The following is a 128,407-nucleotide window of genomic DNA, read 5'->3' as shown; positions in this document are numbered from 1 at the left end:
ACAGTCTTCACTGAAGTTTTACATTTAATGGAAGTCCAGATCTGTAGCAGAATTTCCATTCCGGCACAAAGATTGCCAAAATCAATGTTGCAATGTGACATTATGAGAGAAAAAATGCACGTAGCTTCTGTGATTTCCTCTGGATGTAGGCAATTTATGGTCTTGGGCTTGATTTTTCAGAAGGGAAGATTGTTCTTCTCCCTTACCTTGGCCTCTAGCTCAGATGCCAAGTCTGAAGGAGCAATTCTCCAATAATTGCTGATAACATGCCCCAGACTCCTGTTTTTGAGGATCGTGGCTGCTTGGCCATCATCCAGGAGCAAAACTGGTGGTTCTGAAAGGAGGAAAAACTGTGATGTATCAAGGGACAGACTGATTCTTTGAGAGCCTGTTCAAAGAAAGAGCTATGTTTTCTCCTTTCCTCGTCCATATTTCCTTTGCAATCACTTCTAAAAGGGTTTCTAAGTGAGCTGGAAATCAGGAGAGTGCAAGAGAGAACACCTCTCACTTTTATGCACGGTGTGCCCCAGGAGGGGAAGGAGCAATGCCCTCGATGGGCTCTCGTTCTCTGAAGCATTTTGAGCCTGTTCACCAGAGCCCATCCCAGGCTTGTGGCTGTGTTTAGCTGCCTCGGGAAAGCTCAGTTGCTAGGGTGAGTAAATGATCTTTTCAATAGCTACACATGTTTTAAAATCAGGAATATCTCTTTTGTTTAACTTTCTATAGTTTTCATTCTAAAAGTTCACAGGTTGGCCAGAAGGAGCAGCCAAACTTCTGTGACTGGAGCAGAATCAATACACTGAATGCATGGTAACGCTGTACACAAAGATGTGTGACTCATGGCTCTGTAATGTCACACTTGTGTAATCTTTCAATGTAAACTCTTTTCCTCTAATAAAACGTCTGTAAGTGAATGATACATATATATGGGGCTGTGAGTCAGCCAAGAAAATATACTCTGATGAATTCAGAATGAATGTGAATGTTCCCTTGATAACACACCCCAAATGTCTGTGTCAGTTTATGTGCTTGTGATTTCAGCAACAGCTATAACAAAATATTTTGTTTCTAGGATATGCAACTGGACGTGTAGGTTTCGCTGAGAAGCTCCAATCGGATGCTGCCTTCCAGTAGGCACTGGAAGGACTTTGTTTATAGCCCTGCAATGGCTGTCACCAAACTCTGCATTTTCTTCGTGTAAAGGAAGCGTTTAGCAGGCAGAGAGGATGAAACCAGGCACACTAAATAATAAATTCACTGCCTTTAGTTTCTCTTTGTTTTCAAGCAAAGTGGAGAGGCTAAAAATTGAGAGCTGCACTAAACCTGGGGAGACAAATGTGAGAATTTATTTACCTTATGAGTCACTGCTTCTGCGCAAATTGAGAACAACTTTGCCGTGACCTTCCACTCGGTTGCGGACAGTTGTGCTGACATTTTCTGGCTTTGTGCTGCTCACAACTCTTATTTTAAATACCTAAATGCAAGATCCTGGCAGTGATCTCACTTAGCATAGATCAGGAGTGATGCCACTGGTGTACAAATGTGAAGAATGTGAGATTAGAAAGTATTTGTTAATCTGCTGTGGGTAGAGGAGAACTAAATGATGTGTGATTTGTCTTCCAGCCAAAGTAAACACGGACTTAGCCATTTTTATATGGCAAAGTTGATTTTTCTAGGTGTTGCTGCTGCTCTCTCTTGTTGCTTTTAGATCAAGGAGAAACTTTTAAAGGGATTGCAATCAAGATTTTGCATGTTAATAGAAGAATCCGAGCTAGGGCTGTGCTAGGCTGTGCCCACTGAAGCTCGCAGCTGAATGGATTAGTGCAATACCCACATCACCTGGCTGCCCCAGTTCTGAGTCATTGCAGAACTCAAGCAAACTAACAAAAAGCTCCTTTCTCGGGGATTGTTCTCAGAAAGTCCTGATTACACCTAGAGTAATAATAGTAATAGCAGGGTAAACGAGCCGAACACGACACCTCTTAGCACCCAGAGTACACAGTACAAGTAACACCGTGACCAACCCCTTCATATTGAAACGAGACAGAGGATTTCCTTGCCTGCATCTCAAATTGTCACAGTTCTGTTGACTATATAATTTTTTATTTTTTTCTATTTTAAACTGCAGGTTCTGAGTTAACACTTTTTAGAATCTGCTGTCAAGGAAGTTGATAAAATGATGTAAACAACCACATAAAATGAAATATATGAAATGTATTGGAGACACACATCTTAATTTGGGGAGAGTGATTTAATCCTGTAGGTCTTCTGTCTGACTAAAGTAACATCATAAATTAATTGGAGAAAGGAGCCTTTTTGACCAGACCTTTCATGACTGGAGCTGATTCCCACTCAGGGACTGACACACAAAGGTGAACCATCTCTTTGATGACCTGAAGGGGCTCATTAAGTTTTTAGGAAAACATATTTTCCTTAATACTTTTTTTCTTAGTGAGTCTCCTTTGAGCTATCTGCATATTTCCAAAGTCTTTCTTGAGGTCTGAGCACTGGAAAAGTGGAGTAGCAGACAAATATGAGTCACTTCTCTTTAATGATTTGACTTGTGCCCTTTGTCATGGTCTTGTGCTGAGTAGCTGCTTGGCAAAGGCATCCTCTCCCCCAGCTCTTTCATGTCATGGAGTGCCAGGACAAGGGGGAATGGCTTCCCACTGCCAGAGAGCAGGGTTAGGTGGGATATTGGGAAGAAATTTTTCGCTATGAGGTTGGGGAGGACATGGCACAGGTTGCCCAGAGGCTGCCCCCTCCCTGGAAGTGTCCAAGGCCAGGTTGGACAGGACTTGGAGCACCCTGGGGTGGTGGAAGGTGTCCCTGCCTGTGGCAGGGGCTGTGACTGGATGAGCTTTAAGGTCCCTCCCAATCCAAACCATCCTGTGATCCCATGGTACTGTCTCAGCTCCCCAGTCCAGGGCAGCACCACCATGTACACCCTCTGCACTCAGTGTTGGCTCCCAGGCTTTTTGAGAAGATTGAATTTATGACAATGTTGAAAGCAGGGCACATGGGATATGGGGGAAGACTGGAAGGTAGAACAGGACCCTGGGAGACCTGATGGAAATGATGGTGGCAGGGCTAGGAAGCATCAAGAGAGAATTGGAACCACTGGGAGAAATCCGGCTTATTTAGGGTTGCACAGATGGAAGGTGGAGGCTGCAAAAAGACACCATGAAATGAATTGTCTGAGAGCAGAGCAATTTTGGTGTCCCAGTTTTTCTGATGAATTCCCTGTTGGCCTATGTAGGAACCTATTTTTGTCCATGCCAAAAAGCAGGGCTGCTTGCATTTTCCATTCCTAGAAGTGTGGCCTTTAGCTTCTCTGTATTGCCGTGAGTGGGGTTTGTGTCTGCCTGGATAGTTAAAATAATTCTTTAACAATGACACGTTCTTCAAATTATGTTGCACTTCCATGATCCTTGTCATCTAGGACTTTATCAGAAACAATTTCTGTTTTCTTCCAGGTCATTGTTAACAACATTGAATGGTAAGTAATGATAAAAAAGATCAAGAGCCAATAAACCTGCTTGATTAAAATCTAAATTCCATTTCCAGATGTATTGGCCTGTGGTTGGACCAATTTGCATGTGCACATCGTGTTAATTTGTCATGTGCTTATTTCTTACTGTGAAAATCACACTGCACTGAGGCACATCCTTATTTAAAACACCATCACAAACGTCATTAACCAAACCATCTTTATTTAGAATTCTTTTTATGTCTCTAGTCCTCCCTGTCTCTGCCCAGGTTTATGTAACACTGACAGGCATATCTGGGTCATTCTGTTTACCCTGTTGCAATATTGACATAATATTAACATTCTCCAAGTCACCTGGGGCTTCCCCACTGCTCCGAAATGAATTGATGATAAACATTAACCATCTGGATATGTCCTTAGTTGGTTCTTTTGAAACATTCACTTCTAAATTACCCAGACCTGGCAACTTAATACTGTTTGAGATGAGTAGCAGTTGTTTTAACATCCTCCTTAGTTACTGTAATGGAAAGTATTTCAACATCATTATTGTCTGATCTCAATACAGCATCTGGCCTTTTCCCAAAGACAGAACAGAAGTATTTTTTAGCACTTCTGCTTTTTTGACACAGTTATTGACAGTTCTATCCCTTCCATTCCTTGTGATGGCAATCTTAACTGGTTTTAGTGAAGGCCTTATTAACTCCCAAAGATGAGCAAAAGTCAAGCTCTGATGCTTCCAACCTGCTTTAGCAAGGCAGACTCCCATCAATGCAGAGGGAAAGCAGCTTAAAATCCATTTAAATAAGTAAGTCAAACTATATAAAGAAAACTTTCCTCAGAAATATGCAAGAAAATATGTTCATGGCTGAATAAATCATGCAAAAAATCAGCTATTTAGTGAATATAATTGAGGTAATTATGTATTGTTGCTTGAATTTGCTGTGTGAAGAATGATAGCATTCAGCTGTAAAGGATTTTTTATAATTTTTGATTTGGGGGATCTTCAAACCTAAACAACGTATGCCACTTTTTTAATGACCAGCTTTGATCAGGGATGTAACTGTGTTTCTGCCAGCTTTTACTGACGTGTGTGCTGAATGCCCAAATGTTGTATTGCAGATGTCCCTTTCAACTGTCAATTAAAAACACGCTTGAAAAATATATATATATTTTTTTTTCAGAACTGTGAAATGATACCACAGTTTCCAAAACTTGGCAAGCATGTTAAATCATATCAGCAAAACTGCTTGAAATGTCAGTCACGGATCATGACAAGTAGTTTTCAGTTGCTGCCATACACTTTAGATTACAGAACCAAATATTTAGTGAAGAAATGGGCAATAAGGGCATGGAATAACAGGAGCACAGGGCAGAAGTACCTATGTGATTCCATTCAGAAAAATTACTCTTAACAAATTATTAACAAATATTTAATGGGCTCTACAACATCAGAAACCCAAGAAGATGAAACTCAGTTCTGGAATACAGGAGTGTTACACTTTGAGTGTTCATACTGCTCGCATCGTTCCTGGCCTGCATTTTTAATAGACAATTTGTGTAATTGGTTGGAGACGACAGGAGAAAAAAGGAAATGATGTCTGATCTGTCACGTCCACTTGGGACAGTAAGTGTTGTCAGACGTGCAAAGCTGACTGGGTTTAGAAGTAAGAACTGTGTTTGGGGTTTAATAAATGCAAGGGGAAAATTCTATTTGAGGGAACTTCAAAGCCCTAATCAGCTGCTTTTTTTTCTCTTTTTATTTTGTGAGATCTGTAGCAGTCTGAGTCAGCACAGATGCAGATGCCCTTCCTAGCAGACTTTTTCGTCACTTTGAAGTTCACGTTTCAACTGGGGGAGGGGGAGAGAAGACTGGACAAAGCTTAAAACCAATCACAGGAAGGGAATTACTTAGAAGTGAGGAAGGCTTTGGGTTTTTTTCCCTTGCTGGCATGTAGAACATGGTTATAGGTTATGGTTGGATCTGATAAGTGGAGCTTTATTCACCAAATATACAAAGTAGGAGTTCATGTAGGGTGTAGGTTGCAAAGCCTTGTTTAACGTGATGAACATGTGGGTTTTAGTTCTCCTTTATAAAATACCTTCTTTGTACTGCACCTGTATGATTTATTAGTCATATGTCCTGCAGTTAAGTAATGGGAAATATTGGAGCAAGCATTTCATTAACCATGACGCTGTTAATTGGTATTGCTGGCTGCCTGGAATTACTTTCCCTGTTTGAATACATGGAAGTGTGAATCAGAGGTATGAATTGGCCAGTGAGAGGAAGACAGGCACCTCTGCAGGACAGGCTGCATGTATAGAGCAGCTGATTTCATTTGTCTTCCTGGCCTCTCAAGTCCCTGCAGACTTAGATCACTGAAATATTCAGTATGGTATATAATTTTTTTCCATGATCACAATTAGTTATATAATTATGATTAAGCTTTGAAACTTCAGTGGGATATTTTAGGATAGACTTTTTTCCAGACACATATGTCCATTGTTGTGATAATTTTTTTTTCTTGAGCTATTAATGCCTACATTTTAGGGTATTTATATATTTAAATTCCTGGCTATGTCTGAGCCTAGGAACACTGCTTTGTGTTTCGTAGAAAATGCTTTCTATTCAGAAACAAAACTTCAGCTCATTTTTTTCCATGCACCTGAACTATTACTCCAGATTGCTCAGCTGATGCCTGCAAGGAATGTCACACTTACTGCTGAGGGTGGAATCAAGTGCCAGTTGTCAGGGTTAATACTGATCAAAATTATTACTATTTGGTGCTGTAGTATATATAGCAATTGTAGCTGAAGAGAACGACACTGTCGAAATCCCTCGAACGGTTACAGCTATTCTTGAGCAATAAAATGCTTTTTCAAGGGACAGCCTGATACAATGCAACTTTGTAGAATGAGTTGTGAAATTTTCTTCTCATTTGCCACATCAAGCGCCAAATAAATGTTTGTAATAAAAACACAAGCCTGGGAAGAATGTGTTTTGCCAATTACGGCATAATGTGAGCTACAAAGAAGTGTTCAGCATGGAGAGCATGGGGCTGTTAGTGTCAGGTTACAGCAGGGAAAAAGGTGCTTTAATTTGCCAAATAACCAGCGTGGGTTTTATCCCACATTTGCAAGGAAAATCACTGCTTTGAGAGAAAAGAGATGGGCCTAATCCCAAGCAAAATGAATTTGGTGAGTAGAAGCAGGGTGAGAAACCAATGCACATGGACTGCAGAGCTCTGATTGATGATGGGTGGCCAATCCTCCAGCTTGTGGTTGCCACATCCATCTCTTCCAGTTGGACAAGGAGGGCACAGGGTGGGACTAAACCTTCTGTAGCAGAAGTGCTACAAGCCGCACTGGGCCTGATGGTAACAATTTAGGGGGCCCTTTCACCTATTGCTCAAGACCTTGCATGATTTGCCCTGTTCCCCTTTTCAGGTTTCATATCACAGAAAACCAAGTTATTTTTTTCAACATAACTTTTACTTCAGCCTGAAGTTAGACACTGAAATGTTCCACGTCCGTGGCTGCAGCTCAGCTCAGCCTGACAACGCTCTTGAAATAAAGCCTGGATCCTGCTTGCTGGAAACTCAGTAAGAGCTGCCTTGTGCTCAGCTTCTCTGCGAGCTGTTTTCTGTCTTCTTCTGCTTGAAAACCACCTGCTCCGAGGGGATGGCAAAGCATCTCATTCACATGCAGTCAGCGGGAAGCAGCAGCCAAGAAGCAGCGGCGAGTGTGAGCGAGAGGGGATCCTTTGCAGCCTTTATATACCAGAGTTATTTTTAACCACAGCCTCCATGCTTATTACAGTGTTTCCTCTCTCAGACGCTCAGGAAGCCCACTTGGCTCTGTTTCCTGCTAACATTCAGCCCTGGCTCACAAAATCTTTGAGAACAACAGGCCTGAGACTGCTCGGCTCCATTAAAAAAACTGGCAACTTTTCAAGCCCTGACAGAAAACCTTTGAAAACTCTGGATTTCCTCCAGCTAACATATGAGGCTCCTACATCAGTGACAAATTAGACTGAAACAGCACAAAACACCTCTATGTAAATAGCCTTTTTCTGCGTTCACTCTTTTAATAGTTCAAAAATTATTTATAGGTATTTCTCTGGGTGGAAAAATATTTTTATATTTTTCCAAAGATGGGTTCTAGTGAAATGTTTTCTTTGCTTGTTTGGATTTTTATGTTTTCTTTTTCTTTCGAGATTTTTGTGACAGTTTTCTTAGGCTCCAGGAGCAATCTTTTCTTCCTGGAAACCAGGACAAAATGGCTGTTGTGAGTTCTTCACTGAAAGACCTCTGTCCAACACTGAGCACAAGTCTCTAAATGCTGCCATTCCCCAACTATTAAATAATAGTTATAACAGGCACGACTGAGTTCTGATTTCCCGAGAGACAACAGGAGAGGTCAGCTGCACTTTATCGCTGACTTCACACACGCGTTTTACATGTAACGTAAATTGTATTGAATTTTTTCTTGCAGGGTTTCCACTTCAATTCCAAAGGGACTCCTACTTCCAAACTTGCTTTCAAGTATCAAAATAGATGTGACCTTCATTGCTGAGAATGCTATTTTATTCCTGCGTTGCCGTTGTAGAGCATCCTAAGAAATCTTAATGTGAAGTGACTTATATCTGTCAGTAAAAATGACCTGGAATCATAGATGATAAATCCAGATTATTAGACTGATGGGATTTTCTGATTTTCTAGGAGTATTTCCAGTATTTCACATCCTTGTCTGCATCCAGCATCATCTTAAAGGTTATTTATTGCCCTGGGCATGAACAGGAACCATCAGTAACTTCTCCATGTCCTTTCTAGTCCCAGTTTTTGTCTCGGAGTGGTTGGTGGTAGCAGGTTCACTGGAGCAGGAGGATTTCCCTGACTTGCCCATTTTCTGGGCAGTAAGGTGATTTTATTCTCTCCTCCTAATTTTAATCATCCCCAGCTTGAGTGTGTAGGCTCAGGAATGGTAAGGCTCTGTACTGGAAGGAGAAAGTGATGGAGAATTCATCCCTCCCTAGGATGATAAGGCCGGTTCTTACCCAGCTAAAGGCAATTGCAGCTCTACAAATCCGATGAATTCTCTTCTATTCTCTCCTTAAAGGATTACCTTCACTCCCTTAGTTGTGCCCTGAACCACTAGATTATTCTGGTTTTGAGGTTGACCATCTCTGTGGGGTTTGTATGACAGTAGCATTTTTGCCCTCTGCCTTTCCTTTGGAGCTTGGCCATTGTGTGAGAGCATCTCCAATGGGAAAGCTCATCTATATCATGAGGAAGAGTGTAAAATTAATGCCTTTTACTGGTCTCAATAACACTGTTCATACAGCTGTGCTTTGCTATTCCAGAGACAAGGAAATACTGAACTGGGAGCTGAGTGTGTCGAGCACGATCTTGAATAAGTAACTACCACCATCTCTCAGCCACCATCTCTATGATGACCCTTATTCTGATTGAAATCACTTTACTCCCTGATTTATCTACATTTCACACAGATGTGGTTAACTTGTGCAGTTGAAAATAACTCTTATGAGAATGGAAAAGTGTAAACAGTTCCTGCACGTGAAAGAACTGAATTCCACATTTTTTAGCTTTTAGTAACTCGTTCTGCAGTTCAGTTGTTGTTTTTTGGGGCTTTTATCTCATATCGTACCCAACAATGGGGTTTTGACTGTGCCAAGGCTGCTCTCCTTTGAAAGGATCTTGGCAAGTGAGGCTTTTAAATCCAGCATATCATTTTGGCAAGTGATCCTTATTTTGCAAATGTAAAATGGTTCCAGTCATGGCTCCCGGTGTTTGCCCTTGTAGTTTATGGGACAAGTGGTATGGAATAGCAGATTCACGTTTATTTTCAGGCAGGAAACCAGTAGTGCAAAAATGCCTCATGAATTGAAGGGTCAGGATGAAGTCTTTTTAAAAAAGAATCAAGGTGGTTGGGCTGCATTTATCACACGCAGCCCAGAGGTCTAAAAATTACTTGTTTTGATGCTATTTGGAGCTCACTGTAATGAAAAACTGACTTTGTGCAGTTTGACTTTCTGCGTCACAACCCGTCTTGGGACAGTAATACCAACAAGGACAATTAGTTTAACTGTCATTCACCGTTGCTGTTTGTTTGTACTCAGTGGTTTCTGGTAGAAGCTGCAGGACGACCCTTCCATTCCCACTCTTGCCAGCGGCCTCAGTAATTGCCTACTAGTCACTGAAGGACAGACTCACCAAGGACTTTCAAAGCTCACTTACCCTCCTTCACATATAACTGAAATTTATAGCTAGCAGCTTCTAAAATAACATCACTGCCACCTCCAAAAACAGCTCTGGGACCATGTGGCCTTGTGGTTATGGCTCTGGGGTTGTGGTGGTGAAGTCAGAGATTCAAATCCAGCTGTAGGGAGATAAAAAGCTTCAAAGAAAGTGAAACTGGTTTTGCCTTGATTAGGTGGAAATAATAACACCTCATTTTGCTTATACCTGAAAACCAAAATTTGTAGCCAAAAATCAGATACAATGCAGAATTCCATGTCACAGCGAGAGATGCACTGGGTGTGAAAGCATGTAGCTGCTATGAAGACAGCTCATGCTGATTGTCATGTTAGAGGGGGTTTGCTTCTCTTAGTACGTAATACTGAGGTGTGGGGTGATAAAAGTCAAGGTCTGAAGCCTCCACAGGCAACACAGACAGAGACTAGCAAGGTCCACTCTATTTTTCAATGTATCTTTTGCCCGAGTGGTTGTTCCAGATAGGAAAGGATTTTGTTTCCTTACTACCTTAGAGCTGCCCAGAGGTCTCTCTCTAGGCATTTAGGCAACATTTGCAGTTGTGCAAGAATCCCATGGATGCTACACTGGAAATCGTTATTATTGTACAATGATTAGTAAATACAAACACAATCATAGCCCTATGATTTTACATTGTACAGGTATTACAATTAGAAGGAGACAAATAAAAACCAGACAGCAGATGGCCTTAGCTCTCAATACCAAAATTATCTAAACCTGGACTAAATGTAAATAGATTTCTGAGTTATTTGGCACAAGAAACATCTGGAAAGCTCTGATTTCCCCCTCAATATGCAGAATTATCACAAAGCCATTGCTGTCCTGCTGAGTTATTCCTATAGCCAGTCGATGTTTTGGAGGCCTTGCTAAAAAATCCTTGAGGGACTTTCCTTCAAAAACTGGGCCAGCTCCTACACTGGCTTTAGGAGGGACCTCCCTACCTGCCCAAAAGAAAACCCACCCCAAGCCCCACTAAAACTCCAGCCTTGTGGTGTTAACTTCCAGATTTTGTATCTCTCACTGACACTGGAATTAATTCCCACTGTTTACACAGGGTATGAGAGGAATTTTAACTTGAGAGTGAAGGTCAGGTTTAAGTCTCACTTCATTGTACACAGGATATTAATGTGAAGGGATATTTCAAGCATAAGTGTCTACAAACGCTCTGCTACAGATGATAACAAGAAGAGTCCACGGAGCTATTTGTCCTAAGAACAGCTGTTACTGGATTACAAGGACATCTAGAAGTGAGCGTGTCGTGTTTTTCTGATTTATTTAGTAGCATTCTGATGGGAAAACATAGAGATGATAACGTGCATCAATGGTACATACCGTCTCTGCAAGAAAATCCAAACGTGATTCCTCGGTGACAAGCTTGGCAGATTATTCCTTGAACCTGCATCAAGATTTAGTCTGCAGCAGAGACTATCTGAAGCATTTACAGAAAGAGAACCGATGTTTCCGTTGTTGGAATCCAGTGGGTATCAAAGATGTCTTTGAATTTCTACAATTAGAAGGAGCCAAATAAAAACCAAATAATTTTCCAAGCAGATGGCCTTAGCTCTCGATACCATAATTATCAAGTTCTCTAGGTAGTGGTTTTAAGATAGATGTTAATGGATCTTTGAGCAAGAAGCATTAGTGATCTGGACTACAGCAACATTTTAATTAAAAAGTTGTACAATAACAGACTCAAAATGTAAACTTCAAAACATTTAAAGCCTAAATTACCGTGGCTTCAGAACTGGCATTGAGTATGCAATTTTTAACATTCCAGACTGCCTTCATTATAGTTCAAGAAGCCACAGAAATACACCGTTACGAGCCAGGAATAGTTTGTCCTTTTATTTGGAAAGAGAATTACAGAGAGAGCTATTGGGAACTGAAGTTTAGTTCCTAAGGCAGGAGCAGGGTACAGTATTTTTATACACAACTGCAACCACAGACTCGCACTCATTCAAACATGCCGGACTAAACGGTGCCGGCTGTATAAATACTCAACGCTAAGTTAAAACACAGGTTCTTTTTTACTTCAGCTTTGAAGGTTTATCATGCTATTTCTACTTTTTCAATATCATTTGAAGTCTCGATGATACACATATATATGTAAAAGGGTGCCAGTAACTTAAACCTACAAATCAAGACCATGGTTCTTCAGTAGGTTTGGAGAAAGGCTGATTCCCTTCTGGACATTGTTGATGGACACAAAGCTTGCTTTCATTTGTGAACGTCCGCTTAAAATTACAAAGTAAATCCTTCTGGGTTTGTTGTATTATTATTTCTTTCCAGTGAGTTACTCCACAACTGCATCATAATGCCCATATAATCTTTTTTTCAGAAATTGGACTCGCATAACTCGTTGGTATGCAAAATATGTAAGGCCCCAGTCTGCTCCAAATTACACCCATGCAAACCATTGAAACTTAAAAGGGAATTTAAAATATGCATGAGTAAGGAAAACAAATGGAGTCTCACTTTGCAAAGTGCCTTGAGATCTTTAGAAGATTTTCTGGAGATCATTCGAAGATCACTGTACACTTTGTTACCTGTTTTCAAGACAGGAAGGGGATCTGATACTTACTTAAACTGCTGTTGTCCAAAACAGGTTTTATCAATGCTTTTGACAAATGAAAATGGTAGGAGCAGCAGATGCCCCACACTAATGTTCTAAACTCACTATAATTAATGAAAAAGCTCTAATGGAAAAATATCCTAAATCTCATGGCTGGTCAGAAATCAACTCTGGTTTTGTTTTACCGAGAGCAGTAAATAAACCCAACGTGAATAGACATGAAAGGACTTTCTAGAAGTGGTTGCTTGCGATAATTCCGCTCAGGAAGCTGATGAAGAGCAGCACAGACTGGCTGCCCTCTCCTTTGTTGTCTCTTTTCCCCCTGTGCTGTTTTAAAATCAGGGGAATTGATTTTGCTTTGTGCCATTGGTGGACTTGGATGATGGAGTTGCACTTCTAAAGCCTGAATTCTGGGAGAGAACACTTTTAGCATGCTTTACAAACTGTTTTGGCTATTTTCAGGTTGACTATTGAACCACAGTGGAAGTCTATGTATTCAAGATATTTCGGGTGATTGTGTAACTGGAAAAAACTGTCCTGATTTTAAAGTATTTTTGGCCTACAAGTGGAAGTAAATAAGCAATTTTAGAGACTCACTGGAAAGTAATTGCTCCTGCAGGACGCTGGCTGTGCCAGGAACTCTGGCAGATGCACTGAGCCCTCACTATTAAGCTTCAAGAAACCCTATTTTCTGATGCAAAGGATCAAAACCAAGCATATATAATCTAAAATGTAAGGCGCATGGAAAGAACAGATGTCTGTGAAGGGAAATGTCTAAACATATGCACTGCATTAGAAGGGAACACAAGGGAAAAAATGCCTGGTAAAGTCCAGAGGCTTCTTGGTTTGTCGCGGTGGGAAGCAGGAGCTGCGGTGGCAGTGAGGGTGTTGAGAGCCCCAAGTCTGGTCTGGGGATGGAGCTGCTTGTGACACACAGAACTCCAGGGTTATCAGATGTGATCTTGGGCTGACCAAGAGCTGGGGCAGGATGAATTGCTGATGACAATGACACGAGAGAGAGCAGAAGCAAGAGAAGCACCTTGTTTTGGGTGACACTGAACCACCGGATTGCAACCCTTCAATAAGAACAGTCTGTCCCTGCGCTTCCATCCAGTGATTCATCGGTGACTAGGAAAGAGTCATAAAAGCACCACTGTCAGCTAATGTGTCATTAAAGGAAGCGTTCTGCTTCTTTTTTTCCTAAACAAGAAGTTAACAAAGTATTATTTTTCCCTGCTCACACTGTAAACTGGCATTTCAAAGGCTGGAGTGACTTCCCTTTGCTGTTGCTTTACTTGCATCTCAAGGCTGTAATTGAATTCACCCAGGCTGGTTTGCAGGTCTCTGTACTACCAGTTCTCCCCGTGGCTTCTCAATAGAAATCCCTGCTCTTACCTCCAGCAGCCTGAGTTGATCAGAAAACCTCAAGGGGCTGTGGACAGCCACGTGCTCTGTAGTAAAGGACATGAGTAGCTTTGAAACTGAAGCCAGCTGCAGAAAAACTTCAAGATAAGTGTAGGATCAACTCCCTCCCTTCCCCTGAGTTTGCTTTTCTTTTCCCTTTTATTTTTCCTTTCTCCTTTTTTTTTTTTTTTAAATCCAACATTTGCTTGAGCTGCCCTTTCTCTGTATTCCCAGACTGGGGGCTATAGCACAACAATGGTTTTTGGTTGGGTAGATTTATCTTTGTAGATGCTTCTTTCCCAATCCAGCCCAAATGAGCATGTCCAAAGAACTTTAGACTTCCTGAGGCACCCAGAATAGTTCAATACAGGATGACAACTGAAATAAAGGATTTTTAATGCTTCAGGATGTATGACTTTGTCTTTAGGATTTGTATCAGGGTTCAATCAATGCAGTAGCAGAGTAGTAAATCAACCATATGAGCATTAGCTCTCCTCTTACTCTGATGGGACACTCAATTCCCTTCTGAGACACACTGAGAGGAGAGAGGAAAGCCTCCAGAGAGAAAAAATCTTCCCAGTTACAATAAAATGACATCCAGCCAGTGCCATGGTGAAATGTGCATGTGTCTGTTTTTCTGTAGTGTCATGGATAGTAAGTATGAGGTGCTGAATTCATTAATATTAGCAAAGATCCAGTTTTCTGCCTGATAGAAATTTATAGCATCATAAGTCATTTTTTTGCTGCGTTTCAGAGTAAGCATAGTGAAGTCATTGCATTCTGATTAAATTATCTATATTTTTTATATATTTGTAAGATATAAACCATCTCTGTATAAGCTATATTTACATGTACACACACACACACACACACACACACACATATATGTATATAATTCCAAAGATTTTTTCTGAAAGGGACACTGAAGGACAGCTACAAGAGGAGAAGGGCCAGTGTCATCTGTGCAAAAAGGAGCTATTTAGCCATAATGCAGGTTTTTGAAATTGTTTCCATATATTTTTAGGAAAAACAAACACCCTTATTGTATAATAAATCCATGTCGTGTGTGTACAAATACATCAGAAACCATCACTAGCTCAGCATCAAATGGCACAAAACAAGCATGCCCCAGTTAAACCTCCCCAGAGAGCCTGCCCAAAGCTCCGGCCTTAAAAAGGTGGAAGAAAAGAGTGCAAGATTCATGGAGTTACCCCACGCATATAAATCTTGTAAACTCTCCTGTCATGAGCTCATCTGGGTGGTTGTGTTTGACTGGGGATTTTGCTTGCAAGCATCACCCCTCCAATGATGCGTTAGCTCAGCTGTGTTGTGATGGGATGTGATGCCAATGTTGTGCTTTTTCCATCTTGTCACTGCCTCTGGCTGTGTGGCAGCACCTCCTGAGTAAATGGGCTTGTGGCAGCAGAGGACCAGCTCAATTTTTCATCCCAGAAAATTCTGCAAAGGGGTGATCCTGCAGGACATGAGTGCACACCTTCCAGGAGTCACTGGCACTGGGGTTTCACTGGTGGCAGGAGGGAAACTGGCGGCTTTGGGCGTGTGATGAGTTGCTTCAGGGGCAAAGTGCAGGCCTTGTACTGGCTTTTCATTCATCTGTTTGGCCTAGGGCACAGCTGAGTTTTTAACTCCTCCACAATTTCATATCAACTGAATAAGTCGTTGGAAACCACCGAAACTCAACCCTCTACGAAAGCAATGGTTCCACAACCCTGAGCTGCTGAGAAGCACCTGATGTAGGGTTTGAACTGACATGGTATAAATTACAGAGACTATTAGCAATGCTCCTTTTTTCCTTTGGAACTGGTTTGGAGCGTGCTGCTATGGCCAGGGAAGATGCTCCTGGAGAAGGACAGGACAGCTCTGCGTGCCAGGCAGTGAGACTTGTAGTTGTTCCCTCCTCCTGTTGGTTTTCTGAGAGCTCAAACAGCCTTTTTGGCAGAAAAGCAATTTTTCAAACTTACTGTCATCTTTGAAACTGCAGCTTGAGCCTGAACAAAACTCATTGCATCTCATCAGTGGCACTGCCTGTCTCCTTGAGCTCTCAGCCTATGCTACCACTGACAGTGCTGTGCAAGGTGGCGAGTGGACACCTGGCCCTACAGGACAGAGACAAACCCAACTAGATTTAAATGTGAGAGACAAGTGAGCTCTTTGATTTTCTCTTTGGTGCTTGTTCACTCTGTGGTGCAGGGAAGGTTTTTGTGGGCTTGGGACTTCTCGATACCACAGCACAAGTCGGTGCCAATAAAATAACATGAATCAGGGCAGGTCAGTGCTAGGACCAGCAGGTGATGCAACATTGCTGAAAGCAGCCGTGCGTCACTGAGAGTTGCAGCACTCCCAGCAGATATGATGGATTCACCGCAGGAAACGCTGGAGAAATTCTCTGGCCCCTCTGGTGTGGGTCAGATGGGGAATCACAGTCCTCTTCCAATTCTCTCTCCCCCTCCGAGTTACTCTTGGCTCCTGCACTGGTGCAGCTGGTAAGGACATGCTGTGAGGCAACCCCTATAGGCGCTCTGGATTCTGAAATGTGCTGCTCAGTGAAGCAAGTTAGTAGTTGTCATTCCCGCAAAAAAGTCCAGAAATAATATCTTAGAGCCAAAGTGAAACCTGCCAAGGAATGAATGCCCTTGGGTGGAGATTACTGATATTGTATTTATTATATTAGGCAGGAGAGATCAGACCATTCTTTAAAATAAGCTACAGTAAACAAGTTAGGTAGCTGAGCCCTTCAAATGTTTCATTACTGATGAGTTTTAACGTTAAGAGCTTCTATCGTATGAATCTTGATCGAGGGAAAGATAAATGTGCTGTTTTTTAGCATTTCACTACAAACATGGTGTTTGTGCCAACTGACACAATGATTAAATATGATGTCTCTTCTGAGAAGTGAGAAGAACTGTAACCGCACTGAGCTCTCCGCCGCCGATATGAGATAAAAAGAGTCAAATCGAGTGTGGTTTCCTTCAGACCAAACTTGCGGTGTAGCGTTTCGTGAATGATGTTGCCAAAGTCAAAATAATCTGTTTTGCCCAAAGGTATTTTTACAGAAGACTGCAAGAGTATCTTTTTCAACATAATAATATAAAAAGTTAATTTATCCTTTGCACCATGATCAGTGATGGGTCTTTGTTAGTGCAGAGGTACAGTGCTACAGTGTGGGATGGGAGCTATTATGTGCCCAATTGCTTTCATTCTAACAATGGCTAAAAAGGCAATAGCCTCAAAACAAGCTGAATTTATGTTTGTTTTTTTTTTAATAAAATCTAAAATTCAGGCCATTTCCCCACCAATGTGCCCTAACCCCTGTGCCTGCTCTTGCTGAGTGGTGCCCCTAATACCCCTGAGACGGGCTCAGCCCAGCTTCATGCAGTATTGTGGGGCTGGGACAGCATCCCTGGCACTGACAGGTGCTGGTTTACACAGAAAATGAAAAGCAGCTGTTTCTTTCTTTTCAAGAGTATCAGAAAAACAAGAAGACGGTTCCCTCCCTATGTGGGCCAAAGGCTCCTTCAGCCCTTTCACTTTCAGCCACACTGGTAGCAATAGTTCTGTGCCTTTCTCTGAGGAGCTTTTCCAATGTATTTCACTGTTGCTCTTTCAGGCCCGTGGGAATTAGCTACAACTCTCCTTCCCCTGTTACAGACCAAGATAAAAGCAGTGGCGGAGCCACCCAAAAAACCCAGAGAGGCAAAGAATCGCAGCCCTAGACACCTCAGCACCCTGAGGGTGCTACACACGCTGTGCTTTGCAGCCTCTCGAAGCCCTGCAGAAAGCTTGGTTTGCTCACTCTGGGGAGGATGCCTCACCCTCCTCAAGAGCCAAGTGCAGCTGTACTCACGCCTCCTTCACCACCAGCTCTGACACCTCACTGGTACCTCCAGTTACCAGCAGCCTCTTTTGCCAGGCTCCACAAAGGCATGAATCTTTGCTTGGCAGAGCTCAGTTGTGGCCCATTCCCCAAGCTCCAGCAGGTTTATCCCAAGTCCTTTAAGCTCTGCTTTATAGGACATGGGCTCAGGACAGTATCCTGCTGTCCAAATACCCTTCTTGAGTACATGGACACTGCCAGGAATAGGATCTTAGAGGAGATTCATTCTGACTGACATTTGTGATTCATCATGACTGACCTGCTAACTCCTTCTGTGCCCTGAGATGGTCCTGAACCCACAATGTGGTATTGAAACCTTTCCTCTGCTGATGGAGCTGTTTAACGGCTCTGAACCAAGGGTTACTGATGATGGGGTCTGGCATGGGGCACCATTAAATGCTGGGCCACAAAACAGTGGGCTGAGAGCCTCCCTTCAGAACTGTGCTATGCATGCAGGGAAAAGCACCTGTAACATTTATTTTCTCTCTCACTCTGTGGGTATGGGGAGAGGAGATGGTCAGAAGCCAGGAGATATAGGGCCAACATCCCCCACACAAGCACCAAGCCAGCAGCTTCTAACCCATATGGCAAAAGACAGGAGAACCAATGGCCTGGAGGGGAAAGGGAAAAATACCTGGTGCTCAGTCCAAAAAATGAGGCAGCATTTGCAGCTGTGGATGTGGATGGAGGGCAAGGAGCAGAACACTTTTGGTACCAACTGCCCAACAAGGCAGGATGGGACACACCATGTGCCACTGCACCTTCGCACACCACTGGCTTTCCCCATGCCCTCACACAGCCAGCACTCTCACCCAGGATTCATGCAGGAAACGTGGGTGAGAGGTTCTCCGAGAGCAGAAATAATCCTGCACCCGGCCCAGCCTCCCTCTGTGCTGTGCCTTGACTCAGCGTGTGGGGAGTTGCAGCTGGGGACGTCCCACGGCACCTGCAGGAAACTTGAAGTGAGTGTGGAGGTGGTGTTACTGTGAGGGCAAGAGCTTTGATGAGCTCAGCAGGGGGAAAAGCCTCTAGGAAGGCTGATGTTGAAGGCATCAGCATCATTATGCTGATGTTTTGGAGGTGAGGGGCTTCTACAGTCCTTGAGAGCATCACCTGCAGAGCCCACGCCAGCATCTCTGGGGCTACAATTTTTGGAAGAGGTACATTTTTTGGTGGAGGTTCCCTCCCGTCTTCACACAGGACACTGAGCTCTCCCCTGCATCAATTCTATCAGCAAATGCTGGCACACAAACACATGCTCTGCTGGAAGCAAACTCTTCTTTTCTAACTTGACTTTGCTTCAACTTCCAGGCATTGCAGCTGCTGTTCCTTTTCTATGCTGAATTCACATTCTCACCTCAATAAAAAAGTAATCTTGTGTTTGCTACAAAAAAAATTCACTTCATTAATCTGAACGCCTCTGGCTTTACTGTCACAAAATACTGCTTGGAAAAGGGAAAGCTGCTTCAGTGCTGCTGCCTCAGACAGCTTGGTCACTCCAACACTTCAGTGAGGAAGACCAAAATGTTCCCTCTTTCCCAGCATGTTGCAAGAGTGAGCAAGAGGGAGGAAAAGAGCTCTCAGTGCCCCATCTGTGACTGTGTCACCCCTCCAGAATAACCTGTCATCATCAGTCCCTGATATTTTGGATGTTTGACACAATACAAGGGAGATAAGTTTGGGGACATAATTTTGCACAACAATCCTGAGCCATTCAAGCGCTGCAGCTCCTGGCTCTGGCCTTGCTTGGAGGTATAAGGATGTTTTGAGACAGGGATCAGTGAGGACCAAATGAAGCTTCTGTGACCAACTAAGTGCTCAAATGAGCCTGCAAACTTCTAGTTTGGTGGGGTTTTTTTGTTTTTTTTTTTTTTAGTGTGTACTATATAAAATAAAATTGAAAGAAAACCCCTGACTTTTCTCAGTGTAGAAGCCAGTTTTATTGGTAACAAAATGATCCTTTTGTCCATATTTACCAAAAGAATTGCTATATAAAAAATATCCTTGATCTCTGATGTCAAGACACATTTGAGAAAAATTGTAATAAGAGTGGAAGTTAGAAAATCTGGCTGTGTGAGCTCTCCAAGAGCTCACACAATAGTGCAGTAAGGGTTGTGTAGCACTGATTATTCTGAAGGATCAAAATGACCCTCGAGCTATTAGAATTTTTCATTATGCACTTTTTAGGAAAAATTTGGGCAATCCTCACGCTGGGGGTTTGGATGTAAACAGTGATGACAGCTGTGGAAAAATCCACTCCAGCTTTATCAAATGGGCCGAGTGAGGCTTGCTATAATCAGCGAGTGGTGTAATCCTATACAGAATATTAATTGCAATATTGGCTCCCTTCCAACAGAGCTCTTTACAGATCCATTGAAACACTATTTGCTCTGGTCTAACACTAGTTATAGATGTTCCTGCGCTTTTTTTGCCATTGACTGTGTGAGGCAGAAGGGCTGTTCCATTCAACACATGGATCATGCAGAATGCTGCTCATTTCAGAGCCCAAATATAACATTTTATCATCGAGTGAATCTGAAATTTGCTTGGATAGAGCTCAATCTTGCACCATAGAAGTCTATGGGTATTTAATGAAATCTAAACATGGCCTGTTCCATATGATTCATGGATTTGTTGTTTATATGCTAAAGGCTTCTTTACAAGGCTTATATCACCATGTTAATTCCTTTAAGCATGTCCATCTGCACTCAAATAATAAAAACACACATATGGACTGTAATGAAATACCATCCTGAACCATGCAGGGCAAGAAAATTCATGCTGCAACTATAGCAACTACTAAAATAGCAAAGCACACTGATTTCTGACATGAACCTGTTCCTAATGTCCAAGAGACACTGTGTGCTGCGAGCTTTATATACCAGTTCCCAAAATATCCGAGTCCTGATAGGATGAGAAAATACCGTCATGTTCTTGCACCAGGCCAATTACAAAGCTGTAGTTCCTGTGCTGGTAAAGATGTTTCCTGTTGATAACACAACAGGACAACATAGCACTTAGCTGCTAATGTTATCTGGGACCCTTGTGACCTCTCGGAAACTTTAACAATTGTAGAGTCCACAACACGTAGAAGCCTCTCTTCTTGTGCTTTTGTTTGAATAAATAAGCAAGAAAGAAAATAAACACTCGTTCTGCAGCCATGTGCTCATTATTGCTTGGGGAGTAATTAGAGGTGGCTGAAACATAGAGGAGAGCTCAGCTCAAGAAGCAACAGGTTCCTACCTCTGATGCAGGGCAGTGCTTGACTGATAAGTCCTTTTCTAAACAAATACAGTGCAAAGGTGGAATTCTACACTGGAATATTTTTTGTCCATTTTAAACATACTCCTTTTCAACTTTATAGACTGCCTTTTTGTGTTTGAAGATGAAAAAGCAGATTTCATTTGTTTATAATGTCAGCATATCTGAACAGTCCTCGTTCATTATCCTTTCCCCCAAGCTTTTCCCTCAATTTTTATACAGAAATTTCTTCAAACCCTTCCTGTCTGTGCAGTTTTGTCCCTTTTCCTTGGCCAGACAGCAGCAGTGACAGGTACAGCTTGGAGCAGCATTCCAGGAGTTGTAAGAAAGGACTTCTTGGAAATATAAAACTGCAGCTGAATTTGGGTGTTATATTACCTCTCAATAACTGGCTGTTTCTAACACACCTTTGAGATCTCCCACACCCACCACCCAATGGATATCTGCCAGCTCACAAAGCCCTTATGTAAAACCCCCCTACTACAGGAAACCCAGCGCCGCTGCTCACTCCTGGACTTTGTGGGATACTTGAATTCTTCATTCTCTGCTGGGGAGGAACCAGCAGCTTCTATGACCTCTTTAACTGCTTAAAGCGGAAAAACCCAGAGCAAGATTTGCCCTCTTTCATATTTGGAGTAACAGCAGTGCAATCCAGAGTCTGTCCATAAAGAATCACTCTGCAAAGCTTTCCCTGAAATCCAACAGGTACATCAGTGACCTGTAACCCAGCGGCTTGAAGATCCATAAATAACACAGGGATGGATTTACCCTATGTGCCTGATTTCCCTCAATATTCTTCTATCCCTCAAAATCTGTGGTGCAACCACCATGCTGCCTCAGATGGTCTAAGAAATTCTCAGATGAGGTATAGGACATTCCTTGAGAAGGACAGAAAAGTGCTTTTCCTAACTTACTGGGGAAAAAAAAAAATAAAGCCTTATAATTGAATGTTTGGGCTTCAGTTCAGTGCTAAGAGTGAGTCCTTTCAATGGTCTTTTGAACACCCCATCGCTCTTCACCTACACCTGCCCAACTGGAATAGCAGAGGTAAACCTAGTCAGCATTCTTCCTTGCTCCATTGTTATTCCTGCTGGAAAGAGGCACAACTTCTTGCACTGGTTGCCTTTGAGTGGTGCTTATTCACAGCAAGTCACAGTGGGAGTGGGTGGGAGGCAGAGTTCATTCATTTTTGTAGCATAACATAGAACAGATTGTGTTTGGATTTCACTAGATATTTGTTGTTCTATGTTTCTTTGCTTTATATTGGACAAGGGCCTGCAACAAAACTTTGATCCAAGGTACAAATCCACGGCCAAGATTTGAACTAAGCCTACAAAACTTTCTCCAGAACAGGCTGTAGCCCAGCATGCTGACTCTGAGAGCCTCCTGTTCTTCACGTTGCTGGTCATTTGATTCAGGCCTGCTTCTGCTTATTTATTTGACCATTAGCCTGCAAATGAACTTGGAGGCTCCACGATCTAGTCCACAACTTTTTGAGAATAACCCAGAGTAATTCCACCTACAGCAAAATGAAGTTTCATTGATGCAATGCTGCAACTGCCAGGGCGGGACATAAGATCAGATGGAGATGAGAAGAGAGGTTATAAACTGGGCATAATTTCTGATGTTAAATTCCAAATAACCCAAATCCTCTGGTTCAATGAGTTTGTCAACAACCACAGAGCAGCAGAACAGCTGAAGTGGGAAAAGTGGCTTTAATCGTCCAGTGTAATGCCATGAATTTTGGAGGGCTATGGAAGGTCTCAGTTTCAGGTGGCTGTTTGCACCTAGTTCTTGGGAACTTAGCCCAGAACAGATCCTGATAAAACAAGTATCCTTCATTTTCAGGAGAAAAAATACAGATCTGAGTTCAGCTATAACTCCTATATCTTAAAAAAAAAAAAAAAAATTACATTTTCCTCTTTAAGACCTGGTGTGAAGGAACAGGACCAGATGTGCTGCTGCCCAGAGCAGTGACGACTGTGAAGAGCCCACACCATGATCCCCATGCCACCCCTGCACTGACAAAGCCCAGGAGGTCACAGTTACAACCCAGGAAATGTACAAGGACCTACTAGACCAGGTTGCTCCAAGCCCCATCAAACCTGGTCTTGAACATTCCCAGGGATGGGGCAGCTACAGATTCTCTGGGTAACCTGTGCCCAGGGCCTCACCACCCTCAAAGCCAAATTTTTTTTTCCTAATATCCAATCTAAACCTTCTCTCTGTCAGTGTGATGCCATTCCTTCCTGTCCTCTCACTCCAGTCTCTTTAACATCTTTCTTGAGTGCTCTCCTCAGGTACTGGAAGGTCACAGTTAGGTCACCCCGAAGATTTTCTTTCCCAGCCTGAACAATCCCAATTCTCTCAGCCTTCCCTCATAGAAAAGCTGCTCCAGCCCTCTGCTCATCTTCATGGCCTCCTCTGGCCTTGCCTGAACAGGTCCATGTCCTTCCTGTGCTGCAGCCCCCAAAGACCCAACGTTTTTCACCAATTCCCTGAAGTACAACAGCGCCAAAAGAGAACCTCCTGCATCTGCCTGCAGCGAGCTGTGAGTAACTGTGCTTTCAGAAATGCTGAGTCAAGACAACGTGCTGGAACTACAGGAGAAACAAGTTTAATCTGTGCGTGGGGAGGGCATGACTTAGAGAACACTTTGAATTGCACAAAATTCCATGGAAAAAAGGTTTACAAGTGTTTGTTTACATTTTGACTTCTCCTGTAGCATAAATAGCATTGTTGCATAGTTACCATGGCAAATAAGATTATTCATATTGTCCCTTAACTTTGCTCTCTCATGCTGTTTTCTGCAAGGCCATCAACCCTCGCCATGCCAGGGCTGCTGAAATTACAAACAGCAGTGGGTGTCAACCACAGAGTGGAAAAAAAAAAATACTGAGCATATTGCAACACTGGAATTGGCACAAGATAAGGACAAAGGTGCCAAGGTTTAGCCTTTTTATTTTCACAGAATAAAGTCAGAAATGAACAGGTGCAATCTCCTAACCAGAGGCAAATCCACTCCAGATAAAGTCTCATAATCTCTCTTTATGTGTAAGGATGTTTTATAGACAAAACCAGCTCAGACTAGAATTTGGAAGCAAATAGAAGCAGTCCAAACAGTATTCAAGCACAAAAAGATGCCAAAAAAGAAGAAAGAGTAGGAAAACCCTAAAAGACACACAATGAAAGACTCTCTTCAGCTGGAAGACCAAGGTGGAATGAAGCTTTTCTAAGGTACCCATTTTACTTGATTGGGAAGTAGGTTCTGGCTTGATTTAGCGAGACAAAACCAATTTTCTCTAGAGGTAATCAAGTGTGTGTGAGTGAAAAGGTCCTCCTTCTTCTACATTATATCACACAGGAGCTTTCCGACCACCAGCTGATGTTTAATTTGTGACCTGGCAATGGTCCAGCACCAATGTCCAACCCCGAGCAGCTGCTCCTGTGGTGATGCAGCTTCCCTTGGCGCTGATCCCTCCACTGCACTTTGCAGGAGTAGCAGTATCAGCCACATGAGAGAAAAAGAAAGAAATAATAACGTTAAAACTATCAAGCTAAATTAAGAAGTGGTTCAACTCCAAAAATCACACTGCATAAGGCTAAAAAAAATTTTTAATTACATGTTTTGGGTGGTTTTTAATGCACTCGGACTCAGTAAAATAGCTGTGCCTTCCAAATCAAGGCACGTCGGGTACACACCATTCACGCGACTCTTACTGGTCCCTGCTGGGGAGCCGCGTGCTCCCAGTGCCATCTGCTGGCAGAGCCGCCCAGGGACGGCCGGGCCACACACGCGGCGCTTTGTGGCTCTCTCTCGTTCTAAGCCGAGAGCAGTTACGCAACAGGACTACTCCAGGAAGTAAAACTACTCGGACGGGAGCGCCGCTGACGCACCTGGAGAGACAGTTATCAATCAGGGAGCAATTAAGTCGTGCGTAACGAAGTGACAGGTCTGCGTGCCTGGGGAGGGAGAGGGAATGTTTCCTGCTGCGAGGATCTCAAGCCAGGAGTCTGCCAACACAACTATGAAACCACAGCTAGGTGAAAGCACAGATTAGACACTTGACTTGAAACATGCAAATTGTCTCTTAAAAGTCTTTTGTATTAGGCACTTACCTATAACATGGTGGCAAACCAAGACATTTACATTTTACCACATTAAGCAGAGAATGAAGTTCAATGAGATGAAGATTTAGCAGTTGGTCTAAGAACAAAACTTGTGGGAAAAAAATTACTCATAGGATCACAGACTAGTTTGTGTTGGAAGAGATATGACAGCCCATCTCATTCTAAACAAGAGACCTTCCACTGTCCCAGACTGCTTCAAGCCTTGTCTGACCTGGCCTTGGACCCTTCCAGGGATGGGGCAGCCACAGCTCCTCAGGGCAGCCTGTGCCAGGGCCTCAGCACTCTCACAGGGAAGAGTTTCTTCTCAGCATCCCACCCAAACGTGCCCTCCTTGTATAAGATCAAGTGCTGGAATAACATCCCTTGTTTCTGCCTTTCTGCCCGTGCAGGTGCACAGGCACCCACACTGTAACAATGAATGGATGAAAATGAGGGGGGTCACTTTGCCTTCTGAGCACCAATTTTATGGTGTCTGGGTGGCTTTTGCAGAGAATAGAAAAGCAAAAATTTTTTCAGAATTTGGTAAACAAATCAGGCATATCAATACTTCCAGCATTTATAAAGTTCTGTTCCACTTATCCAGGCCTCACATTAGAAGAGCTGAGCACACTCTGAGATTAGAGGCTACTACCTGGTGTAGATCAAACTGAAAAAGGAGCAGGCAAAGTACAACTGATTCAAAGAGGACTTTCTACCCTTTATTACCTTCTGGACAAGCACGGTGGATGCCCCATCATCCAAACAGTCAAACGGCAATAAAATATGAGAAAACATGGTTCTGGTTCGCAAGATCCAAACTTCAAGAGGAAAACAAAGCTATGGAGAGTCACATTTTACAGGCATAATTAAAGCAAACACTTGGAAAAATAAAGTCAGCGGAAAGTGATTCATCAACCAGTTACAGTTTTAATATAAAAAGTTTTAGTCCAGTCATAAGCTTAATTGTTCAAATGAAAATGAGTAGTGGAACTGAAATCTTGAACAAGATGATTTTGTTTCAACATCAAGCTTGTTGGGTGACAAATACAGTCAGAATACACCTGTCCACACCTGTGGTTGCCTAAAACTGGGTGCCTGGTTGTTTCAAACACCACCAGACATTAGACTTCCTGAGGCATACCTTCTGCGATGCCACAGCAGCTGCAGCCTGGGGGAGTTCAGCTGATTTTTGGCTAATTGTACACACAGGTGTATCTACATACAGTCTACAAGGATTCAGTGAGGACAGTGACTGAAATACCTTCTCACTCTTTGTGGACACTCCTGGACTCTCCCACCAGTGGAGAATCTTGCACTCAGTGTATTATCACATCACATCTGCGGACACAGATATTTAGATTTTGATGGTTTAAGTTTAGCGCCTGTCAGGAGTACGAAATTCAAACCAAAACATCCTAAAAGTTGTATAAAGAAAATACTGATAACCGTCACAATTTTCCTGAAAAAAAACATCACCAAACCCCAAAATACCTATATACACCCATGCCAATCATAGCTTCTCAGAAAAAAAAGGAAATGGCATGTAAGAAAAATAATACCTTTAAGAATAACATTGTGAACTGTTATTCATTCTACCAGGAAGGTACAGTAATAGCTGTTTACAAACAGAAAACACTGAGAAAGAAAACATCTCTCCTTAGGGCAAATGAAGTTAAACAATTCTAGCACACTACAGCAGAAAGGGGAAGTATTTGCCCTAAATTAACACAAAAGGCAAGCTGGAAGAAAGATGGCAACTGTATTTTTGTCGGCCTCTTCCTATACAGTAACTTCCAGGAAGAGGCTGCAGTATATTACTGTTATCTGGAAAAATATTAATAAACTCCCAGTCTTCCTACCAAATTACATCACCTCTAGAAGGGTTTTGGTCTTTTAATACCTAATCTAAGGCTTTATGCCTACATATTACAGTTGGGAACTTGTTTGATGAACATAAATTTAAAAAAGCAAATACTGGTCAGTTGGCAGAGGGTTTCCAGGCCCTGGGGTGTCACAAGGTTGAAACTCTTCCATCTGTATTTTGACTGACTGGAGCCAGCAATCCTTCTTCCAGAGACCCTCCCACAGATATTTACTCCTATCATCTCTCGTTCTCAGTTAACTTAGTATTTAACAAACTCCTATTTTTGTTTCCAAACCTTTCACTTGAAGCTGTTCTCTCAGATTAATTCCTCTAAAACCATGCAAAAAAAGCTAACAGTATTTTCTGACTTCAGATAATTTCAACTCATATTCTGCAATTTTTTATAAGTTAACAGAGCTATGAATGAGTTAAGGCACCCAAATGCCCATCAAAAAGAAAATAAATACCTTGGGCTAAATACAATGAAGTGTTCAGCAGTCATTTAATTGCACAATCATCTCCCTAATTTGTAGAACAATGCTGCCAATGTCTCTAGGGATCCTAAAATACAAATATTAGAAACTCTGCAACTGTGACGGACAAGGCATCAACAAGACATTCCCAAGGTTCATTCTGGATTCCTGGCTCCTCAATGTAACTGCTACTCCTAATGTAATTAGCATTTAGCAGCAAGATCAGCATGTTCTAAGAACGAAATAAATATTCACACAATCAATACTAATGGTTTAAAAGCTCAAACACATTATTGAAATCAATATGTTTCCAATCTTTCTCCTGTCAATACAAGATTGCAGAAACGAGACCCTTGGCAACAACATTCACAGCTCTCAGGACCACAGAAGCTTCTGCAAATGAATTCTAGGCCTGAAGTTTTGTTGTCTGCAGGTGCCTGTGAGGTGTTTTACTGTGTTCGGAGCTGGTAGTCTGTAAAGGGGAAAAAAACAACAAAAACCCAATTTTAGTAATTTGTCTCATTAAAAGGAGTAAAGCAGAGCAGCAAGTTGGGATAAAGTGATAAAATGCATTCTTATATTAATATATATTAATACAAGAATATGCAAATATCAATAAAACACTGAGAGGGGGAATAGCCTTAAACTGAAGGAAGGAAGGGTTAGACTAGATATTAGGAAGAGATTCTTTCCTGTGTGGGTGGTGAAGCCCCGGCACAGTTGCCCAGGGAAGCTGTGGCTGCCCCATCCCTGGAAGTGTCCCAGGCCAGGCTGGATGGGGCTGGGAGCAGCCTGGGACAGTGGAACATGTCACTGCCCACAGCAGGGGGTGGAACTGGATGAGCTTTAAGGTCCCCTCCCACCCAAACCAATCTGGGATTCAACAATTCTATAAAATAAACTCCTATATTTGCTTACAGCGGCCATGAGAATGAGCTCTAAAGAGATAAAGGCAATTGTGGGCAGTCATGCTTAAATGCCAGAAAAAAAACTAATTAGAAAAACATAAACAAAAAAAAAAGTGAAAAACTAACTAAACAAAAAACCCCAAATGACAACAACAATACCACCACCACAGCAAAAACACCCAACAAAATCAAACACCCCATTTTTGCTTGCTAAAATCTAGTATCTTTTACTAGACAGTGTCTTACACATTTTAAAGCTGGCAGAACAATATGTGTGAGCATACTGTTAATGATGTGTTTGTTTTTAAATTTACCAAATTCCAGATCAATTAGGAAATACTTAAACAGCATTAGCACTCTACCCCACTGGGTCTTTAATTAAGAGACCAAAAAAGGGGACTAGAAAACAAGCAGCATAGCTTAATCTACTGTGTATCTAAACCAGATAGTTCCATCTCAAAAACAGGAGCTTCAATTTGTAGGTGTATTCTGGAGAAACAAAATATTCCCCTCCTCTCACCTCCATTCTGGGTGATGTACCGGACCCAGGGCAAAGCCTGGTAGCCACTCTTCTCAATTATCTTTAAGTAACGAACCTGGAAAGAAAGGTCTGTAAAATATAAAGTCTCCCACGTTGGCTAAGCAGCATTTAGCAAAAAAGGAAAGCAAAAAACCCAACCCTTTTATGTGTAAAAATCTGTTTTATGGATAAAACTAAACAGGAATCATCGAGATGAGAAACACCTCGTGTGTTAGAGCCCAGCATGTGAATTTATCAGTATTTCTGTTTTCAGTCACTAACCTGGATTCCTGAAGTGGTGAAATATGGAATCTCAAACTTTACACTAATGGGAGGTTTTCCTTCCTTGTCTTCAGCTTCAACACTTGGAAGTCCAAAGTGAGCTCTCATCAGGTATTCTTTTCCACCCTACCCAAAAGGGACAATTTTTTTTTTCTTGAAACAAAAAAATTATAAAAAACTTGCAATGATACAAGTAGTTTTCTTAATGTCAGACTGCTGAAATCCACTATTTATTCCAGCTCTTCTCCAGGGCTTCAAAGTGACGTGTGTTTTTATTTTAAAAATACTTTTTTTTTTAAAAGATGCAGGTTCAGTCTGAGGCATAATTCATTTTCTTCCAGCCTCATACTCAAAAATTCAGATAAAATAGTGACACACAGCTACACTACCACACTATTAGCAGTGGACAGAGCTCATGCTCATGGAACCACCCAAGAAGTAGAGCCTGACAAAACTTAAATGGCTGCTGCTAAAGCCAGGCCAAGGATTACACCATCCAGAGCCATCACTTAAAAATCTGCTCTCTTCCTGCGTTCTGAAAAAATATTCAAATGAAACAAATATAAACAACATCTTATTAGCAAGTTCCAATCTTTCATCCATGGAAAAAGAGGAAACGTCCACTACTACCTGTCTGATACTGAGAGAGTTTGCTTTAGGCAGAGCCTAAATGTCACTGAAATGTTAGTGTTAACTAATTATTACACTCTTGGGTAGTAAGAGTAAAAAATAACACTTACTGGAAAAGATTTAATGGACCAGACAATTTCACTGTTCTCTGGAACCCATTTGACACTTCCAACAGTGGTTTTAAACTTTGGCGAGTCTGCATCGTTTGGAACTGGGATGTGAATCTCCACATTGTTGGCAGTTGATCTACGCTTAAATTGACTCTTCGCCTAAAGAAGAAAAAAAACAGAGCAGAAAAGCAGGGTCTAAGTATTTCCACGATGCTGGCGAGCTCAGAGAGCTGTGAGACACAGCTCCCCTCCACCCCGACTTGTATCCTGAGAACCAGAACTGACACTGAGATCATAACTTACAAATGAAGTCTTCAAAGGTATCTAAATCCCACAGAAATACTGAATACTTGTACAAAAATGCATATACTGCTCATCAAGCTTTGAAAACAAACGAAAGAAGACTAAAAATAGCCATGATTGTTTAAGGATGTCTGACCTTGATCATGTACTCGATGCGGCTGTGGGAATGTTTCTCAATCACAGACTCGATCCAGATCAGGGGTTTTACCTGGTGGTGAAAAACCACATCACAGTTCTGTGTTTTACTCTGACAGAGTCACCAAAACGTTGCTTTCCCATAAAACTACACTCAGTATGTGAACCACACAGAAAATGCAGCCTGTGGTGTTCAAAATGACAGAATTGTGGTTTTAGAAGAAATAATTATACAAATGAGCAAGCACTGATATACCAATGAGCAAATGTTACAAGAATTATAGGCTTAAAAACGTACATCTCAGATTAATCCCTAATAACAAACACTTGCACCGGAAAATATTTGATGTTTTAACATACTAGGGACTGAACTATGTCCTCCTTCCTATAGACCTTCTCCAGATTGATTTTTTTTACTTTTCTGAAACGAAGGCCATCTTTATCACCATACTCCAATAAAACTGACATAAATACTGTTGCTAATAAGCACAATGAATTGTTACACTGACATTATGCAGTTAAAAACATAGCCACAGTATTTCAAAAACATTTTCAATAGTAGTTGAAAATACAGAGACTTATTGCCAAGTTATGTCTAAACTTCACTCTTTCTGCAAAAGGAGCAAGCACCAAGTTTTGCTATTAACAGTTGACTTGAAAACCCATGTGCTGCCTATGTTTTAAGAAAAAAAAAATGAAGGGAAAGCCATTGTGGCTACAATCTAAACCATTCCTGTTTAAAAAAGGCAGACATCCAGACTCACGTGGGTATTAAGGCGATATGACATGAGCTCAAACTCTCCGTCAGGTGGAATGAAGGAGATTGTCCTGTCGTTTTCAAAGCGAGAGAGACGAACACACTGGTGAAACTTCACATCTTCCAGTTCTACTGATTTACTTTTCCCACCTAGCAGAAAACACACAGGTCATACAAACTGTGGCCCAAGTCTCACCACAGCACAGCTGCTGCCTGCTAACATTCCTTCCTTTTAGCCAACTTTCTAGGATCAGGACAGCGACCGTCCCCCTGTGCTGGGCACTGCTGAGGTGCCTCAAATCCTGGGATCAGTTTTCGGCCTCTCACAACAAGGGAAACACTGAGGGGCTGGAGTGTGCCCAGAAAAGGAAATGGAGCTGGGGAAGGGACTGGAGCACCAGGAGCAGCTGAGGGAGCTGGGGGGACACACCTGGGGAAAAGGAGGTTCAGGGGGAGCCTTCTTGCTCGCCACAACTCCCTGACAGGAGGGTGAAGCAAGATGTGGGTCAGGCTTTGCTCCCAGGGAACAAGGGAAAGGACAAGAGGAAACAACCAAAAGATGTGCCAGTGGAGATTTAGGTTAGATTTTGGCAAAATTTTTTCACTGAAAGGATGGTCAAGCATTGGCACAGGCTGCCCAGGGCACTGGTGGGGTCACCACCCCTGGGAGTGTTCAAAAGGCCTGTGGATGTGGCACTTGGGGACATGGCTTAGTGGGGAACACAGCAGTGTTGGTTTGGACTTGATCGTTTTAGAGGGCTTTTCCAACCTTAATGATTCTGTCATTACAGTGCTACCCAAGCACCCCAAAATTCAAGATTCTAGATAGCACCTGTCATGATTATTGTTCTACTGCAACACTCACGGCCTGTATTATCAAAGAGAACTTTGTCATTCAATCCAAGGCGCAGCTCTGGCATTCCCGAGAGGAAGACTCTCATTTTAATGGATCCAACTATCTCACTCCGTAACACGTTTCCGTTGGCACTGACCTGAACAAAGATGAAGGGAAAGGTCTGATGTGGTATGTTGTGACATCAAGCAACACTCCCACCCTGTGCCCATGCCCTGGGTTTTCTTGGATGTGTTTCTTATGAGAAATTAATCCAGTAGAGTGAATTACATCAGGGACATGAAGGGGCACAGACAGAGGAGCAAAGGACATATCCAAAAATCAGCAATACACACAATTAAAGCATTACTTGTACTGGATTTCCTTGGGGGTACTTAATGATTTACATTGCTTTGGGAGTCACAGCACACTATCCACAGTCAGACTTTTTATTGCAGGTTTTCATATAAAAAGTTAGAGTACAAGGTACCCACCAGAAGGTTAACAGACTCTATGACATCCAGGAAAACCTCATTTTTCCTGTATTTTATCCCCTCTGATCTCCATGAAACAGCATTTGTAACAGTGGCAGGTGGGCGTGGGGCTCCAGTTTCAAGTTTGTGACCTTCCTGAGTGATGTACCTTCACAACCACAGAATTGGCATTAAAAAAAAAAAGAAAATTAATATTTTTGATAATTGGAACACACCAAAACATTTGTCTGCCTATGGAAAAAGGCTCAAGACATTCCAAGGGCTTTGTCGCTGTTAAGTGATACAGAGTGATACTTACTCTTGTAAAATTTTACTATCAGTTGTTTGTGGATAACCAAAATCCATAAGCTCATCTAACAACTCATAAATAATAACAAAATTATCTCTAATGCTCTCTTCTTCCAACTCCTTGAAATATTCAGAAAAAACCTGAAATGAAATGACAGGAGGGAGGGGGAGAAGAAGGACATTAACTGAGGAAGCACAGCACATGCAGAAGGTATGCCTGCATCTAAAATAATAATCTTCTAAAGTTCCAACCCAAACCCCATACTTCACAAACAGCATTCTGCTCGGATCAGCCCCAGGAAACCCACCACAATTAAAACAGACACAGAGAATCCTAGAAGAAACTATTATGAAAAATATTTATTCTGGAGAAAATATTTTTCACACCAGGTACAGAAGAACCAAACACAGGATCTGTGTGAGGTGCCACAACACATGCACCAATTCACGGTTCTCCTCCAGGTGCTCAGGTCTTGTGTAACTCCTTACAGCACTGTGCCCCATCCTCTGCCTACTCAGCTACAAAATACCAGTGCCCTTATTAGCGGTTTAAGAAGATAGTTCTACAAAATAACCAAATATAAAGTAAAAATGCTACTATCAAAGTTCTTAGAAAATATGAAAGATCTACGCACTTCTATTTAAACTGAAAAGGACGCAAAGGTTCTGAAATATACTCACCTGAACTACTTTATATAAAAATGAAAACACCAGTGATACACAAGCATTTTTCTTAGAAGTTGCAACAACTGATAAAGGATGTTCAGGAATGTGCATTTTAAAAAGTTTATTAAGTGCATTTAAAAAAACTTTTAGGCAATTAAGAGTTGGCTAGAAAAATTAAGCATTAACGACTTAACAGCACCTCTGATCTAAGGAAATATGAAGATAAGCATTGATTAAATCATCCATTAGAGCAAAATCAATAAAAACACTTTTCTGAACCTTATGCTGCTGGTGCATATTACACTACATAAAGCATAAAAAAAGCTTATTTAATATAACCAACTTTACTGAATACAGCCTCCTTACATCACTTCCCCCATTCTCCAACTTGCATTTTGACATTAAAAAAAAAATAACAGCAGCCCTTGGCACGTCAACACGTGTGTAGTACAAAGGATACGATACAGGTTGTTATGTTTAATCCACATGAAACGAACTCCTCCATGTGCTAGGATAGGAGAAAGCGTCCCCTCTTCTTCCTTTTCCATAAGGATCGGCATAAAATGTTCCACCTCTGACATGTCCACATCTCCACGGTAATTCCGACAGATCAGAACCTATAGAGAAAGCAACCAAATCCTTGTTTTTTCTCTTTCATAAGGACGTTATCGTGCAAGACACACAAATGCTTGAAAGGCCCTTTTAAAATCACCCAGCTTCCCTCAAGCCTCTCTGCATTTATAAGTGCAAATCACAATGCCAAAACACTTTGCCGATTAGAACACAAATACCAAGATTTAATTGCAAAGTCACGTATTAGTATTTTCCAGACCTATCCTTCCCCTATTACTGCTCACGGCCTAACAATGATTTTAGGACAGGAAAACACGCAACTCCTCTGAGGCAAAGCAGCTGCAATAACGGCAGAGATTATTCCCTGGGGGATGCCGCGGGCCCTGCCGCCGCATTCAACACCTCCGCCTGCGAGGGGATCCGGGCCACGACTGCCCTGTCCCCGTTCGGCTGATCCCGGGCTGGCAGCGAGGCGGTGCCGGCAAAGGAAACGCGGCCCCCACAGCCCTAACAGCGGCCGGGGAAGCCCCAGCTCGGCGCCGGCCCCGCTGAGCCGCCGCGGTCGGGCCTCACCTTCCCCTTCAGGTCCAGCACATAGACGGCGCTGGCCGACATCGCCCCGGCCGCGGCCCGCGCGCCTTCCGCTTCCGCGGGAAGTGACGCCACGAGCCGGAACCGGCGGCTGCGCGCAGCGACGCGCGCGGTGCAGCGGAAGGACACATCGAGCAGGCACCGAGATGTTAAATAGTCCCCGTAGCGCTGGCACAGCCCCCGGGGCGGGGCGGGGCGAGAGTCCCAAGCCCGCCCTGCTTGAGGTGGGAGCCCCGGACACATACCGAGCACCCAGGACTCAACCGAGGCCCGCAATTCGGGTTAAGAACAAGATTGCGATTTAAGCGGCGCGTTAGGGTTTCGAACATCAAGATACACGTCGTCCCTCAGAGGGGGTAAGAATCGTAAAGGCAGGTTCGGCGCTACCAAAACTCCACACACAGACTTTGCTCAGCGCACTGCCCCGATTTTATACATAAAGCAGCACCAAAAAAGGGATCAAAGAAGTTTTAATAAGTTACATCGAAGTTACGAGTTGCAGGAGACCCCTCATCTCTGAAAGAGCTCAGGATAGAAATGATACTCTTTTCCACAAAAATCGGATTCAGTAACCGATGTGCAGCAAGCCAGTAATTACACACTCGAGAGACACACTGATTATTTATTTCAGAGTTGCACAAGCCTGGGTGCTCGGTGGGATGCCAGAAATCCAGCACACCAGCTATCAAAACTTGGACATCACTTAGAGCTTGTTGGCTGCTCTCTATTTCATGCATTAAGCCTCCCTTCTTGCTGATTAGGCTTGAAAGTAATACAAAGATCAAATATCAAAGAACATCCTTTCTTAAGACAATTTTACATATTTCACATTTTGCAACGTGGCCTCTGACAGATCTTGATAGAAAGCAATCATACAATTCACATAACTTAGAAGAGAAACTTGAATGTGAGACTGTCAGACTCTTCACTTCAAAAAGGGAGAACTGTTAGAACCAAACAAATAAAGAAGTATTTTCCATCTGGAAAGCAGAAAATTAGTTTTGGCCTTAATCTCACTATAAACACTAAAAAAACCAGCCCTCTCCATCGACATAAACCAGAGCTTCTCAGCCCAGAGGAGTCACTGTTGGATGTTTGGTTTTAAAAAACAAGACTATAAAATAAAACAGTATAAAGTCATAAAAACTTAGAAGATCTATTAGACAATATGGAGAAAAGACAGATTTACACGGCAACCCTGCTTGATACAAACAAAACACAACTCCAGCTCCAGAGCCGTGAAAAGCAGCCCGGTCATTTGGTCCAGCTGACTTTGGGAATGTCGTAATGCTCAGTCAGAGTATCCAAGTGCCTGTTGAAGTCCTGGGGGAGGGAAAGAGAAAGAAAACGGCTGCTGACATGACCAAGTTGAACCACAAGACCCCCCGCGTCCCTGCTTGTGTTTCACAAGGTGAAACAGGTTCCTTCAACCCAACAATAATAAACACGCTGGCCTGAGGAACTCAGGATGGTTTTGCTCACCTCCACTCGCTGCTTGTGGGTTTTCGACGCTTTCTTTAGGATCCGCTCCATTTGCTGCAGGAGACACACAAGGGCCGCTTACTGCCGGCCCTCGCAGCCCCCTCAGCGGCCGCACCCGAGGGCTGGCGGGGGTTTTTAAAGCCTTACCCGCTTCTCCTGCATCTTCTCGTAGGCCACCTGCGCCGGGGTCCGCTTGTCCAGCCCGCGCTTCTTCTCCTCCTCCTGCTTCTTGCTGCTCACGATCTGATCCAGGATCTGGGCCTTGTCTTTCGCCTTCTTCTTCTTCCTGCGGGGAGGGCCCGGTCAGCGCCCAGCCCCGGGCTGTGTGTCTCCTCCTCGCTCACCGTTCTCCCGGTCCCTCCTCACCATCCCCCCTTCTCCCCCGCTGCCCTCGCCCCCCGCCCCACCTCTTGCCGGCCCCCAGGGCCCCCCCGCTGCCCTTCAGCCGCAGGGCACCGCGCTGCACCGCCTCGTACTCCGCCATGGCGGAACGGCCGCGCCGCGCCCCCTGCCGGCAGCGCTGCGACGGCGCGGCCGCGCCGCCCCCGGGCCGGGAACCGCGCTCGAGCCCCGTCCGCCCGCGCCGTCAGGGGAACCGAGCTGAGAATGAGCCCCGTCTGCCCGCTCCGTGAGGGGAACCGAGCTGAGAATGAGCGGCCTTGCACCGCCGTGAAGGGAACCGAGCTGAGAATGAGCCGCCTTGCACCGCCGTGAGGGGAACCGAGCTGAGAATGAGCGGCCTTGCACCGCCGTGAGCAGGACCGGGAACGAGCCCCGTCCGCCCGCTCCGTGAGGGGAAGCGACACTGTGCCCAGTCCGGGGCCATCTCCGTGAGGGGAACCGAAGTGGGACTTGCAAAATGTGGACTACGTCAAGATCATCTTAAATGAGAATGTTTTTTGATGTAAACGCTTTGTACACTTTCAAACCTAGTCAGCAAGAAAGGAGACCTAATGAGTGGAAAGACAGCAGCTAGCAGCCCTTAGTCAAAGACATATGGTAACTAACAAGATTTAGGGGTGCAGTAATAAAAATGTGTATGTATACATTGATAATTTGGCAAAAGATTCAAGATCTTTATATCCAACAGCTGAACTATCTTCATTATAATACTTAAAATCATGTCTATGGGTCAAAAAGACCCTGACCAGATGCAGACCCTTCCCTGAGCATGTGGAGAAGTTAGCTAGGCATTGGCTAACTTGTATGGAAATTACTAAATAATCGAGGGGCTGACCTTGGAAAAAGACTTAACTCTGAACTTCTGTAAATAATGGCATGGAAAGTCCAGTGGGGTGTGTTGGATTTGTGCAAACCCACCAAGCATCCAGACTTGTGCAAATAATCAGTGTCTCTCTCAAGGGTGTAATTATTGGTGTGTTGCACCAATAAATCTGATTTTGTGGACAACAGGACAGAGTCACCCTGGGGAGAACACCTGGAGATCCAGGCTACACCCAGAGAAACCAGCCCTATCCTTCCCCACACTTCTTGTTCCACCCCGAACAGAACCATTCCAGATAGTTTTTTCTATGTGAAGGTGCCCTGATGAGCAAGCCTGCCCTGGGAACAGATCTTCCACCAGCCAGAGGGAACCAGTGACCCAGAAACAGAGACTTTATAGTTCCATGAAAAAGCAGCCTGCCACATGCTGTGCAGCCAGTTCCTCCTTTTTTTGCCTGTTATTTCATCTTTCATACAGCCTGTAGCATCACATTTCTGTTTACATGTATGAACTATACACTCATCTTTTCAGTGTAAAGACCATATCTGTATCAGTATGGATGGATGGCATGCTAACAACCATTAATTAGAAGTAACATACATCAGCAGATGATGCAGAAGAAAAGGAGTGAGCGGACTTTATGGGTACTACCTCCAGTACAAACTACCATTAGCATTAGTGTATTACAACAATGTGCATTAAGGGAAAATACTGGCACAGGCTGCCCAGGACAGTGGTGGTCACCATCCCTGTGAGTGTTCAAAAAATGTGTGGATGTGGCACTTGGGGACATGGTATAATGGTGACCTCGGTAGTGCTGCATTAATGGTTGTACTCCATGATCTAAAAGTGCTCTTCCAACCTTTACAATTCTATGACTCTATAAAAAGTGAGAAGGAGGAGGGGTTACCAAATTTCCATCATTTGCTGTTAAATTTTAAAGATGGAAAATGCTACTAACACTTTTCAGTTAATTCACTGTATCTGAAGGCATGAAAAACCAGGATCCACTGAATCTACCTGCAGCTGAAGGGCACTAATGAGCAGCTATTACTTATTTGGCTAAATCTTGTAACCTGAGTCTTCGTGGTGCACACAGGAGACGGGTGAATGCTGCTGGATAAGAGCCTCAAGCAGCCAGACTAAAGATTTGATGAAATGCTCCTATTATGATACTTTGCAGCCTGTAGCAATTGGTTACCTGATCCTCTGCTGTACCTGAACCTCATTGTTGCAGCTTTTAATAACTGAATATCCAGATGACCTATAAAGGTGCCTTTGAGGAAAGAACTGACAGGAGTCAGTATTCCCAGCTCAACATGGGCAACAAGCAAACCATTTTCACTCAAGAGCAACTGGATGCATATCAGGTATAAAGCAAACTAAAGGGCTGTTTGGACATAACATTGAATAATGGCAAAGGTGTTGTTGGGTTTTTTAAAACAACATCTTTTAAAAATTAATAAGTAGAAGTACTGAATTGCAGCAAAGATTTTAGTAACATAGCTTGATTTCTACATCAAGAGGAAGGGTTATAAAATACTCCTAATTGTATGCCAAAGAGAAATCTTTAATACTTACAGATACACTACAATATAACTCCATTTAAGTCACTGCATGGGAAAAGTTTGGGCCAATGCGTGCTAAAAACTGTCATTACATGTTACACCTTTTCTTACTTCATAGGACTGCACATTCTTCACAAGGAAAGAAATTTTGAGGTGAGTCTTCTGTATGCATGTTGTGAGTAAAGGGCAGAGATCACTGTAAAGTCAGATTACATACGGGGTAAGGTATTTAAAAAATAATTTTCAAATGGATTTACTCAAATTTAGAGTGATACCTTGGGGCAATCTGAGCATTTTTGTTGGCTTTTTTCATTCCCAAACCCTGTCCTAAACTGAGTCAGAATTCTAAATTTTGTATTAATGTACTAGTCCTCTTTATTTATTAGAAATAAATGTAACAAATTACATCTTAGTGGCAGCAACATCCACGTTTCTCTCACATTGTTTTCAGACAGATGCTTCAAAGTATACTGGGGTATATATTTGAATATATAGATATTCAAAGTATATATATTCTCTGGAACACTTCACTGGTTTATGAAAACATTAATGATTTTGTCACGTTTTCTTCATGTGTTTTTGTGAATGATTACACTGCTGCTCCAAGATGCATTTTTCCTGAAGCTTTCATACGCCTCATTGAACTCCCTGTTTAATCTCTGGCCAGAGGGTCTGATAAAGGCAGGATCAGATTCTGCTCAGGTGGGACTGAGAGTCCTCACTGAAAACATGAACTTGTTCTCCTCTCATAAGGGCTTGGCTGCATGTCCCGTGTAAGCCTTTTCACCTGACAGTTCTATAGTGAAACTTTGTATTTTTCACCAGTTACAGTTATGTTGCTTGTTTTAATAATGGTTCTTCCAACAAAAACATACTAACTGTTACTTGGTGACTGATCTCCATCTAGTAATGGATGCAAAGTGTGAAAAATGAGATGGAAAAGCAAAACACATTGTTCTCAGAAGTCTAAAGAGCTCGTTCAGCCAACAAGCCTTTCTTTCTGTCTCAGGCTGTTTTACAGGTACCGAGATCTGGCCCCGCAGCTCGTTCCCCTTGACTACACTGACAAACCAGCCGTGACACTTCCCTACGAGCTCATTGGCAGCATGCCAGAGCTCAAGGTACTGAGCACACGACTCCAGTGACACATTTCAGTTTCATCTACCCTTTTTAAATAATTCATCCAGGACTAATTGCTGGGAGGCTGACATAGAAATAAATTTGGGCTATCGAAGTCAAAACTCTTTCTGGAAGCTTCTAGTAATTCCCAGAAAACACCCTGAAACAGCACAAAGGCTAAACAGGGTGTGGTTGGGTCTGCCTCTGACACAGCATTAGACAAGAACTTAAAAGGCAGAAAGGGGAGAATTTGCCAAAAAGGTGATTCAACAAAAATAATCTTCCTCCACTTGCTTTACCTGCACTGAAATCAGTGCTAGTAAGGATGACCTTCCCTTGCTCCTGTGCTCTGTTTCCCAGGACAACCCATTTCGCCAGCGGATAGCAGAAGTGTTCTCAGAGCACGGAGATGGCAACATGACTTTAGATGACTTTTTGGACATGTTTTCTGTGCTAAGTGAAATGGCTCCCAGAGACTTGAAAGCTTATTATGCTTTTAAAATTTATGGTGAGTGAGACATGCGTAAGAAGTAAATGGGGAAATCCTGCAGCTTCATGTAGAGCTGCAAAATCCTCACTGTCACCATAATGATATCTAGTTACCATTTATTTTAATTGCATTTGAATGTTTGTTCTCCCTCTTCTAAAAACTTCTGGTTTTCTTTATCCTTTTGTCTCTGATTTATTTGGGATTAAGATTTACTACAAAATTTACAACTTGAAATTATCGGCAGTTTTCAAGAGCTGCTAACATTTAAGAAGTATTTCTGTCTGAGGGGCTGCTTGGAAAAGTACAGCACAGGGGATTTGGCTGCCCATGAATCTGTAGGGTGGATTTGGGAGGGGGGAGGGAGGGAAGCACACTGCAGGCTTTTTTCTCCAAGGACAAATGTAAAGATTTTTTTTTTAAGTACCATTTACAGTTACTTTCTTTATGATCAGCTAAAGAAAAACAATGTATCAAACCAACATAATATTGCTGGAATGATTTAATGATGGCTAGGCTATGTTTAGCCATTAAACTACTTACAATTGTTACCCTTCTGTATGAAAAGGAGAAATTAAGATATTTTTATTTTGGAACTTATTTCTTTTACAAGTAGATAGAAGTAACTTCATTTCCGATTTGAGAGTTCTACTGATAAAAATCCATCACAGCCTTGGAACCAAACCCTTCTATTGGGTCTTGGCAAACAACCATGTAAAATGCTGACCTTTGTCACTTTAAATTGTCACCTTTGTCAGATTTCAACAATGATGATTACATATGCAAATCAGATCTAGAGAAAACTGTTAACAAATTAACCCGAAATGAACTGACCCCGGAAGAAGTCAGCCTTGTGTGTGAAAAGGTGATTTACGAGGCCGATGTGGATAATGATGGCAAACTGTCCTTGGAAGACTTTCAGCATATGATCGTACGAGCTCCAGATTTCCTCAGGTAATATTTGCTTTTAATTTCTAACACAAAATTCTCTTAGTTTCTTTGTCAGAAGCCTCTGAAATCTGTGTTTACATCTCTTCCGCCTTTGCAGATCACCACTCTTCCCTGGCAGCTTCTAGTAGTTGCCCACTGCAAACACTGCAAAAATTGTTGCTTGAAAAAGCCTGGAGGCTTCTTGACTTGCTTTTGAACCTCCAAAGTACTTTTTAGATGACAGAAGGTCCTTGTAACTTAAAGAGTTAGTATTAGCACTTAGGCTGCGTTGATAAGTGCATGAGATTTGCTCACTCAATGCTTAACATAGTGTCAAGGTGGTTTCTGATGCACATCTGACACAAAACTGCATTTGAATCTTGCATTTACTTAATGTACCCAGTCTTTGCAAATGCTTTGAAAAATAAAGTTTCCAATTTTTAATAGTCCTAGAATTAACTGTAGTAAACCCTTTGAAGAGAATGATACATAAGTGATCATGACCTTTTTTTAACAGCACCTTTCATATTCGAATCTGAATCTAGTCAAACATGGGGACGGGAGCACTTCTGGGACTTTCAACAACTATTACTTCACCTGAGATTACCAACCATCAGAGCACAAGATGAGAGGGGCAAAGAGGACAGCTTCTGGTAACTGAACCAGTCAGAGAACTGTCTTTCGTTTCTCTCTTTAAAAGGAACAATTCATTAAGCTCTTCATCAGGATTGTAATTTAGAAAAATGTCTACTCCCCACCCTCAGCTAGAGCAAACCTGGCCTGGACAGTCAAAAGAGAAGTATTTTGTTTTAAAGTTCAGATACCACCAGGTAGTGAAGGAACTTGTACCAAGCTACAACCTCTAAAAATTCACCCCAAAAATGCCTGAACAAGTAAAAAAAATCCCTTTAGTTTCAAAACCGTAAGTAACTCCTCTGATTATTTATGGTCTTAATAAATGGTCCAGTGAATCAATTCCTGAAGTGTTCTCCCACAATGCAGATTTACAATTAAAAGTCAGCATAGTTTAGAGACAAAAGAGTCCAGCCCAGGTCCTGTCCCTCTCCTCCATTTTTGGAAATCCCTTATTTTCCACACCCACCAGGCTCCCTATACACAAATGATGAATAGGACTGACAAACTTTTAAGTTTGTAAAATTCTCTTTTCAAAAGAAGTTTATTTATGCAGTGCTCAGGGTCCTGTACAAGAGAGTAAAAACAGACACTGTAATAAACAACAGTTTTGTTTTAATACAAACAAGAAAATCAATGAGAAGTGTTTAAGAAAGCAGTTGTAATGTGGGAAGGGTGGCAGCCAAAAGTGACCATTCAAAAAATACAATTTACAGTTATTTTTACAAATTTTGGGATGCATTAAATTCCCTTCAAAACGAAGTTGTAAGTCCCAACTCACACTGTGTAGAGCAGACGATTCCTGCAGAAAGGCTGGAGAGACTAGTTAACCAGCCAGTTACCTTTATTAACCACAGAAACTCCTGGGATCAGTGAAGGATGGGTCAGGGAATAAGGCAGCCTTGAACACTCAGACTGCAGTTACCAATCACATTCCTTTGAACAGATCTTTAGTTAAGCTAGATACGAAGACACAAGTCAACCATCATTCTTCCCCAAGCCCTACAACTTCTACAAGTACAAAGGAGTCCATCCTCACACAGCTGTTTGTGCATTCTCCCAGCAAGTCCAAGAGAACAAGAAATCATGGCAGTTTTGAGCATAATCGTCGGCCAAACACACCACCACAGTAACCCCTTAGCAACCATCAGGGAGATGATCAGCATCTCACATGAAAGGAGAGACCAAATAATTTTCAGCAGCAGTAAAGAGACTTACAATAATCCATAGGATTTATAAATCTGAGTCTGGAAGTCTGATGTTGGCATAAGGTTCTGATGTCAGGAAACATGAGCTGTGCCTGTCAGCACAGGACACAGACAACACGAGTGTTAAGCAAGTGTTAGAACAGCAGTTCCACCATTTACTGACAGATTGACAGATCTCCACCCCAAGGGGTGACGACTATGCAAAGTACTGCATCCAGCCTCAAAAATAAGGTCAACCACAGAATTCCATGATACTCACTAAAATAAGGAAATTTGAGGACACGCTCAAAAATGGGTTTGTTTCTCTACAAAACAAATGGTAATCAATTACCTGACATTTTAGTGGTATTTAGACACTGAGAATATGTAGTAGGCACAGTCAGTTTTGCAGACCTACTTAAATTCCTCAGTTTTACAGATTTTGGACCCAATTTCAGATTTTTTCCTCCTTAGTTAAAGGAAGCTCAGACACAAGTAGATTGCTGTATGTATTTACGCAGTACCTCTCTGATAATTGCATTTTCCGCTACATTCATACTTAATAAACACAATAATTGAATGATGTGATGGAAACATACTGTACTTCTCCTAGATTTGGTGCCTGTGTTTAGTGACACATAGCTAAAGCCCATGTGCAATGCAGTGTCTTTAACCTTTTCCTCTCTTACACTTGCATTTTAGGTTTCATGTTGCTTACACAGATTTAATGTCTGTGTAGAGCCTTCACACCCAGAAGTACAGTGATGACTGTAGTCACAGTAACTGTACGAGACTTCCTGAAATCAAGCAATAATGTTGTTCGTAAACCCAACCATTTCAAAGGAAATAATGTTATAATTAGGTACATAAACATATGAAACAACCAGCGTAAGCTTAAACAGAAGGTATTCACATACAAAGAATTCTGAATGCAAGAGGAACTTCAGATTTAGAAAATGAGTGAAAAATCACAATACCATCCTTCAAGTTTTACCCACTTGTAAATGAATATTGTTTGCTTTCCTGTCTTGAGATGAGTTATTGATACAGTCCACAGGCAAGAACCAGCATCATGGCAGACCCATGGTTATCATGTTAGATAAACCACCAATTTTTCCAGTCACTCTGAAAAATAAATCTGGCTCAACATCTGGCTGTATAAAGCACAAGACAGATGCAAGACAATCCACAGTTATTACTAAGCCAGAAGCAAACTGTTACACAGATTAGTTATGTAAGAAATTCAGTCTGTCTTACCACCTCCCCAGCTGTGCCTCAATAATTTCTTGAAGCACACACAAACTCTTTAAAAACATCCTTAGCTCAAGACAGAGGTGCTGCTTGTCCAATCTACAGGTCTGTGTTAACTGTACTCTGAAGCACATGCTGTCTAGAAGCCTCCTCAGTAACTTAACATGGTTTTATCCTACAAATACATCTGTGTGTAAATCCACTACAGTGCATGTTCATCAAGTCCTCATGCTAAAAAGCCACAAGTAAACAAAAAAACAAACCATCATAAGGTTCTGTTTACAGGAAAGCTTTAATCAGGACACAGATCATCTGAATGCATCTAAAATGCATTTTTATATACCAGTAACTTACACAGTGAAATCTTTTTCCATTTTAGAACAGGCAGTATTCCTGTTGGGCCCAACTGTGTGCTGCAGATTTACGAAGTTTAATTGTGAATCCAACAGATCTCTTAACTACAGCAACACTTATTAGCGCAACTCTGAGGCCCAGAGTTCAATACCACAAACTTGAAGAAAACAAACCAGTGAGTAAATTCAACAACTTCAAAATCAACTTTAATTTTACCCTTAAGTGCAGTTGTCAATGTAAACAAAGCATGTTTCAGTTCCAGCAAGCTGCAGGACACAGCTGGTGTCTTCACTGGAGTCAGATACAGCATCACTGCAATCCCCTGACAGCAGCCTCGGAAGATGATGCTCTTAGTGGCTCCTTTTGTCAGTCTAATCCAGACTCAGGCTTGCAGCCCCTGACCTGTGAGCAACCACCCACTGAGGAGCTGTACTTGGCTCTTGCATTTCACACATCGGAATGTACTGGACTGGGTTTGTGGGAATGAGTAACACAGACTGTTCTCGTGAGGACTGGATGTGCACTGGCACATGCTGTGAACAGGCTGTTGCTGCCTGACAGCTGTGGGGATCAATATCCAGCAGCAAGGCCAGTCTCAGTCTAAAAGAGTCTCTTTTCAGAAAGTGTTCTGATGTGCAATATTTATTTGCATATGTGAGCAAGTGTGCTTGGGAACACACGACCGGGAGCAGTGCAATACATTTCCTTGTCACGATTTAAAACAACATACCATGTCTTGATAGATCTGGAGTCATTCCCAGCTGGAGAGTCGTAAAGCCACCCATTGCAAGGCGACAGATTTTGTGTAAGTGTCCCTGCCTGACCCTGGTTCTCCAAGAACAGATGACAGATCATCTGTACAAGACTCACTGTAGCCATCAGCTCTTGTTAAACACATCTAAATGTCTGGAGTACTTAATTAAGCACAGTCAAGTCTAACATGGATAAATTCCCAATGGTAAGGACCCATTCTATTTACAGCACACATTATTAAAAAAAAAAAAAAATAGAGATTCCTTTGAGGAGATTTTTTTTAAAACTTCAATTGTACTTGTGGATTGTCTAGAGTAACACAACTGAGTAAAAGACAGGCAGATAAAGGAGTTTCTCTGTAGTAGCAAAGAGGTGGAGCTGCAGAAAGCTCCCTCGTACCTCCCGGGAAGGCATCAGCCTGCACTGCTCACCTCGGTGCATTTCTGGGATGGTCTCATGCCACTGTTCTGTGTGCAGCTACACACTGGGTATGCACGTGTACCATGGATGCACACCTGTACTTCATTAACAGTGGCATTTAAGTTTCTTATTTTGATCATAACTTCATCTTTCTAAACTGGATATGTGACAGATACGAATGAAGACTGAAGTCTGTCAGCAAAGGTGCTGCATCCCAGGTCACATGTGATCTGTTCTCCCTCTGCTAGACAATACACATGCCCAGTGGCAATCTGACAAAAATAAACTTGTTTCATCTCCAAAATTGAAGAGTCAGACAACTACCAAAATAAACCATTTCTTATTCAGATGGTCACAAAGTGACAAGGTATGTCGGGAGCACTAAGTCCACAGACAGAGGAAACCTCACTTAGCACAGGCACAATCCAGCTCAGATTAAGGCCATGTCCCTCACAGAAGAACACATCGGAAAAAGCTGCTTTTCTTTTGCTGGTCTTGTGTGATTTTGACTCCCTGGTTGCTGCCTTGTGGGCTATTGCCTTCCTGAAGACGTAAAGAATATCCAGTTACTTGCTTATACTTAACAGATTCTTCCACCCATACTTCATCTGGTCATTCTGTTGAACCAAGCCTGACATACACAAAACCCTTTCTTAAAATCAGCAAGAAGCTTCACTCATTTACCCGAGTCTTACATCAGCCACAACAAAAGAGTGGAGAAGTGCATCTGCAGCTTCTGGCTTCAACCAGCTTACACTGTGCCTATGCCTCAGCTTCCAGCAACTCAAAGACAGATGAGATTAAAAAATAATAAATTACAGGGCACGTCTGGCTCTTGCTGAAAGGCCTAAGAATTGACAGCAAGACCCAAAATATTCCACTGTATCAGCTCGTGTCTGGTCACATGAAAGTGGAAAGATCAGGAAAAGTAGAAGGAACCTTCATTAACTTCATTTCACATTCCTTAAGGAACAATCCAACATCACTATGTATTTATTTGTTGTAAGAAGACAACCCAATTGTTGCTCAGGATATTCATGCAAAGGTTATCCAAAACCATTAATTCTTTACCTATTCTTAAACAGTTTGAAGTTTCTACCCTGAAGTATGATGTGTGCCTCCTCTCTAATTTATATGATTTTCAGACTGCAAGAGTGAGAAGTATCATTAAACTGCTCTACCCCCCACCTGACTTTTGGTAAAACAAATAATAGGTAATTTGATTTAGAAAACTTCAACCATTGCAGCTAATTCCTGAAATGCAGAGACAGCCAACGTCAGAGCACAGCTTGACGAACTAAAAATACATTTCTAGAACTTTCAGTGATCCTTCATGCAAGAGACCACGATAAATTTTTTATATACTGTGAAACACTTCTTGCAATGTGGCTTTTGGTTTGCTTTTTTCTTTTTCTTTCTCCTATTTAAATTCAGCATGGATGAAATCAAAGTTACTCACCAACTTCTTGTCCATTTTTGCTTTGATATCTCTTGCAAGAGTGAAAAATGCCTGTGACAAGTCAAACAGTTCAGTGTTACAGGGTAAATAAGATGTTTTCTAGCAGTTTTGTTTAGCAATAAGCTGTCTTCCTAAGTTTCTACATACTATACAAGAACATTAAGCTTTCAGTATTTTTTCCTCTGCTCCAGGTTTTAATGCTCCTTCTCTAGCTCCACAACCTTCTTTCTGAGCTCAAAGCCACAACGGCACCCCCAGCCAGGGTCTGTGCAGCAGGAAAGTGCTTAACAACCCATCTGTGGTACCTAACAATAGAATTCTGCATCCCACCAGAATGGGCAACTGTCCACACTGCTGGTTTGCACAAATAGGACAATAAATACAAGAGAAAGGCATCCGTACTTACATTCTCTATGTTTATATTTGCTTTCGCACTGGTCTCCATGAATTTAATCCCAAAACTTGCAGCAAGCTGAACAAAAGCAGACTGTGCATTAGTTGAACAATTGCGGGAACAGCTCCAAACACACCCCTGGGCACAGCCTCTGTCCCTCCTGCCACCAGTCACTGGAGTTGGGGATTTGTTCAGGCAGAACAATTTGCAAAAATTAGGAACTAAATCTCTCTGCAATTGGCATCTCACTGGCTTTGCTCTGCTCTTTTACACTCTGCACACATTTTAACTAGCTCTTTTTTTTTTCCTTTGTTTCTTGCATAGATACCTCATCAGTCTTGTAACAACCACAGTGCAGAAAAAACCTCTGCCTTGACTAAGTAACATCTGACACCAGAAAAGATAATCCCATCCATCTTGTGTCAGTGGCTTTCAGCCAAAAGAGACATCTTCTCCGTGTCCAACTCTAGCATCCTTTCAGAAAAATCCCACTTGTTGCCTTGCATCTGTTAGATGATTGACAGGAATCCTTAACATGGGTTCAGCTTTTGATCCCGGTGGGGAAGAGCATTGCCATGACAGCTTGGGGAATGTTCAGTCATTCCACTCAGGAACACCACTGGGGTACTATGGCAGCGTGCAGACAATGATCAGGGCAGTTTTTAGACTCTGAAAAGCCTAAGTCAAAATACATCAAAGCCACGGCACTTACCTTCTCCCCTTGCTCTCTAGAGACTTGTCTTTTGTCATTTGCATCACATTTGTTCCCCAAGATCATTTTTTCAACATCTGGAGAGGCATGCTGAGACATAGACCAGAGACTCAGGCTTGGCTTTCGTGGATAAACATTATCAGACAAATGAGGCACCCACCCAGTACCCAACACAGAGATGCCAGCCCCGAGAATCTTCACAGATTTCCAGGGTCCCCCAACCCCTCATCCCAGCATGCGACCTTCACCATGGCAGCTCTTGGATCAGTTGTTGGGGAAGGAAACTGTCACATTAGGTACTCTCAAAAGTACAGGGGCTACAGCCCTCACAACAAATCATTATCAGACCAGAAGCTATTACTGATTTCCATCCCACTTATCTTCCAAGTACCCTGCAGCACGTGACAAAATGTAATGCTTCTCAAGCAATTAAGCTTCAATTGCTTTTAGAGGAAGAAAGGGCACCTTTAACAGTCAGCAATAAGTAAAGAGAGAAATTACCTCTTCAATATTCCTCACCCAGTTCCGAATATTTTCAAAAGACTTTTCATTGGTGATGTCATACACTAACATAATGCCCTAAAAGTAAAGAAAGATTGTTTCAGCAGGAGTTAAAGGTTTATCCATAGCAGAGAGGAGCAACTCAACGGTGGCTATTTTTAACAACTGGTTCACAGTTAATGGCAGTGAGATAAGGTGTGCAGGACATGTATTTATAGAGCAGAACACGGAGGAAGGTGCCTTTCCAAAGTCCCGTATCACCGCAGCACAGCTCCAGCACCCCCTGGAGCAGGAGCACAGCTGCGAGTGCCCAGCCCGGCAGAGCACCACACTGGGAGAGGGCCAGTTGTGAGTGTCCCACGTCAGACCCAGCTGACCTGACCCATCCAGTTGGGTTTATCACAATCCATATCACAGAATCACCCATTTGCTCCTACCATGGCTCCCCTGTAGTAGGCGGTTGTGATGGTCCGGAATCGCTCCTGCCCAGCCGTGTCCCTGGAACAGACAGAACACGGGGCTCACGCAAACCATCACCACCATTAGCTCAGGTTAGTACTACCAAAAGCTTTAAATAAATTTGAACCAGTCTTCAGAGCACTAGAACTACCTTTCAGGTTCTAAGATACCATAAACTACTGAACAGCACAACTGCATAGAAACTTAACGCATCCCCACGCACACCACACAGCCCCAGTTATCAAACACCCACTTCAGCAGAGAAGCCTTACCAGATCTGCAGTTTGATTCTCTTGCCATCGAGCTCTATCGTTCTAATTTTAAAGTCAATACCTGAAAGAAGAAGCAATTACTTTACTCAGAGGGCCTGCCGAGAGGCCAAATCTAACGACATTCCCTTCCATTACGGTGCTCACTTTCACGTCCTCAGTGCTTCTTCGCCGCTGCTCCCCAGCGCAGGCTGGTCCCCAGGGGCTGAGGAGCCGGACGGAGCAGCCCCTCACGGCCCCCGGACGGAGCCCCCCGCGATGCCAGCGAACCCGCCCCGCCGGTCCCGCGGCCCGAGCCCGGAGCCGCGGCGGCCGCAGCCAAACCCTCAAACGGGACGAGCCGCGGCCGCCGCCCCGGCGGGACCCCCGGGCGGGCCGGTGCGTAGCGCAGCGAGGCGCGGCCCCAGCAGATGCTCACCGATGGTGGAAATGAACGTGGCGTTGAAGGCGTCCTCGGAGAAGCGGAACAGGGCGCAGGTCTTGCCTACGCCCGAGTCGCCGATCAGCAGCAGCTTGAACAGGTAGTCGTAGGTCTTCGCCATGTTTGTGGGCAGCGGCCCCGCCCACCGCACGCCCATTGGCGAGCCCGGCGGAAGGCGCAGGGAGCCCGCACGCCATTGGCGGGCGGCCTGGACTCGGATGTACGCGGCGCTGCGATTGGCTGCTGGCCGGTATCGTCACTTCCTGCCGCGGACAGACGGGGCCGGGCGGCGGCATAGTGACGTCACTCCTATAACCGCCCGCGCCGTGACGTCACGTCCCCCGAGCAGGAGCCGAACAAAAAGCCGCGAGGAGGCCTCAGTACTGTGAGAAAGTGTTTAATATGAAACGGCAGGGACAGGGGCCCGCGGGGGTGGCACCACCGCTCGGGCGCAGCTTCTACCGGGGTTTATATAAAAAGACTAACGAACCGTGAGGAGCAGCCACGGGATGGGACACGCACGGCCCCGGCGCGGCTGGGGCTCCCCGGGATGAGATGGCCCCGAGGGACGCCCAGAGCCTGTCGTGAGGCTGTGCTGGTCATAACTTAATTGGCTGTTCCAGGATACAGAGAGAGAAAGGAGAGAGCGATGCAGCGATGCAGGCACAGGGCTGGTTCCTGTTGGTTGCTGTCAGCTCTGCGCTTCTCATATACAGTTCAGTTCATTTAGCGTCTGGTCCAGTGTCTGGTGCAAGCCCAAGTTCTCCTCTTTGGCTTGAGCAAGTTTTTCTAGTGAGAAAGAAGAAAACCACAAGATTTAAATCACATTATTTTATAGCCTTTTCTCTTTAAATAAACTCTGGGGTAACTTACCATCATACTTAAGACACCTTTATATCTGTATCATCAAAATGGGGCCAATTTTTTTAATTGCTGTCCTTTAGGGAGGTTTTTTGGACACGTCTCATGTAATGCGAAAGAGCTGTGTTCTAATGTGTCATTTACAGGACACGTCCTGCTGGGTTTTCCTTGGACTGAGAGGTTTTTAACCGGGCTGGTGGAGCACAAGAAGACGCTGAGTGCACTTAAAGCTTTTTGCCGACACCCGCATCCCTGGGAACACTAAAATTCAAGTGTTTGCCAGAGCCAGGTCCTGGCCCATCCTGACCGTGTCTTGCCCAACCCTACATGAGGAGCTGAATGTGTTTTCAGCATCATCCCCAGTGTATTTGAGGTGATTTTTACAGAAGTAATCCCTGAAAGATGAAGGGTAGAGGTATCGTGTTTTATTGAGCTCAGTTCCCACAGAGGTGGAAGGGTTGCTTGTGGAAGTGGCACAGGAGTGACAGGGATTACAGGCAAGAAAAGCTTGAGAAAACACAGTGAGTGGGAGCCCGCTGTGTCTCCACACAGGGGCAGGTCACAAAGAGGTCATGTCGTTGAGGGCATGATCAAGCTCCTCACTGATGGCTTTGTACTTCAGCTTCTGAGCGTAGAGCTCGTCTGTCAGTCACGAGGGCAGCAGGAACAGGCCAGCAAGAAATGCAGGGAAGAGGCCACAGGAAGAGAACGGAGACAGGCAAAAGGCAACAGCAGCCAAAGGAATTGGGGAAGAAAACAAAAGAAGAAAACAGAGGCGTACTTGAGTATCACAAGGAAAGCAAAACACCCACAAAGCTGCTTGGTGAGAAGTTTCACCTATGTGAACTTTTTGTAATCTCACAATTATTTTCCAGTAAGCAGATTAAGTAGGGTTGGGATCTTGAGCCCTTGAGTCCCTCTATCTGTAAGTTGGCCAGAATCAGGTCATTGTTACCAACTTTATGAAAGAAAACGTTTTTTAGGAGAACTTCCACCACACATGGCAGGTGCCCTGTGGACACATCACACCCATCTACCAATATGCCTGACAAGTGCTGCTGTTCTTTCCCAATAAAATCCACCACCCACTCCTAGAATTTGTTCTCTGATTTGAAACTGACCACTTTTAAAGAAACTTGAGTCATTCCATACCTTCCAGGTCATCAATAGACTTTTCCAGTTTGGCAACAGTTCTCTCTGCAAATTCTGCACGAGTTTCAGCCTAAAAAAAGTTGAAATAGCATCACTGGATGCTCCTAAAAAAATTATACCCAAAGACAGTTTGGGGGATGGCCAAACTTACTTCTTTCAGCTTGTCAGAGAGAATCTTGATTTCTTCTTCATATTTATCTTCTTTTTCCGAGTACTGTGAAAACAATGAACACTCTCCAAGGGAAGTTGTAGCAACAATAATAAAAGTTTATGAAACTGTGACCTATTTATAACCACTTTTCCTTTTACAACAGATGTAAACACCATTTCCGTGCTTTTCTCCTCTCCCCCAGACCTTCAGGCTTGTTTGGGCAGAACTGGTGGAGTGGTACCCCACAAGCAGGCAGGTAAAACCTCTCATTTGCTTTGTATTTCTGGTTTATGTCTATGAATTCTATTTACAAGGTTTGGCTTTGCCCGTATCCTTTAGTTTACTGAAAGAACCAACCTTTTCAGACTGAGCTTCCAAAGATTTCAGGTTGTTTGTGACGTTCTTTAACTCCTCTTCAAGGTCACTACATTTACTGTAAGGGGAAAATAAAGTATGAATTACTGGTGTGCCTGTTATGATTTGGAGGAGTCTAAGAAATACAAGGGACAAGTGTACAAACAAGCTTTTTTACAAGTACTAACTACATGCCTGCCTACCAGGAGATTTTTCTAATGAAATGTAGTGTTGACCTTTACTGTATTCTAAAAAGTTACTCACACTTCAGACACCTCTGCACGCTCCTCAGCTCTTTCCAGTTCACCCTCCAAAATAACCAGTTTACGGGCAACCTGTAAAAAGACAACAGCTGCATCAGGCCAGTCTGTAGTTCACAGAATCACACCATGGCTTGGGCTGGGAAGGACCTCAAAAATCATCTCGTTCCATCCCCTGCCACAGACAGGGACACCTTCCTTAGAAATTTTCAAAAAGCACTCGGAAGTACTACGTTCCTGCTTCCTTTGAATAAGGAAATTAGGTTAAAGCATACACCCACAGATGTAACAGCCCTCCCCACTTAGTTAGATTTTGCAGTATTTTTAGCATTAGGTACCTAAGATGCTGCAAATCACTATTAAAATTCCTCCTTGTTGGGACTGTTCCAAGGTTGAAGCATCACCCACTGCCAATTGAACAAAGAGGGACTAAACTGAAGAGTAACGTTATTGTTCATGGCTCTCCTGTAGGTTTAACCCTTCTCCCTTTTACCTCCTCATATTTGCGGTCGGCTTCTTCAGCAATGTGCTTGGCCTCCTTCAACTGCATTTCCTGAATTTCCATTTTCTCTTCATCTTTCATTGCTCTGTTCTCAATAACCTTCATTCCTCTGCAGAAGTCAAAGTATGTTTAATGTAGAAGCATTTTAGCACTTGTAGCTCAACTTCACAAAGTGGAATTCAGTATTTGTAACTGAAAAGTGGCCCATTATGACCACCATGTTCATCAAGGCTAACGGAATTACCCAATCAAGCTTCTAAAAAAGTTCCAAGTCTCTGACCTGCCGTCCACATTAGTATATGTAGATACTAAATTACACAGGAATATTTTATTCATATACATTCATTTTTTAACCAACAGAAAATAAAAAAGGAACATACCTCTCACTCTCATCTGCTGCTTTCTCAGCCTCCTCCAGTTTCTGCAGGGCTGTGGCCAGTCGTTCCTGGGCACGATCCAATTCCTCTTCCACAAGCTGGATGCGTCTGTTCAGAGCTGCCACCTCACCTTCAGCCTGTGTGAAACAACCGCCCAGAACCGGGGTTACACAGGCCACTTGCTGCTGGCAAATGTTCCCAGCTAATCAGTTTCCTTAAAACTGCAACAGCATCTCCCTGGGACATGCAGGGGAGCTCAGGGGCCCTTCTGCCTCTGATTTTTTTGTTTGCTTAAACTGTGGCATCTCAGGAATGTCAAGGTATGGAGTGTGTGCTTGTCCTTTCCTTTTTTAATGGTACTTATCATTCCTGCCACACAAAAAAAGACTACAGGATTGCGAATGGATCGGGGTATTTTTGGAGCACTTCACAGGGCTGCATCTATCCAAAGTTAAAAAATGAACTGTTTCCACGATGGCTTAGTTCCAAAACCTTCACCATTGATTTCTCTGCCCTTGGTTTCATCCAGTGACACCCTGTCACAGCTCACTGTGAAGTCTGAGCCAGTTCCTGATCCATCCTGACTCCCGAGCCTGCAAACACTGTAGAATCTACGTGGTCATCTGGGCACAGACAGTGGCCTCGGCATGGCAGAGTCAGGCCTTTTTTGGGACAAAATTAGGTATGTTCTTAAAATAAGTTCACTTTGCTTCCTGCGGTACTTAAGGAATTAGGCAGGATGCATTTATTAATAATAAGATCTGTGTGTGTATTATTGAATAAACTGCACAGTAATTGGAACACTATTAACATATAAAAAACCAGACTAGCTAATAAATGGAAGAGACTGCTAGGAGAAATGCTCCATACAGACAACATGGACAAACTGGTGTCCATAAATATGTGTTTTATTATATTTATTATATTATTTAGTTGCTTGTTTTTGAAGGAAAATAAAGCCCCACTTAATTAACTGCCAGGTTTGTGCACTTTATTGTCCCCACATCCGAGGAGGATTGCCATATACAAGATTAACTTTTTTTCTTTCCAAACGCTTTTACGGGATATAGACCCTGGAAGGGCAACTGTTTTATGCTTTATGTTAGAACACTTGGAAGAAAATAAGTGTTTTGCTGCAGTTTAGCAAATTTGGTCACTGACCACTCCTAAGCTAGACAAAGTGGTTTCCATTTGCATCTGAGCCATCTTGGAAAGGAGTTCAGTGGCTACTCCAAATGGAAGCTGACCCAGGATTCCTCTAGTCATAAATTATCCAACATTTCATCTGTTTTTACCCAGTGCTGTGTTTAACTTCCCGATTTATACACAAGGCATCGATCATGTAAAAAACTGGCATCTGTTCTGTGGCAGCAACTCCTTCCACTAGACAGGGTACTTTTAAGTCACATTTTAATTCAGCAGGATTCCAAAGCTATGAAGCCGGGGCCACTGGGAATCTGGGGTGAGCCTGGCTCCACCTCTCCCAGCAGCAGCCCGCAGTCCTTATACGGTAAAACTAACTCGCTGACATGTGATAAAATAGCAGGAAGATGCCGGGAAGGCTGATCGCACACAAATCTAAGTGAAACCAGCTGTCCAACCCCGGGAGAGCCGCACGCTAGCGGAGAATTCGCATTTCTCTGTGAAAACCAGGAGGTTAAAGTTATTTTTCAGCAGTTCGGACATTTCCCAGCTGTGCCGAAACCAGCGGTGCGGCGCCGAGAGGCGGGAACTCCCCGCTCCGTGTCATGCGGCGCTTTTCCCTAATTAAACAGCCATTTCCTACTAAACCCGCTCCCCAGTGCCGATCGGTGCTCGAGCGCCTTTTCCGCAGGGATGGGCCCCAAAGCGCGATAAGCAGAGGGCGCCGGGGCCGAGCCGCCGCCGCGCCCGGTTCCCCCGCGGGACGGGACGGACGGGACGGAGCGGGCGCTGCGGCAGCGCCGGCGGCTCCCGCGGAGTGCAGCGGAGCAGCGCGGGGACAGCCGAGGGATGGAGGCAGCCGGCGGCCAAGCCATCATCCCGCAGCAGGGAAAGCCGGGCACGCCCCAGCGAGAGAGAGCCAGAGACAGGAAGGAAGGAGCAGCCCGGGAGAGAGCGACCGAGAGAGGCGAGCAGGCAGCCCGGGCGGTCTCACTTTCTCCCGCAGGTCCCGTTCCAGGTCCAGCTCCCGCTGGAGGACCTGGGCGCGATCCTCCGCCTCATCCGCCTGTTGCTGCAGGCACTGGATCTTCCTCTTCACGGCTTCCAGGGAGCTCGGCGCGGCCATGGGCGCGGCGCGGACGGCGGGCTGCGCGCGGCGCTGCTGCACGTGGCGGGCCCGCGCCTTTCAATGGCCCGATGACGTCACGCGGCTGGAGGTGGTGACGCAGCGCTGAGGAGGCGGCGCGGGCGGCGCGGGACAGGCGCGCCCGGGGCCGCCTGCGTCCGCCCGTCCCCCGTCCGCCCCGAGGGATGCAGCCCCCGGCAGCCGCGCCCCGGGGCCGTCCCGCCCGTCCCCCGTCCGCCCCGAGGGATGCAGCCCCCGGCAGCCGCGCCCCGGGGCCGTCCCGCCCGTCCCCCGTCCGCCCCGAGGGATGCAGCCCCCGGCAGCCGCGCTCCGCGGGCCCCCCGGCCGTCAAAAGGCGAGGTTTTCACGCTGCTACTGGGCCCTGCCCGCGCTTCGTCACTGCCACAACGGAGCGGGGTGTGGTGGGGAGCCTGGACTGGTCTTTAACCCTGCCGCGGGGATGAAGGGAAAGGGCATCTTTATGCCTCGGCATAGTTCTGCTGCCGTCCCATTTTCCTTCAAAAGTCACCATTTTGTTTACTTCTATTAAAGGAGGTTTCTCCTTTCCTAAAGAATTTCCATCCGTTTTGGGGGAGGGGGAAGGCCCCCCAGGGTCCCTTCAGGGGGTCCCACCAGGTACCCATCGAGCCTCAAGTGGTGCCAGCTTCCGGGGGCAGCTGCATGTGCCATGGTCTCGGTGCAGAATAGCCCCGCTCCCTTTAGCAGAGGGGAGAGGAGATTAAAACCCTGCACCGTAACCCTGCCTTTCTATCCCCGGCAAAATGCATGTGATCAGTGAAGTGCATACAAAATACACAGGGCAGAGTTACAGGCAAGTGTTAGCCATGGATACGTACATCAGTGGCCTTCTTCTCAGCCTGCTCCAGTTTCTCCTGGGCATCTTTGAGAGCCTCTGAGTACTTATCCAGCTCATCTTCAGTTCCTTTCAACTTCTTCTGCAGAGCTACCAGCTCATCCTCTACCTTTCAAGAGAAAGAAATCCCAAAGTGAGCATACTGTTGTAGTATCAGTTACAGTTTAATATGATAAAACCACTCTTTACTATTAGTTTTAACCCAATATAGCACACAAAAAGTCACAAAAGACCAGATCAAAGTTCTGCTGGTGAGAGTAGTCTGAGAATGACTGGTAGCAGTTGCCAGGGAAAGATCATTAAAAACGTGTCATCCTTGAACAACATTCCCTGCCAGCACACACACAGGATCTGTTTTAATACAGAACTTGGTATAAGCCCTTTTTCACCTCATTCTTATTCTGGACTCCCTGCAGCAGTTTTGCAGTGTAATTATAGATGTTTTTAAATTATGTCCTTGTGTTTCTTCTAACTCTATTACCTGGTGATTTTTCAGGAAACTATTCAACTCCTGTACAGCTGGGAAAAAAATTAGTGGTCCTTCCTTAAGGATCTTTGTGCGTGGTTCAGGACACTTCAACCCAAATGAGATACTCTGGATGTGGGAGGGAACAGGGCTGGCCTTGCTATAGGTGGGACTCGGGGACCTCGGGAGGTCCCTCCCAGCCTGGACTATTCTCTAACTGTGGCCCAACACGATATGCTTCATTACGCCATGAGGCTCAGACTCCTCCATACCATATAAATCCATATTGTTCACTAGAATGGTGCTATTTATAACCTGCTGGGAGACTGTTTAATCACAAACTGTCTCATGCTCCCTGAAGAATTCACGTTATCAAAGGCTTGCTGCTGATAAGGGTGGGCCTGCAAACCCATCTGCTCCATTCTTCCATTTGCAACACAAAACAGCTCAGTCTGTTGAGACACTGATTTATCCATTTAGCTCCAGCTTCACAGAAATTTACTCTATCAAAATAGTTTGTGTTTTGGTGTACTTCCTTAATTTTAGTTTCACTGATAGTTTTAAAGACATTTTTGGTAGTGCTATTCTGGAATGTTGTTATATTGCAGAGAGTAACCAGACAGTGTGAGAGAACTGCAAACCTTGCTTGGATGTTCTAACAGAGGGACAGTGAGCAGCATGAAGCTGATGCTGGCTTTGTGTATGAATATTAAAATAACTATTTGAGTGCTGTGCCCACATTAAAAAAAAAAGCTGAAAATTTTGAGACAATTCAGAAAAGAGGAGTAAGATCAAAGATTTATTTTTCTAAAGAAGAAGAAATATTAGGCCAGATGAATGCTTGTAACATATTAGAGCAGTGTGGAAGATGTAGAAGCAGCCAAATTTAGAGAACATAAAAAGGAAAGATGTGGTACTTTTACAAGAAGTTCTGTAAAAACTTGAGTGTAGTCAGCTAACATTTCAAGATCATTCTGGAAATACTAAAGCCCAAATAGGAGACAGACACCCAGAATAAAAACAGTGGAAAGCAAAAGAATATGAAAATGTTATCACTAGAATTCAGTTAAAAGAAAAGCATTCAAATTAAGGTATTTTTCATTATTCTTGGCAAAAAAAAAAAAAAAGAGAACATATCTTCTGTTGAGTCTGGGCTGACACCTCTAAGGGGCACTCTCTGCACCAAGAACTTGAAGTGAACTTTATTAATTCGCTTCAAGGAGAGGCTTAATTAATGTTTAGACACAGCCGACTCTATTAGGACTAGTCCTACAGGTGTCAAGGTTTACAGCTTGATTTTAAGTATGTGAAGGCCTTTTTGCATGGAATCAAAGCATGAGAAAATTAGGACAATTATGTAAGATTCAAGAAAACTTAGACAAAGTACTGTTAATAATCTGTGGATGGTATTAATTTTGGAAAGAGTGAGATGGCTGAGAAGTTACAGCCTAGTCCTGGCTGTACAAGCATAACAAAAAGGCAAAAAACTTCAAAAGAAGATTAACAGAAAACTGACTTCAAATTATTTTGCTTTCTGAATCAGAACATTGCCACACAGTATTTTGTTACATTTATTTCCACAACACACACACCACCACTGATTTTATTTCCACTTACCTGCTTGCATTTGTCCTCAGCTGCCTTCTTATCCGTCTCAGCCTGTTCTGCTCTGTCAATGGCATTCTCCTTGTCTAACTTCAACATCTGCATCTTTTTCTTGATAGCTTCCATTCTTGCTCAAGGATAGGCTTGATCTGTCACGCAACTAAAAGAATCTGATGAGTAAAATTTTAGATTTTTAACAGCTTGGACAAAGAAAGAAGTTGTACTCAAGCAAGTCACAGGGAAAATGAGCTACAAGTGGTTGTAGAGAGCTTTAAACCCAGAGCCCCCTGGACAAAACCCAGATCTACTGGCCTCTTCTCCGGTGTTCCATGCACAGCCTTTCTAAGGAATGAGCTGGAACAGATTCACTGGAGGAATCTTCACCACTCCATCTCCTTATTTGGGTCCTGTTTTCTTAAAGAGAAAACTGTTTCCATTTTTAAGCTTCTGACAGAAGCAAAAGTGTTGACATATGAACACATGCTTGAAGAAAAGCTGATTAGCTCCCCTTTGTGTGTGCAGAGCAGTTAACAAACCCAGGAGATCTGTGGGGATGGCCTGCCTTCCTGGAATAATGGCATAAGGCTAATGAAGGGAAGGATCTCTTTAGATCATTCCAAAATAAATCCATACATAAAATAAATAAATAATTATAAAAAAAAATCTATGCTTAAGAGGTAGCTAAATTTAAGTTATAAAAAGATGCAGGATATGAGACAGCAGAGGTTTTTGCTGTAAAAATAAGCACTGGTGTTAAGGAACTAGCTATAATGTGTGATAGTATAACACATAACAGAGCTCAAATTTAGATGCTAAGTTCAGGCTCAAGGCAAACTCAGTGAGTTTGAATGCCTGTCCTTGAAATTTCCCTCACTAAATACTTGGGGAACTGAACAACACCTGAAGTTGCTGTCTGATGAGCACTGTAAATTATTCTTTCTGCTATGTGAGGGAGTCACCTTCACTCTGTCAGGGAAAAGCAGGCTCAGGAGTAGCTCCACTGACAGAGGACACCAAGCAGAGCATCCAACAGCCCCAGAACAAGCTCTGCTTCCTTTTGCAGCTCTATTAAACACATCCCCAAAATCATTCCACCCCTTCACATGCTCTTGCTGAGCCTCCCAGCCCAACACTGCCTTGTCCTGACTGCTCTGATGTACAGCACCTTCCAGGGCAGCCTGACAGCACTTTCTGACTTTGCTATCCTGGGACCTGCATAGAGCCATGGAATATCCTGAGATGGGTCCCGCAGGAATCATCGTGTCCAACCCCTGGCCCTGCACAGACACCCCAGCAATCCCACCCTGTGGGAGTTGCCTGAGAGTGTTGCCCAAACACTCCTGGAGCTCTGCAGCCTTGAGGCGTGACTGTTCCCTGGGGAATATATCTGGTGCCCAACCACTCTCTGGGGGAAGAACCTTTTCTTGATATCCAGCCTTCACATTTCCCCAGTTCTTTCCCCAGTCCAGGTGCTGTTGACCACACGATGCCCCTTCCCTCCTCAGCTTTGCCGTGCTCTGCTCTCTGCAGCCCTGTGCTCCTTCCTGGGTCACTCACAGTCTGAATTCCCTGCACAACCCTTCAGTCCCTCCCTCGCAACTCCTTATAGCATTCCCAGCCGTGAGGGCACCAGGACGCTCGGCACAAGACCCAGAACTTCCCCATCCTCTGGGGTTGAGCTGGAACGGCACTGAAGGGCCTCTGGGAGAGACTTTTAAGGAAAAATCTGCCCTTTTTTGAGCTAAACGTGATGGTAAAGCAGATACAAAGCCAACACCAGCCCAATGCCTGTGGCTGGGGTAGAGTTAATTTCCTTCCCAGTGGCAGGTACAGGGCTGTGTTTTGGATTTGTTCTGAACACAGAGTTGAGAATACGGTGGTGTTTTTGTTATTGCTGAGCTTGCACAGAGCCAAGGCCTTTCCTGCCACTTATTTGCCATGCTGGGGAGGGGGCTGGGGGTCCCTGAGAGGCTGGGAAGGGACAGAGCCAGGATATTCCAGACCATTTGACATCACACTCAGGATATAAATGGGGAGGAGGAGAAGGAAATGGAGGACTTTTGGGAGTGATGGCATTTGTCTTCCCATGTCACCACTCCATGGGATAGGGCCCTGTTCTCCTGGAGGTGCAGAACACCTGCCCACAGGAAGCAGTGAATTAATCCCCTGTTTTCCTTTGCTTGTGTGCACAGCTTTTGCTTTCCCGATTAAACCGTCTTTCTTCCATCCCACGAATTCTCCAGCTTCTACCCTTCTGATTCTCCCTGATCCCACTTGTGGGTGAGCAAGTGTGTGGCTACATGGTGCTGGGGTTTAAACACGACAATGATTTACTGTTGTTTAAATCAAAACTAATCACTTTTACTAAAACCCAGCCTTCTTCCCACCGCCTGATGCCTGCCCACCGCCCCCCGCCCCCCACCCAAGATGGCTGCCGCGAGCCCCCCCCGGGCTGTGCTGAGGCGGCGCCAAGATGGCGGCGCCAAGATGGCGGTGCCCGGGGACTGCGGCTCCCGGCGGGCTGTGGGCGATCGTCCCGCCCAGGCCCGGCCCCGGGCACGGCCCGCACCACCCGCCTTCGCCAGCGGCGGCTGGTGCCCGCTGGAGCCGCAGCTCGGGTCTGCTTTTTTGCTTTTTTTTTGGGGAGGGGAGAGTGGTGTTTTACCTTTTTGTTTGTTTGTTTTCATATAAAGACAATAGTCGGAATTTTTATCAGTTGTAAGTTCAGTGTTTGCTTGGAAAACAGCGCTGGCTCTTGCCACTTTGTGTGCGTCTGTGCCCCTCTGCACGCCTCACGTAATTAAATGTGCTTTTTCTGGGTACCTCCGCGGCAAGGTGGCCCCCGGGCACTTTTTTAGTCCAATTCCAATGATTTTTAAGCTGTTCTGTGATTTGAACAGTGGAAGGTAAAATCACATAAGTCCTCAGCTTGGAACGTGTTTAGGGCATGGGGTGAAGCACTGTGTTACCAGCGTTTCCAAACCTTCAGAGATGTAATTAAAGCCCAATAAACCACGTTAATCACGATCACTTGCACCTCTCGTCCTCCTGCCCTGGGAGTTTGCTGGTCGAGGGCAAGTAGGTACTGCAGGGGTTTGGGGGTGAAACCCCAAGGACCACAGGGTGATCCCAGGACACACGTGGGGTCATGGCAGCCACGACCGTGCTGCAGCTGCTTCTTCAGCACAGCCGTGGTGATCCCCACCAGCTTTCTTTGGGACAGATTATTAAAGATACACCTTTAATAAATTTCCTCAGCTGGCTGCAGCCCAGTGGTCCAGCTCACACTGGTCCTGTCTGTTCAAACCAGCTGGCTGTGTTTTGTGGCTCCTTCGGGGCTTCCTTCCCTCAATCATGCCATCCTGCCTTCAGACCTGTTTCACCTTGTGGTCCTGCATGCTGCAAGGTTGGATGTGCCACAGGCTCTCTGTCTCAAGAGGAGCACGTTTTGGGGTGTAGTTTGAAGACACAAGGGGAGGCAACAGAGGGGGGAGTGTGTTAGCCCTGTTTGACCCAACACATGTAGGAACTTGTGGGCTGGAGGCTGATGCGAGGCTGTGCACGCTGCTCCTGGGGACTACAGCTGCTTGTTCCCTTAGGTGTGCATTTTGAGCTGTTCCTGTGGCTGCTCTCACAGCCGCTTTATAATTTCTATGATTGAGAGAAGCACAAGTGGTTTTCCAGTCAGCTCACCAGCCCCCTTCCTGTCACAGGCTCGGGGAGGCTTGGAATCAGGGCTGGGGAAGCAAATACCGAACAAGATTCTTTTTCCTTTCTATTTCAACTGCGGGAAGATAATTTTTCTAATCAACTCCGTTGCATGACTCAGAGCCACATTTAGAAAGGAACATCAAGGAACATGTCACCCTCCATAGCCCTTCAACGAAGTGCATTCCCTTCTTCCCTTCCCTGCTTCAGGAACTGGAGAGAAAGACCTGAAGAATTCACTCAGTGATGATAATCCCGTCAGTCCCACAGCCTCTGGTTTTCATTAGCTTGGGAAACAGTGAACAACCAAGAGAGAAAGAAGAGCACTCTAAACCATTTCTCTTTTTTCGTTTGTTTCAGGCAGGCAAGAAGGTGCTTTACAGGCTGTAAGGGTTCCTTTATTTTTCCTTTTCTCTCTGAGGGATTGTTTGGGCTGAGCAAAGCTTGGCAAGGTTGGTGTGTAAATATGAGAGGATACCAGCAGGAAATGAAGTTGGATTGTTGGAGAGTGTGCTCATTCCTTTGGCAGCAGGCTGCATGGGAAGCTTGTCACAGCAGGCATCTGAACAGACTGGGAGTGGTCGGATCTGTGGCCTGAAGTCTGGCAGGTCTCAACATTTTCTATGCCGTCAATCCCTGCTCCTTTTTTGTGGCCCAGCAGTCCACTGAGACCCACAACATGGCCCATTTCACTAGCTGGGAAAAACAGACACTTTCTATCCCCCAGTTTCTCCTGCAGCTCCTGCTCTGCTCTAAACTTCGGTCATAAAAGATCTCCTTCCTCTTTCACACTGACTGAGCTCCTACTCCTCATATACAAAGCTGCATGTGTCAAGGCTAGAAGCAGTTCAAAGCAGAAGAAAGAAGCTGTTGACAATCCTTTACCAAAGTCCTTCATTTTACTAACGTAAGTATCTCCTAACAATCCACTCTCTTGTAAATTTTCTGTTGTAGAAACTATATGATATGGTGTATCAGTAGAAAAGGTGGCACTAGACTGAAGAGGAAACTTGTCTCTTCCTGGCATTTCCTTTCAAATGACAAGATCTGCAAACCCTCACACCTCAGTGATTTTTTTTGCTTTGTGGGCTCTCCCTGCAGGGCGCTCTCCTTCTTACCCTTCTCAGTGTGAAAGGTACGCCAGTACCAACTTGTAGTACTCTCTCTCTGATACGTTCTCATTAACTATCCATTACTGACCACGGATGATCACAAGATACTGGGCTAAGTGTGATGAAAGCGGTAGATCTGCTTTTCCTGTGCCTAGATCCAAGGGAAATTTACCTCTTTTCTTTAATAATCCCAGTTACCTGCATTTCCCAGCAGGATCTTTGGACACCTGAGATAATGAATTTTACACTCTTTTGAATAGGATGGCAGAATTCACTCGATGCCTGAAATACACACCTGCTTGGGAAGCCTGTCTCACTGCCAGCATCGGGTACAGCAGAAGAAAGCAAATCCCATCCTGAATGCATGTTAATGTTTCTGGCTAATACAGAATGGAGAGGATCCTAGAAAAGAAGGAATCGGCAGCCCCTACTGGAAGATTTTGACTGCCCTTCTTTTCTCTGGACTTCATCGGTGAGACCTTTCAGCTGCAGAGGCGAGATTTGCATTTAGAGCAAAGGACTATCCCTGCGGGGCATCTCTTCCTTTTTTTTACTCTTCCAGCCCATTGCTGGGCCACAGCCAATGCTTCAACCTCTCCCTTGCCATTAGATGGCAATGCAGGTCCATAGATTCTCTCTCTTCCTTGAGCCCCTGGGAAATGATGGTGCTGCAGCTGGAATGACTCATAGAGCCTCAAGTCTTCTATTTCCACCCATCTCACTTTTGAAGACTGAGGCACCGGAATTTGTTTCACCTGAACGAAATGGAGCTCTCTGCCTGGGATGGCAGCTCCTCTGAGTCCTCAGTAGCACAAGCATTTGCTCTCTCTCCATCCAAGCCCTCCTTTGTACGCAGAGGTTTGAGGTTATTTCTTCCATCACTTAATTCATTTGTCTTTTGTATTGCTGTGTCCACCACCATTTTGTTGTCTTGCTTATTTCTCAGCTTATAGCCAACCCTCTCAGGCAAGTGAGTCATGGGCTGCCTCAGGCCAAACCCCGAGGATACAGACTTCTTCCAAGGGTCATGAATCTCCCATGTGGGAAGTTATAAAGAACTGCAGTGAGAAATAGCTACCACCACAAAATGCTTTCCTCCATATCCATTTTTCAGCTTTTCCATTGTCTGCACTTGACTGGTTCATTTAACATGTGCATTACCAGGGTTTTTTTCCTTCACATTGCCTTTTCCACCAGAAAATGTCACCAACTCACATGCAACTTTTGCTCAGAAAACTTGCAGGTTCATTTGTGTTCCAAAACCAGGCAGGTTTGCTCCTTCAAAACTGAATATAAATGCCTTTTTTTTTTTTCCCCCTGGAGCCCCTTTGAAGTTCAATTCCATGCCAAACAGTCCACCAACTCACAGTAGTGCAATATTTTTGCTGGGCAGCTGGCCAGGGCAGTTGTAAGGCTTTTTGGAATCTGATTTGGATACTTGCAGCAGGATCTGCTTTACTTGGTGACTTCAGCTGTGTTAGTGGCAGAAATCCTCATTTGTAGCAGAAAGAATGAAAGTACTGTCTTTTTAAAAAAAAATCTATTATACTGCTGGAGCAGATGGAGAGCTCCTGCCTGTGGCTTAGAACAGGGCAGGAAGATGTTGACACCTTCCCCCATGCCAGGCAAGGATGGGAGGCTGGGTCACACCTTGACACTCGTACCTCCCATATACATTAAAGTAAGCACCTTCCAGCTTTTCTGGATTTAAAATGTCTAAACAAGGAGGATTTTGTCTTAATCCCCAGGAGAAGTGCTCCTCTATCACAGAAAGGCTCTTTTTTCCTGGTGCATAAGAAGTTAATAGTGTTCCTAAGCCCTCTTGCAGATGTGAGCAGTGTGCTGTAGATAAGTTATATCAGGAGAAGGCGGTATCACTTGGGCTTACATATTTTGTGCTTATCTGTTGCACTCTAAAAAGCTGTTGCATTTAATTACTCATTTCTCAAAGCATTTATTAATCATTTATTAGCTCTTTGTTCATTTGCTGTAGATGTAACTTACATATAAAGTGAGCCCAGTCATTTCATAACCAAGCACATCTCAGGAGGACTAAAGCACTGAGTGATAGGAAAAGCCTTACTCATCTTGGCATGTGGTGGTACAGCTCTAGTTGGGGCCTCTGGTACTTTAGAAATATAAATACCAGTGACTTAGGCTGCCCCATCACCTGAGATATCTGGGGCACTGATGAATTAGGTGACAGCTGCATATTGGACTGGAGATTTATAACCTTGTTTTGTCACTGTGCAGCCTGCACAGCTGTTCACTCTCTATGAATGAACCTTTCCCAGCCTCCTGCTCCCCAGCACCTAGTGTGGGTGTCAGAGTTCACAATGCTGCAGCCTTTCCTCTGCACCTTCAGTTAATGGAGCAGGAGAACAGTGTTTGGGTTGAGAATGTGCCCACCAGCTGAATTGAGTATTTAGGGGAGTCTGACAAAAAGCCCCTCTTTAGTACCCAGTGTTATAGAACTGCAAGTGTAAAGTCTGGTCAACCTGACCAGGGTAGTCACCTCTCATGCTTCATCCCTTGCTCTCTCTCTGCTCCCAAACAAAAAGTCACCCCAAAGAAACATCAGAGGGAAGTCCTTAATGTTCAGTACTACTGACCACAAGTCCTGGGATCAGAGAGCTTCAGGGAACAGCAAAGGGTCTGCCTTGGTAGAATGACAGCACTGGCTGAGTGGTTTCCTCAAAGACTTACAGGCTCTGCCAGGGGAATCAGGGTCAGATTTCTCCCGGATGTTTCAGTTTCCCTATGGTTGACACCAGCAGATAAAGAAACCTCTATTTCCTGGTAGCAAGAAACCTGTATTTCCATATCGAAACCTTTATTTTCTAATTGAGCAGCATCCCACTTCTCTGTTGCCCTTTTCAAGGAGAGCAGCACAGCAAACAGCAAAACAGCCACTGTCAAACAAACAACTGCACCAAAAACCCACCCACCTAAGAAATGAATGTCTCTATTCTGTCATTATGAGAAGAAATGACAAGGTCCAAGATCATCTCAACCAGCTTGAGACATCTTAACAAAGCACCTAATTTAGGCAGGTGTTTCTCTTTTGCTGTAGTCAATGGAGTAAGGAAGCTCTGAGAGCAGAAGAGGAGACATTTTATAAATGCTGTTGCTTTATTTCTTCTGTCCATAAAAAAATCACAGCCCACCTGGGTTTTAAATTGCTTTTCAGCTTTCCTAATGAATGTCTCTGAATATTTGCATGTCTTTTGTTTGCCCTCTATATGGGGAAAAGCTTAAGTCAACAAATTTTTATTTGATTTGTAAATAATGCCAGAGTGACACTTTATTACAGATTCCCAGAACTCCCACTCCATGTCTTATCCTCCAGATATGATGTGCCAGCGACATCACCAGAGACAAGCTGTCAGGTGCAGGGTAGGGGACAGAAATTAAAATAATTTTGAGGAAAGACCATCTAGAACTTTACCCTGTACCTCTGTTTAGCCCACAAAGCATCAGGAGCTGGTGAAATAATTGCTCTGGACAGATAATAAAACATCCTCCAGCAAAACTAAGGTATTTAATATACTGCTCAAGTCAATTTCCCTTATTTCTGCTGTCCTCTTGCTTTTAATAGTGGTTTAATGAAAAATTCAGAATTAATTGAAACTGGCATTAGACATTCACGTGTTCCAGTGAGGATTTCATTGCTTCAATATTTCATAAGCTGACTTCACTGCTATGCTTCTCCTTATCCTGCTTTCATAGGCTAGGATATCATCCCTTTTCATAAAATGAAGGGTCCCAATGTGGGAAGGTGGGAGTACACGAGGAAAGTTTGCAACCACATAGGCAAAGAAATAAAAATAATAGCTGTTTTCTTCCTGCCACCATCCCCCCATTCTGTATAATGATTTGCATCTGAGCCTTGATGGGAAAGAGCTGTCCTAAAAATAAACAGGATCTGTCTGAAAGGTGTCTGAGGGAGGTATTTGGCAACTGTCAGGCTGTCACGTATGCTTGAAGGATGGAGCTGATGGACTCACTGACACCAGACAGGCTCTGCTGAAATGAGAATGCCTTATGCTCCCCTTGGCACTCACTGGGTAAATTCTGTTGGCCAGAGCCATCAGACCACGGTGTGTCTGGGGCCTGTTCCAGGTCTGGCTGCCGTCAATGAGAGTCTGCCCTTGGATGGCTCTGGGAACTGGATCAGACCCTTGCTTTACCCCTGAGATTCTGGCTTTACACCCGGGATGAAGTTTGACTCCCTAAGTGAATGTCACCCCAATGGAGAAGGAGTCACCAGGCCCTGGGCTTGAGGGTTTTTGCAGGTCTCTGAAAATGAGACCCTTCGCTGAGGTACCTGGATATGGGGACCAGAGCCTGACCTTTTTCCTTTTCTTGGTTAAAACGGCTTTATCCCTCAGTTTCTCCATCTCTAATAGGGGTGGTGTTTTTCTGTCTTCAAGACTATTGGCATATTTGTAGATCCAGGCATTCTTAAAACCATGACTGTGCTAAAAGCAGTTCCTGTTTCCCACAAGGTGCTTAATGACCATGTGTTACACCATACTGCAGTCATAAGGTGAGTAAACAGAAACACGAAGGCATGACATGACTCAACTCAGTGGCAGAGCAAGGACCCAAGAATCCCAGACCCCACCAAAACAATCATACCCAAGCTGAAAAGAAAATGTTACAAGTGGAAGCCTCGGTTCTTCTCAATTGCACAGGGAAATCTCCACTGCCTGTGGTGTAACTGCAGATATTTGCTGCTGTTCTTGGCAGAGACATAATGTGCTGGGGAGGGAAAAGGGAGGTGTGGAAGAAAGGTGGAAACCTCCTTGTTCCCCATGGGAGAGTGGACACTTCTCTTATTCTCAATGGGAGCCAACTGCTGCCATATCTGAAAATCAGACTGTTTTGTTATCTTCTAGGCAAGAGCAGCTCCTTTTCAGTGAAGAGCAGACCCTGAACTCAACTGTCTTGCAGTACTTTGGTCTGAAAATACTGGTCTATCTTGAGAAGAATGGACGAGGGAATTAATGCCTGTAATATGGGCTGCAGAGAAGTTACCTATAAGGTAAGAGGGTGACTTGATCTCTTTGAGAAAAAGAGAAAAAAAGGCTTCCTTATCTTCATGGTGTTTGCTCTGAAGTATCATCTTGTGACTGCCTGTCTGCCTTGCAGGATTGGTCAGTTCCAGCCTGTGGCTGGTATCAGTTCCTTCCTTTCAGAGGTGGCATTGTATTTCCCAAAGTATGGCTGGTTCCTCTTGGCACTTCGAGGCCTCTGTGCCACCTCTTTGCCTGCTGTGCCTGCAGCCCCGTGGTGCTGATCCCACTCACGTGTTGAGCAGGATACGATCGGCCCTGCAATTAGACAGCAATCTGAAAGGAAGAGGAAATCAAGACGATGTACCAGCGAGGAGCACGTGTGAGTCAATATCAGGTATCTGAGGGTATGATGAGGAGTGAGTGAGTCCTACCCCTTCTAGAGGGTCCCACATCGTTTGTGAACAGTAACTGTGCAGATCTCCTGGGGGAATCTGCATTGCAATGATGAGGGGTGTTCACACCGCCAGGCTCTATCTCTTCAGGGTGCTCTGGCTCTCCTCTGTGAGGAATTTGTCACTATGCAGCTGTACTTTTCTTCATTAAAGTAGCCATGTTAAGTAGCTGTGAGGTTGCTAAATGCCTACTTTGCTAACTGATCTTCTTCCCACCTGGCAGCTTTTTAGAGCAGGAGACATGAGGTTGCTAAACCCATTCATTTCTCACATGCACTCATGTTTCTAATGTCTGTGGAGATCCGGCTTTAAAAGTCCTCTGCGAGCTATTGGAATGAAGAGCACTTCATGAAGACATTGTAATTATTATGGGATTCAGGGGTGTGTGGAAATGATTCATGGAGATGTTTCCCAGCCAGCAGGCTCATGGAGCCAGGTGAGCTCTTCCCTGGAATGTGAAGCATGCAGCGTGGCAACTGGGAGAAACAGGTTTGGCCGGACATTTTAAGTTGTTCGCAGCAGACAGCCTCTTCAGAGCCACATCCCTGCTTTGCTGATCTCCCAGCTGGATGCTCCGCTCTGCCACACTGGCCCTGCTGAGCTGGAGAGGATGGACACGCTGCGCAGGAGCCTTTCTCGATGGAAGAGGTACCACATTAAGGTGCACCTGGCTGACGAGGACCTGATGATGCCCCTGACGGTCAGGCCCAGGGACACAGTGATGGACCTACGGGCTCTCTTGGTACGGGAGGGCATCACTTCCTGGAAGAAGACATTTTATTACAACTCCAGGCAGCTCGAGGAGCACGAGACTCTCAAAGAAGCCAATATCCAGAACGGTTCTGTCCTCCTTCTTGTCAGCAATAAAAGGTAGGCAAGGAGCTCATCTGCCATGGAGGCAGTGCAAAGGAAGGGGAGCGCTCTGTGTGTCTCAGCCCCTTGGGACACTTTCTTGTTGGGGTTTGAAGAATGCAGACCGGGAACTCAAATCCTGCCATTTCCAGCAGGATTGAGATTCCAGGCTCTTCATATCCAGACATGCTGTGCTGTGAAATAAGCAGGTCAGAGGAGGAAATCTGGTTGCTGCTGCCTGTCCTGTCTCTGGTCAGGTCTCGTTTTCCTGGATATGTGGCCACACACAGAGGGAGGACATGACAAGAAAAAGGGCAGGGAAGATTGTGCGACATAGGAGAGTGTTCTGGGAACCTCTCATTTGTCCTATTCTGTCATGCCTGTGTCTCCCCACTCCTTTGTAGGAAATACTTCCTGCAGGTTTTTGGGGGTGGCACAGTCTTACTGTGACAAAGAAGAGCTGTGAGCCGCCAGCTTACTGCAAAGCACGAGGAGTGCTGGACAGGGATGGCAAGAGGTTGCAGCTGCCCAAAATGTGTCTGAATCACAGCAGAAAGTGCAGTGAGACTAGAGACTCCCGGGACAGCCAGTGCATGGGAGATCAATCACGGCAAGCACTATGTTCCAGTGGGGATGAAAACTGAGATAATGGACCTGGGACTCACTGGCCCACAGAACAGTTTCGATTCAGTGTGGTGAATTTATGCCCACCTGCACTGTCTTTCCTAATGCCTGGTTGTTACTGCCAGCATGATTCATTCTGTGAAGCATTTTGGGGATACTGGGTAGAGGAGGTATGTCGCGGGTGCGTTGTGTCTAATTCATCTTCCTAAATCCTGAGCCCTCTGAGTTTGTGTCTATGCTGATCAGCGTTTCCTCTGCAGAAAAACCTGCACTAAAGACTTCAGTTCCTGATTATATCCCACATACTGGAATGGTCCTATTTTCCAGTCCAGAGGCAGCTTGAAATCTCACACAAAGAAGATTTAATAAAGCATTTCCTTTCAGAGCTCAGCCAGACACAAGAGATTTCACATCACTCAACTAACTGCAAACCCCAAGTCACCCACGTCCCCTTTCTCCAACATCTCATTTCAGTTCTCTGATTAACTTGGCTCAGCTCCTCCTTTTCACCTTGTTTTTAATGGCAGAAGCACTTCTATTTGTTGTTGTTTCCAGTGTTTATTTTCCTAATTTTTACAGTCTGAGTTTTTGAGAGTAAAAAAGGATTTGGAGGGTCTGAGTTGATGGAGTGCACATACTGATTCTTGTTTGGTAGATGCCTGGTTTCCATAGTGTGCTGTGCACCTTCCCACATGCTGCAAAAGCAAGGTGTAACTGCAGCAATGCAAAACTCACCAGGAGATCCTGCCCTGGTGGGCAGGTGAGTTCAGAGGGCCCAGCTGAAGTCACTGGCCATTTTTGAAAATCTAGAGCCTCTTGCTCAAAGTCACAGTTCAATTTTTGTGAGTACATCCAAAAGGGAATGGGATTTCTAATACATTTTTCCTTGGATTTCCTGGAAACCTTTCTGGTTCCTAAACAAGCACCTTTGGCCAATCTCCTATTGCTTTTGCCAGGGCTGGGTGCAGTGTGGGGAGTGTCCTGTCTCTACCTGAAGTCACATCTCCTTGATTTTTTTGACAGAAAGGATTATTGTGCCAACCTCAGCCACTCCCAGAGGGTTTTCTGTGGCATGTAAATGCCCAGATATTGGCAACACATTTCTCTAACGGCTCATGGGGTGACTGAGCTATGGTAGGAGAGTTCCCTTAGATATTTCTGAGATGTGCTCGTGTGTGGCTAGGCAGTCACCGCCCTGCGTGGGACAGTCCTGGGCTGAGGGCAGGTTGTGACTCAGCACCTTGCCTGGTCTTCAGCACAGAGAGGTTTTAGAGGATTTTAGATGCCTGTCTCTCACTGCCACTGGGACTTGGGAAATACAGAGTGGGAGAAGGCTGTATTGTAACTGAGATTACAGTACCAATTTGAGTATTGAGATTACTCAAGTAGATCTTTAGGTATTACAAATCCATATTGCACCAACAGTGTCTTTGGAAATACACTGGTTTGTATCAGCTGGGCAACAGTGAATAACCACGGGGACTATAACAATAGTAGCCCATGCAGTGTTGGGACTGTCTAGGGGCCACAGGAGCAGAGGGGGTAGAGAAAACAGTGCTGCATTTGGACAGCAGTCCTGAGAATTTAAGAGTTGGTTTTAATGTTTCACCAACTCAGGGAAGTATGGACCCTCCCGATCAAAGGCAAGCGTCTACTTCTTCAGTTCTCCCTGAAAATCTTGGTGTCTCCTACTTACTCTTTTGTACTGAGGTACCAGCCAAAGAGAGCAATATTAGCTCCAGAAGTGGAGTTGCTGTGATTGCCAAGGTCTGCAGCTCCGTGTCGTGCCTATAAATATTAATGGTTACTCTGCATGCTGTGTGTTCCTACAATGGGCTCACGGTACAGTTTACTTTGAACCAGAGAAAACATGAAAATGACCCTATTTTTCATCCTCCCCTCCCCGCTTAATGCCTTTGTAGATAATTGGCATTTAGCAAAGGCCAAGTCAGCATTTCCACTTCTTGCTGGTATTTTCTGGGGTTTGTAACTTAGTCATAAAAATTCACTTAAGGCGGCAGCTTGGCAGGAAAGGGATCAGCATACCAGCTAATGCTGAAAATTTATTTAGATGTTAATGTTTAAAAGTTCGAGCAAGCCATTTTGGAAATCAGTCAACATGACCTCTCTCCCTGGGAAAGCACATGGGCTGGCCAGAACTGTGAATATCACACCCACCTAGGATGCAATTCCCCTTTGTGCAGAGCCTGTTAATCACATTAGTGCTGTGCTGACTGAAATTGCAATCCTGTTGCAGTAGAGGCTGAGCAAAGAACTCGCTGAAAAACAGTTTCTGCCCTAGAGAGTGACATATTACAATAACATTGTTTACCAGTGGGTAAAACAAGCAAAGCAAGAGTTGAAATGGAAATGAAACAGAGAAATGCCCCAGCTCAGTGGCCGTGGGCCAGCATGTGGTGTTCAGGCCACTACTGCCCAGCAGGAGACCACCCACCAGTGGGTCTTGGCATGAGCAGAACAGCCACCCAGCACAGATGCAAAAGCATCCACGGGCATGCAATAGGCTGTCCCAAACGCCCAAGGCATGATCAGTCCTGGCACTGTGGGCCACGCCACGGCAGAACCCGTTTGGCTCGCTCTGGAGGCGGCGCAGGGCCCCAGAGCCAGGGAGCTGCTCAGCTGGTCTGGCGGTGATGTGGGAGTTCCTGAAACTGGCACCACTCTTGCCGTATTTTGACTGCCACAGCGAGCTGCCCGGAAGCTCTTTGCTGGCTGCGTGCTGTGGAGCACTGATCAACAAGGCCACCCGTGGGGCAGTGAGCAGCAGTGCTGGATCGTGGGCATATGGAGTTAGCTGCTCCTCGCTGACGTTTCTTGGCTGCGTTTTGATGTTCAGTGGGAGATGGAGGAATATTGCCTTGAACTGGTGAATCCACTACTTAACCCATGGGCTATTTCAAACAGAGGATGTCACTGGGTGATCCAGAGCGATACCCAGACATGCCCAGTTTGCCTGTCACTGCCCGTTCCTAGGGATGTGCAGTTCCAGCTGGATCTGTGTGTGGTATAAGTACAAGCACATTGACAGAGCCTTTGCTCTTGGTTCCTCTCCTGCACAGTCTCCTCCAGCAGTCACCCAGGCAAGGTCTGTGCTAATAAATCAAGCAGTGCCTGGACTTCTCTGTGTTACAGTGCTGGAGTATTGCCCTGTAATTTTTGTCTCAGTCCAGGCACATTTCAGGAGCCAGCATGGGCCAGGGACTGCTCCTTATGGGATGCCTGGATGTGCCCACGCAGGTTTGGAGAGTAAGGATTTAATAGGAAAACGTTGGCCATTCTGTGCCACCTGTCCTCTACATGTAGGAGAAAGTCCCAGGCACATTTGATTTACTGGCACAGACTTGGCCACAGGGCATGGGTCCCCTCATTTGGAAGCTGAGGTTCATTGAGGCCAGGCAGCTTTTGTCATCATACATGCCTTGCCTGGAGAATGGAGTTCAGGAAGTCATTGGTGAATAGGTTAAATAAAGTAGATGCCAGCACTGAGTTCAGCAGAAGTCTATTATCTGGAATCTATTGGTGTTGATTTTCTGGCCTGGAGCCACCTGAAAGCATCTATCTCAGGGCATTAGCTCAGTTACCATAACAACTCATCTAGGAACAACTCCAGGAGCAGACCAAGGTCCCACGTGGTATCGTAGCCACTCTTAGGTCAAAATAAGCATGTCCAGGTTTCTCCCTCTCCTGCAATGCAGCCTCAATGTCCCTTGTGAGTGCCAGTCCTTATAGAAGCTTTGACTTTCTTGGGAACCTGTTTTATTCTTCAGAGGCTGTTCAGTGTAGTTTTCCAAAGGTCCATCCACTCAAGAATGGTTATTTTACCTCCTGCCATAATAACAAACCCATCCATCCTCAGGGAGCCTGTTGCATTCCCTTACTGACATTCAGTTTACAGTCTGATTTTTTGGAATCGTAAACGAAAACTATGACTGAGCCACTTGCACAAGGTCCAGTTTAGCTGATGCTAAACTCCTGCCTACGTTTGACTCCATGATGGCATAAGGACCAATGACAGACACTCAGCAGTGGCTCTCTCTACACTTACATCACTATTCTATCACCCCTGCTCACTGTCCCCAGAGCTGCCTGGGAAGCACAGAAGGTGATGTTGGACCTCTAGAAACCAGATCTACACATTTTGACCCTGAAAGCTCAGACCTGAAATAAGTTCTTTACTCTGAGTTTCAGTGTGGTTTTGTGAGGCCTGCTCTTTGCACTGACCCTCCCGCTCCTGGGGTTGCTCAGCAATTACTCCTCAGCATGGAGGGGAGACTTTTCACCCCATCCAATTTCTACAGCCTTGCCCTGTTAAGCTGAGGCCTAGCAGCAGGCTCCAAGGCATCTCGCAGTAGAATAACGATCCTTTAAATAGCACTGGGAGTCTCTCTTCTCAGGGAGAACTAATTAAGTTCTTCAGTACATGCTTAGACATATGCTGACCTGGTATGGCCTTAACAGGCCCGCTTCCACCTACCGGATAAATAATACTGGCTTAAAAATATCCTCCTAGAGATGTGTTACTGAGGCAACAGCCAGGTGGGGGGCTGGCTACATCTCAGTGGCTGAAGGTAGTATTTATGTGTATTACTCATGGGCCAAGCTCTCTGCTGGTGTACTCAGTTAAGTGATTTTTAAGTTCCGAAAGCACTGGTGCAGTTACCTCTGCTGACACCTCACAGTGTACAGGCCAAACAGTGACACCTGTATTTAGCTCATTTACTTACTGCTCAGCCCAAGAAGCTCATTTAACAAAAACACAGGGTTGCATCAATAGAGAACGTGGTCCATATGATCTGAATTCCTCCCTGTGCAGTTGCATGGGATTGCAGTAGATGAAATGGAGCTAATATGTCTCCCGGGGGTCTGTCTTGGCTCTAGGCAAGAATTAATGAATGGGCAGTACATCCTAAACTAGGTTTCTTTCTGGTGTGATATGGCCCAGCTTCTTGGACTTCTCTGTAGTTGTGCTGATTTATATCAGGTGAAGATTTTGCCCAGTTATCCCAGAGAGGGATAAATCCCCTCTCCTGTGTCATGGTGTTTTGTGGGACAGATGTGCTGCAGGGGGGGCTCACAGCAAACCCTTGGCTATCAAAGTCCACTGAAATTTCAAGTGAAGACGGAAGTGCTGAAATATGAATCCTGTCCTGGGTTTTACAGAAAACCCAATCCGTGACTGATATCAGCCTCACTAGACTGATCCTTTTGTAGAACACAACAAAACCTCCCACCCCACAGACTTCGAAATTCTCTAAGACCTGGTGAAATATTTGCAGCACATGCTCAGTTTCTTGTCATAAATTGCAAACATAATTGCAAACAGCAATTCACAGGACTCAAAAGACTCAGCCCTGCTCTTACTGGCTCACCTGGATAGGGTGGCTGCCTGGTAGAGCTGCTGTGGGCCATGAGAACCTTAGTTGCAGTCCAAGGTGGGATGATGAGCTCTCCAAGCAAATTCCAGCCCTGAAGAGGTACCCCTACAAACTTGGCAGAGCTTTAGGCACTGTTCTGGAGACCCCAGGGGGTAGCCCTGGGTGATTCCTAAGGGTTTTCAGAAGAGTAACTTAGAAAATAATTCTACTTTTGCTAAGTTTAGGCCTTCTATGGAGGGTCTGTACCCCTGTCAGAAAATGTTGATGGACCCACAACCCCAGAAAGCCACCATGTAGTGCTGATGCCCGTGGGTGAATGTGTTGAGAGCAATTCAAGCTCTGTCTTACTGCAAACAGTCTCAAAGTGCTCCTAAAGCTACAGACTGCCCTTGTTCTAAGATGAAAAATGGATTTCCAGGAGCAGGCACTAAAGAGGAAGAGCCTTGCTTATGAGAAAAAGGCTTCCAGACAGTTGTGGATTATCTGAAGGAGGATGAAGGCATCTTCTGTGGAAGGATAAACAGGTTTGAAACCCTGCAAGTGGCTTATCCTGAGTTGTATAGTGTGACCAAAGAACAAAACCAGTCAGAGGATGAGGTTTGCATTCTCCACATGTCAGGGTCAGTGCCTGCTTGGTCAAATGCCATTTTTGATTGCATCTCTATAGTGCTCCAAGTATTTGCCTCTTTCTTATTCAGATAATGTCAAAGAGCACAGCCAAAGCCATGAGAGATGCGGAGTGTGACAAGGGCTGAAGGGAAGCAGATGGAAGAGAGCTTGCCCATGGAAAGGCAGCCTGGCCACCGGTGTTGGTAAGTCCCTCCCTGCATGCCAGCTCAAGGACTGTTCAGAAAGCAACTCCAAGTGTTTTCAGCATGGTGCCCATGAATAATTAAGCCAAACAAAACAACAAATAGTGTTTCCTCTTCAGCATGCCATGTGGTCCCAGCTGCCAATGGAGGAGCGTGGTAAGACTGACTCAGCTCCTGGGAGTAATGAACCAGTGAAACACCAGGACAGGGGATTTCTGCCTGGGTGATGGAGCGAGAAGGAGCTGAGGTGAACTTTGCTTAGGGCCCTAGATGGGGACATGGGACATCTGAGCCTCCTTCTGACTCGTTTTCAGGATTCTGCAGTATGTTGCTGGTCTTGGCTTTTGTTTTTCTACACATAAGTGCAAGACAGTTATTTTTCCCTTTCACCCTGTCCATTCAGCTGTAAATGACTCAGGTTAGGGACTGTCTGGGCTCCAGAACACTTTCTATACAGTGGAGCCCCATTTCCAGGTTACAGGCTCTGTACAGCAAATAAGTGATAAGTGCACTAGAGACAGTCCTGGAGCTTGGCAGCTTCTGTATATCCGAAAGACAGGGACTGGTTGGTCTCTGTGACAGCAACCACCTCACCTGATCTCAGGGACCCATAGTTACACCAAAACTGCCTCATTTTTGAGCCAGGGTTTATAAGGCAATGAGCCTCCTTGTGTTCTTCTTCCATCTGGGCTGGTCCCCCACTTTGCCCTGCTCCAATAACTTCTGAACCAGTTGACCTGATTCAACCCAATTTGATGGAAAGAGAGAGGTGTCACAGACCCAATATCCCTGCAAGTTTCATGAACAAACAGCAGCTCGATAGAAGAGAGATGTTTAAGTTAATATCCTACTGAAGGAAAGGTAATTACACCTCTTTGTCCCTGTCTCTTTTGGAATGCAGCAGCCAGGTGACCAGCTGGCATTTAGATATGACTGGTCAATCAGTTCCTGCCCAGCTTCAAGCCAGGCCCTGCACTTGCTACCCCTTCCCTGTGACGCAAGAAGCTGCTGTAACAGCCAAGGATTTTGCTGGGAAGGTCTGGAGGGCATCAGGTGCCCTGAGGATATTGCAGTAAGCTGGGAGCACCAAGAAAGGAAGAAATAAAAAGCAGTTGTAATACACAAATCAGAGAAGGAACGGGTTTCACCAGTTCCTTACTCACAGAACAACTTGATTTTTAGGTTCAAACTTCTTTTCAAGAGAAAAAATGGATGTTTCACTAATCTCTACGGTACTTTCCCCAGAAAATTCCAATGACTGGCAACTGTCTTACCAAACACCCCAAGTCTGCATTTTCTGTTTTTTTGGCCATGAGAAAACAGTTGATTCTTTTTTTCCAACACAAGCATTTGACAAAATGTCATGGAAAATAGAATTTTTCATTTTCTTTTTCCCAAAGAACAAAAATATTCCCCCAAGTACATACTTGGACTTTGCACAGAAAGAGATTCCAAGACAAAAATGTGAACATAGTCACAGCTGAACATCTTTCAGTCCAAGCAACTGGGATGGACAAAGAGTGGGATGGGACTAAGTGTGGGAAGAAGGAATGTGACTTTTCCAAGGTCAACCAACAAGGCAGGTGCTTGTGGAGAGCTGGTGCTGTTGGGTCAGCAGTTCTGCCACTTGACCGTGCGGCGCCTCTGCGTGTCTGTCTATCCTGAAATAATGAATTTCTTGGACCAGAGCCAGTACTTTCCTGAGTGCTTGGAAAGTGCCTCACACAGCCTTGGGTGTAGTCATAAATAATAATTAAAATGATAATAATAATATTAAAGTGGATGTGTGCCACTGGAGATGGGACACACTGAGCAACAGAGTCCTAAATCTATGGCCCTTGTCTAGTAAAAGGTACGGTTTGCTTCACAGAGCCTGGGAGATAGGATTTGCTTCCCTGGACTTGATAATCACAGTCTTTTGCTCTGCAAAAGGCAAACTGACCTGAGCTGAATTAGGTCCAGTATCTACTCTAACACCTCCTGCCTGTAGCTTGGAGCTCTGGTCAACTCTGGAAGGCTTTTTGTGGCTCAGGGGGATATCTGGAAAGACTAAATTAACCGTGATGGTGCGGGGAGCTGCCTGGACTAATGTTTTTTTCAGAGATAGGCTTTGATTGACATGTCAAATCTGGCTGACAATCTTTTATTCTAAGCGCAGTTGCTGCCTCTCTTCAGAGCAGGAAGAGCTGGTTTGGTTGCTGTCCTTCAAATGATGCATCTTATCACATGGGAAAAAGTAGGATAAAACCCACAAACCACCTAGAAAGAGCCACAGGACCAGCATTAAAGAGGTAAAACTAACTGGATCTATTTGAGATATTTCTGCTTTTTTCCTCTATGCCACAATCCAATGCAAGACACTTGAGAACAGGGGCTGTGCTCTGAGGAACAAGAGCTGTCTGGTTTTTTTCTTTGTTTGCTTGTTTATTATATTGTTGTTTCCTGCAAGAGATTTGTTTAATGCTTTGCTAATAGAACTATGCAACTCTCTAGTGATGAGAGAATCATGGAATACCCCGAGTTGGAAGGGACTCCTTCAGTTCAGCTCCTGGCCCTGCACAGACACCCCAACAATCCCAGCCTGTGCATCCCTGAGAGCATTGTCCAAATGCTCCCGGATCTCTGGCAGCCTTGGGGCCATGACCATTCCCCGGAGAGCCTGTTCAGTGCCCCGCCATCCTCTGGGGGAAGAACCTTTCCCCAACATCCAATCTAAACCCCCCTGACACAGCTCCAGCTGTTCCCTACCATTTCCAGTCCAGTACTGGGAAGACAGAGGGATAACCTCTTTTACTCACTTGTTTTACACTGCCTCTTCTACTCGTCCTCCCCGCGCTGCCTATTACTCCTAGTTACAGGTATCCTTAATGCTTGCTAAATGGTGGGATCACACCACTCAGCTGCTCTCAGAACAGGTGGAAGCCACTTTTTATAGTGTAATTTAGACATTTGGGGTTTACCTGAGTCTGGCCAAGAAGGTCAGATCACCAAATGGGCAGAGGGATGCTCCGAATCCCCTTCTGGACATGCCTTGGTGGAAAAATAAGTCTTTTATTTGAGATGTCCTGTCTCTCCTTGCTTTTCTAGGTCCTTCAAAACCATCCAGGCTCTTCAGGGTTTTGCCTTTCTGCAAAAGGCAAACTGACCTGAGCTGGATTAGGTCCAGTATCTACTCTAACACCTCCTGCCTGTAGCTGGCAGCTCTGGTCAGCTCTGGCAGGCTTTTTGTGGCCCAGGGGGATATCTGGAAAGACTAAATTAACTATGGTGGTGTGGGGAGTTGCCTGGATGCCAGAAAAGATGCTGACAGTAAGAACTACTGTGAAATGGATGTTTCCCTTGTTCTCTGTAAACACAGGTGTGGACAAGAGCAAGGACCAGCATTGGAAGGTGTATTAGGTCCTGAGTGTATTGCAAGATGGAGAAGTTTGCAACTCCACAATGCTGCTCTGTGGATGGGGCTGCTTCTTGTTGGGACTGTTACCTTTGGGATCCTGCTATTGACGGAGCATCGCAGACGGGATTATCCAAAGCACTGCTGTTTACCTCCACCTTGGAGCTGCAGCCAGGCCTTTCCAGTAGCTCCTTCTCTTGAGCTTCACGAGCAGAAGACAAGCCTGGGCAGGTCATCTCCACCAGCTGCTGTGTTCTAGTCAGGCAGCTCAGGCTGGGGTACGTTCCAGTGGCTCTTCTGTGCTTCTCCTGTACCTGAGACACGCATGCATCAAATGTTTCAGTTTACAGGGTCATCAGCCTGGCAGCTTTCCTCAGCACTAAATTTACTTTTTAAAGTTACACCAGTGTTGTATCCAGAGGGAATGGAGGAACAGATGCAGCTTGTGAAGTTTGGCTTTAATTCACCTGCCTCGTTTAATTTCCTGCCCTGCCTACTAATCAATGAGTCTGCACTAGCAGCTCTGGGAATACCAAGGTTTTTCCATATCCGGGAGAATTCAACACAGTGGCTGAGCTCCTGAGGTCTCAAGCAGGCCATGTCACATCTCCTTTGAGGCTGTTTCATTATGGATTTCCCTCCTCCAGAAGCACTTGCAAACACTCTCCAGCCCATGGCAGCTGCACCTCATTTCCTTGCAGGGCCCGCTGGCACAGGGCAGCTGTGTCACATTATCCCCTCTTAGCCTATGTGGCATTTCCTCCTGGAAGTGCTCTCCTTGAAGATTTTCAGCTCCAGGCCTTGCTTTTCAGGGCCACACGCTTCTTTCTGGGGCTCTGTGCCCATCTGCCATGCTATGTCAGACACGCTGCTGGGGCCATTTGGGTCTTGTCACCTCCCAGGGCTTCCAGTGGGACCAGCAGAGCCTGGCAGGGGCTCCTTTATCCCTCACAGGGCCCTGAGTGTGTCACTTCCAAGTGTCCCTTCTTCAAGGACAGTAGCACCATCTCAGCTCAATGGTGCTGTCAGGCACTGCCTCAGACATTCAGGGCTGTCAGGAAGCACCAGTGAAAGGGTTTCTGGCACTTTTGCTTTGTTTAAGCAGAATTCCACTGTCCTGGGTTTTTTTGGACTCCTGTTAATTCCAGGCAGTGCTGCTCTGTTGCTTAATCAGCCGGTGTCAAAGCCCTGGGAGACAGGAAGGCTGCCTTTGCCTGGTAGTACCTATTTTGTGACACTGCTGCTTTACCTCACTTATTATGATCTGTACCAGATTGCTCTTTGCCTGCTAAAATGGACAATTAGGATCCAGTTGTAATGCAAATCACACGGTGGAATAAAAACAGTGGGGAACAAAATCCCAAATAAGTAGTCATGTCAGCCTTTGTTATGGCATGATAGCTTCAACTCTGCTCCTGCTCTGTGAAGGATCAGGAGGAGAGAGCCTGTTGTGCCTTTGTGTTTTATAGACACAAGCTCGATATAAGGCTGCCTTTAGGCACTGGCGGCCCTGATAATGTGTGTGTGCAAACCTAACAGACAGATTCCGCCTACGCTGGAAATTTGATGATTGTCTTGTTTTTTCAAGGCTCTGTTTTATATACCACAGGCCAAACCCATGGGGTAATTGCCGTCTCTGCGCAGGGCTGAGATCACGTGGTGAGAGAGAAGCATAGAGATGCTGAAATTTCAATCTACCACATAATGTGCCCCTAATCCTGATGGCCTCGTAATTGTGATGCTGTCACTGGTGTCATTGCGGTTGTTCTTGTCACTGTTTTCCCATGTTTAGTGCTAAATGTTGTAAATGAAGAGAAATATTTAAATTTGTAAAGGAATCTAAATTTACTGTGGAATTAAACACACAGGAGCCTGAAAAGTCAAATGGGAGAGGTATGTCTTCATTTCAAATGGCAAGTCATAGTGATGTAAAGCGATATTTTGTTGATACAGCTGCTTTTACTGCAGATCTGCTTTGCATTTCCCCAGGCCATGGGTAACAAAGAATGAGACTGAATGTCTTCTCATCTTTGAGGACTGAGTGTTAGGAATATCCGTGTTCATAAAGTGTTAGAGCTGGCAATCAGGAGGTCAGTGTTGTAAGGGATACCTGAACTTGTGTACTACTTGTGAGATCCAGAGTGAGAACAATGCCTATCCATATCTCATGGAAATCGTGGCTTCCAGAGGACAGCAAGGAACAAGTGTGAGAGGTGGTGAAGCCAGATGGATGAGCTCAGTTCAAAGTCCTCCTAGAAGCTATGGCAACATAACTTGTATATCTACTCAGAAAAGCCTTTGCAACTACCATAAATGACTTTAAATGGCCTTATTTTCCTGCTAGCAGTGAAATAAGCAGCTTCAATGGGGAGGAGTAAATCCACTTGATTACACATGTTGCTGGGAATAACACTCTTATTGGTTATTACTAATAACCCAATTTATTACTGGTAGCGCGGCTGCTGAAACAGGCAGCCTTATCTGCCAGGGGATAACTGTACTGCTCCTAAATTTCCAATTACAATGGAACAAGGGGAGTCAGAAGGGCCTCAAGGAAGGAAACTCAGTAGGAAGCAAAGTCAACATGGAGCACTTTGGTTATAAACAATGTGTGATAAATGAAATGTATCGGGGACAATCTATCTTTGGAGGAGGATTTCTGCCAGGCAAGGCTGAGCTCTTTCCATCCTGATGCTTTCCTAAGGCCAGCCATGGTGTTTGTGTGTCAGGTCATGGAGGTGTTGGCTTGCTGGCTAATCTTCTGGAGGAAAGAGGGGCTTCTAGACCTTGGATGTGCAAAGTGGCTCAAGCTCAGGGCTTCAGTCCAGGATTTAGATGAAATTTCTCCATTGAAACCAATGGCAAAGTACCTGATCACCACAGCAGGAGTGTTCTCACACAGCAACGCCCTGGGAAATTCTCTCTTGGAATAGATCAGATTCTCCTCTTATTTATGCAATTATAAATTCAGTGTAGCTTCATTTGAAACAACTGTTTTCATCCAATGCAAATAAGATCAAGATCTGGCCCAGGCTGCTTTTGTACACAACGGGAACTGACTGAATTACGGAAAACAGGAAACAAATCTAATGTAAATCTGAATGGAAATATCATGCTCTCTGTTACATCAGAATGAATTGGAAGGAAGTCTGTTGATGCTAGTGGAATTCATCTGGATTTACACCAGACTGTGGCTCAGCATTTGTCAGTTGGCTGCACACCGACATCAAAACTCAAACCATGCCACCTCATCTGAATAGCTTTGAACATTTCTCCCTTTTCCTTTATATTTAAGCAGTTGCCTCTGCATTCCGATGGCTGATTAGCCTTTTCAAACAAATAAACCCCTACAAACAGGCATCAACAAATAAGCCTTGCTCTCACTACCATTTGCAGAATCTTGATGATGAATATGAAGCACTGAGCTTGGGTTTAGAGTCACTTAAACTTGCCTCTGCTCTTCTGTGTTCCCATTTTAGAACAGCAGGATTGAGCTCACGAGGGGACAGATCTTGACAAAATCACTCTGATTTCCCCAAAGGAGGGAAATCCCAAAGGCAAATTCATCGCCTGCCCACCAGCACTGGGAAGGGCCAGCAGTTTCCTAGGATGCACAGGATTTACCCTTCAGTATATCAGCAAAACCCTGTCGTTCTTTCACTCTTGCTGTCTTCAGGCAGATGGTCAGAATGGAGCCCAAACCCTCCCTAATGGATCTAATAGGGAATCTGATGCATTTAATAGGGAATCATGTCATGCTCTGTTTCCACAGGCAAGTTCCTGTGCAGGGGAGCATGGGAACCGGTAGGTGCTTTTCATGGGAAAGCAAGAGGGTTAATTAATGCCTGAGCAACAAATTTGGCTCCCTGAGTGAAAGTCACTGGAAAAACACAATGTCTGAGCAGGAGCATAGCCACATCAGCCCTTCCCTTGAATCTTGTATACCCCAGCTTCTTACTTAATTCAGTTTTTAATCTGTGCTCATGTTTCTCTTCAGATAATTAGTAAAATGCATCTTAATTAAAACAAGAGGAGGAGAAGAAGACACATAAACAAATGAAAGCCCTAAGTCAATGGGATTCAGGGAGGGGCAAATCCAGTATTCAAATACAAATCTTGAGGCAAACATGATAGTAACAGTTATGGAGTTATCAAAGGTAAAGACTTTTCTGAAAGTTGGATAACTGTTTGCCGGTACACCCTTCGGAAAAAAAGGGACTGGCTAGAGCCTGATGTCTGAGTACCACAGAGCCTGACCTGAAATCAGTCCCCTGGGGAAAAGAGCTGGGGGAGCTGTGTGGTCAGCAGTCTTTGTTTTTCTATTTCTCTGTCACTGATTTTCCATGTGATCCTCACAAAATTAACTGGGCAAGATTTTCACAAGTGGCCCCTGTCTGTGGTTGCTGTAATGTGTAGATGTTCAACCTGAGATGTACCTGATCACCCTTTGCTGCACCATTAGCAACAGAGCACATGTGGATCTCAGCCACAGGATCTGAATGTGCCAGGCACTACCTCTCAGAGTCCTTATGTTCCCATCTGTAAATTGATATAATAAATACTTTCCTGATTTTATAAAGCTATTAAAGCTATTAAATGAAACAGAGGCTTTGAAAGACCTGTGATTACTATGGCTTACTTTTGCTTGGGCTTATTTCTAAGCCTGTGCTCAAGGCCAGGTTGGATGGGGCCCTGAGCAGCCTGGTCTAGTGAGTGACATTCCTGCCCATGGCAGGTGGTTGGAACTGAATGATCTTTAACCTCTCTTCAAACCCAAACCATTCAATGATTCTATGATTCCTGCAGGTGAGCTCTGCCTAATTTGTGAGAGCTTTCTCACTACTGCAGACCCTGTGTTGAATGCAATGTTTTTGCTATCTTGTTTCTGTCCTTCACAGTATCACCTGAAATAAATGCCCACAGCTAGGATGCACCTGACTGTGGTGTTGTTGATACACAAACAGAAGCTCCAGCTTACTCATTATCACAGCCTCTCTAACTCTGTTTGCCATGTACCCCAGGCTTATTCCATCCATGCCAGTGAAGTTGGCATGTGCGAACTTGGAAGCAAAGAGAGAGCATTAATGAGATGGAGCTGAGTCTCAGCCCAGTCCCAGCTCTCTGAAGGACTGCACCAAATGCAGTCATAGAATCACAGAATCATGGAATGTCCTGAGCTGGGAGGGACACACAGGGGTCACTGAGTCCAGCCCCTGGCCCTGCACAGACACCCCAACAACCCCACCCTGGGCATCCCTGGCAGCGCTGTCCAAACGCCCCTGGAGCTCTGGCAGCCTCGGGGCCGGGACCATTCCCTGGGGAGCCTGGGCAGTGCCCAGCACCCTCTGGGGGAAGAACCTATCCCTGAGATCCATCCCAACCCCCTGACACAGCTCCAGCCTTTCCCTCAGTCCTGTTCCTGGTCCCAGAGCAGAGCTCAGCATCTGCCCCTCTGTCTCCACCTGGAAGGAAGGTGCAGCCCCCCAAGGAGTCTCCCTTCAGTCTTCTCTGCTCCAGAGGGCTTGCACAGGACTGCAAATATCCGTAATCCTAGGGAACCAGCTAAAGTCAATTTTCCAGCCTCCTTGAAGAGTCTCAGCTGCATCACTAGTCTTTACTCACTGCCTGTAAATGATCCACGTGCACATGGGAATAAAGCTGGTATTGAAGTGGATGTAATGGGGCCACCAAATAGAGTCAAGAGAGAATCACAATTGCAGAGACATTTTCTGCTCCAGCAATACAAGAAGATGGGGGGCAGCTATTTGCGTTTATAGGAGTAAAACTCTTTAGGCAAGGACCTTAAAAGTGGGAATAATTATAATTTACTGTCGGCACCATGCAGTGGGGGATCAGGCCCAAGCTTGTAGCTACAAGCTTTAGCTATAAATGCTGTGGACTGACTGTGCTGTGCAGAGTTTTACTGAGTCACATTGGTTTCAGAACTGCTTACCCCAGGGAATGGCACTGTTTTATTCCAGTATGGATGTGAGACCCTACACTTGATTCTGATCTTATATTCTGAAAAATCGAGTGATTTTTGGTGGGTATATGCCTGACTTACTTACGTATGTATGTAACGTGCTTTCAAGAGCTGATACAACTTTGATAGGATTCTTATTTATTCTTCTAATTAAACCCTATTACATTGGGCAGAATCCTGTCCATTTCCTCACAGAGACTCTGTGAACACTGAGCTGGGTCTTATGGCAGAAATCAGGTTTGCCTGTGATGGCAATAGAACAGGTTAGCCTGTAAGCCCAGAGTAAACTTACACTCCGTTTGTTAGAAAGAAATGCATTAACGGATTCTGTGACTGATCTCCTGAAATGTCATTTGAATAGTTTTGACTGTGCATTTGTTTTGTTCCTGGGAAATTTCACAGTACAAAAAGACTTTTATTTTCCCTTCTTCATTTGCCAAGAATCTCTTTGAAAGTTGTTTGTAATATAGACTGAGGTTTGGGCCAGATCTTTAGCTCGCATAAGCAGATGCATCTCTATTGACTTCTGTAAAAAGATTCTGATATACCTGAGCTGAGGATCAAAGACAAGAAAATGAAAGCAAGAAACGAAGCTTTTTGACCAGGGGAGTAGTTACTGCAGGAAGTACGTTATTTCCTAAAAAAAAAAAAAAAAAAAAAAAAATTGACTTTTCTAAAATCACAAGCTTATTCTTTGGGATATGAATGTCTAGATCAAGTCTTCCTGGCCCAGTGCCGTTCTTCCATCACTCCCTTTTTATGCTGTTAATTTGAGGCCTTTCCCACTCCTGCTCTGCCTCCCAGGGCATGCGCAGGAAATGCTGGGTGGTTTGAATTAAAATATTCCACAGTGAAAAAAGGAAAAAAAATTAAATATAAAGTCTTTGCTGATAGTGAAGTGGAGAATGTGGTGCCATGGAAGAGTCTGGATTATTTTAGATTATTTTAGTGCTTCTGAAAGCAAATGCTCAAAAGCCAAATGCTGAGAATGAAACAGATAGTGTTTGTGGGTTGATGTGTACAGATGTGCTCGGATGAAGAAGAGACAGGGACACAAGGTAGATGTGGGAGTGAGGAGAACCACCCATAGACTAATGAGGCACTAACATGGAGAATAAAAGGAGAAAAAAAGCAAAAATGAGTTAACTGAAGCCTTGGTCTAGCCGTGAGCTCATTACCAAGTGCTCAGAGAGGTGTTCGGACTCTGGACATAAAGTCATGAGGTGAGGCTGTATGACAATGAAGAGGGCAGAGAAAGCACAACTCGGGGTTAAGCCAGGGTTTAAGCTCCTGATACATTTGGCTAGATCTGCTCAGTTCTGGCTGCTTACAACTTCCTCTGAAGCTTTTAGTACAGTAAAAGGATGCTGGAAGAGAGGAGTCTCCTGCTGCCAAGCCACCACCACCACTGGGGAGGTGACTCTTTTGTAGTTTAATAGTGGGTTGTCAGTTTTCAGGCCTGTCAGTGCAGTGCCTTTCTCCCACAGCCAGGAGCTCATTTCAGCAAGGAGTTATTCCTGGTGTATATGAAAGAGGACAGAGCTGCTTTTTCTCTTAAAAGGAGAGAAGAAATACTCTTCCTGGCAGAATCCCAGCGAAGGCACTGGACTATCAAATGCTGGGAAAATTCCCTAAAAACATTAGTTGTGATAATGCCAAAAGCAACACAAGGTACACTGAGAGGTGACGTAGGAAGGGTGTCCTTGGCAAGATGTAGGGCCAGGCCATCAAACAGCTGCAGGTGCTTGAGGAAGGAACACGAGATCAGGAGATGCTAGGAAGTGGCCTTTCCTATTCCAGCTTCTGGAAGCTCATGCTCTTCCCAGCAATTCTTCTCTTTCCTGTTGCTCTTGACTGAATTATTGTTTCTATTTTCTGTCACTTTGATCAAGGGGAAAGGAGAGGAAGCAGGTCTACAAAGCAATTTCCAATGTGCTTCCCTGTCTGTCTGTCTGCTCCCTACAAATAGTTGTTTTTCTTAGGGATAAAGGCAGAAGATAATTCCTTTAAGTGGCAGTTAAGCTCCAGGTAGCTGCAGAAAGCTGCAGCTTTCTCCAGTTCCTGCAGAGACACAGCTTGAGTCGCAGGTTTCCCTACTTCCCTGAACCATGAGATTTTTTTTCCTGGCTTTGTTTTGTGTTTGGTGGTGATTATACTTCTCCAGGGTAGACCAAAGTGATTGGAGCAGCAGGGAAAATGACAAACTGAGGATGCTCCATAAACTGGTTGTGCCCTTCTTCTGAAATGCTCTAATTTCATAGAGTAGGGAACAGTTTCGTCTCAATGCTGATTTGAACTCCTCATGTTATACCTGCAAAACCTCTGTTTCCGAGCAAGCAGTGAGCCCAGTCCAATTTCCTTTTACCCCTGCTGTGCTGGCAAGCCTTAGGAAGAGACTTTTGATCGTGTTGGATGGAATACTGAGGGCTGGTGGAGCAATACTTGTGTTCTAAGACTCCAAGTGAGCCTCATCAACAGATTTGCGTGATGGCTTTGGCTCATTAGCTAGTGAGGTTAATGAGAGCACCTGGATGAGCCATCTGATAGGAAGGGGCTGTATCTAGCCATGGTGATTGCTCAAGATGACACAGCAAGTCACTGGCAGAGCTGGCAGCCAGCAGAGCATAGCAGGGCAGGGTTCCATCTCCAGGTCTGAAGCCATCTCATCCACCCTTTGGAGCAAGTGATGGACATGGACATGGGCACGAGCTTGAGGAGATGGGTCACATTCAGCCTGGTGCTGGGCTTGTGCAGGGGGTTGGAAATGTTCTCCACTATCAGTGAGGCTTGTGAACCTTGAGAGCTTCAGAGCCAACCCACACCTCCACCTGCAAAGAAATGTGAGCCACTAACTCTGAGAACCTCGATTTCTCGGACAGGCTTATTATCAATGCATCAAATAGTGGAATGTTACCATTTCTACCTGGTTTTACTGATTTATCATCCCTGAATTATGCACCATCAGTGACAGTAATGTTCTCTGATGTGGACAGGTGGATGGAATTACATGTCTCTCTGTTTGGTGTGCTAACAGAATCAGAATTAATATTTTGTCTTGCCTGGCTTATCTTAGCTAGACAGTAGCTATTATTTCACCTACTCTGTTTCTCTTCCCCCTCTCTGTTACAACTGAAATAATTTGAATTTGAGCTATACTTGAAGCAGGACTCACCTCAAAGCAGATTTCCAATTCCTTGACCGCAGTCCGATCCCAACGCTATCAATCTCCACTGAGTCTGGGCACAGTCAGTCATGTAATTGGATGGATCAAGCAGGGAGAACACATTTGGTGGGTGACTGCAGACACTTGCATGCAAACACATTTGACTTTGACATGCTAGTCAGCATGGGGAAGAGTAAGTGAGAACCCGCTCCACAGCAGCCAGCACAACACCCTCTGCTGTGCCCCACGCCTCAGGACACGAATCCCTCGTGGGGATCGTGGAGACACCCCTGAAGTGTGTGTGCACACACAGAGGGTCTCGTGCAGTCCTGCTGCATGGCTTGGAGTGTGTCTGGGCACACCTGTGGGTGAAAGCAAAGAGGATTTGATTACTCACAATGTGCTTTTTCTCTGCCCTTTCTTTTTCTGTGCTGTTCCCACTCGTGCTGAATTACAGTCATCATGACCAGTCCCTGCCTCCCAGTGTGGGATGCTATGTTGGGTTAGATTCCATACATATTGCATTGTTTGCCTTCTTTATCTCCCTTTCTCCTCCCTGCTCATGGTTGGTTGTTTTCTCTTCATGTGTGGCATCAAAAGGCTGTTTGAAGAGAAACTACCCAATCCAAATGAAAGGGAATATTGCTTTTGGAAGATCCAGCTGAAGCCTGAGCAGAACTGACAGGAAATTATGAATTAGGTGAGGATTTTTATCACTTCTTTTCTTTCTCTTTACTTTTTCTTTTCTTTTTTCCCCCACTCCCTGTGTATTTTCTTAACCCTAATTAAAATGTGCTGGGCAGAAAAGTGCAACGAAGGGCTGGACTCATTACTTTTGTTTATGGCAAAATCCAAGTGGAACAGAACTCTAAATGGGCTCTGGTTGAGTCCCATCTCCCTCCATAAAGAGTGTAATAAATATCAGCCACATTGATTTTCCTTCCCCTGAACCCTTTCCTATTTGCTCTGGTCTAAGTGCACTGTGTTTTCCTCTGAGGTTCTTTTGCTCTAACTGTTCTATTATCTGTTGTTGTTGTTGTTAATTTGTGTTGAGTGTGTAATTGAGAACCTAAGAGGGAGGTTAAGAGAAACCCCCTCAGGAAGACATCTGACCTACATGAAGAAAGAGAAAAAATAAATAACCCAAGCCATTGAGGCCAACAGTTCCATTTACCTGGTTGAGCCATTTCCTTCAGCAAGGACTTTTATCCACTCCAGGCTTAGCTCTTTTTCTGTAATTAGTTCTGTGTACGTGTTTTTAACTTCTACTTGATTTTTGCATTGATTTCTTTGCCTTGGGGGGACATTTACCTCTTCATTCCTTGCATCTGATTTTCCTGCTACCTGCAGTTATCTGCTGAACTGGTGTTACAGGCAGAGGTAGGATGTGGCCCCTTTTCTCTTCCCTTTTCCTGCTGTGACTTAACCTGGCCCCAGTGACACAGGCACGTGTTGGGGGTGATGTGGAAGATGTCTCAAAGCACAAATTGCAGCTACTTAATTCCCCTTGGGTTTCCCAGGGAATGAGGCGTGAGCACAACTGAAAGCTTCCCAAGAGACTGAGAAACCATGTTCACCCAACTTCAGACATTGCTTTCCATCCTTCTCCAGCCTCCTGATCTGGGCAGTCTCTGTCCTGAGCACTTGAACTTCCTGTCCCCCTTGTTCGGCCACTGCCTCAGGGATGTATTGCAAATACATGGAATCCATTATTGCCTGCTTGCTGTACCAGTTCCCAAATCTCAGCAGATAAAGAGTTCTTAGTGTTTTCTTAATGTCTCTTTGAGGTTTATTAAAGGCCTAGGAGGCATGAGGGGGAAATGAGAATGTGACTCAGAAATCCCTGTTCTCAGCCACATGCTTCCTTCACAATCTCATTTGTAACCAGACTATTAAAAGTGAATTATCTGAGCCAAGTGGCAACACTGAAAAGGAAGGGCTGGGGGGAGGGAAGCAACACTTCCCTCTGGTCCCTCTAGATGTGAGCAGCTTAATTCAGCCACTTTTGTCTGCCCCTTTCTGCCCATATTGGATTTTTGCCGTTATTACAGGAGGATTGTTGGCATTGACAGTTGCAGACATGGCTGGCTTGTTTTTCCCTCCAGACTTGATGAAAAAGTGTCCCTCTTGGCTGCAACGTGGGGATGTTTTCACACACTTGACATGGAGCCGGGAAGAGGAGAGGGAAGTGCCTGTGTGGTGCCAGCTCTGCTGTCCCTGGAGAACCCCTTGACAGAGAGGCCTCGAGCTGACAGCTCGACTTGCCATCATGTTTCCATGGCATCACGCCTGCTTCCAGGGATGCCTAATAAACTGGAGCAAATTGGGATGAGGGATTATCAAGCGTTAAGTGGTGCTGCTGAGCCAAACCTCCCACTCCATTCATTATGAGGAATTTCTGTTTTCTCACGGGGACCGCCGTGATCCAAATGGAGCAGGGTGAGGAGGTGGCAGCTGCTGTGTCTGGGCCTGTGTGAAGCAGTTGAGGCTCCTCCAGATCCTGGCTTGTCTCTCAGTGAAGGTCAGCTCCTGCTTCTAGTGAAGCAATTTCCCATCTCTCAGTAGGGCTGAATCAAGCCTTCAAGGAATTAGATTCTGTTTCAGTTCACAGCTCAACCTCTCAAAAATTCCCTTTCCATCTCTCCTATTCTGTTCAGGAATTGCTCTGAGTGTATCTATTGACTTTCCATGGAAAGTGGACATGGCCAAGTAAAAAACCTTGCTGAAGATTTTACAGGAGTAATATTGACCTTCCCATAGATGCTGAAGAGGATAGAAAGTCCTGATTCTCTGTAAAACTAAACTAAAATTGTATTTGATGAGTTCTATAAAATGCTTATAGATTTTTATATTTTTCCTACTTTGACTGAAACATCTTTCTTTTTTTCACAAAGGCCAGATGCAGAATATTTACAGAGAAGGGGGGAAACCTTTTTCTTTGAAAAATATTTGTACTGGCAAATCACTGCAAATTGGTGAACTCCCAGATGCATCTAAATAAATAATAGCAGAACTCTGGCTGCATTTGCAAAAAGCCCCCAAACTTTGGACTTACAGGCTTGTTTCAGGTATAACTGGGATATAAATTAGGCTTACTGAGTATTTACAGATTTTATGTGGTTTCCAATGGAAGCAGTACCTTTGCAATCTTTTGAGGAGTAAATCCAAGTCACACCCACTCCAAAACCAGCTCAACTCCTGTTTTTCTTGGCAAGACTCTGGTTGCTGCAGTTGTGCCCTGCTGTGGCCACAGGCTCACAGATCCTCCCAGAGATGTCACAGATTTTCCTGTGGTGACATCAGTTCCTTCCTTGGGTGAAAAGGTGAGTTTCTGCACACTGGGAGACAACAAATAGTTCAGGGTTAGATTGGATTTAGAGGAGTATGAGCCCCCAGGGGATATTCATTGGCCAAACTTCACCTGGTCCTGGGCTGGGCAGAGAAAGAGCCGTCCTGTTTCTGGTGCCCAGAGGGATCCCATGGCCTCTTATGCACTTATGAAAAGGTGCAGAAAAATGGTAATTCTTCCTAAGAGTGGCTCAAATCTCCTGTTCTTGCTGCTCCTTGTCTCCTGTGGCTCATATCCTGACAAGAACTTATCAGCAGTGCTTCCTCCGAACCCCGTGGCCATCGATCAAACCTCTTCCCTCTCTAGCGCAGGAGCATCTCCAGCAATCACAGAACATCTTAAAACAAGAACCAAGTCTTTATTTGCTTTTTGGCTCCCATCTTCATATTTTCCAGGTTTTGTGCTGTGGACAGAGTACAGAAATATCCCTGTCATTTTTGAAGAAAACTGAGATAATCTGTGCACAGGAGACAGAGCACTGCTAAAGATTTCCAAAGAATTTAAAGAGCTCCCACCCAAGATACTGTGGCCACAAGCAACCTGTTGTCTGACATAGCCTAAACCCACAGATTATTACGATGTACTTAAATAACCATTAATTAAAAATGTATCAGCTCTTTCTGTGTGTAAGCTTCACAAAGCACATGATCCCTGCTTTCCTCTGAAACCTCCTTCTTCCCACTGAGTCTTTTATTTCCCTATCAGCTCTGTAAGTCTTCTTTCTCTCTCTTTTCTCAGCCTCTGATGGCTTTGCTCAGTTCATCCTCTGTCATTTGTGCCTGGATCTGGAAACATTTCTCAGGATGTTTGACTCATCCATCATTTAGATAATCACAAGGAAAAAAACCCCAGTTTTCCAACTATGAACATCCACAAAAAGCACAAAGGAAAAAAAAAACCACCAAACCCTCACCTTGAACTTCCCTTCCTGCTTTTCTTTTCATTTAGTTTGAGAATCTGACTTGACAGTCTTTGCTCTGGCAAAAGTCCCACTGAAGTTATTAAGGGCAAGAGCTTGTCAGGATTAAGAGGAAGGATTTGAAATATCTGTGATTGATAGCAATATCCCCAGTTCTATTAGGCCAGATAAGTATTCGCAAAGGACATTAACCCTGGAGCCTTGAGCCAGCTGCTGACTGCCCTGGGGCGAAAGGAGATGAGGTTTCCAAAGGGGAAAACTGCTTCACAGCTGCTGTAATAAGGTTTTGCATCCCTTCCCTTGCAGAGCTGAACTCAGATCAGTTCCTCTCGAAGTATCCATTTGACTATCAGATACAGGGCCCTGGGAGAAGTGAATGGGCAGTGAGGAGCCTAAATGGGAATTAAGACTTTCAAGTTGGTGCTGGCACTGAGCCTGGGTGTGCTGGTGTCCATCAGAGGTGATGAGGCAGCAATGCAGCCCCGACAGGCAGCTTTGAGGGCTGGGTTTGGAAAGGCTACCTGAACTGCACTGCAGCCTGTGGGTGCAGGTGTTTGGGAACGGGAGGGAGCAGAGGCACCACAGATGGCTGTAAACTGGGGCAATGTTTGATATCTTCCAGTAGCTTAACACCCCTTTCTACGGATGGAAACTTCTGCTGCTTCTCTGTTCCCATTTCCCAGGGAGTGATTGTTACACAGATCAAATGCTCATTTGGCCATTTGAAGAGCAAATATGGCTTCGAAGGCAAAGAATCACAGAATGGTTGGAGTTGGAAGGGACCTTAAAACTCATCCCTTTCCACCTCCTGCCATGGGCAGACACCTTCCACTGGACCAGGTTGCTCCAAGCCCCATCCAACCCAGCCTTGGATACTTCCAGGGATGGGGCAGCCACAGCTTCTCTGGGCAACCTGTGCCAGGCCCTCACCACCCTCACAGCCAAGAATTTCTTCCTAATATCTAATCTAACCCTGTTCTCTGGCAGTTTAAAGCCATTAGGACACAGGGACAAAGGTGAGTGGATCAGGAAAGGAGACATCAGGATGGGGTCAGTTAAAAAAGCTTTTCTTACACCTTTTGATGCTTTCTTGAGCCTGCAATACCGGATGGATTCAGGGATTACGTGTGTTCCCAGCTGGGCACAGTGGAGGACAGTTTACACAAGCAAGCAACCTCTGCCCTGTGCAGTGAATTGAAGAGCTGATCCCACTTTTGCCACCTTCTCTGCTGTAATTCCTGCCCTGACACACATGACATCTATATGTGCACATGGTTCTCCACCCCTCTAGTCGGGGGAGATCACATTAATGCCAATGTTAAAACCAAATAAACACTGAAATAAATTTAAAACAAAAATAGCATTTCCAAGGCTGTTCCATCCCCACCACCCACCACCATTTATAACTAATTGGGGCTTTGTTATATTCCCTCACCCAGTGACAGATAAATACTAAACTCCACTGGTTAACAATAATCACCCTAATTATGCCAAGATGACATTTACAATACAGGCAATTGCTAATCCATTACCTCACTCTGCTGAATACTAGAACACTCAAATTAAAAGTTATTCACCCACAAAGAACAATGTTTTAGTAGCTGACACAGCTTAGTAAAGGAATTTATTAAGGTAATTTGCAGTTTTCCCATAAATAAAACATTCTAGTGTTCCCCTGTCCTTCCCTCTCCCTTCCCCAAAGTAATCTTTTGTGATAAATATCTTTTTTTTTCTCTCTTGTAGCACACTTAAAAAAATAATAATTGAAACTGCCAGGCAGACTTACATATTTAAATTTGCTCACCTGAAAGACAGCAGAGAGCTGCTCATCCATCTCTTCACGTTCTTTTTGGAGAACGGGGGTGATAGTTTGGGGTTTGTGATGTTGTAGGAGGTCACTGTGATAAAACCTTCACCAGTGTGGAGTTTCAGTGAGACCTAATGATGGCTCTGAATGTGTCAGGGAGTTGTGCAGTGTGTTCTGGTTGACGGTCTGCTGTGCCAAACCAGGACTCTCTGGCCCTCATCAGGGAGATGCTGAGGAGGAAGAAAAAGGGCTGTGAGTCTCCTCAGGCACAGGCTGGAACTCACAGGGCTAAGTGCTGCAGCTTTGCTTATGTGCCATCCCAAACCAAAGCCAGTCAAGAAGCCAAAGGAAGCTGCCAGCCCTGCAGCAAGCAGCATCAGCGTGGGGAGAAGGGAGGCACCTGCAGCTATATACCAGTACCTGGAGGCCTTTTTCCTTCAGTGATCTCTTCCTGACTTGTCTCCCATCATTAAAACACAAAAAAGGAAAATCCCCCTCAGTTTGATTACCTGGGAAGGGAGGAAATCCTGCTGACAAATATGAATAGAGGGAGTAAAGGGTGAAACAGACACAAAAAATCAAAGCTGGGTTTCATTGCACCCCGTGAGCAGCTCCTTGCACTTGGTGCTGGCAAAGCCCCTGCCAGTAGCACATCCAGCTAAAGGATGGAGTGGGAAGGCATTTTTGGGGATTTGGTTTTTGCTGTTATCACAGCAGCTCTGCCCAAAGCTATTTGCAATAAATCAGTGAGTCACAGCCAGCCAAGAGTGCCTGACCACATCCCTACTATGTGCTGACATGCAGCAGCCAAGCCAGCATCCCTCTGGTGCCAGCGCCAGCCGAAGGGACCCATGGGGGTCCCAGGCCCACCTGGAGTGAGCAGCTTGCGGGAGAAGCCGGGTGTTGAGGGCAGGATCTGCCAGATTCATCCCTGCCTGCACAGGAGGCGGCCAGAGGACTTGGAGCAGAGCTGCCATACATCTGTGGCTCCTCACAGATCCTCTCTTTGTGCCCGGGCACTCCATCCCAATGTAAAAAAAGACATGAGCCATTTGCCTGGAATGTTAAAGCTTCAGCAGCTGGGCTGGAGCAGTAGCTCAGGGTGGAGAGCAGATGTCCAGAGACCTGGTCAAATGGCACCCGTGCCCGTGCAGCTGAGCACAGACCCTTGGGCTCTCCCGCGTCTCAGATTTACTCATTGTCATTGTGGCAAACGGGCTGTGACTCTGCAGTGTTCTGCCCCATCCCTGCACAGCACAGTGTATAGGACCATTGTCTGACCAGCATTTTGGACACAAGAGAGAGCCTTGCTTTGATCTGTGCTATCCCACGGTCATCCTGCCCCTGGCTGCAGCAGTGGGGGAACCTGCCAGAGAGGAAAAGCCCTGGCACTCTGCTCTTTGGACCAGGAGTGCTTGGAGCATTTGAGAGCAGCTCTGGAGCAGCAGCTAGACAGCCTTGCACCCCACACGCTCTGCAAACAGCCGCTCTGCCTCAGCTCCTCCCGGCATGGCGCTTGCCCAAGGGCTCCGTGGCTGCTTCTGTGCGACAGGACGGATCGCAGGATCACAGCTCTCCTAAACAAAGATCTGCAAGCCCTGTAATCACCAGTGCTCCTTCTTCTCCCCAGCTCAATTAAGAGAGTGTTTTCCTGCTCGCCCCTCTGCTGTTATTTGCTACGTCTCATGCTCCTGTGGAGTTTTTCCTGCTCTTCCTTCTGCTTAGTGGACTGGGCTCCACTCCAGCCCTGAGCTCCCGGCCCTGTGCAGACACCCAGGGCAGGAATGAGACAACTTCCAGAACTGCTCCTGGGAAAATGTGAGGTTTTTTTCAAGGAAAGGCCTCACTGTAAAGGAAATCGAGTGAGGAAAAGGGGTGCCATGAAAGGCAAGGCTTTAAAACACACACTGAACTTCACGTGGGGGTGCTCCTATTTGGATATAAAGTGGTGTTAATTTGAATGAACTTTATTCCTTCCCGAGGAGAGTAAGTGCAGCCTGATTAAAGCCACTTGAATTCTGAATCAGAGAGTCTGCCTGGGGAGTTAATGGCCAGTAACAGGCAGCAAACAAAGCCGGGTAATGCTTGTCACAGCAGGGTTCCAACTTCAGCACATAACTTCTTATGACCTGAGAACTATATTTCATCTCAACATATAAACTGACAACCCCAATTTGTACAGGCATATCAAGACAGTAGTATATGCCATTCTACTTGCTCCCGTTCAAGGGCATACAGGAGTACACAAGTGTGGGGCAATCACAGATCAGAGGAGATTAATTTCTACCCTTGGAGGGATGCAGCGACACCATCGCCTCAGCCCTGCTGCTCACCCAACCCTGAACCACGTCATACTGCAACTATTAAAGTCCATGCAGAAGTTTGCTGAGCTCACTCATGCCAGTTAATGACTGCTGTCTCAATTATTACTGTAATTGCCCATCCACTTTCTTTTTATTTTCCAACTTGTTGCCATTAATCTGGTTTTTCATTTTCCCTTCTACCAAATTCCTGCCCAATTGAACCCAGTAACTCTGACTCATCTATTTCTCTTCTGACAGAAGCTCAGCCACTACTTCAGTGGCTGTTCAGCTCTGCTTCTCATCATCCTGGCTGTGCAAGATCCCCAGTTTAGGCCTTTGGATCCGAATGCAGTCATGGATGCTTCAGCACTGGAACTGAAGGTACAATTTTACACAAACTGGAGCAGAGGGAGGCAATGCACTAACTGGAGAGAGCTGAAGAGTTTGTCCTAGAATCCAGCATCTATTTATAAGGAAAGGAGAAGACTCCACAAGCTTGGAATATTTACTTACTTTCTCTGACTGCAAATCTGAATTTGGGTGGTGAGATGCACCCACGACTCTGGGTGTTTCACCCCCACTCACCCTCTGCCATTAGCAATGCAGAAAATTCACCATCCCACCAAACTTGGGAAAATTGTAATTGGGTCTTCTGGTTGGGGAACTGTGAGGAGCAACAGGGGATTTCTTGCTCTCTGTTCTTAAAGTAATGGAAAGATGGAACTCCCTTGTTCCTCACCAACCACAATTATTTCCTGTCTTTTCCATTTCTGAGCTACATATTTCTTCCATGCCAAGCTCCCACATCCATCGGACAATGCCTGGTCCTTACACTGAGAGTGCACAGAAGTGATGGAAAATAAAGAAGGAATGAAAGAAAGAGGGAGGGAGAGAGGGAGGGAAGGGGACTAACATTAAAATCAACAATTTCTCTTCCTCTCATTTTAGGTCAGAAAAAGTCTTCCCAACTTTATGAAAGGCATATTGAAAAAAAATCAGTAAATTCATGAACATGCAGTTATTACTTAGGAGACAAATTGCATTTCTTCCAAAATGTTCCAAAATGCATTCATTTTCAGAGTACATTACTTTCATAATACTGTGTGGAACATTAAATGAGAATTTCCCTGACTTGGCTACAGAACACATTTTTGTATTTCAGTGTCTGACACAGAGCCCAGGGTAACTAATGAAAATCTTTTCGAAAAGTGACAATCTTGTCTAGCAGCCTTGCCTGTTGAAGAGATTGCAACATAAAACAGATGAGTGCCCTGCTTGACAGCTAATTGTGTCGGGCTTAATTACAACAAGCAGAATTTAATCGGCTGTGCAGTGCAGTTTTTTAGGATGGGGGAACCATCTGGAATATACCTTGTTCCTGGGCTGATGGAGGGGCGGGCATCGCTGGATTTCAAAGACACTGGAGCAACTGTGTACAAATTTAAATGCAGAAGTGGTTCCTTCCTTAGTGTATTTCATTTGAGCTGTTTGATGAATTTTAGAGATATTTATGCAAACCTGCATGCTACTGCTTCATGAAGACAAGGTTTTGGAAACCTTCCCAGTTTCAATTTGATGGGGCTCGTTCCCCTCTGTGGCCCCATGCTGTGGCCAGAGCTCAACACAGAGCTGTCAGGCTTCACATGTTGAGTCACTCCTGGTCCTTCACCTCTCATCTCCTTCTGACTCCCACCTCTACCTGCCCCGTGATCCTCTGGATGGCTCTGTCAGATGTGGCCAGTCCAGGTGTGGGACAGAGCTCTGGCATAGCCAGGGGAAAGTGCTGCAAACCCCGCTTTCTCAGGGACAGCTTGGTGTCACTGGCCTGTCTGCTCTGCAGCCTGACACGAGGGTCCTGCACACAGCAGCACCAGGAGCTGCAGAGCTCTGTTTATATTCGCATGGAAGTATTTGAAAGGGAAGGACCATAAGTCTCAGAATCATGGAATCATGGAATATTCTGAGTTGGAAAGGACCCACAGAGATCATTGAGTCCAACTCCTGCCCTGCACAGACACCCCAACAATCCCAGCCTGTGCATCCCTGAGAGCATTGTCCAAATGCTCCTGGATCTCTGGCAGCCTTGGAGCTGTGCCCATTCCCCGGGGAACCTGGGCAGTGCCCAGCACCCTCTGGGGGAAGAACCTTTCCCCAACATCCAATCTAAACACCCCTGGCACAGCTCCAGCCATTCCCTAACATTTCCCTAACGTTGCCAGTCCCAGTACTGGGAAGACAGATGGACAACCTCTTTTACTCATTCATTTTACACTGTCTCTTCTACCTGTCCTCCCACTCAGTATGTATCCATGGCTGTTCCCATGCTGAACGAGGCCTCTCCAGAGGGAGCTCCATCAGGAGCACGCAGGATCCAACATGCCACAGCACATCCTCTCCCAAGCCTGTTTAAACCACTGCCCTCCTCGGCATCCCTTGCTGGGTCCGTGCCTTTGTGCTGCCCACCTGCTTCTCCACTCCAGCTGCTTCTTTTGCCGTGGCTCTGTGGGAAGTTCCTTCACCTCATGCAGGGTTTTCTCAGTGTAATTGACTTCAGATGTCTTCCTCCTTTTTTCTCTTGCCCTGTCCATTTTACCCAGTCTTCTGCAGTTTGATCTTGGAGAGGCTGCTGTGATTTCCCTGCTGGGCTGACACTGCTCCCACAGCTCCCATCTCCTCCAGTGCCAGTGGAGTCATGGACAATCACAGTGTGGTGTCAGAGAGGTGTTTGTGCCTCCTTGCCCTGATGCTGCCTTTTGGCTCAGCGGCATGGCCAGGAAATGGCTCCTCAGCAGAGAACACAAAGGAGACTCCAGGGCACCTTGAGCAGCGTGGGAGTTCTGCAAGTTGTGGGACCAATTCAGGTGAGTCCCCTTCATTTTTAGTCCACCCAAAGCCAAGCATAGAGATGAAAAGTGAGGTGCTAGGACAGGCCCACAGTCATGGAAGCAGGGAAACTTCTCTAAAGGTGACGTGTGCCATGGAATGGAGAACCCAGCTGAGAGTAACTTGTGCAGCCTCATTCCGGGCGAGGACTGAGTCCAGCAACCCCATTCTGGTGGTCTGAGTAACCAACAACAGCAAAGCTCCGGGCTTTGGGCTTGGCAGTGTCTCCTCCACACACTCATGGCAGATCCAGATGGGCTTCAGGCTGATTTTTATGCCTGGGTTTTTTGAGAGAGTCCTTAGGAAGGTGGAGGGAGCACACTGCTGAGCCTGAGAAGTTACACAGTAGCTCCAAGCTCCTGTCATTTTCCCACACCCACCCCAGCAAGTCTGCACCTTTCTCCCAAGGCTGCTTTGGGTTTACATGGAAGGAAACTGAGAGCAGAATTTAGCCCAGGCTTTCCATTCCTTGGCCTTACATGGGATGTCCAGAAACAGAGCAACTGCGCAGTGATTTCTCCCCTTCCAGTGCTGCTCTGGATGTGCTGATGTGATTCCAGCTCTGTCCAATGCATCCCAGATGGGGAGGGTTTGCATGTGATGACAGCCTTTACAGCCTGTCTGTGAACAGGCAGCACAGCCCAGGGCTGCAGGCAGCACCTGCAACACTTGGGTTCATTCCAGACTTCTCACATGACCTTGAGCAAATTGCTTGACCTTATATTTTTTGCCCCTTAGTTCAAACGAGAGGAATGAGACCATATGTAGGAAAGAGCTCTGGGATCTCTAGAGAAGCAGTTCCTGCATCCCACACTCATTGCAAAACCTTCCTTCTGTTTCTTTTCCACTCTTCTCTGTAATTTTCAAGCCAATAATCATTAGCCATCCCCTAACGAGTTCCCTACCCTGGTAATTAGTATCTTTTATGCCCATTTTACAACTGCAAAAACCAAGAGGCAAGGTCAGCCACTGGCAGACTGGAAGTTAGAGGCAGGAGGAGTGTGAGAACAGCCCATTTTCTGTACCAGCATCCCTGCTTTGACCACTAGACCTTGCTACACTCAGAAACCATATCAGAGAAAGCCAGACGACGAGCATTGTCCACAGTGCTAATCTTCAGAGGACCATATTAGTGCAATTTGATGTCAAGACACCTTATCTATCACCAAGCAAAGAGTAAGATTAAAGGACTGGAGTTACAAGCGCCTTTTTGTTTGCACTAACTGGCTGAGTGTCTGTCTGGAAAACAGAGGCTTTCAATCTAAATTGCTGTCACGTTTTCCATACAGGAGTAGATTGGTCTCAGCACCCTTATTAAAAATACTACTGGCACTCTACAGCAGCTGCTCCAAATGCTGCAGCTTTCAGTAACGAGTTGCGAAGTGGATGTTGAACACCGCGTACTGATCGCTGCTTTCCTGGTGTAAATCTGAAGCAGCTTTCCCGACGTCAGTGGAATAACTCCTGGATTTACACCAGAACCCTGCGCCGGGGACCTGCTTGTGTTTCCCACCCTCTTTGCACCAACTCAGCTGCAGTGTCCTCTGCTCTCCCAGAGCTGCTGTGGACTTGGATACAGCTGCACGGATTTGCACTGGGTGATGCTGCCTCTAGTTTGTCACACTAAAAGCAATATCCCCACTGGTGTAAGAACAGTCAGAATCAGTCCTTTCCACTGTATTGTATCTTGGTGAGGTGTTACTCCCCAGCATCCACTAAATTACTGGGAAGAAAAATAAGGAAGGTTGAAAAAGTGTAGATTAATTAAAAAAAAAAAAAAAGAGAAAGAGAGAGAGAAGAGGGCAAAAAAGGAAAGAGGATGGGGCAGGAGAAATGCAAAAAGGAAAGACAAGGAGGAGCACAGGGCAGAGTGTTATCAAAGGCTTTCGTTGTGTGCTAACGATGCTTTAATCCCCTAATGACATGGAGGCGCACGAACATGAATATGGAAGGCAGGTACACCCAGGATCAAACACGCTCGGGGGTTTTTTGTGTTTTCACCTGAAATGCATCCAAAGCACACTGTCAAACAGCATTTGCTGCACTTGTCTCTTGCTGCTGCTACTCTGCCTGGCAGCTCCACTGACACTGCTCCAGCAACAGGGCAAGGGAGAGAAAAGGGACTGCAAACTTCCTTGGGGAAGAGGATAAAAACCGTAACGCAGCTCAGCATCCTCCCGAGACTGCCGGGCTCTGCTGCTGGCACCAACAGCCCCGCAGATGGCAGTGGCAGGTTAAAATCCAGCTCAGCTCAGAGCTGCGCTGCGACTGCAGCCTGCAGATCTCAGCACATGCAGCTCTTCCCATACCCACCAAACCAACAACTTTTACCTGGCCCATGCTGGTTATCATCCTTCTTCAAGGGAAAGGCTTCCTTTCAGTTTTCTCTTCCTCCCTGGACTGTAGAGGAGCTGAGGCCGTTCTCAGAATAGTGCTGGGAGAAGCAGGGTGGTGACAGAAGATGGGGACACAGGACAGTGACAAGTGGAAAACTGGAGACACAAAGGCAAAACTGTGGCAGCAGGGAGGAGCAGTGTGAGGTAGAGAGGGGGGAAGATGGATAACGAAGCTGCACAGGTTTCTCAGAGAAGCTGTGGCTGCTCCATCTCTGGAAGTGTCCAGGGCCAGGTTGAATGGGGCTTGGAGCACCCTGGTTTAGTGGAAGGTGTCCCTGCCGTGGCAGAAGTTTGGGCCACTTTAAGATCCCACCAAGCCAAACTATTCTGTGATTCTACACCTTTTCCTTGGCACTCCTGCAAGCTCTGGGGTGAACCCCAGGTTCCCTGTCCCCAGGAGCAGTGTGGATGAGAGGTGTTTGCTCATTACCATGTATTTATTTGCATAGTGCCATGAGAGCACAGGGGACTTCATAAGAGCAAGAAAATGGAGACCTTGCCTTTAAGCACTTTGCAACTCAGCAAGGAGAGAGAAGATTAATATGAGCTGGTGCTTTGGAGGGCAGAAGGGAGACAAACTGCAGGAGGGGGACTTATATCATCAAGGTGTGGAACCAGGAGGTGAGCACAGGGAACTTAGTGGGGCAGGAACTACATATCCTGGTGTTAAGCAGCTGAATGTTGCATTGCAATATCCTTCCCACCTGCTCTTTCCATCACGAAAAAAGAATATTCCTGAATCTAACTCCTGCACGTTCAGTGGGAGGAGCAGAAATACATTCTTTTATTTGAATAATTTAATTATGAGCTCACCAAGACACTGAGAAGTGGTTTATCCTCTCCAGAGCTCTTAGTTCACAGCAAAAGAAAAGGGATTCTGTGGCACCGTGGGTTTCCTTGCCCTATACCCTCCAGGACAAGTGGTGACACCAAGTAATTCAAGAGCTGAGTGCAAATCCCTGCCCTAAGTTCAAGCCATCAAACATATTTCCTCCCAAATGAAACCTCTGGGTATTAAATATCTGAGTTCCTCTCTGGAACTGATTCTAAGGCACCCCAGTCTTTAAACACCTAAATTTCTCCGTCGCTTTTGTTCTGCCTCTCACCAAACCATGCTCTCTGCCCGTGAAGGGTTTACATCCCAGTGATAAGACAAGAGCCAATAGCTTGATGCCAACAGATGGAAGCAATAAGCAAGTTTTCAAGATGTGTAGGGATGTGTAGCTATACCAAGGGATATAGCTCACAGCAAGCTGCAGCTCTCCCCAGCTGCTTGTGCTGGACTCCAGAATCCAGAATAGAAAACTTCTCCAGTTTGTTATGAAGCTGCCACCAAGGACACAACACCCAGAAATGCTCCAGCCTCACCTGGAGCCAAGGGCACATTTCACTGCTGGCTCTCTGCAAGAGCAGCAGAGATATACAGAGCCCAATCCCTTCCCTATCCCATGTCTTGTGCCCGTGGTCAGTTTTCCCACACTGCATGTTACAGCTTCTTTTGTGACTGCTTGGACAAGAACAACCTACTGCCTTCCTCACAAAGCCAGTTAACCAGGAGATGTAAACTCTGCCTGACTTTAATCAGGTGGATTGCCTCGATGTCCTCATGGGCTCCCTGTGGAGGGGAAGTGCCTTCCAAGTGGGCATGCCTGGATTCCTCCTGTTCCCATCTACAGTATCAGGACACGAGCTGTTGTCCAGCAGTTCAGCCATTTCCTCACAGAGCAGCTCTTTGACCTTTGGGTGTGCTCTGCATACATAACACCCTAGGTTTAAATGAGGTAAGAGCCTGAGGATGTAAAGTGTGAGCTGACTCCAGGCTGCCCAAGCTAGGAAGGGAGCAAGCAGTTATTAATGTTAATCCATCACCCGTTGCTTTATTGTCAAAGTTGAGCAAAATTACTCCAGTGAGTTGGCTGCTACAGGAGAGCCAAGCAAGTGCTGGGGAATCCTGAGCACTGGTGGTACCTTCAGCACTCCCCCTGCTCCCAGCCTTGAAGCAGCAGATCAAGATGGCACCTCTGAAAGGCCTTCTTACTCACGCTTTTTTGTCACGTACTTCTCCCTCATCCTCTCCCTCTTGCCAACGAACGATGGATCTGTCGTCTTCATGTTTCCAGGGTAACGAAAAGAAGTTTCCCTCCAGCCCAGAGGCAGAACAAACCCATTCTGCTGGAAAATTCAAAGTGAGGATTAAAATTTGTAAAACAGCACACAGCCTAGTGCAGCATCTCCCATTCCTGCCAAGTTTTCCAAACCACTGTGGATAAATGGCAGTGCTCGTGCCACCTGCATGGGATAATCTGGAGGATTCCTTGGGGCAGTGGAGGGACAGTGCTTGTCTGCATGGGTAGAGAGTTTTGTTTGTGGAGTCTTATAGCCACCAGTGGGTCTCATGGCTCCCTCAAAATCAGCCGCTGTTTCTTTCACTGGATGCAGACACGGCCTGGAGAGTGGCTTTATTTTTCACAGTGATCCTGGATCTCCCAGTTGACCTGCTTGATCCTGTCCTGTCTAATCTAGCAACATTAAGGACAGCAAGGCAGAATTAGCAGAACAACTTATGCCCAAGTAGGAGTTTACGTGGTCTTTAAGCAGGAGTTGGTCTGGGTTGATCGGTTCCCCGAGAACCCCGAGCAACAAAGGCAATGATGTCCCAAGGCACCAGCTGAAGAGACGATGGTCTGCAGCAGATGACTTCACAAGACTTAAGAGGTAACAATTTACGCATTTAATATTTCAGGCCATCAAACATATTTCCTCCCAAATGAAACCTCTGGGTATTAAGTATCTGAGTTCCTCTCTGGAACTGATTCTAAGGCACCCCAGTCTTTAAACACCTAAATTTCTCCGTCGCTTTTGTTCTGCCTCTCACCAAACCATGCTCTCTGCCCGTGAAGGGTTTACATCCCAGTGATAAGACAAGAGCCAATAGTTTGATGCCAACAGATGGAAGCAATAAGCAAGAACAGTGACTGTAACAGAAATAATAAACAACCACACGTAGAACATTTTCTCCTATGCTAGCCAAGGAAAGTCCATTAATTCTCATCTGGAAATCCCTGTAACATTTGCAGCGAGGATCTGCCATGGCTGTTCATGCTGCTGCCCCGCAGCACTCATTTGCCTTGGTAATGTGAGCCATCACCCAGTAAATTCTGCACTTTTCTCCTACTAGCTCCTTTCCCAGTACGCAGGGAAGAAGAATATGCTGCCTGGTAAGAGCTGAGCAAGATATGGCTGAGGGCTAGGTAGGATGGGATGGAAGGAGCCTCCTACCTTGCAGAGGCATCTTACCCTGTGAACTGAGCTGGTCAAACACAGAGGGGACGTGTCATGTTTACAACACATTTACGAGGAATCACATTTGAGATGATCCCAAAGCATAATTATTAAAAATTATTAGTAAGTGTTCAATTGATAGCTTGTGAATATGTTGGTAAGTTCATTAAAATGATCCATGAACACATGAATATTCCAGAGCAGGCAGGAGTCTGGGAAGTGACTGCTGGAAAGTGTGTTAACAAGGTGATTCCATGGTTTATGTGTGGCGTCTGCAAGCAAGCGCTCAGCTCACTCCTGCCAGATGAACAGTTCCTGGCCCACTTGAAGGGTCTCATTGCCACCTCCTCTCTGCAAATCTCTCTTTAATATAAAGAAAAGGATAGTGTTTTCCAGTAATAGCATGAACCAAAGCAAGTGAGTTAATTGCCTAAGAAGATTTAAGTGCATTTCCATCCACTGGAATTATTGCTTCTAGAAAAACAAACATTAAAAATCTCCAGCCACAGTAAGCAAGATACCCAAAGGGTCAACTCCAACAACTGCTGGTGTGTAGAAGATACATAAAACCCCAAGCACTGAGTGATCTTGTCTCTCTGGACTCGTTCCCTCTTTTTTAGCTCCAGAAAACTAAAGTTGAACTCACAGGTGGTTGCTCATTGCACCCCAACTCTAGAAAACCCCTTGCTGACTGCTACACTCACCTTTCCTTCCTCTGTGTTCTTTATCCATCTCAGAACAGACAGGCAGGCTGGGGTGAAGACAGGGTTCTGGACAAATTCAAATGCTGGTGGATTTTGAATCCTGGAGGAAGCATGTTTTGATTTTTGGCATTGTTGCACAAGCTGCTTTTGGCTGTGAGACTGAACAGGAATGCCAGAGTAGCAGAAGAGCTGTTCTATCTAATCTCATCTTCTTCAACTAATAATCTCCCTAGCTGTTCATGCTTTTAGATCCGTTCTATATTCTAACTAATCTATTTTACTGATGCCTCATCCATTCTGGATCTCTCCTCATCTGTTCTAATGATTTATAATCCATGTTGGATTCTGAGAACAAGTTTTAAAGACTCTTGCAAGGAGACTAAGGTTTGCTGTAAGTTCCAGTCTGGGTTAGGTGCCTAAATACAAGCCAAAAACATTGCAGCTACTCCAAAAGTGCTTGGGAAATTTCACTTTTTGATTACCGCACTCCAAACCTGAGTCCATTCTTGCTAGGTTTAGGTAACTTTTCGTCCACGTGTCACCTGATAGCCTTGCCTGGAGTGGCAGCAGCAGGGAACCAGGACACAGCATCATTACCAGTGTAGGAGAGATGAAATACAGTATTTATGGCACTTGCAAATACTATAGCTGTGACTTTTTCATCCTTCCACAGTATAAATAAAAGAGGGAAGCACAAATATGTCTCTCTTTGCAGGTGCTAAAAGCATGACCCTGCCCAAGAGGTATTTCCAAACTGCCCACGAGTGGAAGAGAACAACCCGCAGTCTTCTCCTCATCATGTGCTGCTGACTATTGTCGGTGCCTCACCCAGGGCTTTCAAGAGTCACCGTGGAGTGAAGGATAAGAAAAAGACACACAGCCTGTACCCAAGACAGCTCCAATTATTTGGGGCAGTAAGCTACCTGGTCTAGTGGAAGGTGTCCCTGCCTATGGCAGGGGGCTCGGAAAAAGATAAGCTTTAAGATCCCTTCAAACACAAACCAGCCTGTGATTCTATGATTCTTTCTAACAACCAAGTCTTGAAAAATTCCACTCACATTACCCAGGACAGCGAGCTGGTGATGTTCTGCTCCTGTGAGCGCCCCAAGATGCCTGGACGTGATGTGGGGTCTCTCCCAGCTGTGTGACAGGTCTGGGGATGCCCAAGCCATCTGCTCAGTGCCAGACTCATGTCCCACCCAGAATGGCAGGAGCACCCACTGACCATCTCAGAGGACTCCATGGCTTTCAGCAGGGCTGGAAGCACAGCTTCCCAAACCACAGCCGGTCTCCTTAATGCAGCTTTATAGCTGCTATCCAAAACTGGCTGTGATCATAACCTCCCAGTACCTGACTTAATGGCCCTGCCCAGTAAAACTCTATTTTTCACAGTGATTCTGGATCTCCCAGTTGACCTGCTTGATCCTGTTCCTCTCTACCCTGTTTGCACTGACCCTTTGATCTGGCAGCATTAAAGACGGCAAGACAGAATTAGCAGAACAAATTGGGCCCAAGAAAGAGTTTAAGTAGTCTTGAAGCAGAATGTGGTCTGGGTCAATCAGTTACCGATGCTCTCACATCACCAACACACCCAGCAGCTTAATTCTCACTTTTACTATGTGCCACCTTTCATGTGTTTTGAATATGAAAAGCATCTCAGCACTAAACACTTCTCCTCTTTATGTGACACATCTCATCCTGCAAAGAGTGCTTTGGTTCATGTTTTGTGCAGCCATGGGGGAAAAAAGTCAGTCTCATTGTCAAATAAATAAAACTGGTGATTAATTGGGAAAAACGTCTAGTGAGGTCATAAGGGGTGAAATGCCACCGCTTTAACTGGTGACCTTTTCTCATCTTCGAAACAACATTTACTAGATACAGACATATACCACTGGTTGCTTATAAAGTGATCGAGGATTTTTGCTTACAGAGAGATCTGAGTTTCTGACTTTTGCTACTGCTCACAACCTTGTTCCAACAGTGACTTGCAGATAATGACTCACAGCCTTGTAAGGAGTTTCACTGAAAGTTTCTGAGCATGGACAAGTCTCTTCTGAAGCCAGAGAACAGGACAGGAGGTTGGAAACGTTTTATTTTCTAGCATCGATCAGCAAGAAAGAAGGGTTTGCGGCTTGGTAAACAAGCAGTATAAAACCCAAGGCCAAACCTGCTTTGCCCCAAGAAAAGGAAGAGAGGCAGCAGGTGAAATATTGCTGAGGAGCAGCTCCAGACAGTGAGGACCAAATGGCCCAACACCTCTTCCCACGCCAGCTCCAGCCCCAGCCCCAGCATGTGTCCAGCCTCACTGGGCACTGCAACCATGGATTGTGGCCTGCTTGCTCTGAGGGATGGGCAGACACATCGGCCTAACTGGTGAGTCAGTGCCAGCACTAAGAACCACCAAGCCCAAACAACAGACTTGCCTCAACAGCTCTGAACATCTTCCTCTAAGAGCTACCGCTCCTAAACTTGTACTCCTTTCCTGGGGACTGATCTTCCCCTCACTTACCTTCCCCAGTCCTGAGCGTCAGCTCCCTGGGTTGCTGCAGTGGGGTGACTGTGATGGTCTCGTACCTGTCCCCTCATGCACCCACACCCACTCTCAGCAGCTCTTTGCCTCTCACCTTGGTCACACTGTAAATGAGAAGGAGGTTGATGCATTAGTCATCAGTGAAACAGCAACTTCTTTCTCCTTGACATTCAGGTGGTAGAAAAGCTCTTTGTAGGGTCAAGTACAGTGGCTTTTAAATAATGCATCATATTTGTTAGTGTGTTGGCATTTAAATGCTGTCTGAGAGGAAGAAAGCAACTGGGGTTCCAGTGCTCTGTGTTCTTTCTAATGGGGCCATTGGAAGCCCTTATGCAGACACAACACTCACACACTCACCCGGCCCTCCACTCACCTGCTTCCTCTCCACATTCCACCTCCCACACATGTTCTGGCTCCTCATGCATGGTCAGGGACATGCTTCCACCCTCACTTGCACATCCCATCCTTCTCCACATCCCCATAACCTCACTCAGAGCTCATGCTGCTGGGCTGGGAGGAAGATAAATACACCTGGTCCTAAAATGTACCTGTGTCCCTCCTGGCACACAGCATGAACCCAATGCCTGTGATTACCTGGGTGTCTCCCATTGCTCTGGAGATGGGGAGGAAGAGATGGGTTTATGCACCACATCTAGGCTATGACATAGGCTCTTTCGGAGGAACAGCCCAAAGCTGCCTCCGGAGCCTGCTGTGTTAGACAGACCTTCTTCCCAACTCCACAGCCATGGCCATGTTCCCTACTAGAGCAAGAGAATTCAGAGGGTTTTGTGGTCCATCCTCCTCCATCATTGCGTTGAGGATGAGAAGAGAGGGGCAGCAGCGAGAATTCCCCTTTCTAACACTCAGCTGAACATTTTGGAGGACCTGGGTTGAATTTTAAGGCTTGTGATGTGTTGTTGCCAAGAGCTGTCACTTCTACTTGGATCAGTCATCTTGAGCAGTGTGTTAGCAGGTGGTGTCACACCTCTGCCTGGGATCACTGAGTAGAGATGGGGAAAGGAGCTGGAAACACTTGTGACCCTCTGCCAGTGCCTCTCCCGCTGCTGTTTGTCACTGTGGAGCATTATAGAAGTCACTCTCCACTGCCATGTTTTAAAGCTGCTGGCAGGCAAAGGCGAGATGGGATGGAGTAACATCCACCACCCTGCTCTGGGGCCAGTGTGTCTGCTGCCTTCCTGGGGTCCAGCAGCCTGGGGATACTGTACCAGGACTGTGACCTTGCCCATTTTCCCAGCACTTTCTGAGGTCCATGGTCAAATGCCTTTGATATTGCTGCAAAATGTGTCTGTGGGAGGTCTGTGCTCTTTGAGAGCAGGTGGGTTTTCCCAAGGGTGTGCGGTCACATGTGACAGCAGAGAGAGAGCCTGGGCATCACGTCTCCTGCTCGATTCTGCCAACCAGCAGTTTATCCCTTACCAGCCCAGGAAGAGAGTCCTTGCTCCCCCAGACTAAACCTCTTTCCACCCTTGAGATCACTCTCAGCTTTTTCAGCCCTGTTTGCATTGACCCAACCCTTCACTTAAGTGCAGCGACATCAAAGGACTGAATAGCACAACTCAGAGGAGCAGGGAGAAAAGCAAAATGCCAAAAAACAAGAGGAAAAAACATGGAGATGATTTTTCATCATCCTGACACAACTGGACTGAAAACCATGTGGCACCTTCAGGCAGCCCAGTGCCCCTTGGGCTGTGCCATCTCCCTTCCAATGGAGAGAAACACCACTGATCCTGTGATGCGCCTCTGGAATTAGAGTGTGCAGCAATAAAGAGAGGCTGTATTTTGAGGAAACTGCTGGTCTGCAACACACACCTTTGCCTGCAATACCATCCTCAGCGTGCTTGGAAGGGCCTTGTCATATACAACAGATAACCATGCAAACATCAGAGGATCTGCTCCAGATTTACACCATGGCAAGAAGAGAATTTTTGCCCAAATAATTTGTGAGGGGGTTTTCTTTTCTTTCCTTTCCCCCCTCCCCCATGCCCCCCCTGCAATCAATTAACCTTGGTGGTTTACAGCAAATTGCCTTCCAGCAAAAATCAGGCCTCACTGTGATAGCAGTCCTAATTGCCATGTCAGATATTTCCTAGCCCTATTCATTCCCCAGCACCATCAGCTATTTTATAAATTAATAAAGCCTGGACACATACCGTATTTAAGGATGAAAGCACAGAGAGAGAGAGTGTGATGGAGCATTAAAGAGAGAGGACATCTGAAGGCTCCTGACAGGACCCCAAGACTGATCTCCTTCCCTGCTTTCCAAAAACAACAACAAAATACGGGACTGGAGGTATTTCTAAATGCAGCTCCCTAAAAACTCATCCATCTGCCTAAAAACGCATCCATTCAGAATTGCAGTGTATTTTTAGACTGTAAAAGAAAGCAGATATAAATATGTCTTCATTCCTGCTGCAATGCCATTGGCTTAATCAATTACATCACTGAGAGGTTTGATTCATGATATCCAAACAGAGATTCTATTACAGAGTGATCATGCAGAGCATATACATGTGTGTGTGTCTGGCAGATATATCTGGTTTTATATATTTGTACATAGTATATATATTTATGTACAGGCATGGACACATGTACCATTCCCTTTTCTATTCAGAAAACCCCAAAAAGCTGCTTGAATCATTTTCACAAATAAGACAAACCCCATATTTTGCTGGCAAAACAATTACGGCTGTCAGGTCTGATGGACGCAGTGCCTGCCATGAATTATTCATAGAGGCTAATTATAAGCTGGCAGATTTCTGGCACAAATGTGCTGGAGATCCCAGTTATCTGTGAGTGATCTGCTCCTCCCAAGTTCCTGAGGCACCAGAGGAGAGGGACAAATGGGTCCAAACTGACTCACTCCATATGCGATGAGTTAGGTGGGGACTCAGCTCCTCTCCTTGGAAGCTCTGTGAGGTCCAGCATGACTCCAAAAGTGACCCCCTAAGCACAAAGGTTGTGTGCTTCAAACTGCCATTCCAGTCTCTGAGGATTTGGTGAGGGTAATTGCTGTGTGAAACGGCTGTGCTGCTGCTCCAGGAATCTACTGCCATATGTCCAGCTGTGAGACACAGATGATGTCCAAGGAAAGGCACAAAATGGTGATAATGGTTCAAAGGCAGAGCCTCTTCTAATCAGCACTACTTCCTTCATCCCTTGTGCCTTTCCCTTTTATCATTTCCAATAGAAGAAATAATGTGTCTCCTCCCTCTTCCTCAGCTGATTCCAACACAGCCCTGGCAGCTGGTGGTGAAGAGTCTCTAACGGAAAGCAGTGAAAAGTGGATTTTTCAGACCGGCAGTGGATGAGCTTGGAGGGTTTGAGAGGCCCTGACCCAGCCCTGGCTAATCCACTGCTGTTTGGGAAGTCTCTGAGGCACATTCCAAGCCTCTGCCAAAGCCCACACAAACCACGGCTCTCCTGCAAACCCTGCGCTGGACCAGTCCTGAGGTGTGAGGGTGAAGAAGAAGAGGGCTGCAGGGATGGGTGATGCAGTGCCCAGTCACTCTGGCCTGACTGAGAAGCAGAGGCACTGCACCAGTCTGGACCAAGCAGTGTGGCCAGAGTGGATGTGGCAGACAGAGAGGTGCCTGCTTCCAGGCAGCGTCTCAGGTGTCCCTCCCTCCCTCCCTCCTGGCTCTCCTCAGCACTTTCCCGAAAGCCCGCTGTGAGTTTGTAGCTCTGCTTTAAAGTTCCTTGCTTTCTTTGAGGCTTTGGGCACTTTCCAGGGCTTTTGTTCACCCATCAGTCACTGGAGAACAAAGCTTCAGAGGCACAACCAAAGGTCAGAAGAAGTTCTCTGTTCAAAGTCTTCTCCTCAGCAGGAGTTAAATACAGCATCAAACTCCACTGGAAAGATGATGCCTCTCCAAAGCTCTGTTTCCATGGCCGGAGCTCACCTCTGAGCAAACCAGAGGCCAAAACCCCCAAGCTTTGACTGAAGGTTTAAGAAAAAGTACCAGGTTCTGCCCCACACCAGGAAACCTGGGCTAAGCACAGCAGAAAACAAAGATCAGAAAATCCATGACCACAAATTTCATGTCTGAGAGAAAGAGGCAAGGCAGTTTTCTGGAGGCTTCTCCAACCCATTAGTCTTCTGCCCAGTAATATAAGGCTTAATTCTGTTAGCAGTGAACACCTTAATGGGGAAATTCAGGGCTTCTTGGTTCAAACAGTCCAACTAGTTTCCAACCTCAGTGGATATTTCATTACTGCCCAATGGGGCCAGTTACTAACTGTGTCTTTAGGACACACCTAAAGAAAATGAACCCCATGTATGAGCCCTTCCTTGCCCTGGCTCCCTGGCAGCCAAAGTTCCCACTGAAATCAATACTTCTCTGGGGGACTGTCAGTATCTGAAACACAGCTTTGATTTCCCACTGGCTGTGGGGTCACACACAGCTATTCTGGCTGTGTGTGCAGCCACCAGCCCTGTGCACCAAGAGCAGATCCCCAAATCCCGAGTGGGCTGAGAACACCTGAGGCAGAGTAAATAATCTCACCACACATCTGTCCATGTCCTTGCTCCTTTCAAAATAAAAGGGCGGGTTATGAGCAAGAGAATGAATGTCCCTAATAAAGCCAGGGCTGGTAAATAACATTATGCCTTCATTTGCTCTGAACCATTCATATTCTTCCAAGCAGAAAGGTAGCAGGAACTGTGCAGATCGTCAGCTGTTGGGAGCCTTCAAACTTTGTCTCTTCTCTCAATGCATGCTATAAAAATTACCCCTCAGAGACTTTTCTTCCTCTGTCCTTTTCCTCTTGACATACTGTAGATAGAAACTCTCTCCCTGCAAGAAAATTTCTTCTTCCATGCATTCCAAGCTCAGTGACATTCTTCACAGTGCCCCAGAGCACTGGGCCTCTGTGTGCATCTGTCTCCTTGGTGTGAACTTAAAGATCAGGAGTCATTCATTTACAAAAATAGCGAGGACACTTTTTTCTTCTTGCCCAAGTCTCTTCCTAAATCTAAAGAAAGAAGGAGCTTCCCAGATGCTGAGGAAGCAGCAGGCCCGCCTGGGTACAGTGGGCACGTCAGGATAATTGGGATGCAGAGAAGACAGACCCAGCTGATGATGTGCATAAACCTCCCTTGTCTGTATGCTGCCTTCCCCACCCTACGCTTCCTCTGCAGTTTTAATGTTTTGTTTCAACCTTTGGATTGTATTAAAATATTAATGCTAATGTTTTATTATAATTTTATATTCCACAGTTAATATTTTAATACAATAAAAGCCCAAATGAAATCTTTCAATGTTATTGGGCGAAATGATTATGCACAAGTGAAACAAAACAATCCGCTAGCGCCAGGAAAATGTTTACTTGGAGTTTTTTTTTCCTGAGTGTTAACCAAATGCCTTTCTTTTGTTCTGATGGAAGGACAGCCCTCCCTGCTTTCAAAATATTAGGGATTCAATTAAATTGCGTATTCAAGTGCCTCAAATTGAATCAAACACCCCTAACGTGGCTCAAGATTTACCTTCTTGTTATGAGATACAATGCAGCTCTGAGGCCTGAGAAGAAAGGGTCTGTCCCAGAAAGGGACTAAGTGATGAGGTGAGACATGAGGATGCTCAGCCCTGCAGCCTCCTGCCATGTGCCCTCCTGGCACACTGTCCCGTGCTGCTGAGTTTGCTTTTCTGCTCCACAAAGGGCCACAGTGACACAGTGAAGACCACCTTGCTCTGCTACAACAGTGAAGGTGAGCAGGTGAACCCCTGGGAAATGTGAACCTCAGCTGTTCTGTGCCGAGACCCCTCTGGTCTCAACACTTTGGGTGCCACATGCCTGTGATACCCCCCCATTTTATGGCACAAGACAACTGTTAACACTTCCAAACAATTTTTCAATTTAAGGCAGATTAAGAGCAAAACTCTAGTGGGACTAATAGTGTGTAATCTTCTTTCCATTCCTACTTCTGCATTATGAAGAAGAGTTCTCTGCAATGGCGTATTTCACACTCCGATGCTGATATTTCAATTTCCTGCTTAAGTTACAATAAAAACTGCCCACCCTGCTGATGCTCCCAGGAAGAATAACTTATGTTGATTGACATTCTTTAATTCCCCTTGGATGCAGCTAATGATTAAGAGATGCCAGGAAATTCGAAAGCATGTCCTACCTGCGGACTCCTCTAAGCTCCTTTGGAAGGCTTTGAAAAGCTTCCAATTTCAAGCACAAACTACAGCTGGTCTTTAAGCACCTTCCTTGTCTTCCCTTTATTCCTCCTCTGTTTTTTGCCCACCCCACAGGAAGACAGAATTAAATTCCTGATCTCAATCAAAGCAAAGGGAATGGAATTCATGGCAACAGGGCAATGATGGGAGGACACTCATCATCCCAAAGCTCAGGGCAGGGCAACTGGTTGCAGGACACACTGCCTGCATTCCCAAACAGATCTTTAGGACAGCCAACAGTTTGATGAAGCTGAAAAACCCATGACTGGTGTTTGAATAGATTATGAGGTCCACGGGGATAGGTTTCAAGACCCTGATGGGCAACGGCATCTTTGTGTATTGGACAAGTGACACAAGTTAGGTGTTGGCAGAAGGGAGCAGAAGCACCGAGCCTCAGGTGGCAGCAGTTCAAAGATATGTCCTGGAGTCGTCCCCATTCCCCCTTTCGGCCAGACAACCTCAGCTACTGGGGGAAACTGCTGCAGAGGAAACGCTACAGAATCAGGCATCTGTCTGTGAAATCAGGCTACAATCAGGCTGAAACTTGCTCCAAAGCCAGTCCCTGAACAGACACTCTCAAGTCAGCTTTGCTGGGATCCTCATGTTGATCAGACCTGAGAAAACATGACCGTCTTTCCCTCCCTGCACCCCCCCCGCCAGCTTCCCCAGCACCCTGTCTGCCTCCACACACCTTTGCCCCTGCAATGAAGGAATCATTTATATTATGTCCTTTTGCCAAGATAATGAAGGTTTTCCTTGTATTTGGCAAAGCACCTTTCTTCCTATCTTCTGTGGTAAAGGAAATGTCTCTCCATGAGGATTTGCCTGTATGTCAAGGATTTACTATTCCAATCGAAATTCAGCACTACAGGCCACTAATCCAGCATATCTACAGCAGAATAATCCATCCGGTACAACCACATGAGGGAATTTCCCTGGGTGGACAAAATAGTGTAGGCCCTTTGCAGACTGTGAAGTGAAGAAGAAAAGGGAATTGGTCACTGGAGCTCCCCAGATTTAATCAGATTCCCTCAGGAGCTGCTACGGGGCTGCTGAAGCTCAGAGAGTTAAAAAACAACCCCAAGCAAGGGAAGACTGAACATCGTTTCAAAATGCTGAGGAATCTTCTCATCAAAATAATGTCAGAGCCTGTCACGGCGGAGGGAAAACAAACGTGCGGAACACGATGGTTCTGCATGAAATGTAAAATGCTGTTTAGTTAAAACAAAGCTCTTTCAAAGCACTCAATGGGGAAGCAGAGGGAGGGAAGAGTAAAGGCAAAAAGCACTTCGTTTTGTAAGTTTAAAAGATATTTAAACAGAGAAACCTGTTGAGTCATGCAGAGCCCTGCCTGTGCTTCCAGCATGCACTGCTTGACACAGCAAGTAGCAATTACTGTCACTCAAGGAGATGGGAGCCCCTTCCCCTAGAGTTCATTGGGCTCCTGCCCACTTCAGAACACCCCCTTCCTCTGCTGTAGTCACCACGGGATGATGGGAGTGGAGGGAAGAAACCTCTTTTAAATAACCAGAAGAAAGCAAGAGGAGGCAGTGCCAATTGGAACCTTGAGGAACAGTTGCCAAGAGGTGTTGGATCCCTGCAAATTTAGTTCCTGCACAAAGATATTTCACTCCTTCCCAGGGCCTTGTTTCCCATGACAGGAAGCAAAATGCTGTTTACAGGGATGCACTGACATTGCTGCAGAAAGCCAAGGTTTGGAGCATGGATTTCAGTGTGCCGATGTACTGCCGTACCCCCGACACAACACTGCTCTGGCTATGCTCCCTCCTCTCCAGAAATCTTTTGGTAGAACTGGCTCTGAGGCCCAAGAGGATTCCACAGGATGAGATGCAGGCAATGGGATTGCAGTCAGTAGAAAGGGTGTTGCAAACTTTGGGGCTCCATCTACTCCTCCATTTTGTTGCTGTGGAGGAGAACTGGAGTCTTGCATGTGCCTGTTACCCTACCTATAGAGACAAATGAATTTAATCTCCCCCTTCCCTGCCCATCTATGAAACAGATCCTTTTAACATGTACTAGTTAATAATAACAGCCCCAAAGGATACCACTCAGACGACAATGACAGAAATCACAGGAAAGGAAAGAAAAAAGATCCATTCAGAATTGTGGAAGATCAGCATACCTGAGGAAAGAGACTTTCATGGACGTGTCTTTAATCTTTCCTGCTTTCAGCCCTTAATAGTAGAACCTGATTCGAAGACTTGGTGATTGATTTCCAGCCCAGACGCAAAGTGACAGACTCATTTTCAAGTATTGCACAGCTATAATTCCGTGTTTTATTTCTTATTATTGTAACCTGCTGATGGAGTGGGGCTGTATTCAAGGTAGCGGGTAACAATTCTGGCTCGAGGCATTATTTAGAGTTGGGTGTTTAATGCCAGAGCCTCATGCCTCTTGATATTTATGAAGAAGATGTGCCTGTAGCTCCAGTGCTCATATCTTATTTGTTTGTTGCTCAAACACAGGATCAGGAAATTGGATGCTGTTTCTGGCGAGTGATATCATCTCAACGGTTAAGGGAAGGCCACTGGTCTTTACACGTTTCTCCAGCACAGCAATGAGGAGAGCTGCCTCCAATCCAAGGTGAATGAGTCACCTTGGAAAGTGCTTTGTCTCTGTAAACAGAGCTCTGTAAAAGGCTCTGCTCCATAAACCCACAGGAGAGAACAGCCTCTCAGCTAGGGCTGAGCAGCACCCCCAAAGTTGTGGGGCTTAGTCCCGCTGCCTATCACTGAAATTTCTCTTCTGATTTGCCAGAGTTTTCCCCATTTCTTGCCATAATTTCTCCCTCTTCTAAATAAAGATCAAATCAAGAAATCTTGCCTTGGAGAACAGCACATGGCATTCTTCTCACTGAGAATAAGGTTCTTGGAAGAAAAACCTTCCAGCCAGATTCAGTGAGAGCATTCATCCCACTGGAGACCAGTATGGAAAATCCTGCTGGTGTTGTGAGAGCTTTTGTGGGATTAGGGCATGTTTATGTAGCCACAGCAAAGGGTCATGCTGGGTCCCCTCTTTCCTAGGCCCGAAGAGTGTCTTAGCCCTGATCTGGCAGCTTGGAAGCTGCCCCCGGTTTAAACCTCAGCGAACTCCCCATGCCTTGCAGCACAGCTGTGCAAAGGAGATGGTGCACAACTTGCTGCACTCCATGAACTTCCCTGTGAGCTCCTAAATAACTCTGGCAGCTTGGAAAAGCTCATGCAGCCTGAGAAACTGAGCCTGCTGCAGCAGCAGAAGCCAAGGAAGGGACTTCATGCTCAAGCTCTAAAGTTTAACCTCTGCCATGCTTCCGTGCAGCACCGATGAGTGGCATTTGTGCTCACAACAGAAAACTGTAAGCAGTGATTTCTGGATGCTGCCTAGATACTCCTGAGATAGGCAGAAAACAGGATTTCTTCACAGGCTGAGAGTTTATGCTGAGATGTTGAATGTCTCTATGAAGTCCTTGGTATTGCTATTCCAGTTTCTTCTTAATTGTGTAGAAGACGAAACACTGCCTTCTCTCAAAAGGCTACAAGCTCTGTAGGACTCTGCAGAGAACAAACAGGTATCAGCCCAGTGCATGAAGTGAAGGCAATTTGAAGGTGATCCAGTTTTACCTCTTTCTTAAAAACCTCTCATTTTCTAGGTTTTCTCACTACACCTTAATCAGCAGGGCACGTTTGTTCAAAAAACGAGTTGCTGTAGCACTTTATGATACCGTTAGTGGGCATAATGAGATTAGGTCAAAGCTTGGACTTGACGGTCTTGGAGGTCTTTTCCAACCTTAATGATTCTATGATTCTGAGTGTCTGTCCTGCCAGCAGTCCACATGGAATGTGATACAAAGACCCTGAGCCCTGTCTCTGTGCCAGCTGTTGATTCAGTGGACATGCAGAGCATGGGACCACAGCCCGGTGGTGTGCCAGGCACCCTGGTGTGACCCATGGCACCCACAGTGAGTGACAGGCAACCACTCTGCACCTGCCAGTTTGCCAATCCAAAAATGAGAGGGGACAGATTAAATATATATCCCACCCAAGCTGCTACCAGTTGTATTTTGCCAGGGTGTTATTCATGAAAACAATCTCTGGTGCCAGCTCTGGTTCCCAACCAGGGCTGCAAACTAATGAAATTGCCTTTTATACTGAGCATGCGAACAAACCTCCTCTGCCTGCAGGAGTGGGCCATACTCCTCCCTGGCAGCCTTCTGGGGGTGGTGGCAGTCAGGTCCTTATGGACTTGTCAGCAAATGGGACACTGAAATGAGGGCAGAGCTAAAATTGCTGGAGAAGCTCTGAAACATTCCCAAAGAGGAGACTGCAACAGGGAGGGTGGTGAGGGAGCTAGCATCCCCCCGGATGTCCTGCAGCCATTCAGCTGGCCTGGAGGGGTGGAAGGACAGGGGAGAAGCAGGGAATTAGCTGAGGGCTTAGAAGAGGCGTTTTTAGGAAAAAGACAGCTGTCCTTGGAGACCTATGCCATTGCTCAAAGGGATTCTGTTCTGGTTTATTGTCAGAGGGTTTTCTCCAGCTCTCAGCCTCACTCCTTCTCAGCAGCACCACATGGTGCAGAGACATCTTACATTAACACAAGTGTTGAGTAGGTATAGGGTAAAGCTCTACTACCTCCTGTGATATCCTTTCCTACTAGCATGTACAGCAAGCAGGGAGCTCTCCAGAAGGCACATGGAATCAGATTTAACAAACCCAACAGTTCACAGAAGTCACAGTTGTATGCAGTGGCCTCCTCCCCTGGGAGCAGCAGACAGAGATTTAACAAGGGGAGAGGAGAGGGCGACTGGGCCACCCGGGGCTGGTGCTCTCTGGTGTCACTGCTGCGGAGTTACTCACGGGGTGGAGCAGTGGCTGCCCAGCTGCCTGTGGCTGCAGCTGGCCATGCTTGCAGAGCCCATCTGCCACCTTCCCAACCTGCTCAACACCCCTGGATGTACCAGCCACATCCCTGATCCCTCACGGCTGTCCCCATCATGAAGAAAATGCAGGCACCTACATAAAGCAGAGATCTTCCTGGAACAGAGAGGAAAATCTCCCCATGGCACACCCATGAGACCCAAGGCAACTCAGTCCTGTTGTAGGTCGCTATCCACAGGCTGCTTAAAAGCAGCGTGCTAAGGCTAATTTTTTGTTCTGTGGTGGATTGAAACTGCAACTTGCCTATGCTTCAGTTTCCCACTGTAGAAAAAGGGAATGACAGCCCTGAGTGCAGGGAGGACAGGTTTGTTAAATCGAAAATGTATTCATCTGCCTCAGTGGTGGGACTGACAGAGGGGCAGAACAGCAGAAGGGAAGCAGGGGCTGATGCTGTTGTTCCTGGGATGCAGCTAATCATCAGTCAGGCACTGCATCCTACCCCAGCCCGACCATCTCGGAGCCACATGCACTTAAGCTCAATGTTTCTTCCAGTCAGTTTCCCTCTCTTCCCTTCCCAAAGCTGCTGGCAGCCTTTTATTTCCCACCAAACGTGGCCCTCTTGTGTTCACAAGTGAAATACAGAGAAATCAGTAACACTCTCACGAATATGAGAGGATTATCAGGAAAGTGGCTTTCTCACACATTAAACTCTGTTTAGATGGCTCATGGAACCACAAGCAGCATCCTACAGGTTTCTGCCCAAATCCCACAAGAGCGAGCTGAACATCAACTCAAGCGTCACAAAGATTTCTACCTTCTCTCTCACTCCCACCTCCCTCCAGTTTGGAAACAAAAATTCCTTAGAGGTTTGCAGATCTAAATATGCAGTGCTTGGAAGAAATAAACCCCAAGTGCTGTTATCTGAAGGGTGGAGAGGAAGACCAGCAGGAAAGAATGCAGATCAGTGTGGGGTGGGTGCGTACACATGTAAGTGTGGCCACACACATAGGGAGGCTGCAACACAGCTCAGACGTTCTGAAATGAAATGAGCAGTCGTTTATATCAGGGTTTCCATAGAGACCAAGTTTTGAAAGACTTAAGGTGGAATGATTATGTATGTTCTGAAGGGCTTGAGATAAAAATAACCTTGCTAAGTATTTCATGGACTAATTAGATGATGATCCTTGACTTCGAGCTCTCCTTGGTGATTGCAGCCACTGGGCCCCTGGGCTTGCCCACATGTTCCCTGCTAGTGTGCAATGGAGAATGCAGCACCTCAAGCAACAGCAGGGATCCCTGTTGCCTGTTTCCCTGGAAGGCTGTTATGCTTTTCAAAGGCTCGTCTCTCGCTACCACTCTGCCAGCTCAAGCAGAAACAACGTGTGCTCCAACCCTTCTGCTGCCAGACCTGCTGTCACCAACACCTAGGAGACACCCCTGGGGTCACGCAGTGGCTTTTGACATCAACAGCAATGAGCACTGATGGATTTCCCCCTGCCATGGCAAGGAAAGTCTGCCCCAGAAGTGACAAATTCACTGAAACAGCCCAAAAGCATCTCTTTGATGGCAGCCCTCCAGCCTCAGACAAGGGCATCCAACCTCCTGGGATTTACAGGAACTCCAGGGAGCCCCAGGGAGCATCACATCCAGGGCAGGGGGAGGGATGGTGGGGACATGGTTAGTTTGCTCCTTAACTGTATGAAACGCCCTGACATTGCTGTGTCTGACACTGCTTCCACACCCAGGTACAAACAAGCAAACGAAATACAAAAGGGAAGACCCTCAGCCAAAGAAATGGGAAGTTCTCTGACAGCATCTCCCACCCGCTGTTTTGATGGAACAATTGCTCAGTCTTGGCCAAACCTTTAATCCCTCAGAGACCGGCTAGGGTTTTTTCCCCACTTACTTAAAAAAAAATGTACTTTGGGTTGCAGGTCAGCAAGAACTGCTCATGCGCTTAGGTCAAAATGGCAATGTGGGAAAATTCCTCTTTTGAAGCAGCAAAATCTTCTCAATACTTTGCTTTGAAAAAAAGGGCATTTTGTGTGGAACTGCAATAACAGGGTAAATGCATCCAAGAAAGCAACAGAATCTTTTGTTTTGATGGGGAACAAGCACAACTTTTGGAGGCCAATTATTTTTACTTGGGCAAGGGATAATGGAAAAAAACTTTGTTTCAGGTGGTCTCCCCCCATACCCATCACTCTCCAGTTTCCTCCAGTCAAAGCCATGAAACAAATTAGAGATTTCTCACTCAGCTGCGGTCCTTAGCCAGAAGAGCAATTTCCATGCTGCCCTCAGCCCAGCTGTCTCACAGTCTGGCTATCTAACAAGCCACACTGACTCTCAGTATATTTTTCCTAAAGCAAATTCCTAATGATGGTTATGAAAACCTCCTTATGGTTTCCCAGCTGATGCAAAAGCAGCATACAGTCAGAGGCCCTGATTCACACATGAACATTCCTAAAAGCAGCTTCTGATTTTTGGGGCTGTGTGTGGGTCACAGAATCATAGAATGTCCTGAGCTGGGAGGGACACACAGGGGTCATTGAGTCCAGCTCCCAGCCCTGCACAGACACCCCAACAACCCCACCCTGGGCATCCCTGGCAGCGCTGTCCAAACGCTCCTGCAGCTCTGGCAGCCTCGGGGCTGGGACCATTCCCTGGGGAGCCTGGGCAGTGCCCAGCAGCCTCGGGGGGAAGAACTTTTGCCTGAGCTCCATGCCCAGCCCTGACCCAGCTCCAGCCGTTCCCTGGGCTCCTGTCCCTGTCCCAGAGCAGAGCTCAGCCCCTGCCCCTCCGCCTCCCCTCGGGAGGAGCTGCAGCCCCCAGGAGCCTCCCCTCAGTCTCCTCTGCTGCAGCTGAACGAGCCAAGTGCCCTCAGCCGCTCCTCAGACCCTTCCCCAGCTCCGTGTCCCTCCTTTGGACACTCTCCAACAGCTTTGGACCCTTCTGATCTTGTGGTGTCCAGAGTGCCCCCAGCACTGGAGGTGAGGCCGCCCCAGTGCAGAGCAGGGCGGGACAATCTCTCCCTCGCTTGTGACCTCAGGTGCTCTTTAGGGACTAAGAATGCAACACCTTCACCACCAAATCCTGCTTCACACCTGACCAAGCTTACATGCGCTCACCAAGCAAATGTTGACAACTTTTGTGTCACCAGCTCTGCCTCGTTTGCTTTCTGATGGCTCTCACCCAAAGACTGAGGGAGGGAAAATAAAATCTCTTTTGTCTTCTACTTCTGAAGCCTGGCAGAAAGTGGCAAGTGATAGTAGAGCTGAAGGGATCCAGATCTGCTGTAGTTTAGAAAAAGGGTAACAAAGACCATTTTTGATTCACAGGATTGCTCCTCCAGGAGCTCTTCAGGCACGATGAAGATTTCTGTCCCTGCATCCAGTAAGTAATAAGGGGGACCTTTTCCCCTTTCCCCCTTGCACAGAATAGTCCCCTGCAACCTCTCCTCTCTCTGCTGAAAGACTGCAGCGTCTCCTTCAGAAGTGTCTTTAACAGAGGCAGTTCCTGGCCATGGCAATGTCAGCTTGAGGTAGCACCGCTGATTTCTGAGTGTGGCTTGTGCTTTCCTCAGGTTCAAATGGCAAGAGACTCCAGCATCTATTTCTGCTTCCCATGGTACCCCCTATAAAGATCAATCCTGCCTGAGCACAGCAGAGAACTGCTTGAATTAATTGAGGCAGACAGCATGTTCCTCTCTGTAAACAGTGCCACAGCTCTGGCATCTGCAAAGGTTCCATGTGACGCAGGAAACCTGAGTCAGGCCCACAAAGACATGATCAGTGAGGGCAGGGATCAGGAGCAGGACATGTCTGCAGACAGCACAGCCCCGGAGTGTCCTGTGCTGTTCTCATGCCAGCACGAGAAGGAGGGAATGTGATATGGTTTGACATGAGCAGCAACAATGCAACTTTCCTCCTTCCTAAATCAGCAAGTTTGCAACTCATCACCTGGTCTCAACAGAGCCAGCAAATTGCCAAATAGATTTAATGTCAGCCTGGTCTCCTGTCAAACCAGGTTTAAGTGATCAGTGTGTGTGCACACTCGTGTGTGCATTTATATCCTTTCCCTTTTTCCTTATCCCCCATACTTTTGAACTCACTGGCCAATTCAACTGTAATCTGACAGAGGCAGAGGTTTCAAAAAAGCTACATCCCAAGAGAAATGGCAAAAATACATATTTGATCAGGGTTGGCAGACACTGTAATGAAGAGAATATCTGAAATGTTATCTCAAACCTTACTGCACACCACCCCAGAAGGGACTGAGCCAGAGAGATCCTAGCAGTAGCCTTTCCCTGAGCCACAGGTGGACAGGATGCTTCAAGTTTTGCTTTGGATTTCCCTCCCAAGTTGCCTCTCTCCCAGCACCCAGAGTGTCTCCAGAGCTGCCAGGGAAAACTGCTCATCAGGTGAGGTGATTGTGGTCCCCCTGGTCCCAAAAAGCCATCTTTAACCTTGAGAGAAACACAGATTTTGCCACTGTCTCCTTCGAAGAACCAGTGCCTCCTAACATGAATGTGCCCATTTATTAACACACATAAATTTGGCTTGACTTTTATCAATACCTGAGCCTCAAATCATAAATCTGCAGTAAAACTATTACTGAGTTTCTAGTTGCTCTCAGCCTCACCTCATCATCATCTTTGGCTTCCTATGGTGCCCCTGGCCCATGGGCAGAGGCAGCCCCCCTGTGCCAGGCACTGTAGAGACACAACCATCACAGGCTGCCTTGACTCGCTCAATGTCAACTCTGACAAGAACTTCAGCAGGAATTTTCCTGGCCCTCCCCACTGTGCCAGGACTTGGCCTTTCCCCAGCAATTATCTCCTGCCCAGGGAAAAGCAGCTCAGTGTTCAGCTGTCAATGCAGTGAAGGTGCCTTGAACCCCCTGTTTTCCTTCCCACTCCAGGAAGATCAGTACCAGCTGCTGCAGATTCTACCAGGGCTCCAGGGCAAAGAGAACAACAAAAATCCTCTGCTGGAGGTCACCAGCCACAAAGTACCACAAAAGAGAGCAGGCAGAGCACACCAAAGATTAATGGCACTTCAAGGTTTAGAGCTGTCGGTGCTGGGAGGGTCTGTGGAGACAGCCAATAAAGGCTAATATGATTTTACATACAAATGAATCATTTCAAGGAACGAAATGCCCTGAACAAGCCTGTACGTGGCCACGCTTCTGAGGAGCAGGGGCAGGTATTCCCCCCTGATCTGCGGAGAGCATAATTAAAGAAGAGAAATCCTGGATTTTGCAGGCTGAACCTGTGGGTTCAGCAGTCTTTTGCTCAGGCAATAAAGCCACTGTCAAGAACGTGACTGGGGCAGCCTGGCCCCGGGCGCTGTGCAAGGCTGGGTACCCTGGGCTCTCACCCTTGCTCTGACACTGGAGGCTGTGTGGCCTTGGAGAATTTATGCTTCCTCTCAGCACCCCTCTTAAAACAAGGATCCTGACACTGTCTTCCTTTGTAAAACACCCTCAGAGCTCACAAAGAGGAGCACTGCAGCACAGAGAGTTATTGCTCCATCTGATCCTTTTCTTGCCCTCCTCAAGTGAATATCTGAGCATCTCCCAGACCTGCACTCAGCAATATGACTCACATCTGTCATATGCAACTCCTCTATGATCCCCAAAGGGAAAATAAGGTATGTGGTGGCATGTTTTGTCTTGGCAGGGTTGTTTCATGTCTGGGCTCTGTTTCTAGGAGAAGGGCTCCCTGTGTGTATTGGTTTTTTTAGCCACCTACAGTGTCTGTCTGTGTGCAAGGGGAGGGAGAGAAGCTGCTTGGAAACTAGGCAACAGGCAGCCGTTTACAGTGTGGGGCCATCCAGACCTGGCATTTAGAAGCAGAATATGCTTGGAGGAGGAAGTTTTCTGATGTCAAGGGCACCAGGCTTGGGAAAGCTTGGTTAGGGCTGAGCCTTGGTCCAGTAAAATCTACTGGGACTCTTTATTTTCCCACCTTATGTCTTAACTCCTGTCCCCCTCCTGACATTCGGGAGAGAGAGGAAATTAAAAATCATTGAAAGCTTTCCTTTCCTCTGCTCCCACTGCCCTCTTTCCCCTGGGAAACAGTGGTGTTCTGGTAGGTGAGGACAGGTAACAACCCAGGGAGTCACCTCCTGCTGAAAGTTTCATCTGTGGTGCACTGGGCTGGAGATCATACGTGATTCCTGTTGGGGTCCCTCCCCTGCCATGGAGCCCTGGGAGAGGGGCCCTGAGGGGACAGACACGGGGTTTCCCTGCCCCTGCTCAGCCTCGTTCCCATTGGTTGGTTTGTGTTCCCCTGCGCGGGCAGAAGGACCCTTGGTCCCGTGACTGGAACAGTTCCTCAGCAGAGCTCTGGCCATGCGGCTGGAGAAATAAACATCTCTCTGAAACATCTAGCAAGAATCTGTCTGTCCATATATATTTCCTTTCCACGGGACTCCTGGTTTGGTATATGCGTGTTGCAGGATCCCCACTGCAACAAATGGTGGAGAATTGAGAGCAGAACGATCCCCGATCCCTAAGCAACTGATTTGTGTGAGTAAACCCTGGAAACTTTGGATTCCTCTTCTTGGTTTTGCTTTGCTATTCCGTATCTAAACTATGGAGGAACGGTGGGAAGACTCTTGGCTCTCAGAGCCGCATATGGACATTTATCTTAAAATGATTCTTGAACAACGATTTGTAAATTTTAGCTTGATTCAAGCTCAAAAAGAACTGAAACACTTCCTGGCATGGTTGTTTAAGAACTTTTTCTATGTTTCTTGGGATTTAATTCTTACCAAGGGCTTTTGGAAAACCGTTTGGACACAGTTAATATTGGAGTCAAAATATATGCCGATGGAAGAATATTTTCGTGAATATTATTTCGTTACCGAGACTGTTGAGCAATGTCAGCTGTGTCCTGGCGAAGGGAAGCCTGGCGCAGGGACCGTGCGGCCCAGGCCACGTGCACCGAGCGCTCTGCGAGCAGCAGCGAGGCAGTTCCCGCGCGCGGGCGGAGCCACCCGAGCCGCAGTGTCGGTGGCGGAGCGGGGAGCGGCGGGACCCGGCGGTGCCCGCACGGCGCAGCACAGAGCGTGGTGGAGCGAGCCCCGTGAACGCCCGGCCGAGAGGGGCGGCGCGCGGGCGGCGGCGGGCGGCGATGGCGGTAGAGCGGAGCCACGCCCAGCCAAAACGTGCGCTGGAGCAGGGCACGGGGGGGTCGTCGCTCGGGGGCCCGGCCGAGACGTGGGTGCAGCGCCCGGCATCGGCAGCGGAGCTGCGACCAGAGGAGGCGACGCACGGAGAACTGAGCGGCGCGGCCCGGCCCGGCCTGCGCAGCCCCGAACGCGACCCCGGGAAGAGCGCGTAGGCACCATCAGCCCCGACAATTCCAACACGGGAGCGACCGAAAGAGAGGGCAAAGACGCAGCGAGACAGAAAACAGCAGCCACTCGGAAAAAGGAAAAGATCATAGTAACTAAGACCTTAGGGATAGTAAAATGGTATAATGTTAAGCAAAATTATGGTTTTATAACAAGGTGTGACAACCAGCAAGACATATTCGTGCATAGAACTGCTATTAAAAAGAATAACCCTGAAAAATGCATCCCAAGCTTGGGAGATGGAGAAGTCGTGGAATTCAAAATTGTTCTAGGGAGAAAAGGGTTACAAGCATCACAGGTCACTGGGCCTGATGGTGTTCCTGTAAAAGGCAGTATATA

The 128,407-nt window shown here is 45.5% G+C and overlaps 5 protein-coding genes and 4 long non-coding RNA genes across 16 annotated transcripts; 4 read left to right on the top strand and 5 right to left on the bottom strand.

Annotated features, from left to right (window-relative positions):
• Positions 1-25,719: 25,719 nt before the first annotated feature.
• Positions 25,720-34,535, bottom strand: AP1M1 (adaptor related protein complex 1 subunit mu 1). The gene is made up of 12 exons (XM_039566223.1): positions 34,431-34,535; positions 33,745-33,901; positions 33,300-33,367; positions 32,629-32,759; positions 32,331-32,478; positions 31,870-31,996; positions 31,012-31,154; positions 30,249-30,320; positions 29,810-29,968; positions 29,070-29,195; positions 28,788-28,863; positions 25,720-27,831 (listed from the first exon to the last, which is right to left on the bottom strand). The coding sequence occupies exons 1-12, from the start codon at positions 34,470-34,472 to the stop codon at positions 27,809-27,811; spliced, it is 1,272 nt and encodes a 423-aa protein (XP_039422157.1). The 5' UTR covers positions 34,473-34,535; the 3' UTR covers positions 25,720-27,808.
• Positions 34,536-34,901: 366 nt separating this feature from the next.
• Positions 34,902-36,449, bottom strand: FAM32A (family with sequence similarity 32 member A). The gene is made up of 4 exons (XM_039566224.1): positions 36,338-36,449; positions 36,078-36,216; positions 35,931-35,984; positions 34,902-35,771 (listed from the first exon to the last, which is right to left on the bottom strand). Exons 1-4 carry the CDS (start codon positions 36,412-36,414, stop codon positions 35,703-35,705), a joined length of 339 nt encoding a protein of 112 aa, XP_039422158.1. The 5' UTR covers positions 36,415-36,449; the 3' UTR covers positions 34,902-35,702.
• A 40-nt stretch (positions 36,450-36,489) lies between these two features.
• Positions 36,490-42,333, top strand: CIB3 (calcium and integrin binding family member 3). Its single transcript, XM_010412185.4, has 6 exons — positions 36,490-38,525; positions 38,842-38,876; positions 39,733-39,844; positions 40,203-40,350; positions 41,088-41,283; positions 41,777-42,333. The coding sequence occupies exons 1-6, from the start codon at positions 38,415-38,417 to the stop codon at positions 41,796-41,798; spliced, it is 624 nt and encodes a 207-aa protein (XP_010410487.2). The 5' UTR covers positions 36,490-38,414; the 3' UTR covers positions 41,799-42,333.
• An 84-nt stretch (positions 42,334-42,417) lies between these two features.
• RAB8A (RAB8A, member RAS oncogene family) lies at positions 42,418-50,365 on the bottom strand. Of its 2 annotated transcripts, none has more exons than XM_039566087.1 (8): positions 50,070-50,365; positions 49,655-49,715; positions 49,361-49,421; positions 48,924-49,001; positions 48,423-48,512; positions 47,723-47,788; positions 47,317-47,367; positions 42,418-43,192 (listed from the first exon to the last, which is right to left on the bottom strand). In XM_039566087.1, exons 1-8 carry the CDS (start codon positions 50,227-50,229, stop codon positions 43,088-43,090), a joined length of 672 nt encoding a protein of 223 aa, XP_039422021.1. In that variant the 5' UTR covers positions 50,230-50,365; the 3' UTR covers positions 42,418-43,087. The 2 variants fall into 2 exon arrangements, with proteins under 2 accessions (XP_039422021.1, XP_039422020.1); XM_039566086.1 differs by having other exon boundaries at positions 42,493-46,400.
• An 88-nt stretch (positions 50,366-50,453) lies between these two features.
• On the bottom strand, positions 50,454-59,269 carry TPM4 (tropomyosin 4). Of its 4 annotated transcripts, none has more exons than XM_010412188.3 (9): positions 58,956-59,269; positions 56,856-56,981; positions 53,733-53,866; positions 53,344-53,461; positions 52,855-52,925; positions 52,594-52,669; positions 52,237-52,299; positions 52,086-52,155; positions 50,454-50,861 (listed from the first exon to the last, which is right to left on the bottom strand). In XM_010412188.3, the coding sequence occupies exons 1-9, from the start codon at positions 59,067-59,069 to the stop codon at positions 50,779-50,781; spliced, it is 855 nt and encodes a 284-aa protein (XP_010410490.1). In that variant the 5' UTR covers positions 59,070-59,269; the 3' UTR covers positions 50,454-50,778. The 4 variants fall into 4 exon arrangements, with proteins under 4 accessions (XP_010410490.1, XP_039422018.1, XP_010410489.1 ...); XM_010412187.3 differs by lacking the exon at positions 50,454-50,861 and adding an exon at positions 51,344-51,575; XM_039566084.1 differs by lacking the exons at positions 56,856-56,981; positions 58,956-59,269 and adding an exon at positions 55,867-56,049.
• LOC104697354 lies at positions 51,575-52,492 on the top strand. Its single transcript, XR_753160.4, has 2 exons — positions 51,575-51,756; positions 52,400-52,492. It is a non-coding gene; the product is annotated as an uncharacterized LOC104697354 (long non-coding RNA).
• Positions 59,270-70,039: 10,770 nt separating the features above from the next.
• On the top strand, positions 70,040-108,888 carry LOC120411440. Its single transcript, XR_005603741.1, has 3 exons — positions 70,040-70,106; positions 90,061-90,160; positions 107,819-108,888. It is a non-coding gene; the product is annotated as an uncharacterized LOC120411440 (long non-coding RNA).
• LOC109146333 lies at positions 76,807-85,247 on the top strand. Of its 2 annotated transcripts, XR_002048305.3 has the most exons (3): positions 76,807-76,920; positions 79,074-79,211; positions 80,279-85,247. It is a non-coding gene; the product is annotated as an uncharacterized LOC109146333 (long non-coding RNA). The 2 variants fall into 2 exon arrangements; XR_002048303.3 differs by having other exon boundaries at positions 76,807-79,211.
• LOC104697356 lies at positions 91,233-112,095 on the bottom strand. Of its 3 annotated transcripts, XR_753161.4 has the most exons (6): positions 111,805-112,095; positions 109,613-109,737; positions 105,160-105,289; positions 95,533-95,765; positions 92,882-93,212; positions 91,233-92,798 (listed from the first exon to the last, which is right to left on the bottom strand). It is a non-coding gene; the product is annotated as an uncharacterized LOC104697356 (long non-coding RNA). The 3 variants fall into 3 exon arrangements; XR_002048313.3 differs by having other exon boundaries at positions 91,233-93,212; XR_002048314.3 differs by having other exon boundaries at positions 91,233-93,212; positions 105,177-105,289.
• Positions 112,096-128,407: the final 16,312 nt, after the last annotated feature.

Source organism: Corvus cornix, chromosome 28, assembly GCF_000738735.6.
Source record: "Corvus cornix cornix isolate S_Up_H32 chromosome 28, ASM73873v5, whole genome shotgun sequence".
Classification (NCBI taxonomy): Eukaryota; Metazoa; Chordata; class Aves; order Passeriformes; family Corvidae; genus Corvus; species Corvus cornix.
This window is presented reverse-complemented; position numbering and strand designations above follow the sequence as displayed.

What these genes read in the sequence shown, in the direction of transcription:
- AP1M1 (XM_039566223.1), bottom strand. Translation starts at nt 34,472, where the DNA reads ATGTCGGCCAGCGCCGTCTATGTGCTGGACCTGAAGGGGAAG. An exon ending in CATATCGCCTTAATACCCAC is followed by an intron (nt 30,321 to 31,011) that starts GTGAGTCTGGAT and finishes TTTCACCACCAG; the next exon opens with GTAAAACCCCTGATCTGGAT. An exon ending in GGTCCATTAAATCTTTTCCA is followed by an intron (nt 29,196 to 29,809) that starts GTAAGTGTTATT and finishes CCTTTTGGGTAG; the next exon opens with GGTGGAAAAGAATACCTGAT.
- FAM32A (XM_039566224.1), bottom strand. Translation starts at nt 36,414, where the DNA reads ATGGCGGAGTACGAGGCGGTGCAGCGCGGTGCCCTGCGGCTGAAGGGC. An exon ending in GCCCTGGGGGCCGGCAAGAG is followed by an intron (nt 36,217 to 36,337) that starts GTGGGGCGGGGG and finishes CCCTCCCCGCAG; the next exon opens with GAAGAAGAAGAAGGCGAAAG. An exon ending in CCCACAAGCAGCGAGTGGAG is followed by an intron (nt 35,772 to 35,930) that starts GTGAGCAAAACC and finishes TCCCTCCCCCAG; the next exon opens with GACTTCAACAGGCACTTGGA.
- CIB3 (XM_010412185.4), top strand. Translation starts at nt 38,415, where the DNA reads ATGACCTATAAAGGTGCCTTTGAGGAAAGAACTGACAGGAGTCAGTAT. An exon ending in AGCAACTGGATGCATATCAG is followed by an intron (nt 38,526 to 38,841) that starts GTATAAAGCAAA and finishes CTTACTTCATAG; the next exon opens with GACTGCACATTCTTCACAAG. An exon ending in CGAGCTCCAGATTTCCTCAG is followed by an intron (nt 41,284 to 41,776) that starts GTAATATTTGCT and finishes TTTTTTTAACAG; the next exon opens with CACCTTTCATATTCGAATCT.
- RAB8A (XM_039566087.1), bottom strand. Translation starts at nt 50,229, where the DNA reads ATGGGCGTGCGGTGGGCGGGGCCGCTGCCCACAAACATGGCGAAGACC. An exon ending in CCTACTACAGGGGAGCCATG is followed by an intron (nt 49,002 to 49,360) that starts GTAGGAGCAAAT and finishes CTTTACTTTTAG; the next exon opens with GGCATTATGTTAGTGTATGA. An exon ending in GGGTGAGGAATATTGAAGAG is followed by an intron (nt 48,513 to 48,923) that starts GTAATTTCTCTC and finishes TCTATGTCTCAG; the next exon opens with CATGCCTCTCCAGATGTTGA.
- TPM4 (XM_010412188.3), bottom strand. Translation starts at nt 59,069, where the DNA reads ATGGAAGCTATCAAGAAAAAGATGCAGATGTTGAAGTTAGACAAGGAG. An exon ending in CTGAGAAGAAGGCCACTGAT is followed by an intron (nt 53,867 to 56,855) that starts GTACGTATCCAT and finishes TGTTTCACACAG; the next exon opens with GCTGAAGGTGAGGTGGCAGC. An exon ending in TCTCTGACAAGCTGAAAGAA is followed by an intron (nt 52,156 to 52,236) that starts GTAAGTTTGGCC and finishes AACTTTTTTTAG; the next exon opens with GCTGAAACTCGTGCAGAATT.